Consider the following 144179-nt stretch of genomic DNA (forward strand, 5'->3'; position numbering starts at 1 on the left):
GTACGAATCATAGTTATTTTTATAAGTAACTATAATAATAACAATAATAGTTATCATAGTGTTTATAATTACTCTTATAGATTTGTTTTTATTTGTCATCTCAGCTTTCTAGAATCATTTGTATTTAAATTAATCTGTTAAATCCTCTCACAAGTATCTGCTTCATAATCAGGAATGGCAACTCCACTGCATAACTGTTCTCCAATTACTTCTCTGCAATTCACCAAATTAAAGTTGAATTTCAACCATTCGATTTAAAAAATTGTAGCGGTGATGGCGGCGGGTAGCATTCCTATGTTATTATTATCTGTGACACTGTTTTCCCTCAATTATTTCTATAAGATATTAAAATATATACATATTTATATTAAGATAAGAAAAATGTTTTGGAGATGCCACGGAAGACTTTATTCAATGTATGACGTGTGCATGTCATAGTTTTTAGTAGTAGTTTTCACTAAGATTGAACAGAATTCTGCCACGCCGGTTTTCATGTTGTTGAAAATTATTTAAAGGGCAGTCTACAAATTTAAAAACGGTGAATTATGATATTATTAAAATTAGAAAAAATGGATGGAATTGGTAAAAAAACACTGAAAAATAAGCGATTTAACTATCAATTAACACACACATAAAATATAAAACATCACAGTTCAGAAAAGTGTTAAGAAATTATGGTTATTAAAATTCATTTATGCTTTTCAAAATAATATTAGGAGCTGGTGTTTGTGATTTTCAATTACGTCAAATATGGAGATTGGAAAATAAGATTATAAATTGATAATATACTGAAGTAGACGTTGACTGAGAATGAATGAACTTAGCGACATTTTTTATTCAGAAAAATAGGGCAAATAGGTCCCACTCCCACATTTCCACATAATTTAAGAACTTAGTATTTACGATGAGTAGCGACATCAATCTTGAGACTTGAGAGTATAATTTTCTTCAACACAATTTTTCAATAAAAGAGCAACTGCAACTTATTGACTAATTACGAAATTCATATTCGAATTTAAGCTAATAAAAAGATGAAGAATATTCATAATCATGCTAGGCAGAAATGTGGCTTTATATTATTGGACATATTTGCAATTCATGATGCCATACTACCAATAATTTATACTTCCTCGTCCTAAAAAAATAGACTAGTTTTACTATTTTGGGTTGTCCTCCAAAATTAGATCAAGTCTAAATATGAAAAGTTTTTAACCAATTACACATCCACTAACACTATTTCCACTACATTTTCCCTCTTTCTTTTACTTTTTTTATCACTTTCTTACTTTACCAATTGCATATTAAAATATGTGTCATATAGTACAAGTTTGTCTATTTTTGAGGACGAATGGAGTATGAAATAAATACGTTATTTTGTGATATCTGTCATATTTTAAACTTTTATACTTTGAATAATATTGATATGTATTCCATTGTCTTTTTACTATACTTATTAAGTGAGTCATACATTCCATTCCACTGAAATAAAAGGCAAATGATTGATTGTCTTGATTGATTGTCTCGACGTTGAGGTAATTACTAAGTCCTCTACCTTGCTACAAATGATTGATTTCTTTGGAGACAAAATAAAAAAAATACTACTCCTTTTGCCTGACTAGAAAGTAAAAAAAATATTACTCCTTTTGCTTGACTAGAAAGTATGAACATTGTTCGGCTCGAGTTTTAATATATAATTAGTAAAATAAGAGAGAGAGGTAAATAGTAGTGTGAGTAGTGTTAGTGGAGAGTAAGCCTCACATCATTAGTATTGCACTGTAGTGGTATAAGTTGTAAATAGAATGATCTAAGGTAATGTGTTGTTTAACTGTTATAAAATTAGAAAGTTTATAATTTTCAGGGACTGACTAATAAAGAAATGGTTCATACTTTTCAGGGCGGATGAATATTTATAGTGAGATGAAGACAGTATTTAATACTAATAATCGTTTCATTTTTTAGAATAAAATGTTCTACAAAAATTTTTTGACTACCGAAACATTGATGTGGCAGCTTACACTTTTACTGGATAATCAACGTACAATTTTGGGTAATTGATACTACAATTTAGGTGATCAACATATACATCGATGCAAAGATGATATTTTGATCACTAAAAATGAAATGATGGGACAAAATGACAATTACATAAATGATGAGATATTTTCAAAAAAATTGATTAAAATGATAGAACAAAAGTGAAACATGTGTACTCTTTACCCCTATATTTTGAGTGAAATACAACAATTGTCCCTAGACTATGGGTTTATCTCGTCCATAGTCTATGGACTTTAAAAATATCGCTAGACATTCTCAGACTAAGAGTTTATCTCGAAAATGGTCATTTTTCACTGTTTTCGGTCGAAAATACCATTTTGGAGGGTTTTGGGGGTTTGGGCAATTTGGCATTTTTACCCTTTTTAACATTTTAAATTTGATACTATTTCAGCTATGTACTAAATCTGATATTATTTCAGAATTATCATTCTTCTTCCTTTTTGTCATCCTTCACTTTGTTTCTTTATTTCAATATTAGATTTAATTTTACAAAATTTCAATTTAAATTTCAACTTTTAAATATCAATAATTTTTTAAATTATAAAAATTACTAAATAACAAAAATTAATAGTCGTAATTAATATTTGATAGTGTCTAATATTTAATCAATAAGGTATGACAACGCCTTAGTTTTAATTAATATTTAATAGCTTTAATCATAAATAGATCATATAACACGATTTATTCTAAAATAAATATGCATCTAATGTAAGACTAATATAATTTTTGTTTATTAAATTAAAAACAATCAAAATTTACTAGAAAATTTCAACAAAAATACTTCTATATAAAATTTTTAGTAGGATCAAATTTTTAGTCAACTTCATAATATTCAATCACAAGCAATTATAACAATCGAACAAAGGCTAAATAGAATAGCTCTTATTTTTCCATCATGATTAATATTATTTTTCTGTACTTCTTCAATTCAGCTGAATATTATATTAAATAACAAAAATTAATAGTTTTAATCAATATTTATAGTGTCCATGAATTAATAGTTTTAATTAAAAAAAATATTGATATTTAAAAATCAAAATTTAAAATTTAATTTATAAAATTAAATCTAATATTGAAATAAAGAAACAAAGTGAAGGATGACAAAATGGAAGAAGAATGATAATTTTGAAATAATATTAGATTTAGTATATAACTGAAATAATATCAGATTTAAAATGTTAAAAGTGTAAAAAGATCAAATTGCCCAAACCCCCACCCCAAAACCCCCCAAAAGGGTATTTTAGACCGAAAACAGAGAAAATTGACAATTTTCGAGATAAACCTTTAGTCCAGAAATATCTGGCGATATTTTTAAAGTCCAGGGACTATGAGCAAGATAAACCCATAATAGTGCAGGGACCATTTTTGTAGTTCACTCCTATATTTTTCTTTATAGTCAAAATGAGACAGTATATTTTTCTTTATAGTCAAAATGAGACAAAGTATACCACGACAAGGTTTACTCGACACTAATGAATTGGACGTTAATCAAACTCTCCCCAAATGAGACGCTGAAAAAAATAAAATAAAATGACTTATTATCTCATATTCCGTGAGCTTAGTCAAGTCTGTTACAACTGATAAAATAATCATAGTGAAGTGACAAAGCTAACATTGTACTAGTAATTGAGCCGACTTGTTTGATATTTCACCATCTTCACCGCTAAACATATCCTATATAAACCTATCCCCCTCCCATGCAAACTCATCACAACACAACACAACACCAAAACACAGCCACATTCAAAATGGATGTTTCATGGAACTTGGCAGCTCTAGCTCTCATCCTCCCCATAGCCCTCTTCCTCATCCGAACCCGAACCCGAACCCTATCCAAACCCGCCTCCTCCCACTGGCCCCCGGGCCCCAAAACCCTTCCCGTCATCGGAAACATGCACCTCCTCAGCCCCCTCGCCTTCCGCTCCATCACTGCCCTTTCCAAACAATACGGCCCCATCATGCGCCTCAAGCTAGGAGAGGTCGACACCATTGTCGTATCCTCGCGCGAGCTCTCCCGCGAGATGCTCAAGCAGCACGACCCCTGCTACGCGGACCGCCCCGACTCCATCGGAATCAAGGTCCTGTGGTACAACTACCGCGACATCGCCTTCAGCCCCTACGGCGACTACTGGCGCCAGATGCGCAAGATCTGCATCATGGAGCTCCTCAGCCCCCGGAGCGTCCGCTCCTTCGCCTCCATTCGCAGAGATGAGGTCTCTAACTTAATCTCCTCCATCCGCGGTGCGGCCGCGGATGGACAGCCTGTCAACATCAGCGACAGTATTTTCTCCATGATGAGCTCTGTCACCTGCCGCGCCGCCTTTGGGAAGGTGTCCAAGGACAAGGACACGCTGATTAAGATACTGAGAGATGGGATCCAGATGGCGGGAGGTTTTGAGATCGCGGATTTTTTTCCTTCGTCGTTTGTCATCAACACCTTTAGTTGGACTAAGATCAGGCTGCTGATGATGAGGCATAAGCTTGATGTGATTCTCGACGAGCTCATCCGCCAGCACCAGCGCAATCTGGCGAAGATTGACAGGGGAAGCGAGGAGGGGGAGAGAGGGAGGAAGGGCAACGGCGAGTTTGGTAACGAAGATATCGTTGATGTCCTGCTTCGCCTCCAGGAGACTGGAGAGCTCCAGTTTCCTATCAGGAAAGAGGACATCAAAGCTGTCATTTACGTAAGTACTGCATAAAAAATAGTCTTTCTTTTTTTCATTTTGAGTTAGTCCACTTCTTTATCTATTTATAATAAATTTTTGTTATTAATGAGGTGGGTTCATTTTCATGTCAATCAGTTTTGCATTAAAACTCGCGTTATCCACTGCTAAGACTATTTTTTATGCTTAAGTATTTTTAATTAACATGAGCTATGAAATTATACAAACAGGACATGTTTTCTGCTGGAACTGAGACATCATCGACATCGATGGACTGGGCGATGGCGGAGCTGATGAGGAACCCGCGCGTGATGGCGAAGGCGCAGGCCGAAGTCCGTCAAGTGTTCAACGACACCACCATTGCCACCATGGGAGACAATGACCCGAATCTGAAATATCTAAAACTGGTGATCAGGGAAGCCCTGAGGATGCACCCTCCCGTTCCAATCCTACCACGAGCATCACGAGAAGAGCGCGTGATCAACGGTTACACAATCCCAGCTAACGTGAAGGTCCTTGTCAACAACTGGGGGATGCAGAGGGATCCACAGTACTGGACCAACCCGGACAGTTTCGAACCAGAGAGGTTCGAGGAGTGCTCGAAGGAGTTTCTAGGAGCCGACTTCGATTTCCTGCCGTTTGGAGCAGGGAAAAGAATGTGCCCCGGAATCACATTTGCCATGGCCAGTGTCGAGCTTGTTTTGGCTCAGCTTCTCTATCATTTCGACTGGAAACTTCCGAACGGAGCTCAGCCGGAATCGATGGACATGATCGAGAATCCGGGAGTCACTGCTTCGAGAAGGGATAGTCTCAATGCGATTCCCACCCCTTACAGCAAGTCCGCTTAATTTGAAACATCAAATTTTCCATTTGTAATAACTGTTTTGTGTCGGTTTTTGTTTGAAGTTTGATCAAGAAATGGGAGACGTTTGTAAAGTGTTTTATGTGACCCCAAGTAATAAAACTAATGATTTATGTGTTCTAGTTGACGACATTGAATATTCAGCTAACTCAATTTGACTGGAAATCGAAAGATATATTTTCATTGTATTTATAGTGGAAGAATATGTTTTCCACAAAGATGTTGGAAACTAGAGCACCAACTTTTTCTTGGTCGTAAAACTAATAGTCTTTGATGGTTATCACTGCCATGTTTCAAAATTCTTATCCAGTAATACATTCTATAATATATTTATTGTTGAACTCCCCTATTAAATTACTCCCAGTTTTCTGTACATTTTCTTATTTAATTATCTTTTTGATGTTTTAAATTTAATAACATAGTAATAGTAGTAGTATATTTTTTCAGTCTCGTTCAAAGCGAAATAGTAGTATATTTCTTTTTTGACAACAAAATTTATGCAATGTTGTACTAGTCCCTCCGTTTCATAGTAATAGAGACATTTCTTTTCGGCATGGAGATTAAGAAAAATTGTTTAGTTAAGTAAATGATGAATAAAGTAGGAAATGAAAAGGATAGAGAGATAAGGAGAAAATAAAGTAAGAGGAAGGAAAGTAAGTGAGAAGAAATGTACTCCTTCTGTCTCATTCAAGATGACCACCTTTCCTTTTTTATCTGTCCCAATCAAGATGGTCACTTTCTAATTTTGAAAATAATCCCCTCTCTCCTCTCTCCTCATTAAAATATTTAACTACATTTTTCCTCTCTACTCTATTCCACTTAACAACACTTCCTAAAATCTCGTGTCACTCAAGAATGTGGCCATCTTGAGTGCGACAGAGGAAGTATTGACTTTTACTAAAAAAAGGGAAATGACTCCACTACTATGAAACGTACCAAAATGACAAAATGACTCCACTACTATAGAACGGAGGGAGTGCTATATTAAATAGAGAAAGAATAAAGTATGCCAAAAAAAATAAAGTAGAAAATGGTATTTTGGTCACTTTAACTTTGAAGGAGTATGTCAAAAAAATCATGCAAATCTAACCATAGTTTACAATAGCAGAAAAGAAAACTATAAACAAAAAAAGAGCCTAGAATACAGAAATACATAAGAAAAATATCTTCGAAAAAACTTCCCAATTTGCAGGTAAATAGAAGAAAAAAGAAAATAAACTCTATGCCTCTATCAAACAGGAAAGAAATTGAAAAAATGGTCAAAATAGGAAACAAAAGGATAGAATAAGAAAAAATATCTCTTCTCCAAGTCATCAACTTTTTATTGGTAGTATCATATTTTAAAAAAAATTGTCCTTCATTCTGCAAATCTAGCAGTCTTTTTTTTTCTGGTTTAAGTTTTACAGGAGAAAAAAATAAAACAAAAGACAACATTTCTTAACATGAAATTCTTGGGAACTAAATGAGAGAGATATACAAGAATTCAACCAATTGATACAATGAGGTGCAGAAGAGATGAATGAAAACAACACCACAGGATTATCCAAAGAAACTGATACAATGCAGTTTTCCTACTACAATAAATGGAGATCCTACTACCACTTTACACTTACCATCATCACGAAATCGAGTGTCTCCGATGCCTCGAAGACGAGCCAGACGACTTCGTTTCTCCTCGGATCATTGAGGCCGGGCTTTGAGAGCTCCCTGAAGTCTCGGAGCTCTTATTCTCTCCATTGGCCACCCCTTTCCCAATCATCCACAGTCTGTTGAATATCCTCCTCGAACGTGATGGCAGCAGCTGCGCACTTGATCCCCCGTTCTTGCTGCCTCTTTTGACAAGTTTTCCACTTTTCAATGCTTCCTCCTGTTCTTCTTTCATTTTCAGCTCATCCATCTGTTTTCTGAGGGATTTGCGGTTTTCAGGCACCGTCTTCCCCCAGTTCTCGTCGGTCTTTCTAGGAGCATCATCGATGTTGCTGATAGCGTGAGTAGCTGCTGATGTCCTTGCCTGCTCGAAGAATAGAACTTGCACCACAACGCGTAGTGGCAGCTGCTCGTTCTGCGCTGCGTGCATGGTGGCGTCTGTCGTCAGTCTCTTCACATCCATTAGCCCACACAACCTCTTCCTCTCAGATTTTGTCAATCCACTATGCTCCTGCAATATATGACACATTTCAGTTTTACAAAATTATTGCAAACTGAGAAAAAAGAATGCACCTTTAGAAAGATGTCAATGGCGCCGTATAATCCATCATGAATCGGTCTGGCCGTCTCAGGAACTGACTGGGACAGTTTGATGAAACTGGACACGGTGAGGCTCTGGTCACGAGCAACTGCTGCAAGGTAACCATCTATGATCTTTCCAACTTTCAACCAAGATCCATACCCTAAAACAAAGTCACCCCCATTCTTCTCCAGCATCTTCTTATCCTTCTTACTCATCTCATTCTCCACAAACAAATCCACGAGACGTTGAACAAGTTCAATGTCGTAGATAGTTGTCTGAGGAGGCCTTGCCGGGATCAAGAGATCACTGACCAGAGCATCGTCGAGTTTCAAACTGATGTTCTTTATCAGCACTTCTCTTGATGAATCATCGGCTTCTAAGAGAATAGCAACTTTGAGTAATTTCAGTAAGAAACTACAAGCACAACTGATACCTTTATCCGAAGGGAGCAAGCAGATTATAGTTTCGACTAAGGATTTGTTTCTGTTGATATGAACTTCAGACACCAATGCGTCGACAGAATCTGGCAGCCATCTCATGGCGTACGCCTTCAATGCCTCCCCAATCACGCCACCATCCATTCTGCCTTTGGATTTTATCGCGAGCATGACTCTCTTGTACAGGTCAATGTCCAGCTCACAAATATCTTCGATCCACCAGTCTGTAGGCACGGATTCCAACTTTTCAGATAATTTCAGTCCACTGCGGATTATTTGGTCTGATGTTGCCAGTCTTCTGTTGTAAGTGTAAGACCAGGTGATCAGCGAAGGATCCACCGAAGTTTTGGATGCTATTGAGTCTATGCACCTACCGACTATCTTTAGATTCTCGGACCATGGAAGGAGAGATTTGGAGGTCTGTAGGACGATGATGGAATCTTTCCAGTTGCGTAGCACACTGGAGTTGAGGAATATGTCAATCTTCAAGATCAGGTTACCCCTGTCAATATCCTCGGTCATTTCAAGATACTCTGCTGCACAGCGTGCAGCCACAACGTTATAGGGGTTGAGAGTCACTGCCACGCCATAACAGAATTTGGCACATATCTCAAATGCTTTAGGGCCACCAGGGAAATCAACCAACTGGATTTCATCAAAGCTTTCCTCGTTCACTCCTGATACGAGCTTTTGTAACTTATTGCTCTTGGACAAGAGAGGAAACTGCAAAGGCAAATCCAAACACAAACTTTCACAATTAGACACAGCTCTAACTCAAAATCAGAAAAAGATCAGCAAGAAACAGTTTAACTTCCAGAAAATGTCACCTTATGGAGAAGGAACTTCACATCTCCAACACTTACGATGGCATCTGTCGCCAATTCAGATGACACATACCTGCAGCGAATTGTACAAGAGTTACCTTAAATTGTGACATGCTACGGAACTAATAAGGCATTATGTAACAAGAGTGTATCTGTTAATGGACTGTCAATGTGCACAACACAAATAGAGATACTTGTCCAAATGCAATCAAACTCAACCAAGTTAACAGACAACCTTTCAAGCTGCTTTGAACATTCACCTCATTTAATAGAAGTTGTATTATCGTAGGTGTATGAATGAGATCAATCTCAAATTGTTACATAAAATGCTTGTCAAATTTCTGCATAAGTTTTAAACTTCACAACCTATGTTTCTTCTTAAATGAGGCACAGAATGGCTCCAAATTGCATAAAACTTAGGGGAGTGATAAGCATACTGTTGTTTGTAGAAAACATTCTGTTTATAGGATGAAAACCTGAAAATTTCACTAATGGTGCTTGATTTTAATCTTAATCTATCAGTGAGCAAGGAAAGTATCTATATCATCACCTCAGACAATCAAAACATGATGAAAAAGTGTATGCAGTTAAATTAAAAGGGATGAGGCAACATGGCCAGCAAAAAAGGAAGATAAAATAAAAATTGAAGACAAAAGGTGATCAACGACATACAAGCTACTTTCTAATCTTTTGCTAGAATTATATATACATTTACAATGTAAAACCTTAGGCTAAGTAGGTCTCACACTTTACAGTTCCAATGGGCCATCCACATAAAGTGTGAATAATGAAAGTGATTGTAACTAAATAAATACGTAGCACACTGATGATTATAGTATAGTAATTAACATACAATCATGGTTATGAAAAAAACATATAGGGGTGTGCATTCGGGTTTCGGTTCGGTTTTTTGTCAAAACCGAACCAAAACCGAAAAACCGAATTTAGTTCAAAATCCAAACCGAACCGAACCCGAAAAACCAAAAAACCGAAACCGAAAACCCGAAAACCGAACTTAAAAAACCGAAAAACCCGAACAAAACCGAAAAACCCGAAAAAATAAATATAATATTAATATATATATGTGTGTGTAATTTATTTTATTTTATATATACTAATAGAATATTTATATATAATATAAAATTAATAATACATATAATATATATAATATAGTAGAATTTATTAAAAGAATATACTATATATTATATATAATATAAAATATTAAATTAATAGAATATATATATAATTCGGTTATTCGGTTTTTCGTTTTTTTTTTCCGAACCGAACCGAACCGAAAAACCGAAATTTTTGTATTTTCAAAACCGAACCGAAAAACCGAAATAACCGAACCGAATTTTAAAATTTCGGTTTGGTTCGGTTCGGATATTCGGTTTCCGGTTTTTTTGCTCACCCCTAAAAACATAGCACATTTTAACACCAAGCCTAAAACTTCCCTTTGCAGGGGGAGAAGAGAAATACTAAAGCAAGAAAGGTAAATAGGTAAAATACTGTTTCTACTCACAAATTCAAGCCAAGTAAACATGTAAATTTAAGAAAAGGGGAATCTTTGACATGGACTCTAAAACTACATGAGCATAAATCATTATGAACCAAATAACATTAAGATGAAATAATGAAAGCAGAATATGAGAACAGGAAAACTCACACACAAGCACACACTATTTACCTCACACAATTCCCTTCAGCATGAAAAGCATCCGGCTTCGACCCCAGTTTCATATACTTCATCTTTTTATTTTATTTTTCTTCACCTTCAAACTTGTTCAAAACTGAACTCCTTGGAACTTTCAATGAAGAAATTCTGGGAAACAAAATACATATAGCTCCGAAAAGGGCAAGAAACTGAAAAAACCAAGAATCATTCTCTGCGACCTAAAAGAGACAAAAGAAGGAATCTTCACGTTAACCCATCACACATTATGAGTCCCTCTCCGACCAGAACACATCAGCGTCGTCCTCTTCCACAAAATAGGAAAAACAAACACAAAGGAACAAAACCCACCAACAATCTCAGCAGCTGCAAGAAAAAAATCTCCCCACACTTTTTATCTTTTTGTGTTTTCTCTGATTCACTTGAAGGAAAAGGGCCACCTCGGGTGGCGAGCCGGCGCAATTGAGAGACAAAAGTAGAGAATCTGCTTGCGAAATGAGGTGATGTGATGCCATAAATGCTGTGACAGATTATAGTCCACCAGCCACGATAAATTAAATTTTTTCACAGCCGCCTTGGCTATTACTCCTCCTGATTTGCCAAGATCTCATCTTTTTCATGTCGCGAATCTCAAGATTGGCCCTTTCTCTCTCTCGCTATACTAAATGAAGGCGACATGCGTGTATTTGTTTCTGACTGGGTATACTGAGGGAGTTGTCGCTCTATGAGAAGCGTTGGGGTGCAGGAGAGAGAGAGAGAGAGAGATGGTGGCGTAGTGTATGGAGTAAGTGGGAGATTGATTGACAGAGAGAAACACAGGAATGCACACACTACGCTGCTTTATCAAGCTTTGTGCAGTTAATGCACGCCAACCTTGTGTGGACCTTTTTGCCCCTGCTTATTCCCCCATTTTTATTATTTTTCTTTTTTTTTATTTCATGAAAATTCTTTGCCAATAATTGCAAGTTGTGTGCCAACATTTCATGCCATAAAATTAGTCAACCATAGATGCCATTGAATTAATTGGACAAAGACTTCATTTTTTAATTATATGATCAGGATGGAATGAATTCATTAGTAAAAATGGTAAGAGAGTTATAATTTAGGGAGAAAGAATAGCCCCTAATTAAATGATACTCCAATACCTTTGTTTGATAGATAGTAGAAAGAATACTAAAAAAAACGAAGATACTGCATATACACAAAAATAATGCACATTGTCACACACACATACGCTATACACTATACACAATATACATTATATACACACATTGCACACACATAATTATACATGTACTGCATGCATACACGTACAATGCATATGATGGTTTGGCGAATTTTTGATGGTGATGAATGCAGGAAAATACAGATCACGACACAGAGATTTACGTGGTTCGATTTACTGAGGTAAATCTACGTCCACGGGAAGAAAAGAGGGCAGAGTTGTATTGCTTGATCTGTTTTCTACAGCTTACAATACAGACTTGCTATTTGATATTTGATCTCTAGAGAACTTAACCCTTCCTTATCCGATCTGAGTTCTATTTATACATTGAACTAAGATCGTGGCTTGCATCACCACTAACTAGGTCGTGGCTTACATCATCACTAATTAGGTCGTGGCTTACATCATCACTAATTAGATCGTGGATGTCGTGGAGGTCATGAGATCTTGCATGGGTCCACCACTGAATAGATCGTGTAGTGGAGGTCGTGGAGGTTCTGCATGAGTCCACTATCTCCCAGTTCGGTCGAATACTGAGACCGAACTGCTGAACTATTGCCGAGCAGCTTTTGCCGATCTGAGAGTAGAGCTTGATTGGTCAGCTTTTACCGAGCTGTAGGCTGGGGCCGAACTCTTTGGTAATGCCGAACTGATTGGTCGACTTTTACCGAGCTGTAGGCTAGGGCCGAACTCTTTGGTAATGCCGAACTGATACTCTTCCTTGGTCTTTGGGCTGATGGGCCATCACTGCTATTGGGCTTGTTTAGTCCGTACCCCATCACTACCCCCCCCCGAAAAGCGAAGTGAATCACTTCGGCGAAGCGAGTCACTTCGGCATTTTGATAAAGGTACGGGGGAGGCTGACGTCAGGGGACGTGCCTTGCGCGTGACTGCATTAAATGCGACAGTAAAATCCGGCCGTTGAATCCTGAAAAGGTGGGATTCGAAACGGTGCGATGATTTTGAAATTTTCTCCGAATCTGATAAATATGTCCCTTCCTCATCATTTGAATACTTTTGCTATAGCTTCTTCTGCACTCTATCTTCTTCGCGTAAAAATTTTCTTCCGCTTTCAAGAATTTTTTCAGAATTTCTTCAGACTTTCGAAGAGTAAGAACTATGTCTTCTTCTTCTTCTTCTGAGTCAGGTAGCGGTAGGAAAAGGGGTAAGGGGTCTTCTAGCCGGAAAGAATCTGGGGAGAAGACCGTAGAGTATTTTCACAGCGTCTTGAGTAAGGATACTGTGATATCCATATACGAAAAATATCTTCTTCCCAGGGGGAAGGCGGTGGTTCCCGACGACGATCATAGGGCTAACGAGCCGCCGGAGGGTTATGCCACCGTTTACGAAGCCTGCTTAGAATGCGGGCTTCGTTTCTTCTTTCTGCTCTTGTGTCTTCGTATAGCCTTTCGTACTCTCTTTTACTCCTGTTGTGGTTTACTACCTGCTCAGTAATCTGAAATGCCGAACTGACATAGCTGCTCTATATTCTGAACTCTTAAGGAGCTGGAGGTACTTCACTGGAAGCGGCTGTACTCTTCGGCTTTAGACGAAGCTGAGAAAAGAGCCATAGCTGACCAGGTGAAGAATGACGAACTCTTGGCTCGTTCAGTGAAGCTGGAGGCCGACAATAAGGACTTAGAGTCCGAAAAGAAAGATCTGGAGGCCGAGCTGAATACCGCCGTCGCTGAGAGGACTGCGTATGAGGATTTCATCTGCAGGCGCGGGGGAATGACCATCTCTGAAGTTCAGGAACGAGTTGACGAACTGTGGGAGGAATATCATGTACTCCGGAGGAAAAATGCGCTGGAGAGCTCGGCTTGCCAACAAGTCGTGAAATCATTGCGGCGCTGGGCTTCTCGGTACGACATCATTCTTTCCCGGCGTCCCTCAATCGAGAGATTCCTTAGGCATTTCCCGCCAACAGATGGTCACACTCCAGCTCAAACCTCTGATTCACTTGCTCAAAACCCTACTCCAAGTCAGCAACGAACTCAGGAACAGCCGGAAACGTCAAGACGAGAACGGACTCAGGAGCAACCGGAAACGTCAAGACAAGGACGGACTGAAGTTCGTAGAGGAGCTGTGATTATGAGTGAGCAAGATCAACAAATGCTTCGTGAAGAGACTCTTCGCCGCCGAGGTGCTAGAGCTTCCCGGGCTCAGGGAAGAGGCGGTAGGTCGATTAGAGCATCTCGTCGACCTGCTTATTCTTCAGCTGCCGAGAACGCCCGAACTCGGCTTCACGAGGATTTTGTGAATAGATGGCTCAACTTTAGCAACCAGGGACAGTAGAATAGTCCTTTGTAATGACGTAACGCCTTCTCGTAGGGCAGCAGAATTGTATGCCGAACAAGTTTTAATAAATGAAATCTTCATTTCGCTTCTATCACTGCGTATTTACAGCTCAGCGAAAAAAATTTCATCGTGCTCGTCCTCGGTCTTATGAAGTAACCTTCTTTGATCGGACTCGTCCTCGGTCTTATGAAGTAAGCTTCTTTGACCGGACTTAGTCCTCGGTCTTATGAAATAAACTTCTTTGACCGGACTAAGCTTGTGTCCTAATTTGGCGAGTTTTATCGCTCGGATCGGACTTTCCCTTGTCCTAATTTGGGGATCGGACTTTCCCTTGTCCTAATTCGGCGAGTTTTATCGCGTGGATCGGACTTTCCCTTGTCCTAGTTCGGCGAGTTTTATCGCGTGGATCGGACTTTCCCTTTGTTGCAGTTCGTTTCAGACGAACTGCTTGTTTCTTAAGCTGAATTGTGGTCTTGTATCCTCCTTAGAAGCTTGGACTCACAATCGTTGGCTTATATACGTTCTAAAAAGGGGATCAGCCTTCGAAGAACAAGATACCTCAGTAACATTTGTAAGAGACGACACGCACATAGACAGACAAAACGCACATAGACAAACAAAACGCATATAGACAAACAAAACGCAAGTAAAAAACAAAGAAAGCACATACCCCTAGGACCGAACTAGACACAAGACTGACTGACCGGACTGTCTCTTACAAATGGAACTTCTTGAGGTTGGAAACGTACCATGTTCGGGGTGCTTGTTCTCCTGACATGTGAGTCAATTTATAAGACCCTTTGCCGAGGACTTCTGGCACCCGATATGGACCTTCCCATGTGGGTTCGAGTTTGCCCAGCTTTTCTGCTCGGCTTACTTCGTTGTTTCTCAAGACGAGATCTCCCACTTGAAATTGCAGTTTTTTCACCCTTTGGTTATAATACCGGGCTACTTGCTCCTTGTACTTGGCTGCTTTTATGCAGGTCAATTCTCTTCTTTCTTCGGCCAGATCTAGTTCGGCTCTCAGTCCGTCCTCATTCAGTTCTGCTGAGAAATTAAGAGTTCGGGGACTGGGTATGCCGATCTCAACTGGAATCACGGCTTCAGTGCCGTACACCATCGAGTTCGGCTCCGGTGTGACTTCGGTCATTTCGCCTGCCTCTGACTCCGGCTGCTGTGATTGCTATGCTTGATGGTGCCGATCTGATTGCTCGGCACTTTTAAGCGCAATCTGCAAACACTCTTGCTCTTATTTGATCACCTCGGATGACCGCTATCCCTCCTTTAGTGGGGAAGGAGTTCGGCGAGGAAGCCTCTGATCGCTATGATCGGGCTTCTTTTTGTCTTCTCTAGATGAGCTGTCTAAAGACCGTTTTCGACGGTCTGCCTCATCGGCACGAGAAAACTGGTCCGCAATGTCCCACATCTCTTGAGCTGTTTGCGGACTGCATTCCACGAGCTTTCTGTAGAGAGCTCCGGGCAGGATTCCATTTTGGAATGCCGAAATGACAAGTAGATCATTGAGATAATCTACTTGTAGGCATTCCTTGTGGAACCTCGTCATAAAGTCGCTGATCTTTTCGTCCCGACCTTGACGTGTAGAAAGCAGCTGAGCCGAAGTGATTCGGGCTTCCGCTTTCTGAAAGAACCTCCTGTGGAAAGCATCCATTAGATCTCGGTAAGATCTAATGCTGCCTTGGGGGAGGCTATCGAACCACCTTCTTGCGTTCCCGATAAGCAGCTCGGGAAACAGCTTACACATGTGAACCTCATTGAGACCTTGGTTCGCCATATTATACTGATAACGTCCCAAGAAATCATGAGGATCCACTAACCCGTCATAAGTCATCGACGGAGTTCGGTAGTTCTGTGGCAAGGGAGTTCGGGTGATATCGTCCGAGAACGGAGTCTTCAATGCTCCGTACATGGCGAACCCGACATCTCTTCGGTATGGAGGAGATGGAGTTCTCCTGTGATTCCGGTACCGAGGAGGAACAGGAACATGTCGGGGTTGAGGATTCTTCTTCCTGGAAGACACGGCACTACTGCGGTAGTGACTTTCATGTCTGGATGAGGAAGGAGAATCCACCGTTTTCGTCTTCGGCTCTTGGCTTTTTTGCAGGAAGGCTAAGAACTCATCCTGCTTCTCAGCCAAGAACAGCTTGACAGCCTCATTCAAATCAGGCTGCTGGGAAGACTCGGTGTGTGGACCTTTTGAGCGGCTTGTTCCTTCATCGTGAAAACTGGAAGTAGATGTCTCCCGAGGCTGTTTTCCGGACCTGCGGGCTGGACTAGCTTCCTCATGGTTTTCACGAACGGTATTACGGGTAGTATGTGATCTGGTATGCATTTTTTTGGGGTGGAAAAAGGGTCAAAAATTCGCTTTATCACAAATTTGGTTCTCTGTTTCCCACAGACGGCGCCAGTGATGGTTTGGCGAATTTTTGATGGTGATGAATGCAGGAAAATACAGATCACGACACAGAGATTTACGTGGTTCGATTTACTGAGGTAAATCTACGTCCACGGGAAGAAAAGAGGGCAGAGTTGTATTGCTTGATCTGTTTTCTACAGCTTACAATACAGACTTGCTATTTGATATTTGATCTCTAGAGAACTTAACCCTTCCTTATCCGATCTGAGTTCTATTTATACATTGAACTAAGATCGTGGCTTGCATCACCACTAACTAGGTCGTGGCTTACATCATCACTAATTAGGTCGTGGCTTACATCATCACTAATTAGATCGTGGATGTCGTGGAGGTCATGAGATCTTGCATGGGTCCACCACTGAATAGATCGTGTAGTGGAGGTCGTGGAGGTTCTGCATGAGTCCACTATCTCCCAGTTCGGTCGAATACTGAGACCGAACTGCTGAACTATTGCCGAGCAGCTTTTGCCGATCTGAGAGTAGAGCTTGATTGGTCAGCTTTTACCGAGCTGTAGGCTGGGGCCGAACTCTTTGGTAATGCCGAACTGATTGGTCGGCTTTTACCGAGCTGTAGGCTAGGGCCGAACTCTTTGGTAATGCCGAACTGATACTCTTCCTTGGTCTTTGGGCTGATGGGCCATCACTGCTATTGGGCTTGTTTAGTCCGTACCCCATCAGCATACTACACACAACTACTACATATATACATTATGCACGAAAATGCAACACACATTGCACACTGCACATATAATACATACGCAACACGCACGTTGCATGCATATACTACACACACTTCACATACACTATATGCACACACCTTGCATACACTTATGTGGTAGTGTGTTTGTTGTGTGTGTAAGATGTGTGTTATGAGTATGTACTATGTCTGTTTGGAATAGTTCAATTTTACAATTATTTGAAATTTGAAATTTTCCTTTATCAAAAAGGTTACCATAAACCTTTTATTTGAATTGATTCAATATTACTTCCTCCGTTCTAAGGCATATTCTTTTTTTGGCAGTCTCATTATAACCGACACATTTCCCTTTATAGCAAAAAAGTTACACTATATCTCTTCCTTACTTTATACTCTCTTCTATTTTTTTCTCTGTTCATTTAACCACTAGATAACACTTCCTAAAATTTTGTGCCAAAAAAATGTGTCACATATAATGGGACTGAGAGAGTATTACGACAAATACATTCATTTCTTGGTTTAAATAACAAAAATAAGGAGATGTCATGTTATGTCATATAGCAGGTAAAGTAAATTGAAATGGTGCAAGTGAGCATGAAAATAATTTTGTTAGGGGACCTAAAATTGGATAGTAATTGTGGAGACCAATCTATAGATCCTCAGATTTATTGATTATCCAACCACATTCATTCTGCATATATTGCCCAATTTTGGGCCAATAAAATAATTTGTAAGAATGTATATTTGACCAAGTTAAGCTACACCATACCAGCCAAAAGTTGACTGAGGTCTTAGAAGAAGTATGGATATATTTGATTTCCACAATTCTATTTTATGTCACATTATGGATAGAATGTTCCTAGCCAAACAATTACTAATTCTTTTGGAAAGGGATATTTATTTTCTCCTTCTTCCCATGATGATTTGATATACTTCTACCTTGGAAATGCTCTTACTGAATTTTACTTACATATAAATTCATTCAGTTAAACAGAGCATGCTAAATGGAGTATCAAAGATCTACTGATTTGAACTGGAACACTCATTAGTTTGTTTTTATTGACAAGTTTTGGAAATGGTAATTATAGTATTAGTAGGTCAGATGAATCAAGTAAATCCTATGAAAACATATCCATCATGTAATCATCATCACTTACTCATTACTAAGTTTTCAAAGCTTTGTCATTGATATTTGATAATGACATCACACTATGTAAAATATATTCAGGGCTTGTTTAACTTGCAATGAATTTGATGTTGAGATGCATCAATAAAAGTACACATGTATACTTAATTCTAGTTTGTGTGTAGTTTATACAATGTTAACTTATTACTAGACTCATTAATCTTAAATTTACTCTATAGTGGGAGATGTTAAAATTAAACATGCTTAATTCACAATAAAATTTTGAGCATAAAAAAATATCTTGCAAGCTTAAGATTATTTTTCAATTTAGAAATCTTGAGGCTCTTGGCAATACAATGGGGTCCCAGTTCAATTTGGCACATCAACATTCAATTCCAATATCGTAGCCTTTTTAGGGGCAAAATTAGTTTCAAGTTTTTATAAGCAATTAATTCTATACATTGACACCCCCAACTACTCAAAGTACGACGATTATATTAAAATAAAATAAAGCACCAGCAAAATAATCATAGCCAATATATCAGGAACACATAATTTGGTGAGTGATAAAATCTGTAAACTGGAAACTGGAAAACGATGATACTAATACTAATATACTACTCCATGTGGGATATCATAACAAATAATTATCTTTAACAGAAATTAAATTTTCAAATGAGACCTACTGAATTTATAATCGGTTTAATCTGGCTACTTACTATCTTTAACATTTTTTAATTATCTAGAAATAATTATCTCTAAAACTAAAACCACTATCTTTAGTTTATCAAGAGGTGTTGGAATGAAGACTAGAAATATGCTATGTAGCTGATAAGGGTATTTTCCTTTTCACGATGCCGGAGATGATAAACAAGATAAAAGAGAAGTCCCGGGAGGCGGAATTCCGTCGACAACTCAAGCACGTAAATTCATATATTCATTCATTCATTGAATGAAAGGAATAACAATGACACATATTTATAATGCTAAATACGCTAACTTAAGTAACAATAAAATATCCTAAACATGTATGGAAAAGATATGACAAATCACTGATTAACTAATTAATCAAGATATATGTGGATCTTCATATCGATATGTTTTTCTTGTTTATTTTGTGGAAAATTTTGTTGCTTGGGTGCTTTGGTGCTATTTTGAAGTTTCTTTATATTTTATTAGTAGATAAATATAAATTTTAAAGGCTTGTTATAGTGGATTCGAATCCGTGACTTTTGGTCCAGGCATCAATTACTTTACCGTTTGGCCAATATACATGCATACAAAGTGGTAAATGAATAAAAAAATATAAACAAGTAAAAACCTTTTAGCTCGCCAATCCTTGAATGTTGGTTTAACATTGTTTTTTGCTCTTTTAATTTTTATTCCATTGTATTTAATTATTGCTTTTTGAACCTGGTTTGTATTTGAAATTTACTGATTCATTTTTCACTTTGTGCTTTTTAAATCATCAAAAAAGAGAACCACAATCTTTATTTTACATCTTTAATAATTAATCATAATTTTTTCAATTGTAAGTAATACTTTTAATAATTTCAAAACTACAACACGGCCAAACTTTCTTGACGACGAACTTTTTCCGAAAAATCATTAAATATTTTCCCCCATTACTCATGAAAATGATCTCGAAAAAGAAATTGGGGCTAAGAGCAATAATTATTGGAAAAATAGGCGTGGGCATAAAATCATCATAGATTAATGATGATGGACCAAAATGGGTCCCAAATTTTTATGATGGAGGCATATGCTATCTCACTTTTCAGTGTGTGTGTGGGGGACCTTATGTTAAATATGCCCCACCTTTATTCTATTTTATTTGATATTTTATCCTATAAATTCACAAACCCTTTTAATTTGTCCTTAAGAAATTAAATTACTTTAACGACAAAAATTGTTTTTTTAATGACAAAAATGATCCTCTCCAGGTTTTATGTGAATAAAGGTCGACATGATTTTGTACCTACTACTATGAGTATCCATATTCCTTTGTTTTTTTGCCCTATTTTCTAATTTAATGTAAAAACATTCGTGTTATTCTTGGAAAATAATGCAAGTGCAAGAATTTTCCCACTCTACTCAAACAAGCTAGGTAATAGTTAATCATGTTGTGATGGAATAGTTATAGAAATATAATAAGTAAGACTCTTTATCCAGTTTTAAAATCTTGGTACACTTCAATATAATATTTTCCTTGTCCAATAATTTATATTAATAAATTTTCTTAGTTTTTTAAAAAAATTATGACCGTAATTTTCCTTTTAGATAGCTCAACTTAGAAAATGATTAATGAAATCCAACCTTATGGACCTTAAGGCATGAGGTTATTTAATCACACATTGAGGCATCGGTTGAGTTGTGATCTGCCATGTTAGTTAATAGATAAGGTTATTTACACACGAACTTTCAATTTTTTTTGGTTTTTTCTCAAGAGTTTTTTTTAATGTATATACACTTTGAGTTTTGTCTTTTAATTTTTCCTCCAACAAACAATTTTGGTGAAATTTGAGTTGACGTGGACTATATTTCGAAATGTGACAAATTAATTTGATATATTATAAGTCTACAAATGTTGAAAGTTCGTGTATTAATAGGCATATAACACCCTAACAAATAAGAGGTATATTAGTCTGTAGTACTTAAGTTTAAATTGTAATAGCACAAAAATACTTCGGGTAAATCAATCAAAGTAGGAGGGAAGAAAAATTTAAAGCCACTAAGGTAATTCGAGTTAGTTAACGTGATTGGATTTTCAATATAACTTAATTAACCCACTTATTTAGGTGTATTTATTTAAAACATTAACAAAATGAAAAATAATGCAGGACGAGAAAATAACCATAAGGCAAGAAATAATTTAACTAACATACCAAACAACAAGTAAAGTTAGATTGAATGTCATTATATTAGCGAAATATAACTATCAAAACGTACCCTAAAAACCTAAAACTGTGCCTTCGCCACAATTCTAATTTTGGTCGCAAAATGGGCCGTTAAAATGTTGAACTTTGGAGTCACTTGATGAAGTCTCGGCTTTTCTTTACATAGGCCCATATTCAGTTATTTGGTTTTTATAAATGTATCAATACCTTTCAATAATATGAAAAATATAATTAGTTATTAACTTTGTACCAAAAATACCTTTACTATAATAATTATGCAATTCTAGCATTAATGTTATTAAAACACATATATTTCTTGGTTATTATATTCTTGCTATTATTGCTACAAGTGGAACACCGATTCATTTTTATAAATACTTCCTTTCTTCCGCCATAAAGGATTGATTTTTTTAGACATGAAATTTAATAAATGATACTCCTTCCGTCTCTGAAAATTTATTTTATTTGCATTTTCATCCGTCCCTAAAATTTATCACCTTTCACTTCTACCATTTTTGGTAGTGGACCCTACATTCTACTAACTCATTCTCACTCATATTTTATTATAAAACTAATATATAAAAGTAGAACTCACATGCCACTAACTTTTTCAATTCACTCTCTATTATACTTTTTGAATCCATGTCAGATTAAATGGTGACAAATTGGAAGGGATGGAGGGAGTATTTATTAAGTTTAATGGGTAGAGAATAGTGTAGAAAAGAAACAAAGAAAATATAATTAATAAAGGTTAAAATAATAATCCTTGATTTGGAGCTGTAGCCCAAGAGTGAGTGTAAAACTACCTCAAAGCAACCGACAATCTTAAAACACACACGAATGATCTGATCCTTCCTTCACCCCTCTTCCCTCTCTCTGGATCTGGAACCACATACCATTTGCTCCATTCCGCCATTGGAAGAGCAGCTCTTGGATCTCGTACAATGCTTGCTCTTTCCTTCTTCCCAGCCTTGTGCATTTTGCTCCTTGCGCCCAATGCCTTCAGCTTCTATCTCCCGGGTGTTGCCCCCGAAGATTTCCAAAAGGTTCAATCTTTCTTAAAACCCAAGATTTTGTAGCTAAATTTTGATTTGGGTTTTTTCTGATTTAGGCTTTTTATGATTCAATGTGATAAGAACTTTGTTCGTTTCTTGATATTGGTTGTGTGTGAAGATCTAGTGCTTGTTTATGCTCTAGAGTGCGTAAAGTTCTGATTTTGATATAGGTTTTGATTAGAGAGATTTCTTGCATAGGAGATAATGATAGTTGATAATAGGCTTGATAGCTGCTCATTTGTCTGTTTTGGTCTTGTTGGAGACAGCGAGTTTCATGGATTTTTGGACTTCAAATCAAGGGATGGATGGTGTAGACATATTTTTAAGCTTGTATGAGTAAGCAAAAATGTTTGTGGAGTCCAATTTTGAATGGTCTGAAGAATGTAGAGTGAGTGTTTGTGATGCAATTGTTTTGACTGTGGAAGGAAATCTTTAGGGGTTTAGTGGAGACTGATGGGCATAACTAGTGAACTACTACGGGTGGCTGACAAGATGGGAGTTTGATTTTTGGACTGCTCGTGATTCTTTTGTGTTGAAACTCTTGTGTATGATTGAGTGAAGTTTGTATAGGAGATCATGAATGGTGCTTCACATTCTTCAATATCATTTCTTGGTTAAGATGAGGGATAATATTGTAGTGTTGCAGCATGTAGATTTTATTGCCTGCATAAATACTAATGCAGAAGGCATTGTTGCTGGCAGATTGTGCATTTTCACCTTGTGAAATATTCTTGTCTGTTCTGAACTTTTAATTAGTCCGAGTTTCTGTCATGAAACATTTCTTCTGTGGGTTGATTATTGAAATCCACATCCCTTAGTCCTTGATGCTATACTATTGCACTTTTAAAATGTGAAAATGGGGAGGCGAAACAGACACATTGGGCAAGGGCATCAGTAAATCATAGTATGAAATTTGAATTTCTTAGTGTTGGCTAATTTGTAGCCTGAAATCTTGTTCCTAAGTTTAGAGAGTCCATTTTTAGAAGTTTCTGATTGGTCTTGGACTGTTCTAACACTCCTTTCTGTCTGTGTCTTGTTTCTTTTTTATTTCCCGAATCGAATGCAGGGAGATCCATTGAACGTGAAAGTAAACAAATTGACCTCTATAAAGACTCAGCTTCCATATTCATACTATTCTCTTCCCTACTGTCACCCGAACAAGATAGTCGACAGCAGTGAAAATCTTGGAGAAGTACTTCGTGGAGACCGCATTGAGAACTCCCCCTATGTGGTCTGTCCTATAGCTTTCACAATGCTCTTTGACATTCTCTCTTATTATTGACTTCTTGTTTTATGCTTTTGCTGCAGTTCAAAATGAGGGAACCACAAGTCTGCAATGTTGTCTGTCGAGTTACACTTGATGCCAAAAAAGCAAAGGCATTCAAAGAAAAAATTCAGGATGAATATCGTGTTAACATGTACGTCAGCCTTTGCAGTATACAAAGCTCATTTGTTATGACCCTTCTTTTAACATGTCTTGCTTATTTGATGAGTCTGTTTTCTCGTTGCAGGATCCTTGATAATCTCCCTTTGGTTGTTCCGATACCAAGGTCAGAACAAGAAGGTCCTCCTATCTACCAGCTCGGTCATCATGTTGGGCTGAAAGGGCAGTATGCTGGTGTAAGTTAGCTAAATATAACCTTGAAATTGTATGAGTTATTTGCAAGATTCCTAATTTACTTGGTATTTTGTACTATATGCAGAGCAAGGATGAAAAATATTTCATATACAACCACTTGAGCTTTACGGTCAAGTTTCACAGAGACGAGTTGACTGATTCAGCTAGGATTGTTGGTTTTGAGGTCATACCATTTAGGTTGGTATACACTGGTGTACTGTTATTTCAAGTGGTTTGTGCTCTGTTAAATAAACTTGCATATATATACCTCGTTCTGTAGTGTCAAACACGAATATGATGGAAAATGGAATGAGAATGCTCATCTCACTACATGCGATCCCCAGTCAAAGAGAACAGTTTCTTCTTCGAACTCCCCTCAAGAGGTTGAAGATAATCAAGAAATCATTTTTACTTATGATGTCGCATTCCAGGTAATTATTTCAAAGGCCTTTTTTCACACTTTGCATACTAATACGCCGTGAGTTATCTTTGTCAATGCTACCTATAGTATTCCTGACAGAATCGACCAGTATAAAGTTTCATCTTTTGTGACTTATCTTCAGGAGAGTGATGTGAAGTGGGCATCAAGATGGGACACATATCTTCTGATGACTGATGATCAAATCCATTGGTTTTCCATTGTGAATTCTCTCATGATTGTGCTCTTCCTCTCTGGCATGGTTGCGATGATAATGCTGCGAACACTTTACCGCGACATCTCAAAGTACAACGAACTCGAGACTCAGGAGGAGGCCCAGGAAGAGACGGGATGGAAATTGGTTCATGCAGATGTGTTCAGGCCTCCAACCAACTCGGACTTGCTCTGTGTTTATGTCGGGACCGGTGTACAATTTCTCGGGATGATGCTCGTCACCATGGTCTTCGCTGTCCTCGGTTTCCTCTCTCCTTCCAACCGGGGAGGGCTCATGACAGCCATGTTGTTTGTGTGGGTTTTCATGGGACTCTTCGCCGGTTACTCTGCTGCCCGGATTTACAAGATGTTCAAAGGAACGGAGTGGAAGAAAATCGCACTCCAGACCGCGTTTCTGTTCCCTGGCCTCGTGTTCGGTTTCTTCTTCGTGCTCAATGCTCTCATCTGGGGTCAGAGATCTTCAGGTGCAGTGCCGTTCGGAACAATGTTCGCATTGGTCTTCCTCTGGTTCGGAATCTCAGTCCCACTCGTCGTCGTGGGGAGCTACGTGGGCTTCAAGAAGCCAGCAATTGAAAACCCGGTGAAGACAAACAAAATACCTAGGCAGATCCCGGAGCAGCCATGGTACATGAACCCCATCTTCTCCATTCTTATCGGAGGCATCCTACCGTTCGGAGCTGTCTTCATCGAGCTCTTCTTCATCCTGACCTCGATCTGGCTGAACCAGTTCTACTACATCTTCGGATTCCTCTTCATCGTCTTCATCATCCTCCTCATCACCTGCGCGGAGATAACCATCGTGCTCTGCTACTTCCAGCTGTGCAGCGAGGACTACCTATGGTGGTGGAGGTCGTACCTCACGTCCGGATCCTCAGCGCTCTACCTCTTCCTCTACGCAACCTTCTACTTCTTCACGAAGCTCGAGATCACGAAGCCCGTCTCCGGCGCCCTTTACTTCGGGTACATGCTGCTCGCTTCATATTCGTTCTTCGTTCTCACCGGCACCATTGGATTCTATGCGTGCTTCGTCTTCACCAGGCTGATTTATTCTTCTGTCAAGATTGATTGATTGAGTTGTATACAGGGCTTCCATATTTTGCAAATTTGTTAGAGGGAAATCTGTATTAGTTATTGTAAAAGTTCATATTTCAAATTCTTTACTATTGGAGTCATCTTTGTAGCAAGGATGAAGAACTGCACTACCTTTTGTTTGATCAGATAATGGAAATCGTGCTAGTAAGACTATATTATTATCATATGCTATATATAGTTTTGTTGTACTACAAAATTGGATTGTCTATCATTACTCATTAAAATTTTATTTATCTAAATGCATTCCAAAACTAGGCAGTAACTTGAATAAACTCATGGGCTAGCTTGAAATCTGAATGTGTAGATTTGTGTATCAAATACTCGACTTGATTAAAATATGTATATAAACGCAGTTCAAAACTAGGCCATAACTTGAATAGTCCGATTAACTTGTGGGCTAGCTTGAAATCTGAATGTATGATTTGTCTATCATATATTTAATCAAAATGTGTATATAAATGCAGTTCAAAACTATGCCCTAACTTAACAAGTCCGACTAACTCATGAACTAGCTCGAAATCTAAAGGTTAGCTATTAAAGATCAAAATTTTTAATTAGATCAAATTTCAATCGGATTACCCCGAAATCAAAATAGAATCTATATATAAATTCATTACATTTATATCTATAATAAAAATAATAAATTTACTAACGAGTTATTTAACTGTTGAATACTCCATATTTTCAAATTTGGAATGCATGATTTTGGGGATATTTACTAAGAAATAATTGTTTTTGATACATATAAATAGGTATAATCCTACTTTCGTAATAAGGTTTTAGCCTTCAGTTCGGATACTAAAGTAGTTAATTAATAAATAAAACTCCTTATATTACAAATTCAGGAGCAGATTAACATGAAAGATATAATAATCTGGTAACATGAAAGTAAGTAATTATACCGTTAGTATTTAATAAAGTTTATAGTATTTAATAAAGTAAGTAATTATACCGTTAGTATCTTCTTTCTACACCGATTAATCTATGTTTTTCTGAGATATAATCGGTTGTTCTCTCAAGTGAGGTAACTGCTTCGGTTTCCTTCGAGATCTAGTATTAGATCTGACTCTGAAGTTAGATCGGTTTGCGTTCGGGGATGTTCTTGACAGGTCCAGTGTTCTAAGAGTGAGATCTGTGAGAATCGTGGTGGTTCACGTGTTTGATTTGGCCGTGGTGTGCGGTAGTCAGCGAGATCTAGGGTTGATAGTTCTCTGATAGTCCAGTCTGTTCAGTGGTTCTTCTTTTGTGACAATCGGTATAAGATTTGGAGAGGTCCAAGGCCTAGCACTTCTATGACCAGATCCATATTCAAATCTCTTATTTCTTTTGTATCTGTTTTTTTGTCTTTAGATCCTTCAGGATCAGTTTCTTATTTTACTAACCGTGTTACTTAGTGTGCAGGTGATACACTTTATGTGGCCAGTAGTTCTAGTTTCGGTTGAGGACCTGAACTATAGCTAAGGTTTTGGAGTTGTATCTAGTACTTAGTAATCTTGTAGTCTTGTTCATCTTTTGTATTTGACTTGTATTATCTGAGACTAGTCATCTTAGTAAGCAGTGTAAAACAAAAGAGGTCTCGGTAATTAGGGAACCATGGTGCATACCGCTGCCACTTCATAATTACATGTGTAATTGATCTTAATTTTACAATTAAATATTGTATTTCTATATTAATTCTTTCTCGTGTTTTTTGCAATGCTTGGTGCATTCTGCGGCCACTGATGTCGTTGTATTCGGTTTCAGCCATCGACCAAGATGGATGTTCATTTTTATAATATGTATTTCTACATAAAAGACATTTTAATTAGGAGAAAGAGCAATCAATGGTTGAAATAATAATATACATTCAGATAAATGCATTTCTTAATGATATTTTAAACATTTTTTGCTATAGAATGTCATATTTTACATCACGAAATGAGATGTTTTATGTTATAGAATGAAATATTATACAATATGTAATGATTTCAGTAAACGTAACGAATTAAATTTATATGTCATTTAACTATCTTAACAGTTGAAAGAAAAATACAATCAAACAAATCCATCTCTTTTCTTTCCCGATAACTTAGTATATCGAAAAGATTACAGATTAAACAATTGGATGAAATTCGAGGCCTCAAACTATTGTAAGCCTTCTTCACACGCTTCGCCTTTCACCGCAATCCATCCCTCAGGTCGATTATCTCAAAACTCCGGTTCTTTTTTCTTCGTGATTGGTGATTTCCCAATTGTAACTTCTGTCATAGAAACGAGTACTATTAAAGATTTTATACATAACTTTATATAGTAAGCACTAATATAGTATGTCAACTCACCCGTCAAGATTTACCTATTCCTTTATCACTAATTCATAATTTTCTAAGGAAGAAGCTAAAAAGGATCTTTTATTTTTATTTTGTTGAGAGGTATCGATATATACCTAAATTAGAAATTTGAGTGTAAATTATATATTTTTCATAAATTTAAAAGTTGGTTGTAAAAATAAAAAAATTAGCTTTTATAGTGAATTTTTCATAAAATTGTTTTTTTTTAACTTTAAAAATTTCACTACAAAGGATAAGTTCATAATTGTTTAGAACAAATTTGAAGTTCATTACTTATCAAATTAGGCTAAAGTTTAATATTATTGTGGATCAATAGTCTTATTTAAATTTTATTTATTATCATTTCTCATACAAAATTTCTTATTTTAAATGCTATTCATGTCATATTTAATTTTAGATTATGTGAAATGTGTATAATCAAATATTTTGTGTGCTCTATTATAATAGTATTTCATATTCAAGTGATCATATTTTTTCATTTAATTAATATTATTTGACAAATAATATTCAGTATGTATAGCAAATAATTTAAATATGATATTTAGCAAAATAATATTTCCCAAATTTAGTCACAAAAATCAGCAAATTATCCATTGTAGTGAACTTTCCGACTAATTTTGCGTGAAATAAATCAATTGCGACCAATATTATAGTTATGAAATATATCAAATTTAGACCAAAATTTATAGTTATAATTTTAGAAACCAATACTGATTTGATAATAATATTTGGTAGGACTATAAAATCAGCAAAGTATGTTTTGTCAAAATAGAGATAAGTTTGCCAACACCACTATCATATCTGTAAATCTTAACGTTACTCATACCGACAGACTTACCCCCTTCCCCATTAATCCCTTTAACGGCTAGTTTTCCCTCTCTCATTCCTATATATATACACACCGCCGCTACACCACTTTCACATCCACCACCACCACAACTCAGCTGCTTTAAGAATTTTCCCAAATCGAAATGGCCGCAATTTCCAGACCTCAATTGTCTTCGGTTTTGCTACTCCTTTTCGTATCATTGAGCTTCTCAGAAGCTAGAGACCACCTCGTCGGCGGGAAATCCGGCGCTTGGAAGGTCCCCGCCTCCGACGCGGAGTCTCTCAACCACTGGGCCGAGAAATCGCGTTTCAACATCGGAGATTCTCTAGGTAACGAATCAACTCAATTGAGTTCTAAATTAGGTATCGGTAGATCTAATTACCTTCTCTAATCAGTAGATCTGGTTGTTAATTCGATTCTTCCGGTGATTAATTTTGCAGTTTGGGAATACGATGGATCGAAGGACTCGGTTCTGCAAGTGACGAAGAGAGATTACGTGACCTGCAACACGTCGAAGCCGATCGAGACCTACACCGGCGGCAGCACCAAGGTGAAGCTCCCGCATTCCGGTCCGTACTATTTCATCAGCGGCGCCAACGGAAACTGCGAGAAGGGGCAGAAGGTGATCGTTGTGGTTATATCGGAGAGGCGCAGCAATTTGAAAAATTCTCCAGCGCCTTCACCGGCGGAGAGTGAGGGTCCGGCGGTAGCGCCTGCTCCTACCAGCGGCGCCGGGAGCTTGAGTGGTGGCTTTTTGGCGGTGGTGCTGGGGGCGATGTTGGTTGCGGTGTGAAGAAATTTGGGATTTTGCTAATGGTGAAGGAAGTAGGAATGGTTTATTTGTTTGATTCTTTTGGAATGGAGTTTATTTATTTTTTTATGTTTTTTTCGGATTTAAATATTTTGGTGTAATTGAGATTACATTTCGAAATATATTCGATTAAGTTTTTATTATGTGTTCTACTTGTTTTCAATTTAATTAGTGTTCTCAACTTTTTGCTGATTATGATAAATATAATTTGTAGTAACTTCTAATTTTCTGATACAAAACAGAAAAACACTTATTTTCAATTTTTAAATGAAGGGCCCAATCAATGAAATAAAAACACACAAAAAGATATCACACGTGAAAAATTTAACAAAAATCACAAAGATCGTTCGTATAAAGCAAAAATACATGACTTGTTTGGGTTGGGACCAGAATATTTATGAAGATTTAACCCGTGTTCTATGAATCATCTATAAAACGACCGTTTCTCTTTTTTTTGGTTGATATTCTAATGTTTCGGATAGCTAATGAATTCTAATTTCTCGCGCACTCTTGAAAAATATGAGGTTCAACCACTTTCGAATCAGCACAGCCGTTACTATATTGAATTCATGCGCATAATCAACGCCGTGAAACTCAAATGTTTCAGATCAGTTTGTTGATCTCTTGCTACGGAATCTGCATCTGAGGAATATATTACTCAGTATCACACCATACATATGAATAAGTGGGAAACAATCATTTCTTACAATTTCAACAGCATGATCCAAACTCGAGAGGGATTACCATGGCAATTTTAACAGTCTCCCCTCCTAAGATGGATTATTGAGGAGGATGATGTTTTTTTTTCTTTTACTTCTTTAAGTTGTTTTGATTTGTAGACTTACCGCTTCTGGATTAATTTTGAACTATCATCTTCACATCATTTAATATAGTCACTGCGAACGGCATGTCAAAATTTTCCAGTATCCTTCACCGGTGGGATATTGATGCGGGTGCCCCCTCGCAAAGTTAAATGGTATTTTTGCCAGCAAATTTGTGGGGGAAAAAAAATCATATTTCAGGTACTTGTGTGATATAAGGTGCTAATAACCCATTATAAAACACCCTTCACCCTTACATAAAATTACAATCTTTCACAGCTCAAAACTCGCACCTTTCTTAAATCAAAGCATCATGCATATTCATGACAAAAAACACTGCACATATTACAACTATCGTCGTAAACAGTTACCTCTTAGCAGACTGTGACATAGAGCCTAGCATCTAATGAGGGCTTAAACAGAGGCCAAGGAGGAAAAAAATACGGGGGTGAAAAGGCCTATAGAGCTGGAGGCTTGGCGAGAAATATTTAACAATGACTAAAACCATTATTATAGGAATAAAGATCAAAAAGTGCCAATTGTATTAACTAAGATTCTCGTTGCACTAGAGCCTACCACCTAATCAGGACCTAAGCTGAGGCTAAGCTGGAAAAAAGTGGACCAGCCAAGACTCATCAGCTAGGAGCTAGGCGGGAAGCAATGAATACAACCATATTGTAAATATAAACAAAACAGAATGTGCAAATGCATCTAAGATTCTCACAGAACCATGTTAATTATTTCCTATACTGAGGTAAGCTTACAATAAAATTGTCCACTACAGAAAATAATACTATAACTATGGACAGAAACTTGCCATAGCAATGGCCAGATTATCCCTGATGGTATAATTTGTTTCTTTCACTACTTGATTCTACTTCCGTTTCCTGATGTGGTGCATCATCTCTAAATGATACTCCATCTGTCCCACAAAAGATATCACATTTCCTTTTTTGAAAAAAGCTCCCTCTCACATTAATATAAATATACTATTTTCTCTCTCCATCTAATGCACAAAACAACATCTCCTAAAATCCCATGCCATTTTCCAAGTGTGCCATCTATTATGGGACGGAGGGAGTATATCGCAACTAGTAGCATTTTCATAAAGAGTAACTAAAGGCATTTAACTGATTCATGTCATCCATGTAGATTTAATTCAAATTACTACTAAATAGAAACAAAAATGGATTTGATTGAGGGGGGCAATGGCAAGGTGTCAAGGAGTTAATATGACTAATGAGAGGTAGTTAATGAAAATGGACTAATAATACTATATTGTGATCCCTGAGCGCCCCGCGCCCCAGGCGCTATTTTAACAATGCTGTAATAGTTTCATTACTCTTTTGAGACTCCTATATATAGGTCCCTTCAGGTTTGAGAGGAATGTTCACTCATTTGTTTAGTTTAACTGTTAGATGATTGTTTACCATTATCTATTTTAGTTCATACCATTACGTCGTGCCAGCATTCCGCGCCTCTTTTCTCTAACATGGTAAGGCTACTTTAGTAAAAAAACAAAGAACTGTCTAAGTAGTTACTCAATGATTCCCATAATTCACATAGGGAAAATTTCCCATCATCAATTCACTAAGCTCTCTCCAGATTATGGTTGGACTGAAAATAAAAACGACCTTACTGTAGGAAGATGTCATGTGGTCCTATTTTTTACTTGCCTACATTTATAAATGGATCAAACAAAAACGACCTTACTATCTTGACTACTGTGACAGTTTTGAGATTTTTGTCTCTGGCCGACCATGGTTTTTTGGACCAAGTATCTGAATCAGTTAAACAACAAAAAAAAGGTCAACCAGACATATGTAAGTGCAACAAAGAATAAAAATTGAAGGTCGAAACACAGAATCTACCGTAGGATCAGTCCAGAAGTACGACATCATCATCTGAATCCACAGGTTGTAATGGTCCCTTAACACCATTTTTATTATCACCAAGTAGCTCATGTGCTGCTTTCTCAAGAAATCCCTGAGAAACAGAAGGAATAGATTGCTTCTCGGATGACTGATATTTTCTCTTCTTCTGCAGGTTTCTGTTCACATACTTGAATCCATTGCCCTCCCCACGACTAATTCCCCGCATGCTTTGCTTCTGTTCTGCAAACTAGGTAGTTAACAACCAAATGAAAGGTTAAGGTTTGCTACACAATAAATTAGAAAAACATACCAGAGGAACGATCAGGAAGTGAGTGCTCAATAAATCGCGCTGCTGCGGGGGTGTTAATGGTTGTCGAGGGTCGCAATGGAGCTACAAACACAAGTAGTAACATTTTAGGAACTGATGGTAATGAAACCACTGATCATAGTTGGTACCAGATATTATCATACTAATAAACATTTTGTGTGCCGATGTTTAGTGTTAAAGGTCCTCAATACCAAGAGCCTTGCAAATTGATTACTGTGCAGCAGACCACATTCACACTGTCTTATTCATCCCATCAAGATTATCACAGATTATGGGTTTCAACTTTCAATTCAAAACAGATGACAGAAAATATAACAATGATGGAGTAGAGGTGCTTAAATGCAAGCAACTGAAAGTTGCTCCAAGGTATTGTTAGGACCCCTAAAAAATCTCAACAGAAAGTCCATTCAACAGCAAAATAATGTTTTGGCAAAAGGTTTTCTTACTTTGGATTTGGCAAACAATCACGAAATGAACTCTAAATTCAACTGTATCTTATACTAGTTCTTTGGGGGTGAAAGGTTGGCTAAACATACCTTTGCTAATGCATCACTGCAGTTTCTCTTGGTACAAGCTCAGTCTCTCCTGAAACCATAAAACAAAACCACATAAATTAAAATGGGTAAATACCACATTTCAAGGTTTCAAATACAAACACTTTCATTGGGGATAAAAACCAGCTGGATCATTAAGTATGAAAACATAACGGAAGGTTGAGAAACACAGATAAAGTTGGTATTACAAACACTTACAAACTCTTTTTTAACAGGATGATCATCTGGATCAACACCTCTGCACCTTAGCCTCACTGCAAAATCACATGGAACAGATAAATTACACACACACACACACACAAAAACTGCAATTTAAGCAACTCCAAAAATATCACCATGACAAACACACCAAATAAAAGGCTAAGCATATTAGCTAACTGACGCAACACAAATCATCATCACATAAACGCATAAGAAGCACAAAAAAGTGAACCTTCCAAGATTGACGAGGTTCTAATGAACAAAAATTAGAAAGTAAAAAAAACCTTCACGTATTCTCTAAATGACACATGCAGTGATGATTCCGCGAATTATTGATGATGATAAATGCTCGTAAAAATAAATCACGACACAGAGAATTTAACGTGGTTCGATTTACTGAGGTAAATCTACGTCCACGGGGAGAAATGGGGGCAGGTTTGTATTGCTTGATCTGCCAAATACAGCTTACAACACAGACTTGCTATATGATTGTTTCTCTAGAGAGATTCTAACCCCTTCTATCAGATCTAAGTTCTATTTATATAATGAACTCAGATCATGGCTTGCATCACCACCCTAAGTCGTGGATGTCGTGTAGGTTATGGCCTAAGATCGTGGGCGAAGCGTAGGTCATGGCCTACGATCGTGGCCTGAACTGACATCACGTGGTAGTGGGTGTGTTGGACATCCTGTATGGGTCCACTAACTCCTTGTTCGGCCGAATACCGAGACCGAACTGCTTTGGTTGCCGATCTGAGAGTAGAGCTTGATGCCGACCTGAGAGCAGAGCTTGATTGGTTGGCTTTTACCGAGCTGTAGGCTGAGGCCGAACTCTTTGGTAATGCCGAACTGAACTCTTGGGCTTTGGGCTGGCCGGCCGTCACTGCTATTGGGCTTGTTTAGTACGTACCCCATCACTACCCCCCCCCGAAAAGCGAAGTGATTCACTTCGGCGAAGCGAGTCACTTCGGCATTCTGGAAAAGGGTACGGGGGAGGCTGAAGTCAGGGGACGTGCCCTGCGCGTGACTGCATTAAATGCGACAGTAAAATCCGGCCGTTGAATCCTGAAAAGGTGGGATATGAAACGGTGCGATGATTTGAAATCTTTTCCAAATCTGATAAATACCGTCTTTCTTCATCATTTGAACACCTTTGCTATTGGCTTCTTCTGCACTCTCTATCTTCTGCGTGAAAAATTTCCTTCCGCTTTCAAAAATTTCTTCAGACTACCTTCACCTTCAAAAAGTAAGAAAAATGTCTTCTTCTTCTTCTTCGGAGTCGGGTAGCGTTAGGAAAGGGGGTAAGGGGTCTTCTAGCCGGAAAGAATCCGGGGAGAAGACCGTAGAGTATTTTCACAGTATCTTGAGTAAGGATACTGTGATATCCCTTTACGAAAAATACTCTTTTCCTGGGGGGAAGGCGGTGGTACCTGACGGTGATCACAGGGCTGACTCCCCGCCGGAGGGTTACGTCACCGTGTACGAGGCCTGCTTAGAATGCGGGCTTCGTTTCCCCCTCCCTTCTGCCTTTATAGATTTACTAGATTTTTTTCAGCTTCCTTTAGGCCAGGTGACTCCGAACTCTTGGAGGCACTTGTCGGCCTTCGCTGCCGAACTCCGTAGGTTAGGAAGGGATTTGTCTTTGAAGGCGATCCTTAAATTCTTTCAATTTAAGAGGAAGGGGTCTTGGTTTTACTTGATCCCTTTACAGCCCTTTAGGGCCTTTTGTAAAACGAAGTGGCCGAAGTGGCAAAATCGCTTCTTCTACTATGATAGGACCGCGGCTCCTAGTTTTCCCTGGAGAGGGCCGGAGTCCGTTATCCGTCACCCTCGGCCTGAACCGTTGGACGAGCTCGATGGCGAGCTCAACAAGATTCCCATAGTTAGGAAACAATACACGGAGTCTGAGCTCGTCAAGGGCGACGTCGTGTTCGACATCTCGTCTTCGGACGAAGAGGCCGAGGGTGAGGATTTCTCTTTATCTTTATGCTCTACTGCTTTAACGAAGAAAATCTGACTTTGCTTTCTTGCTTTTTGGCAGTGTTCATGTTGAATAAGGCTATCAGAAAGTCCTCCGAGCTTGTGGAGCCGGAGAGAGAGAAGGCTACCAGCTCGGCGCCTGATGCCGAGAAGAATCCGAAGAGGCAAAAGACCTCTTCGGGTCCAAAGAAGCCGGAGTCGACTTCGGCAAGCAAGAAGGGGAAGACCCAGAAGCCCCCAAGGGCGCCAGAGAAAGACGTGGTCTTGGCGCCTCCTTCGGAGCATATCTGTGAGCCATTTTTATGGCCCACGGACTTCGCCGAGGTGAATTGTCTTCTTGATTCCTTGGCTTGGCTTGTCTTGTATTTTTGGTGCCCTCTGTTAACTTTTTTCCTTATCCATTTTCAGAGGAATGATATGCTCTCCAAGCTCGTCGCCGTCGAACTCTCCAAAGCGTCCAACGACTATGCCGAGATGCAGAGGAAATTGGCGGCTGCTTGTCACCGGGCCGAGCAGGCAGAGGCAAACTTTGAGAAAGCCAGGGCTGCTAGGATTTCGGCCCAGGATGAAGCTCAGTTTGCCAAAAACCAGCTCGTCATCCAGCGAGAGCAGACGAAACGGAGGGATGCTGCCGCCGTGGTTGCCCAAGGAGAGGGTCTCCGTGCCTACACGGAGAGACTCTTTTTGAGCAGCCAGTTCTCGGCCTTTGTCGGTAGTCTGGTAAGGCTAATTGCCGATAAGGGCGAGCAGGGGCCCGACGTCGTGCTGCCTCTGTACAGCCGAGAGATAGCTGCTCGGCTTCAGAATCTGCCGCTCCTTGAGGAGCTCGCTTCATCCTCGGTCCTGCTTTCTGCAGACCGAGTCCGGAGTTGTCGAGCTGATCGGGACGAGAACCTGGAGGCTATCTTTGCCTCCGTGGGACCCGTTTCACCCGCTTCGACTTACAACGGAGAGGGTGAGGCCGAGCCGCTGGAGCGGGAGGCCGAAGTCGATCAGGCCGGGCATCCGGAGAAGGAGGCCGATCAGGAGGCGGAGGCGAGGCCGGCAGGAGGCGAGGCCGAGGCTGAGGTAGCCCAGGAGAAGGAAGCTGTACCAGACCGAGGAGCCGGAGACGAAGCAGGCGGAGTATGATTTCGTCTCCCTTCTCTTAGTCTAGTTTCTTCCTTGTAAAATGGCCTTGAAGCCCTAGTGTAAAAAATTTTCCTTGTGAATGAAAAATTCTCTACATTTGTCTTCGTATAGCTTTTCGTACTCGCCTTTACTCCTGTTGTATTTTACTATCTGCTCGGTACAGCTGCCGAACTAATATAGCTGCTTTGTACTCAAGGAGATGGAGATACTTCACTGGAAACGGCTGTACTCTTCGGCTTTAGACGAAGCTGAGAGAAGAGCTATAGCCGATCAGACGAAGAATGACGAGCTTCTGGCTCGTTTAGTGAAGCTGGAGGCCGATAATAAGGACTTAGAGTCCGATAAGAAGGATCTGGAGGCCGAGCTGAATACGACCATTGCTGAGAGGACTGCGTACGAGGATTACATCCGTGTGCGCGGGGGATTGACCATCTCAGATGTTCAGAGTCGAGTTGACGAACTGTGGGAGGAATATCTTGTACTCCGGAGGAACAATGCGCTGGAGAGCTCGGCTTGCCAACAAGTTGTGAAATCATTACGGCGCTGGGCTTCTCGGTACGACATTGTTCTTTCTCGGCGCCCCTCCATAGAAAGATTCCTTCGGCATATCGTGCCAACAGATGCTCGCACTCCAGATCAAACCTCTGGTTCCCTTGTTCAAAATCCTACTCCCAGCCAACAACGAACTCCGGAACAGCCGGAAACGTCAAGACGAGAACGGGCTCAGGAGCAACCGGAATCGTCAAGACGGGGACGGACTGAAATTCGCCGAGGAGTTGTGACTATGAGCGAGCAAGATCAGCAGATGCTTATTGCAGAGACTCTTCATCGCCGAGGTGTTAGGACTTCTCGGGCTCGGGGAAGAGGCGTTGGGTCGAGGATAGCATCTCGTCGACCTGCTTATTCTTCATCTGCTCGGAACAACCGAACTCGGCTTCCAGAGGATTTTGCAGATAGGTGGCTTAACTTCAGCAACCCTGGACGGTAGAATAGTCCTTTGTAATAGCGTAACGCCATTTTGTAGGGTAGCGGAGTTGTATGCCGAACAAGATTTGATAAATGAAATTTTGTTTTCGCTTCTAACACTGTATTTACAGCTTAGCGAAAAAATTTCATCGTACTTGTCCTCGGTCTTATGAAGTAGACTTCTTTGACCGGACTTGGTCCTTGGTCTGATGAAATAAACATCTTTGACCGGACTCGTCTTTGGTCTGATGAAATAAACATCTTCGACCGGACTCGTCTTTGGTCTGATGAAATAAACTTCTTTGACCGGACTGATGAAATAAACATCTTTGACCGGACTCGTCTTTGGTCTGATGAAATAAACACCTTTGACCGAACTCGTCTTTGGTCTGATGAAATAAACATCTTCGACCGGACTCGTCTTTGGTCTGATGAAATAAACTTCTTTGACCGGACTGATGAAATAAACATCTTTGACCGGACTCGTCTTTGGTCTGATGAAATAAACACCTTTGACCGAACTCGTCTTTGGTATGCGTTGGCTCCTCTCGATTGGAGCCCCTGCGCTCTGACTTCAGGGACGACTTGGTCTTCCCGGCAGGGAGAGCGTCAATAGTCAGGATTACTCCATCATATTGCGGCTCGTCATCGTCTTCGGGATCCGGCTGCCTTTTCGGATCCTGAGGAGCGCAGTTCGCACCTCTCTGCTTCTTATTCTTCTTTGACTGCTTGCTTTGGTATTTTTTCAATGTCCCTGCCCTCACAAGAACATCGATACCTGCAGCCAAGTTTCTGCACTCCTCGGTATCGTGACCGTGGTCTTGATGGTAGGAGCAGTAGTTATCCTGGGGTCGGCGCGCGGCAGATTTCGTCATCCGCTTTGGCTTTTCGAACAGGTCGGAGTGTAGTTCGAAAATTTCCGCTCTCGGCTTGTTCAGCGGTACGAACTGAGCGGGCGGCTTCTCGGGATTGAGACGGGGTCCCAATCTGTCTTGCACCGGAGTCCTTTGAATCCTTTCAAAAGGAGTTCGGCGAGGATGTCCCTGATCGCCAAAAGGAGTTCGGCGAGGATGTCCCTGATCGCTATGATCGGGCTTCCTCCTGTCTCCTCGGGACGATGAGCTGTCTAACGACCGTTTGCGACGGTCTGCCTCATCGGCTCGGGAGTACTGGTCCGCAATGTCCCACATTTCCTGAGCTGTCTGCGGACCGCACTCAACGAGCTTCCTGTAGAGAGCTCCGGGCAGGATTCCATTTTGGAATGCCGAGATGACAAGCAGATCGTTGAGATCGTCCACTTGCAGGCATTCCTTGTGGAATCTTGTCATAAAGTCGCTGATTTTTTCGTCGCGACCTTGACGAATGGAAAGCAGCTGAGCCGAAGTGATTCGGGCTTCCGCTTTCTGAAAGAACCTCCTGTGGAAGGCATCCATTAGATCTCGGTAAGATCTGATGCTGCCCTGGGGGAGGCTATCGAACCACCTTCTCGCGTTCCCGATGAGCAGCTCGGGAAATAGCTTGCACATGTGGACCTCGTTGAGACCCTGGTTCGCCATGTTATATTGATAGCGCCCCAGGAAATCGTGAGGGTCCACGAGCCCGTCGTAAGTCATCGACGGAGTTCGGTAGTTCTGTGGTAGGGGAGTTCGGGTGATGTCGTCCGAGAACGGAGTCTTCAGTGCTCCGTACACGGCGAATCCGATATCTCGTCGGTATGGAGGAGATTGAGTTCTCCTGTGATTCCGGTACCGAGGAAGATCAGGAATATGTCGGGGTTGAGGATTCTTCTTCCTGGAAGACACGGCACTACTGCGGTAGTGACTTTCATGTCTGGATGAGGAAGGAGAATCCTCCGTTTTCGTCTTCGGCTCTTGGCTCTTTTGCAGGAAGGCTAAGAACTCATCCTGCTTCTCAGCCAAGAACAGCTTGACAGCCTCATTCAGATCAGGCTGCTGGGAAGACTCAGTGGGACGATTTTTGGAGCGGCCTGTTCCTTCGCCATGAGAACTGGTGGTGGATTTATCCCTAGGCTGTTTTCCAGACCTATGGGATGGATTGGCTTCCTCCGGGTTCTCACGGGCAGGAATGCGGGTATTCTGCGATCTGGTATGCATTTTTTGGGTGGAAAAAATGGATCAAAAATTCGCTTTATCACAAATTTTGTTCTTCGCTTCCCACAGACGGCGCCAGTGATGATTCCGCGAATTATTGATGATGATAAATGCTCGTAAAAATAAATCACGACACAGAGAATTTAACGTGGTTCGATTTACTGAGGTAAATCTACGTCCACGGGGAGAAATGGGGGCAGGTTTGTATTGCTTGATCTGCCAAATACAGCTTACAACACAGACTTGCTATATGATTGTTTCTCTAGAGAGATTCTAACCCCTTCTATCAGATCTAAGTTCTATTTATATAATGAACTCAGATCATGGCTTGCATCACCACCCTAAGTCGTGGATGTCGTGTAGGTTATGGCCTAAGATCGTGGGCGAAGCGTAGGTCATGGCCTACGATCGTGGCCTGAACTGACATCACGTGGTAGTGGGTGTGTTGGACATCCTGTATGGGTCCACTAACTCCTTGTTCGGCCGAATACCGAGACCGAACTGCTTTGGTTGCCGATCTGAGAGTAGAGCTTGATGCCGACCTGAGAGCAGAGCTTGATTGGTTGGCTTTTACCGAGCTGTAGGCTGAGGCCGAACTCTTTGGTAATGCCGAACTGAACTCTTGGGCTTTGGGCTGGCCGAGCTGTCACTGCTATTGGGCTTGTTTAGTACGTACCCCATCATGCAGCAATGACACTCGCACAACCAACAAAGGAATCTCATCAAAACAGAGCTCTCGCTTTGACAAATTTACGAGAGGGCTTTAGCAATTTCAAGGTTAACAGATACAATTAAGTATTAATACTGGGCAATAATAAAATACTAACTGATGCATGCAACAAAAACTCAAAAATAAAACGACACACCCTCACAAACACGAAAAAGCAGAGAGAAATTGGCATACAAGCAAAGAGAGTAGTTGTTGTTTTGGCAATCAATAAGAGGGATCGGGCCCTATCGAGAGGCTCCATGGTTGAAAGGGTTTCTGTATCGCAGTAAGATAACAGCTCCTCCAAATTGGCCTCACTTGTCGTACCAAAAAAATAACAAAAATACCAGTTTTTCGGTATATGCAATTTTCGGTACGATAATGGTATCAATTTTCCTATACCGCAATATACCGTGATATACCAAATATTTGGTATATAACGTAGATTTGGTATACCTCTGTATATCGAATCCTCAGTGCATACCGAAAAATCGGTACATATTGAAATATTATTTATATTACTATATTATATTTAATATATTTATATAATATAAAATATAATTAAAAAGAAAAAAATTCCAAAAATCCTATTTTTAAATATTGTGTATAAAAGAGATTTTTTTTGCATAACGGTACTATGGTATACCGCAATAACAGTTAGGTAATAGTATAAAAAATTAACGATACTACTTCGGTATGGTGTCGGTATGATATTTTGTCATACTGCAGTTTTCGGGTATACGGTATGGCGTTCTCGATACGGTATCCCCTACCGATCCACCTCTAATTAAAACAAATACGGATCTCAAGTCCTTAGTACAAAATATTGCTTATTACTCCCTCCGTCCCACTTTAGGAGTCCCAGTTAAATTCGGCACGAGTTTTAAGAAATGTAAAGGAAAATTGGTGAAAAAAGATAATGGAATGTGGATCCTACTTTTTTTTATTAGTTTTATAATAAAATGTGAGTGGAAAAATGTTAGTGCAATGTGAGGCCTAATACCATTTATGGAATATTCTATCGGAATTCCTAAAGTGGGACGGAGGGAGTAATAGTTTAGGAAATGTAGGCATTAGTGTGTTAAAAAAATATTTTGAATTGTGTAGATTTTAATTAAGATCATAAACAAAGTTTGTTTTGCGGTTTATATAATTAGAAGCATTAAAAAGAGTGATACAAAAATGGGAAAAGAAATAAATAATAATAAAACGAAAAAAAAGGAAAATGGATAAATGAGATTATAATCTTCCATGAACCATACACTGGAATCTCCACACACACACAGTATTTCACCTTGTTCACACACACACCTAGCTATACACACATATTCACTGTAACAACCAGCGACTATCCGGTCGATTTTGCCACCGCCGTTGTCAGGTTCCGGCATCTCTAGGATAATATAGTACCATGAAGTAACCTTCCCACACCTCTTATTTGTTCAATTTTATGGTCAATTTTAGATCAATTTTTCCTCCAAATTTGAATTTAAACAAATTAACAAAAGCAAAATAAAATATCGCTCTTAGACTTAATGTCGCGTTCCCTTTTTTACAGCAGCGTGGTGACCTTATCTGACATAGAGACTTCAGCTAAAGTGGAGAGAGATATTTAGGAGTGCAGCGCGACGCCATAGCCACAATTTTCATTAACTTCTACCGCAAATTTCGATGTCTTATCTCTTGGGTAATTTCACAAACATCTCACAGACAACCACCTCATCCCGTTATTTCATCATAATTGAGTTTATTGCATAGAATTTTACTCCCAATTCCTACATTTCAGCAACTTCATGCATGGCTGCCGTGATGCTGAGCTCTTCTACTTTGTGTAGCTGTAACTGTAGCCATGTATCTTTACCCAACGATATCAGCAGACCATGTCTATCCAGCTATACTGGTGCGACGGCGAATAGAAGAAAGATTAAATCTTTTGGGGTTTTGAGGTATGGATATGTGATTTATTGGAAGAAAATCAAGAAAAAGAATGCTAGTCTTTGTGGGTATGTGATGAGAGGTGAAGATGAAGTCTCGATGAAGGGCATCTCCTCGGAGGAAATCATGGCGCGTTTGAAGTCGATTCCTGACTTGGACCGTGCATTTTCTTTCTTCAACTCTATCACAGGTATGCCACATGTAATGCACACCACAGAGACTTGCAACTATATGCTCGAGCAGTTGAGGGTGCATGAGAGGATAAAGTGTATGGTTGTGGTGTTTGATATGATGCAAAGACAGATAATCTATAGAAGTTTAGATACTTACCTCATTATATTTAGGAGTGTAGGTGTAAGGGGAGGCATTCGACAGGCGCCATCTGCGCTTGAACGAATGAGGGAGTTTGGGTTTAAGTTGAATGCATATTCATATAATGGATTCATCTACTTGCTTCTTCAGGCAGGGTTCTCTAGGGAGGCTCTGATGGTTTATAATAGAATGATCTCGGAAGGGTTGAAGCCGAGTTTGAAGACTTACTCTGCTTTAATGGTAGCTAGTGGGAAGCAAAGAGATACTGGAACAGTGATGGGCTTGCTAGAAGAGATGGAAAAGTTGGGATTGAGGCCGAATGTTTACACATTCACCATCTGCATTAGAGCGCTTGGGCGAGCAGGAAAGATCAATGAGGCGTATGATATATTGAAGAGGATGGAGGTGGAGGGATGTGCACCTGATGTAGTTACTTACACCGTTCTAATTGATGCTCTTTGTGATGCAGGAAAACTTGATTGTGCCAAAGATGTGTTTAAGAAGATGAAGGTTAGCAGCCAGAAACCTGATCGTGTGACTTACATTACTATGTTAGACAAGTTTGGCGACTCTGGAGATTTGGACTCGGTAAGAGAGCTTTGGACTCTAATGGAGGTTGATGGTCATAAAGCAGATGTGGTTACTTTCACAATACTTATTAATGCTTTATGCAAAGTAGGAAACATCGATAAAGCATTTTCAGTATTAGATGAAATGAAGGAAAAAGGGATATCTCCGAATCTGCATACTTACAATACTCTGATTTGTGGGCTTTTGAGGCTACAAAGATTAGATGAAGCATTGGAACTATGTAATAACATGGAATCTCGTGGCATTCACCCAGATGCATATACATACATCTTGTTCATTGACTGCTATGGGAAATTAGGAGAAACCGACAAAGCTATTGAAACTTTTGAGAAGATGAAAGCTCGTGGTATTGCCCCAAATGTTGTTGCCTGCAATGCATCTTTGTATAGTCTTGCTGAATCTGGTCGGCTTAATGAAGCAAAAAAGATCTTTGATGGAGTAAAGCTGAGTGGGCTCATCCCTGACTCTATTACTTATAATATGATGATGAAGTGCTATAGTGCTTCAGGGAAAATTGATGAAGCTATGCAACTACTCACTGAGATGATTGATAATGGTTGTGTTTTGGATGTGATTGTTATGAACTCTTTAATCGACACTCTTTACAAGGCTGGTCGGTCAAATGAGGCTTGGGACATGTTTTGCAAAATGAAAGAATTGAAACTTGTCCCTACTGTCGTGACTTATAACACACTATTGGCTGGACTTAGAAAAGAGGGCAAAGTTCAAGAGAGCTACAAATTAGTTGAAAGAATGAAAGCTTATGGTTGCCCTCCAAATACGATAACTTTTAATACTCTTCTGGATTGCCTCTGTAAAAATGACGAGGTTGATTTGGCCTTGAAGATGCTTTATGAAATGACAGAAGCAGATTGTCGCCCTGACCTTTTTACTTATAATACAGTTATCTACGGACTGGTGAAGGATGGTAGGATTACGGAAGCTTTTTGGCTCTATCATCAGATGAGAAAAATGCTATATCCTGACTGCATAACAATGTATACCCTTCTTCCTGGAGTTGTGAAATCTGGTTCAATTGAAAATGCTATCAAACTTGTTAAGGAGTTTGTCTACCGGGCTAGAGTTTCACTTGATAGATCTTTCTGGAATGATCTCATGGCTGGAACACTCAAGGAAGCAGAGCTGAATCATGCTATTTCCTTTGCAGAGGAATTAGTGTCTGCTGGTCTTTGCAAAAATGGCTTAATAATGGAGCCTATTGTTAAGCTTCTGACAAAGCAAAAGAAATCCCTTGATGCGCACAAACTATTTCTGAAGTTCACCAAATCTTATGGGGTTCGGCCTACTGTTGAAACATATTATTATTTGATTGAAGGACTTCTTGATATTCATCTTAAGGAACTTGCATGGGATACTTACAGAGATATGAAGAGTGCTGGTTGTGCTGCAGATGTCCCCACCTACAATTTGTTGCTCGATGATCTTGGGAAATCGGGGAAGGTAAATGAACTTTTTGAGCTTTACAATGAGATGCTTCATCGTGGTTGTAAGCCTGACACAATTACTCGCAATGTGCTCATTTCTGGTCTTGTAAAGTCAAACAAAGTAGAGGAAGCTTTAGATCTATTCTACGATCTTTTAAGTGGTGGCTTTTCTCCTACTCCATGTACATATGGTCCTCTTATAGATGGCCTTATGAAGCTCAAAAGACTAGTCGAGGCAAAGAATTTGTTTGAGGAAATGGTTGAGTATGAATGCAAACCTAACTGTGCCATCTATAATATTCTTATAAATGGATTTGGAAAAGCTGGTGAGGTTGATATTGCTCGAGATTTTTTTAATAGAATGGTGGAAGAGGGGATCAGACCAGATTTGAAGTCGTATAGCATACTTGTAGATTGCTTTTGCTTGCTGGGTCGGGTGGATGATGCAATGTACTACTTTGAGGAGATAAAGGCTGCTGGACTGGATCCTGATTTGATTTGTTACAATATCATCATCAATGGCCTCGGGAAAGGAAGAAAATTCGAGGAAGCTCTTAATCTTCTTGATGAGATGAGGAGTAGAGGGATGAAGCCTAACCTTTATACTTTCAATTCTCTAATCTTTAATCTAGGAATTGCTGGAATGGCAGAGGAAGCAGGAAACATGTTCAAGGAACTCCAGCTTCTGGGTCTCAAACCAGATGTTTTTACATATAATGCTCTAATTCGAGCATATAGTATGTCTGGTAACCTGGATGATGCATATGCAGTATATGAAGAGATGATGGTTGGAGGTTGTGCTCCTAATTCTGGCACTTTTGCTCAACTTCCAAATTAACATTTTTGTCTGCTCTTTGGGCCAAACCAGATTTCGTTATATACAAAAGAAATACAGGTAGAATCTCATCTGTTACCATTTTGGGGAATGTGCTCATTATCATTTAAATTGTGTATGTCTCATGTCGTTGTGCATTTACAGATTGATAGTTCAGTGCAACCTGAGTAGAGTGTTGAAGAGTCTTGTTCTCCCTTTGTAGAGAGAGCTGGCGGTTGCTTTGACTCTTGAACTACTGTACAAACTTGATGCTGCTTCAGAGCATTGCAGAAGTGATCTCTTTGTAAATATGTGATAAGGTAATATCATGTGGAGGTGCAATAGTCATACAAAATTATCGTCTCTGTCACATCTGTATAGATTTTTTACTGTAAGTCTGTAAAGTATAGAAGTTGTACTGTTTCCAGATCATGGAATTCTTGAGATAATATTTCTCTTCTCAATATAAAGATTATGAAAGAGCTGTTGTTCACCCAACATTGTTTTTTCATGTTCCTGTTTTAAGGTTTGTTTCCCTGCAATCATAACTCGATGAGTGTTGATAGATATGTAAAAAGCAATGGGGCATTTGGGAACTGGCATACATGTTATGCAGTTTTAGAACGATGAATTGTCTAATGTCTGCCTAGTAGTATAGTGTGTTTTTTCTTGATTCTTCGCCATCTCCCTTGACGTCATTTGCAAGTAAATATGCAGTTTGTACTTTGTTTCTCTGCTGAACTTATGAGAGAATTTTTATTTTTTCTCATATGATCCTTATCTTGTTTTGCTTAATTAAATGGTTGTTTTGGATCAACGATAACTGTGGAATGAGAAGTATGTTTTGCCTATATGTGTGTTCTTGCTATCATTTATATTGATTTGCAGAGTACTTTGAGCTCATGTGGTTAACTGAGAGAATATGGCCGAGTTTGGCATATTGATAATTTTTTTAAAAAAAATTGCTATTTAAATTATACTGTATTTTTTTAGAGTTTCACTTTGTACATTTAGTCTGATAAATTCAATCTGGTTTCATGTCAATCCGTGAATTATAATACTGAGTGGGAATCATATTAGTTGCTCGCAAACCAAATTCTCCACTGCTTGCTGAGACCACTAGCTTGGTAGGAACTAGGAAGTTATTTGAATATGTTAAAACCAATGGACAGCTTCTGCCACATGTTTAGACAGCCATGTCCTTGTCGAAAGAAAGCTCCAAGGTCTAGAGCAGGCTGCTGAGAACTTATTAACTAGTAGTTGAAAGACCATGTCTAGTGCCCTTCAAGACATATCCCTTTTGCTTCTAGCAACTATGGATATCTAAACATCTGCCTTGACTCTTGAATGATCAACCACTATTGCAATGAGCAGAAAGCAGAGGTAGATCACTTCTTCATTGTATATGCTGTTTTCTGTTTTATGTATTTCATTTCTAACGTAATTTATACAGTGTTATGTGGTTTTATTGAAGGACATAATTAGATGGGAGTTGAATTCAGAGACCTTGTCGAGGCCACAGTGAAGTGCAAAGGAGCGGGTGATGGGCTTCAGATCGTAAACCTGAATCCCCGAATAATGATGCAGCATCACCATGAACTCCAGATGATGGTTGGGAAGCGCCTCCCTCGTCAGAATCTTGGTTTTTGGAAGTAGGCAGCGAAGAATCGAGAGTTGATTCCCCTACGCTAGTGCTCGGAGAATGCGTTGGACAGTTTTAGACGTATTTTTAATTCCAATAGCTGGAGTAAGGTTGGATAAATATGCATGTAGCTCTTATTTGGAGTTGGTATGCATGGAAGAAGAATCAGAACATCCATTATTCTGTACATGCTGGGAATTAATGAAAATTATGGAATAGATGTATGAGGAGCAAAACATCCTTTCTGGCAGGACCTACTTGAAAATTATGTGTAGGAGTAGTCCCTCAACAAAATCATTTGAACTATTTGTGTCGATTCTAGATTTAAACATTTTTTTTATCAATCCTAGTTGAAACCATTTTTCATACTTGTCTCGATTCATTGGACTAGAATTAGCTTGCAATTTTTTTAGAAATAAATTAGATTGGAAAATTGTTTAAATTAGTTTTTGGATAAACATACAATTATATTTTGAAAGTTTACACGATAATAATGAACTATAAATTGAACTTCGTTGATTTACTCAGCAATTAATTATGATAAATGTATATATATTAATAAATTCTCTGCTATAAAAATAAAGTTAGTTATTTGACTGGTATAACTAGTATACTATATTTAAATTAATAACAATAAATAATTTGTCAATTATTGGAGATAGTCCAAATACAATTCATAATACTACTATAACTTGTTTTCCAGTAATATTACCATTGGAGAAACATAAAAAGTAATTGTTCGAAGGAAATAAATTAGCGTATAATATACACTTACATAGTTTTCATAAATTGCAACTATTACCTCAAATTGCCAAAATTGAAAAATATTTAATAACAAATGACTTAAATATAATTTCGCCCACTCAAGTCTATCTATAATCAATTACTAAAAGCTAATTAAAATATTTACTTATAAGAATAAATGAGAATATTAATTTTAAACCAGAATTAGCAAGCCCTACAAACAAACTAAACCCCAAAATCCTAATCTCTTCTATTTCGCCCGCCTCGGAAAAATTGGTGTCCGCGCGAAGAGAGTAGTGGCGGCCAAATAGTCAAAATCCCCTCTTTCTTCCTCTACCCTCTGACCGGTAAGGCCACCGCCTGCTGATTTCAGTCGGCAGTCGTTTCTCTTAGGCTGTAATTGTTTTAATTGAAGTATAAATTTTATGTTTCGTGATATTATTATCTTTTTTTGATCTGCATCCTTGGTGGAAAGGTTGCAATTTGGATGTGTATGTGATTAGTAGTACATGGTAATCATATAAGCAGTCTAGAATCAATTTGGATGTCTATGTGATTAGTTCATCGATGTCATTGATAAATCAATCGATAATTTATCTGCGAAATATGCCAAATAATCAATACATTTCCACATTGCGGAGTTGTTTCTATATGACGCCTTCCAGTAATGCTTTCCAACATTAAAAAAAAGTCAGTAAGCGCTTGTACCTCACTGATTTTGATTGTTTCCTTGTTTCAACGAAAAGATGGAAAGTTCTCGCGCTTGCGAGCGCTGCAGGAAGAGGACGCTAGTCCCTGATGTTGAAACAGGTAATATGGTATGCACGTCGTGCGGAATCATCCAACAATTCGATAATTTTCAAGAACCTACTGGCGGCATTACCGGCATTACTGGCACCTACATTCGCCTTGGAACCTCCGGCACCGGCACTGTCCATGATTACAAGGAAACTAAAATCTATCATGCTCAAAACTTGATTGACGATTTTATGTTCAAGTTGGATTTTTCAGCCCAGAAATCGCAAGAGGTTAGGCTTTTGATTGAGAAGGTCACTGATGGAGAATACGGCCAAGGGGATTGGTTTTCTGTTCTGATTGGGGCATGTTCTTATATTGTGATGAGAAAGGATCAGAAGATGATGCCCATTGTTGAAGTGGCTGATACAGTTGGTTGCGATGTGTATGAGTTAGGGCGGATGATTGGCCGGGTGGTTGAATTTGTTGATTTGAAGTTGCCTGAGTTTGATATTGTGAATGCTTTTGAGCGAGCAATGACGAGCATCCCTAGTTTTACTCATGTGGCGGCGGATTTGGTTAAGAGGATGCTGCAGCAAGGGGTGTTTTTGGTGCAGTGTTTGATCAAGTGGTTTGTTACGACGGGAAGGAGACCAATGCCAGTGGTGGCTGCAGTCTTGGTTTTTGTTGCACAATTGAATCAAGTAGATAGTGTGAAGATCGAAGATGTGGCAATGGAGTTGCACGTGACAATAAGCACCTGCAGGCTAAGGTACAAAGAGCTTCTAGAGAGGCTTGTCGAGGTCGCACAGGTGCTGCCTTGGGGGAAGGATGTGACGGTGAAGAATATTTTGAGGAACGCCCCATCTGTGATGCAATACATGGAGATGAAATCATTCAGTCGAGGGGGAAAACAACGTTTCAGCTGTGATGTGGAAGAGATTGTGGGAGACTGCTTGAGTAAAGACATTGGATATGGATATGATACCTTCAATATGGAAGAAGATTGCAGCAGCAGCTCTAAATATTTTGAGCCGAACTGTTTGCCTAGTGATTGTCCTGATAAATTTCAAATTTCTCATGAGTGTTTGACATTGATTTATTCAAATTACTTGGAGGGGATTTCTGGCATTGATGTAGTGAATCCAAGGAAAAGGCAAAAAGGAACGTTTGATCTTCACGGATATTCAGAGTGGTGGAGTGGGAAATCGGAGATGAGCAAGAAAATGATTCTGAAGGATATATTGGAGAAGGATGTGGGATTGGATGTTCGGCCGCCATCTTTCAATAGAGCGTGCTTGGCTTTGGCTGAGAGGCAAGAAAAGATCAAGGCTGCAAAGCTGCGCATATGGAGGATTATGCGTCCTAAAAGTGGTGGGGGCAATGATCTTATTACTGTATTCGAGCCAGAGAAAGCGAGGAAAAAGACAAGGAAAAGAAAATGTGGTGTGGAGATTGAGTGGGAAGATCTGATAATTGAAACTCTGCTCCTTCATAACGTCAAGGAAGAGGAGATAGAAAAAGGACATTACAATGCTCTGTTAGACTTGCACGTGTTTGCTCATGTTAATGAATGATGAAGCCTCCGTAAAGATTTATGGTTCTCGTCACCTAAACCAAAATAGTCCATTCTGCATAACAAATGCATAAAGTTTTGTGAAACACCAATTTTTTGCATATAAATAGCTCCTCAATGGAAGGGCATTGTCTGTTGGATATTGGTTTAGGAGGGTTATACTGTTGGGCCTTAGTAGAGGATTTCTTCTCTTATTTTCTTTTCTATCTAGTTTATTTCTTTTATTCGTTTCTTTCTCTATCCTCTTGCCTTTACTCTATCAACCGGTGTGGTGAACGAGGGTGGAACTATGGTGCTCGTTTGGAGAATTTAAAGGCACTCAAGGAATCATCCACCTCACTTTTGCACTTCCAAGGTGTCATGGCGGCACAGCTCGCCACAATCATGCACCATGGGTTCAACTGAAATAGATTTGTAGATTTAACAAATTTTACGTTCAACTAAAATCAACTTTATTTTATTATTTAACAAATTTTAAGGCAGAAATTTATCAATATTATAGATTTTGCTTTAAATTTATTTTTATTTTTACTAACCAAAACCTTCAAGTCAAATTAACCATAAAAATAATGTATACTGTAGATACATTATGATTTATAGTAGTAGTAGTAGTTAAAAACTTAAAATGATAGTATTAGTAGTACAATGGATTGTTTCTTTCTATTCACACATATGGTGATAGGAGACACGTTAAAATTTTGTGAAGATGAAGATCGAAAATAATTTTAAAAATAATCATGTCAGTATCAATAGGTATTTGGATTATATAGAGAGATAATTAAATTAGTCTTTGAAAGAAAATAGAATAATATATAAAACACTCATACTCTTATGCAGCATATGGTATATGAGCAGTCTAATGTTTGGCTAGTAGTACTATAGTGAGTAGTGCGTTCTCTCTTGATTCTTCATCTTCCTTGATATCATATGCAAATTAAATACATATGTACTAATTATGATATTACCTTGCATGGTGTTTAAAAGATGATGCCTAAAGGTTAATTCTAATTATGGCGTTTCAAATGTTGAGATTGGAATTTAGCTCTTGTTTTTAAAACTTAACAGACACTATATGTATAGCAATTCAATAATCAATTTTGATTAATTTGTAGTAAAAAGAAAAGGTGATTTATAATCACGAGTTACATTGAAATGAAAAGTAGTATTTAACAAGTGAGTCCGTACAAGAGAGAGTTGAATTGACGAAGCATGGCACAAGCGGAAGCGTAGTTGGAGTTGAGGAGAAGTCGAGTGAAGAGTTGCATAGTGAGCAGACTATCTGAGCCGGCGTGATGGCTCTTCCCACCAGCCCGCTCGACACTCAAACTCCGAGCCCACCGTGAAGCGCAAAGGAGCGGGTGATGGGCTTCAAATCGTAGACCTGGATCCCCAAATAGCTCTTGAACATGGTTGTGCCTCGTCAGAATCTTGATCAAGAACCCGAAGTCGTAGAGCCCGTGGAAAGTGACCCAGGCCCGGCCCGTTCCAAGGCCGGATTTGAGGAAACGGGAGTTGATACCCCTGCGCTTGTGGTCGGCGAAGTTGATGCCCTGATCGCGGAGGAACGCGATAGACTCCGGATTGTAGGGGTCGTAGTCAGAGTCGAAGTCGCGGAAGTTGAACTTGTTGGCAATTGAAACTAAAAATATAACATATAACTGTCTCACATCGGTGTTAAGAGAAAACTGAAACTAGTATATAAGTCTCATGGGCCCCTCCTCCTATCACCAATTGATTTTAGGATGGAACCCATGGATTTCTATCATGACCAAGTGGTCCAATCGATCGCAAATTTAACTGACCCAGCAGTATATCTGGGTCGAAATCGAAAAAATGAGTCAAATTTAACTGACCCAGACCCAAGTATATAAGTCTCATGAGCCCCTCCTCATTGGTCCTGAAACCTGAAACTAGTATATAAGTCTCATGAGTCCCTCCTCATTGGTTTTAGGATGGAATCCATGGATTTCTATTAGAACTCCCATACGTAGAAGGTGGCCGGTGTGCCGAGAGTGGGGAGGTTGCCGTGGGCGTCGGAGAGGGTGAGGCTGAGTTGGATGATGTTCAAAGCGTCCACGTTTTTCTTCATCAACGCATAAAGATTGGCGGCTGAGAGAGACGAGACGCTCCCCTCCGGCTTGTAGATGGTGCCCGGGAATTCGCTGTCCATCAATGCCAACCTGAATTGCTTCAAACACCCTTTCATCAAACCAAATTCCGCATCCAGATTGCTCTGCCAAACCTTTCTTACTACCACACCCATAAATAATAATTTCTCTCTTTTGCTTTCGATAATTCTGATTTCTCTCTTAACAGTATGTTTTTACTTTGTGATCGATTAATTGAACTGCACGTCTATATATAAGACATCTGTTTCTATAAGGAATGTAGTAATTTATTATTATTTTTATTGATATGTATAGATAATTAGATATAAATGTCATAAATTCATATGGTAAACATTATGGATAACGGTTTATAAAGCCACATTTTTTGGGTGAAATTTGATATTTTGACGAACTTAAAACTTGGTTGCTAATATCACAAAGTTATACTACTACTATACTTTGTAGCAAATTTTGCGTAGCTATGATTTTCTTAAATTAAATTTGACATGGCACGTCAAATTATGTACTCCCTCCGTCCCATGCTACTCGCACTTTTCATTTTAGGCCGTAAATTTGGGATTGATTTTTTTGTGTAATCAAAAAAGAATTTTAGGTGTAATGAGACATCACTTACTAAAAGAGCTCTTAACTTAAACTAACATATTAATTAAATGCATTAATTCTAACTTAAATTATAAATAGTGTAAGGACTTTGTGACGAGCCGAAAAGCAAACGTGCGAGTAGCACGGGACGGAGGGAGTATTTGAATGAAACGGGTGAACATAAACAAACAACGTAATTGGTGGAGTTTAAAAATCGCTCCCAAATTTCGCAAAATTACAAATGGTGGGAAATAATTCAGGATTTGAAAGGTATAGAGAATAAGAAGAAGTAATTAGTGATCTCATAAATTCATAAAGGAACGTTTGATGTTGACGGTGGTGGAGTGGGAAATCGGAGATGAGCAAGAAGATATATTGGAGAAGGATGTGGGATTGGATGCTCGGCCGCCATCTTTCAATAGAGCGTGCTTGGCTTGGCTTGGCTTGGCTTGGCTACGGCTGAGAGGCGAGAAAAGATTAAGGCCGCAAAGTTCCTAGAAGGTATTTGAGCCAGAGGAAGAAGTGTGGTGTGGGAAGATCTCATAATCGAAACTCTGCTTCTTCATAGCGTGAAACTCATGTGATGGAAGATGATTTATGGTTCTCGTCTCCTTCACCAAAATAGTCCATCTGCATATCAAATGCATAAAGTTTTGTTAAACACCAGATAAACCATGAATACACATTTAAATCTTCTGATAGTGTAAATTGGCTGGTCCACTTAATATTTCCCAAAAAGTAAGAATGATACTTATCTGATTACATTTTGTCACTTTCTCTAACAGAATCACACCAATTTACCTCCAACCCCATCATAGACACCAAAGTATAATGTGGAAGCATCCAAATCTGTAAGCTGAAACCAACATGGCATGAATTTCAATTATGTATTTTCTTGATTTTATATTTTTCTATTTTTATTTTACAAATAATGATAAATTTATGGTGAAAAGAAAAAGTTGAGCCTATTAAATAATGGGATATTGACACCTAATATCATGAAACTTTCAAAAAGTTGGTTTTTTCCCACGAACTTTGAAATTGACAAATAATATTACGAACTTTACCCCGAGTTTGTTATTTCCCACTAATAGAAAAATTCCGGCTATATTAATAGATTGAAGAACAATTTTGGAGAGTGTGCTTCAAGAAAAACTATCTTCAAAGATTGAAAAACTTGAAACTCTCGAAGTTGTTGAGAAAATACAAAAAAAAATTCGTAAAATAAAATTATTTGTCAGAATTTTGTCATTGGTGGAAAATAACAAACCCAGGATAAAGTTCGTGATATTATTTGCTAATTTTAAAGTTCGTGGAAAAAACTTAACTTTTTGAAAGTTCCATAATATTAGGTGCTCCTTAAATAATTAAAAACACAATTTCATAAAATAATTGTACTAATAAAAAACAGAGAGATTATATAAATACAGAAAAACAAAAGTGTAGTTCTCATGTTAGTGTAGGTAAATAGGAAAACAAGAGAGCGTCTCTCCCTTCAATTGCACTTGTGTCCGTCTTCTTCAGCACACTCTTGAAGCTTTCTTAATCAGAAATTATTTCTAATCAGACAGATCCATTAACCTCCAGTAAGCTATCTCTCTCTCTCTCTCTCTTTCTAATTTTTTTGGAATTTTCAGAAGCTTTGTGTTTACTCTAATGCTAAACGAAAATTCTATGATATGATGGTTTTTCAATAAGGTGGACCAATTAACAAACTTGTACTAGCTTCTATGACATGTAAAAATCCCTAATTTTTAATTCATCGATCGTGTCTGATTGCTGCTGCGATATCACTCTACGCAGCGCCAATATCGAATTGTCACGATAAATTGGCAACTGTGGATACGGCTCAATCACTCCACGCTGTATTTAATTTTCTGCATTTATCTGAATTTATTAACGATTATTTGGATCGATGGTTATTATTTGTAAGGGCTTATTGTTATGTGCTTGCTGGAGCCTGTTTGCATTATTGAACTTATGGGACTATTTAATGTGTTTCTCGACTCTTTATGGCTCAATATGTCTACCTTCCTTTGTAACAGTTTTTATGGTTACTGGATGGTTTTTTGGCTCAGTATTTGTTCCTTTTATATTTTCACAACACGTGTAAGGTAATTATACTCCATTACTGCTCATTAAGGATAATGAGTGCTCGGAAGAAGACGCCATTTCAAAAGCACAGAGAAGAGGAAGAGGCGAAGAAAAAGGTATCTTCTTTGCTCACTGACTCCTTTCAATTGCAATGAAGATAATTTAAGTTTTTCCTTTTTTTGAGCTTCGGTAATCTTATTATATCCACACCTATCTGTTGATATTTGCAGAGAGCAGAGGATGAAACTGCACGGTTATATCAGGAATTTGTAGAATCATTTCAAGCGGATAATACGCCTGGGTCAAAGGCTTTTGTGAGAGGTGGAACTATCAACCCAAATGAGAAGCTGAAGAATGATTCAGTAGGTTAGTTGCAATTATAGAACATGTCTACAAAGTCCATAAAATGTAAAGTTTAGTTTGCTATTTTGCAATGTGGATAAATAAATGATTTCTTCTTTCTTACATGGACACATTAATAAAAATATGGGCCTTTTCTATCATTCGCGGATGGCAGGTGGAAATTCCAAAGATGAGGGTTCTGGTATAAAGAAAGGGAGTAGGTAAACAAATGCTTTTGATTAACTATGTTGCAGAGTGCTATTACAGTTAGGAACTTGAGTACAACAACTACTTGTGACATGCAGTCTATGATATTTCGGGTTTTCAACTTGTAGAGAACTGACTGACTGATTCTATGCCATTCTCTGAGCTAATATTTTTGCTCTAAGCTTTGGTTGCAATTTTGATTTGTACAATGCAACTAGAAAAATTCTCTGTATTGTGGAGGATTTCTTGTCCATTTATCATATTAGCAGAAGATGCTTCTCGTGTTCAAACTTCAAACTTCAAAAAATGCTGGAATTTTCCAGGGTAGTGGGTACTAATGTATAGACTATATAGTAATTTTAAATTGGAACTTTTATCTCTTTTGAATGCACATTCTGCACATTGATAGTATTTGTTAAATGGTTTGAGAATGTAGAATCCGGTCATTGAAATTTTCAGCTGCATTTTTAAAGAGCATGCATTTCAAATCTTACCTATGTTGAATTGCATATAAACAAATCACTTAATTACATCAGATGCCTCTAATATTTGACAAGTACAAAAATCAGCAAATATAGTCTATGGTATGGTTTGAAACTATGAATTATGAAATACTCCCACTACATGTGTGTTTATACTGAGCTGATCTCATATGTGTATAATATCATTATCCTTCAAAATTTTCACCTATTAGGATTGCCAATGGGGGAAGACCGCCTTCCAGGTTGTCCGACCTCACTAGCACAACATATGGTTTGAACTCATCATTCGTGCTTTATATAAACATGTGTCCTTGCCTTCAGGGATACCTCTCACCTGGAGAACTAGTTATTTGGTTTATCTAACACTTAGTTTGGCAGCAGATAATGTAGTTTGTGGGTTTTATATGCAAATAATCATATATTCTGGATTCTGAATTCTGGAATAAGTCTAGAACTCAGCATAATTTGTATAATTGAATTTATAATATCAATTTTTTTGTTTTCCTAGCTTCTTGAAAAAGTTTACTCTTGGGGTTTGATGTAATAAACTGCAGCTGTTGGATGTAATGGTTTCTATCTACAAGATAGAATATCCTAATTCTTACATTCAGCTATCCTTACAGTTGCATCATGAAGATTTTGATTTAAACTGTATGGCTATAAAGGATAATGTATTGTTAAATTGGAGGAACATAGTAATTAATGTGAAAGAAAATATTTCAATGAGTGTATTTTACAATTTACATGGAATGTGATGTTGTCAAAGTACCCACCCAATCTGAAAGAACAATGTTCACATGATATAGAGTCACTTGGATGGGTGTCGATGTTATATATAAAGGTCAGTTTAGTTTGGAATTTATGCGCCATAGGGGCTGAGTTCTGTGAAAAACTAAGACGGGCCTCTTCTTTCCTGGAAAATGTTCCAGAGTTGTTTTTGGTTGCCTTTTTCTCACTTGAGTTGTGCATGCTTTATTTATACCTGTACTGTTTTTACTTTTTTGTGCCTTCAAGCTGTCTTATCATCGGAGTAGGTATTAGATTATAGTCAAACTTTATGCAGGTATGTTCCATCTTTCATCCCGCCACCAATGGCAACAAAGGGTAAAGAATATGAAAAGAAAGTAAGCATCATTTTTTCTTTTTTCACTCCTTTATAGTTTCTTGTGTTTGAATCATTTCACTTTGCTCTTTTAGAGCATCCAGAAAGAGGACAAGCCAAAGGAGAGAGATAAAGGGAAGTCGAGGAATATTGATCATTTTATGGAGGAACTGAAGCATGAACAAGAATTGAGGGAGAGAAGGAATCAAGATCGTGAATATGGCCGTGATACACGTCATGGGGACAATTCTGTGGTTAGTGTCTTATGAATCTCAAATATGTTGACCAAAGCATGACAATCTACTGCTAGTCTCGTGCAACCTTATTTGTTGCTTTCTTGACATTGCTTATTTTCTATTTACGAATGGTAGTTATATTACCCTGTAAATTTTTAGTAGTCACCAGGTGCAATCATCCAAGTTGGCTTCCTCTTCTTTATGGTGATAGTGTATTTTTTGTTTATTAACTCATGTCTTGGGAGGCTTCCACAAATTTATCTTAGTTAATATCATCATCTTAGTCTAAGCCAGCTTAAAATACTTCTAAGTTACATGGATTTCTTTGTGCCAGCTATCTAGCAGGTTCGATGAACTGCCAGATGATTTTGATCCAATGGGAAGACCTGGATCATTTGATGATGGAGATCCACAGACTACAAATCTTTATGTGGGAAACTTGTCACCTCAGGTTGATACATGTTGTTTCCCACACTTTTTTCGGAAGTTTACTTTCCTTGTTTCTCTGCACTTCAAGAACTGTCTTCAAAATATCATCTGACCTAATTTATTTACTGTTTACTTTCTTCCCATTTAGGTTGATGAGAATTTCCTTTTGCGTACTTTTGGAAGATTTGGTCCAATTGCTAGTGTAAAAATCATGTGGCCAAGGACAGAAGAGGAACGGAGACGGCAAAGGAATTGTGGATTTGTGGCTTTCATGAATAGAACTGAGGCTCAAGCTGCGAAGGATGAGATGCAAGGTTTGAACTTTGAACTGAATGCTCTCTGGCTAAATTATGTAATGCATGGAGTACCGATCGTCTCCTTTTCTTTTAATCCAGGGGTGGTGGTCTATGAATATGAATTGAAAATTGGGTGGGGTAAATCTGTATCTCTTCCATCACAGGCACTTCCTGCACCACCTCCTGGACATATGGCCATCAGGAGCAAGGAGGTGAGGGTGTTACACTTCATCTGTTATCTGATTGATATTTTTCGAATGACTCTGTATAGGCTCTTCCACTCATATGGGAGCTAATGCTACTTTTTTTAATCTATCTTCTAATCTTATGATAATCCATTATTGTCTTGTTTCCAGGGGGCAACTGTCATTTTGTCTGGTCCTTCTGGTCCTCCAGTAACTTCTGTTCCAAGCCAGAACTCAGAATTGGTAGGTAGTCTCATGTTTAGAGTGCACATTCTGGTTTATATTGTAAACACATGTTGGTGGCAGTTTATAGGGGCCAAAGGCCCCCCCTCCCCTCCCCCTCCCTATGGGAATTGTGAAGCAATTGAGTTAGGCTCTTCTATTGAACACAAATATGAGAGGAGAGGATAGACAGTTCAGTTACGAAAAGCGAGGCTCTCTGCATCTCAAGATGGGAGTTTTGATTTTCTTTATTCACTCTATATGATGTAGGCTAATACTTGAGAACAATTTCTTTCTTGGATGTGTAGGTACTTACACCAAATGTACCTGATATAAATGTTGTTCCTCCTGACGATGATCATCTCCAACATATTATTGATACAATGGCTCTCTATGTTCTGGATGGGGGCTGTGCTTTTGAACAAGCAATAATGGGGCGAGGCCGTGGAAATCCTCTATTCAGTTTTTTGTTTGAGCTTGGTTCAAAGGAACATACTTACTATGTGTGGAGGCTTTATTCATTTGCTCAGGTGAGCTTTCTATTATTATGAAGATGATGCATTATCATATAGCACCTTTTATCTGGTGGTTATCTGGACATAAGAGGCCTGACTCCTCTTCCCCATTCGTCTTCTAATATTATGATAAGTTGTCATCTCAAGGACACAGCCTGTTCGAAGAAAAAATGGATTACTGAAAGATGAATCGCCATTATTCATTCTTTTCTTTGAACTGGTATGAGAATTGGGAGACAGAAAGCCAGTAATGCTGATGGATTCGGAGGATAGATAGCTGCATTCTTCTCACCATGGATTTATTCTAAGCCTCGATTAAAAAGTCTTTGTCTTGAGCCTTACCCAAGAAGCATTCTCTGCCCCCGTTAGAACCAACTTTGAAGAGAATTCAATGATCATATTATAGATTCCCCGCAATGGCCTTCTTTTTCATTCAGTAACACAATTCATTATTGCATTTGGCTCAGTGGAAGTACATGGCCTACCTATGGAAAAGTTCAATATTTTGTCAGTTAGCATGTGTGGGAGTCATATACTTACCTAAGTAATCCATTCATATAAATTTGAAGTAATAAAGGAGTTGTGGTATAGTTTCTATTTTCTTTGTCCTGCAATTTGAATATTTATGAAGAACAGTTATTCCCATATCCCTTCATATCTAGGAAGGAGTAGCAGCATTGATATCAAATTGCATCTGTTTAATGCAGGGTGATACACTTCAGCGATGGCGAACGGAACCTTTTATCATGATAACTGGTAGTGGAAGGTAAATAGAAATTGTTAATTGCTTTCATGCATGAAAAGTGGTTGGTGACTGAAATTTTGTATAATGCCCTTTTTGTTGAACTTTTGTGTTTAGACAATGTAATTTTCTTCACACCCTGCTATTTTCATGTAAAGATGGATACCGCCTTCATTACCATCAGCAAAAGGCCTGGAGCATGAAAAGGAAGCTGGGAACACTTATGCTGCTGGGAAAAGCAAAGTACTTACTACCCCAGCCTTTCATTCTGTTTTCTGGTGGTCATATTTATATTGAATTATGTTATATGCTCCATATTGTGATTTTGTACAGCGTGCGGAGATGGAACGGACACTGACAGATACCCAAAGAGATGAATTTGAGGACATGCTACGTGCATTGACATTGGAGAGAAGCCAGATAAAAGAAGCCATGGGATTTTCTCTAGTTAATGCTGATGCTGCAGGAGAGGTGATTGTTGAAGCTTATGTTGATAGAATAAGTTTACTTGGCTTGAAAAATTGTCATGTTAGGAAGTGCAACTCATGCATGTCATGAGCACAGTACAAAGATAGGTTGCCTAGTGTATTAAATGGTGATAAAATAGTTTCTGCATGAGTTTTTTTAGTTAAAGATGATCAATAATGGTTCCCATTTGCCCCCATTACCTATTGGATGGAGGGGAAGCGTCTTATCAACTAAGCCACACTTCATTGTCTAGTTTTTGCCTGAGTTGACTGTCACAGTTATTAACTTTCCGCTACATTTTAAATCTATTATATTTGAGAAAGCAACCTGTATCAACTTTGGTCTATTGTCATGATCCATTGGAGCAATATATCTGAAGTGAAGCAGTATATACGGTTCTACTTTTGTCAGCTGGGGTCGGTTGGATGTGTATGTGGGGGGTGGGGGTGTTGGACTCTGCCTGCCAACTTGACTAATGTCTCTATATAAATATGTGCATTATTGCTTTTCAGGTGGTTGAAGTATTAACTGAGTCTTTGACTCTTAAAGAAACTCCAATTCCCACAAAAGTTGCTAGACTCATGCTAGTCTCAGACATCCTGCACAATAGCAGCGCTCCTGTGAAAAATGCATCTGCTTATCGCACCAAATTTGAAGCAACTTTACCAGACATTGTGGAAAGCTTTAATGACTTGTATCGTAGTGTAACTGGACGAATTACAGCTGAAGCCCTTAAGGTAATGCTTACCTTGTTCAATATCTTGAAAATTTTGTGCGACTCACCTTGTCAGAAATTGATGTTTCTCTTCTGACATTTTCAGGAGCGTGTTTTGAAAGTTCTTCAAGTATGGGCTGATTGGTTTCTGTTCTCGGATGCATATGTCAATGGATTGCGAGCTACCTTTCTTCGATCTAGTAACTCAGGTGTAATACCGTTCCATTCTATATGTGGTGATGCCCCTGAGCTAGAGAGGAAGGTTGGTTCTGCAGAAGCAGGTGATGGGGAAAAGTTCAACCAAGATACTGCTTTAGCAATTGGTAAAGGAGCTGCCATGAGAGAGTTGTTGAGTTTGCCCCTTACCGAATTGGAAAGACGTTGCAGACACAATGGGTTATCTCTGGTTGGTGGAAGAGAAATGATGGTTGCTCGACTGCTTTATCTGGAAGAGGCGGAAAAGCAAAGGGGCTACGAATTAGATGATGAGTTAAAGTCTTCTCATAGCCAGTCAAGCTCTGGAAGATACCCAAGTGGACAGAAGGAACTAAACTCGGAAATGGATCTGGGGAAAATATCAGTAAGGGGTAGTAATATGGATGATAATATGCAGTCAATGGGGAGAGGAACAATGCTTTCCTCCCCAAATCCGCAATCTGACATTAACAATAGTGAAGGAAAAAATGAATCAATTCTCCCATCCTCTAAGTGGGCTAAAGAGGACGAGGAAAGTGATGAGGAGCGTGATAGAAGCACTAGAGACCTGGGGTTGACTTATTCATCTTCTGGTAGTGAGAATGCTGGTGATACTGTCTACAAAACAGAGGAGCCTGAGCTTATTACTGATGCCACTAATTCAACACATCTAGATAGTGTGATGAATGAAGAGCAGAGGTACCATGCGCTTCTTTCTGTAATTAACTTTACGAAATATATAATTCCTTTTGGTTTGGAGCTCAATTAGTTATGCATTCAATCATTTCTTTTCTGAAGTTAACATGATATGTCTTAATCTCTTAAATCGTCGTTAGAGAAAGGGAGTTCAGGGGTCTTTATTCTTCCCAATTTCCCCAATTTCTGTGATCTATCCTCACCAATATTATCCCTTTGCTAGAGTAGATTTTTTTTTTAATTTGGAATGTGCTTTGGGTTTGACTTGATGATGCTTGTACTTGAAGAATACTAAAATGTACTCCCTCCGTCCCTCTCGACCCTCTGTAGCTGAGTCGTATTCCTTTTTGGGTTGTCCCACTGTAGCTGAGTCGTTTCCTTTTTTTGGCAAAAAGCAACAACTTTTCTTCTCTCTTCATCTCTCTACCTTTTTCCTTTTCTACTTTATTATTCATTTAGTTACCTCACTTAACACAACTTTTCTTAAATCCTGTGCCGAAAAGAAACGCCTCTACTACAGAGGGACGGAGGGAGTAGATGGTAGGTGTGAGTTATGATTCAAGTTCAACTCGTGTTTCTGATTGTTTCAAACTAATAAAGTATAGTATAGTACTTTTATTTTTTGGAACATCAAGAGTTCTGTGTAGAAGTTCATACTTGATTTTATTATGTTCAATTTCTGAGCACCTTGTCTAATGTGAATGATGTTACATGATACATGATTCTGTTGCAGACAAAAAATGAGGCGTCTTGAAGTTGCTTTGATGGAATACCGTGAATCCCTTGAAGAACAGGGGATAAAGAATCCTGAGGAAATCGAGAGAAAAGTTGCTGTGCGCAGGAGGCGGCTGCAGGCTGAATATGGTCTAGTCGACTCAAATGCTCATGCGTCAGGCAAAAGTAAGTACTAATGTTTAGAAGAGATTGTCACTTCATAATTTTTGTAATGCTAAACAAGCCAACCTCAAATTTCCCGCCACTATCATTAATCATGTAAAATGTATTGTGTATGTGCTTTAGAGTGAGGATGCCATTGTCTTGACAGTTCTAGAATATTTTGCTTCCTCAAAAGCTTTCAATGTATCTATTGCTGAAATCCCAAACTTTGACGTAGCATTCATGTGAACCTGACCACTTAACACTGTCAAACTGCAGAGATATTGTCTGAGAGGAAGGAGCCACGAGATGACTCACGTGAGCTATCAAAAAAGCGTCGCCGTAGCCAAAGCAGAAGCCGAAGCCCTCAATGGAAATCATCCATCCGAGACAGAGATAGGGAGAATGATGTGAACAGAGACCGGGACAGACGGCGTGAACGGGACAGACCACACGAGATGGATAGTGAGAGAGGAAGGGAGCGGGATAGGGACCATGACAAGAGTGGCAGCAGGGAGAGGGATGATCACGATAGAGAAAGGACCCGCGAGAGAGATAGAGATAGGGAAAGGAGGAGGGTAAAATGAAGTCGCTGACAAATGAGAGATCATGTGAAGATTACTTGGAAGAATACTCGAATACGGTGAAGTTTGAACTAATATTTAGATTGTCAAATGAAAGTTAAAAGACTTTTGCTTGATCAGCTTTGAAACCTTCCTTGCAAACACGTAGCAAAGTGCTTTTCATTTCAAGCACGACATTTATTGTTTTTATTGATCGCATAACCAGGTTAGCAGTTTTGCTGTTGGATCTATGGATTATTTGAATTTTTTTGGGGCATTTTGCGTTGGTAAATGGTACAGTACTTTTTTGGTCAAATGCAAATTTATTAAACTAACCATGTAGTAAAAATTCAGCCGTACATATATCACACTGATGTCAACAAAATTCAGTGATAAGTCCCAAAAAATATATAAGAAGAAAGAATACAATGACCTAACAAAAGGGTAATTTTCCTTACTAAACTCAGGTGAGATGTTAGGCCTTGAGGTATTTGAACACCTGCATCTTCTGCGGTCCTATCTACTGTCATCCGTGTGGTCTACAAGTGCTACGAGCTCGACGTTTTCAGACTCTTCTCGAGCTTCATTAGCATCTTTCATCTTGACAACATCATCAGGAAGGATAGAGGAGTTTGGATCTGATCTAGGAACCAAGAACAGCAGGAAGAGTGGGGCGATCCTCAGCATGTTCCTGATCAGAATGGCAAGCCACATGTTGTCGAACTCTGCTCAAGTAACGTTCAAGACGTGGATCAGGATACCCCCCAACCACGAGGAAGTGAGGAGCCCGGCATTGTCTATTCACATGAGCAGGGCAAAGAAGGTGCCCTCGATGCCAGGTGGGCACAACTTGGAGCTCAGAACAAGAAGTGGCATCCATTTCAAGCGTCCGATCATTTGGCTCACACTTGCATCAACCACTACGAAGACGAAGTCTGACACACTGAGCTTTAAGTTCCAGCGCAACACTAGCGCCAGATCCAGCATCCGGAGAGGCAGGATAGAATTTGGACCCAGAAGAGCAGATCCCGGATCGGATAGTCTTTTAGGCCGTGTTGATATAGTATAGCTCCGAGGAGCGAACCTGATACGATCCCACATCGGTTTCACACGAAAGTGTGGAATAGCATATAATAGGGAGTCAACCCTTTACCTTTGACCATGGTTTTGGGTTAAGTTAGGGCTTCCTATCTTATATGCTTATCAATTTGGTGCGGTACCACTAAACTACAGTCACCATTGCGATGCCTACCCGGTCCTCGGAAGGGGTTTCCGAGATAAAAAAATATTGCTCCGCCCGTGCAAGCCATGCGAGGGCGTCCGAGCCATCAAAGGTAACTTAACCCAAAACCATGGTCAAAGGTAAAGGGTTGACTCCCTATTATATGCTATTCAAATATTGCTCCGCCCGTGCAAGCCATGCGAGGGCGTCTGAGCCAGCAAAGGTAACTTAACCCAAAACCATGGTCAAAGGTAAATGGTTGACTCCCTATTATATGCTATTCCACACTTTCGTGTGAAACCGATGTGGGATCGTATCAGAGCCCACGGAGCCTATTGCCATGATGTAACCAATTATTTCCTGCGTAAACATCAAAGTTTAGTATCACATTGTATCATCTGCAGACCTAATATGAGTATTCTCATAAGAAAATAAGCATGTCTTTTATATGTGGATATGCTGTTAATGAGATCAGTTCAAATGTACCTTAGAGAACAAAGGACCAGCTGGTTAATCTGTTGCCCAGTAGAACATCCCCTCGGAGACGTTTAGGCCCAATGAAAAGGACAAGTACATGTACAAACACGGCCTCCACACGTCTGGACATTTCAATGTGTTCCACATAGCTTTGCCAGCATTGGCTAAGTTCTGGCTTATCTGATTTCAGAAACCGAAGATCAAGCAGTGTTCAAGTTTGAATCATGATACACCCCAGTTATGCATTAGTACCTGTTCATTAGCAAAGCTGGATATGCGTTGTTCCTTGAGCAGTACACCAACTACGAAGACGAGCCCAGCTGGTATAGTTAACAGGCCATATACCCCCTTAAATTAAAAAAGAACATGAAAGATTTAGTTTAGTAATCAGATTTTCAGTAGCTTGAAATCTCTTCAATAAAACCGGAGAAAGCTCACCTGGGGACTGATTAGGTGAACAAATAAACCACTCAGAGAAAATCCCACGAGAGCCCCGATTGAGGAGCTCAAGGAGCATAAGCTTTGCATGTCAGCTGCCAGGGAATGATGAAGGCCACTTTTCAGTGCCACAGATGCATCGACAGTAACATCCGCAATCGCAACACTGGCGCTTGCTGCTGTCAATGAAAGCAATGCTAATACTGTGTAGTCCTGGGTGCAGTGACAAGAACAGCATGGAAACAATTCCCATGGCGCCTGGAAAAGGAAAGTTTGACAGCATAATGAAATACACGCGCATTACTTACAAACTATATTTGAGAAATAAATGTTCGAGTACAGAGAGAGAGGATGCCTCTAAAGTTTTTGAATGACGATTATGTAACTAAAGAATGCAATAAAGGTCAAAGAACAAGAAAAACATAATTTCTTTAAGTTCTTATAATCCATGAAGAGTACAGTATTTTCTGGTTGGCTCAATAAACATGCTCCATTTCTGACAAAAATTCACACTAATTAGAATCCCATTTAAGCTTTGTAAACAATGAAATAACTTGTGAACACCAGAAGGTTCATCTTTTGTTTCAGAGCCATATCAATATAGACGCGAAATATATGAAGAGCACTACAACAGAGATCTGAGACAGTTAGCCTAAACTAGCTTCCTTTATTCTCTCCTTTCACATAGCTGAAATTTCACGGCTCATTGCAACCTAACTCTTGGTGTTCCAAATTCTCAGACGAGCATTACTAAATCAATCTCCGCAGAAAACCTTGACCCCACGAGTTCACTCTTTATCTGGTAGCAACTACATGGTGCTGGTAAAACGTGTAATCAATAGCTCTAGCACCAAAAATTCATCACTCCTCACAATCATTCGTCCAATTTAAGGGCATCGACAATGACACGATCACACAAACATACAACTAGGGATAGCATCAACACAAACCTACTTCAAGAAACTAAATCAAAAGGCTTATCACACTAACATCTAACATCTAACAAACACAGACGAAATGAACAACGGAAACCAGCCTTGCACATTAAACAGAACCCAAGTTCCAACAACCTAGGCATCTTAAAGAGGAAATAGCAAGAACTCCACAATCACCAAAATCACAACCACAAACAATGCAACTAAACAAGAACTCAACAGTTACCAGCCAAAACGAAATAAGGTCTCCGTTGATACCCCGAAATCGGAAAGACGTCGGTGAGGATACACCAGAGCGGCTTGACAATCCAAGGAAGAGAAGTGATGCCGGCGTAAACCTGCGCCTCAGATGGCTGCACCTTCTGCACATCCTTCATGTAAAACTGCGTCCCAACTCTCGCAAGAGCTCCACCTAAGCCTTGACTCACGCCATACACAATCACCACTCCAAACACAAAGCTCCAATGCAATTCTCTAGCAAGCATCTTCAACCAATCAACAGGGCTGTACAAAATTCTCCTTATCTCTATCCCCTGCGGCGGCGGCGGAAGCTCCCGCGCTTCATCGCCGTGAACTGGGAGCCTCTCTTCCTCCCCCATTACACGAAATCTAGAACAAAAATGTTTCTGGGGCTGGAAAAATCTAATCTTTTTTACAATATTTTGTTGAGGGAGCTTGGAAAAGTTAACTTGGATCTTGATTTGACATAGAAATGATGCAGGAAACGGAGAGGATCGGAATCCCAAATGGGGTTTAGGTTTCTGGTTGGAAAATCTAGGAATCAACTATCGTGAATCTTGTCGGAAACCGTTGATTTCTTCATTGACTATGCATTTGAGCAGAGCACAACTGCTGCTTTTACTTCACAAATAACGGTGCAGATCTTCACATAGGCATGGTAGTTTGCCCGAGTTTTTTCGTTTTCTTGTGAGAATATAATGCCAATTGTCAAAATAAGATTGCAAGAAAGATCGAAGTTCCAAGGCACAGGCAAGAGTTTTCCAAAAGATTCAAGTGACATAAAGTCATAAATTGACTTCCTCGATTTTTAAGAAATGAAATGAAACAATGGACCAAAATAATTAATGAAAGTTATATTAGTTTTATAATAAATAATATATTATATTGCTAACTCATCATTAAATTGCTAACTACAACTAAATAATAAGCATTAAGTCATGAATCAAGGCACAAGATCATTTAACCATAAATATCAATATAGTATATAAAAAATATCAATTAAGAATATTAATGTCATTTGTCAAAAAGTTAGTTATAACTATCATTATAATTATCTCAATCTAAATTATTTTTTAACACAACTTATATCAAATTAAAGATAATTTAATAAGGATTCTAACGAGATCTCCCTTGCATATATTCCGATGTCAAAATTTGAAAAAAATTCTTAAATTTTCGTGTTTTTCAAGAGTCACTTTAATGTCAACGTAGCTATCATAATATGTCAATGTAATGCTTATACAATGTCAATATAAAATTGTGTTGACATATTCAATGAATCTTATTGAAATGTTCAATACACTATATTGACATTTTGATCCAAAACCCAAATTTTAATAGTTTTCATATTTTTTTAAATTTAAATATTAATAAAACAAAATTATACATGTCTAAGTTATAAACCACTAGATCTCTACAAATCTTATAGTTTAAAATTAGTTGTAGTTAGCAATTGATCACATCCTTTTATAATAATATATGAACGAGATAAGGTAGTAGATAAGTTTATTATCAAAAATAGTAATAATATTTAAAAAAAACACTTAATTATGGATGGATAAAATTAAAACTTAAAACACTTAATTCATACATGGAGAGAGTATTAATCAGATTAGAGTTAAATTAAAATGAAAGATATTCCATTTAATTTTAAGTGCCGAGATAGCTTATCAAAAATCTGGTTACTATTTTTTTCGTACTTTATTCTAATTTTCTAATTTTAGACTTGTGCTTTTTATTAGAAAATTTTCTAAGTTTAGATTATTTCTAATCAATCTTTAATGAAAATAAAGATGACACACTAACATAGGTAGTACTCCCTCCGTCCCACAATAATTGACACTCTTATTATGGGCACGAGTTTTAAAAAATATAAACAAAAGTTGGTTGGAAAAGTTAGTGGAATGTGTGACCTACTTTTTTATATTGGTTTATAATAAAGAGTGAACTATATAAATGGTACCTGATCTTTCACTTTCGCAAATAAATGATACCTGATATTTATTTTATACTCCCTTCGTCCCAAGTTACTTGAGTCATATTCTTTTTTAGTTTGTCCCAAGTTACTTGAGTCATTTCTATTTTTGGCTAAAAATAAAACATCTAATCTCACCTACTTTACTCTTTCTTCTACTTTACTCTCTCTTCTTTCTCTTACTCTATTCTCTCCTCTACTTTATTTAACTCACTAAACACAACTTTCTTAAATTCCGTGCCGAAAAGAAACGCCTCAAGTAACGTGGACGAGGGGAGTATCGTTTTTTGTACCTGATGCATTTTAACCCCAAAATACCCTCTAAACAAATTCATTTTCCATTTGTGTCATAAAGGATATTTGAGCATTGACAAAACTAGTACTCCCCCGTTCCACAGTAATAGAGTCATTTCATTTTCTGCACTCGTTTTGAAAAAATGATAATAAATAGTCAAAGTGGAGAGAGAGTAAAGTAAGAGAAAGAATAATGTAAGAGAAAGAGAAAGAGTCTTATCTACAATATTATCTCTTTTACTTTACTTTTTCTCCACTTTAACTATTTATAATTGTTTTTTTAAAACGAGTGCGCAAAATGAAATGCCTCTATTACTATGGAACGGAGGGAGTACCAAAAGTGATATTTATAATATCTTTTCTCGTTCTCCATACTCTTTATACTATTATTATTAATCAATATTAATAATATTATTTTAATATTATAAATTAATAATTTATTTATTTTTAATATCATTTAAATATATTTAATCATAATTATATTTAATTATTATAATAATATTATTGTTATAATAGTAAAACCTAGTAGTAATTAATAAATAATAATTATTATTTTATATTAAATTAATAACTAATCAATATAGTCTTAATCAAAATTTAAAATTTTGTATTCATAATGATAAAGAGTTCAATATTTTTAGTTAGGTGTTTCAACCCTAAAATGAGTATAAATAATTTAATTAAAAATATTTAATTATTTAATTAGGTGTTTTGTTATTGATTTATATTATGAATGCAATTAGATGTATGTATAAAACACTAAAAAGAAAGAAGAAAAAGAAGAGAAAAGAAAAAAGAGGAAACATAGGAGAAAAAAGAAAGGAAGATAAAATACTACAAAGAAAGAAGAAAATGAAGAATAAAGAAAGGAAGAAAAAAAACATATTTGGCTCTATTTAATTGAAATTTCCAAAAATATCCTCTATAACAAAAAAATCACATGTTTGGTACATATGATTATTTTTATCATGATGTACCAAAAATGATATAAAATAAAGATCAGGAGTGAAAGATCAAGTAGCAGTTCACTAGTAAAAAAAAGCTAGTAAGTGGAAAATGCTTGAGTACTGTTGAAATCAAAGTAACTATCTTACTGTGACATTCAATGAATTAGAGTCAGTATAGTTGCTGGCAGAATTCATTTGGCTTAAATAGTTGTAACATCTTACAAGAATGTATAATCTGGCTTAAATAGTTGCTGGCAGAATTCATTACATTTGCCTCTCAACATTATTAGGTTGAAGAGGATGAATTGTTAGGGGTTCGTAAACCAAGGATTTCACGTCTTCCATCATTTGTTGTGGAGATGTAAACTCATCGCCGCTTGCATACAAATAACACCCAATCCTGCATACCTTCAGAAACATATCTTTGCATTTTCTTGGGAAGATGGTTCCTTTTTTGTAGACAATCTGCATCAATTTTCTCCGGTTACCTTCTGCCATTTCTTTTATTTTCGTATTAGCTTCCTCTTCAGTGAAGGCGCTGTTGTCTTTATTAGCTGCTAGCAGAAGGGTCACACTATTTCCCGTATTTTCCTTGCGTTCCTTCTGTCAAAATACATTCAATTTTATGTTTCAGCCATAAACATCCTCTAATCTGTATTTGTTGATGCTGATATTTCATATTTTTTATTTATAGTTTTCTAATCTTACCTCAAACGTCTGTACATCGTTGAGCAGCCGGTCAACCATGGAGACATGCCTACAGAGATCCACGCACTCTTCGCTCTGAAGCATTTCATCGGATAGTTTGATTCCGATGAATTGCATTGACATGAGAATGCAGATTCTGCAGCCAATTGACACCCATGACGAAGACAAGTAAGCATCCAAGGTTAGTTCAGTGTCATCGCTCCAAGTGTCTAATTCTGTCTTAAAACATGATAATATTTGAACCCACTGCACTTGTAGAAAACATAAAATTAGTTGAGGAAAACACATATAAGATGGTATGCAGTCGTTTGAAGCATCTTGTTAACACGACTCGTACCAGCCCAATTAGAAATTCTTTACGTTCTTGTGTGACATGAGCCATCTCTGCCAACTCATTAACTGTGTTGTATACTGCTGTGAAAAGAATTTCAACTTCCTCGCAACCATATTCTTCAGTTGCCTTCTCTTTCCATCTGTTTTTTTCATAAAGTTACTAACCCATTTCACGTGAATAAAAAGGGCAAAGAGAATAAACCGATGAAGGAAGCTCACTCTTTTACTAATTCAAGGATCTTGTACGAGTCTTCTCTCGACCCACCATGATCGAAAAAATCATCAATACGTGTCACAAGAATGATGTGTTTGGCAAAGACTAAACGAACATCGTCCAATTCAGGATCAACGAGAATTGCAGAAGTTAGAAAATTAGCAACGCGCACTACATCTCTTCCATACTTCAAGGTGTCCAGCCTACAATCTGCATACCACCTGCATATACATAGGATTATTGCATATTTTGTTCCTTATTTAGATGAAGCCTTACGCTTAAGCTATCACATTGTCATCATACCTTTGTAATTGCTGAAGTTCTTTTTGGTGTTGGGCTTGGCAAATGTTAAAATCTTTCGTGGCAAATGCTAGAAAATCTTCATTGCGTAGATTAGAGAATCTGAAACAAAGGATGAAACATGTTTCTGCTTAGTATAGACCGGCACAAACAGTTTACCAGATATGATGCAGATATGCTAAGCTCTTTACCTATCTGAAGCTTTTAGAGTTTGATAATGACTTATGTCATATAAGTCGAGGTTTTGTCTAACTCCCATTCTGTCCAATATCCCGTGATAGTTCTTCAAGTAGATTTCCACCTTGACGAAAGAAAAAATCGATTAATTAAAATATAATCTTGAAAATGTGACCAATTAGTAAGTACCAGTTTCCGCAACTTCTTGTCAGGAATGGAATTCGTGAGCAGCTGCTGCTTGAGAAAGGCTGTGGTCCAAACATGTAGTTTCTTAAGACTGCTTTCTTCTTCTTCTTCGTCTATTCTCTCCTCTGCAGCTCTGTAAAGCTCGATAACTGTAGCCACATCAATTTTTTGCAGGTCAATGCGCTCTTGGTCAGCATACGGGACCAGCTCCTCTAAACAACGACAAAAAGGTTCGTTCACATTTGAGCATATCTTGTATAATTCGAAAGGCTTTTCCAAGTACCTGATGAAACTTCGTATCCTTTGACTCGCAAGAGTCTAAATGCCATTGCATGAATAAAAATATCCGAAAATATATCTCTCTCTTTCTGTTGCCATAACCTGTTGATCATCAAAGCAGATGTTAAAGCTTCAACTTCTGATTCCATTCATAAAAGCAATGTGGATACATACCTGTATGTGTCCTTTAGGATAGTGTTGATTTCAGATTGGAAGTATCGGTCGACTCCCAACCTTTGGAGGGTGTCGATTATACACAGATAAGAGGGTATATCCGCTGCATGTTCAAAAGTGACCGGAAAATTACTGTTTTCTCCGTTGAACTTCTCTGCTATCTTCCCCATCAAATCCTGTAAGAGGGGCATTCATTCAAATCGAGTATATTTCATCTGATGTAGATCGAGATTTGTATAGGTTTGAACTTACTGTTGTAGCAAGATTGCATTTCGCGGCAAAAGATGACTTATTGATGATCACCGGAGATCCTTGCGCTGTAGCATGCTTCACTGGAAAAACCTCTCTGACTCTGCGGCCGGAGAAAGCCATAACTGCCGGGTTGAAGGTGGCCGACATGTTAAGGTTTAGGTCCGGAGCTGCGGCAGTTGATGACGGGCGGAGCAGCAGCGGCGATGGAAGTGAGGAGGGATTTTTTTGACAACAGAAGGCCGACTGAAATATGCTATTGAAATGACTTTTTCAAATTCATGATCTTATAATAATGCAAATAATATACTATATTTTGCGTTATTATATGATTATTAACACTTGTTGTTATTATATGATTATTAACATCTGTTGTTCTGTCATGTAGTTGCATCTATCTACACTTCCGAGTGTATATACAGAGAAGCGATAATATTTTGCAGACAAGTTTGAAAAAAATAGTCTTCCACAAGAGGTATATTTAAGATTGGTTATTGGATGCAGCCACAAATGACCACTACTAATAATATATTCAGATATGTTAGTGGTTGCAGTCAACAAATCAATGCTGTATTTTATACTGTGGAATCCTTGAAAGCGCTATTATAAAAGAATAATTGTGATGGATAAGTTTAATACTCCATATCTGAAACGATAACTCTGTTTCAAACTAAATTCACGTTTGAGTCATTTGACCAATCTTATAAATTTAGGCATAATCAAATACATCATAATTTTAATATTTTTGTAATTATTGACGTGGAGTGTGCCGTGTAAATTAAAGATATGAATAACTAAGGGTATATATGTTAAATCATAAGTGATAATTTTCCTAGAACATGAGACTATGGAACAATTGAAAAATGCCATTTTTTAAGTTGCGAAAATTGACCAAAATTTATAACTTTTTCAACAATTTATTCTTATTTAAAACCTTTTCTCGAATTGTTTCTTCAATCCATATTCACGAGTTTCGGTAATTGTTTATTTTAGTGAAAAACATTCACCAAAGACGATGTATAAACTCTGACATATACTTCTCTAGTAGGAGTAGTAATTAGAAATACTACTAGTCAACAATGGTTGCCGCTACAATAGTCGAAAACTCAAAAATAGAAAAATTATAGTAGTCACTAGTGAGGAAGGAATAACGTATTAAGTATTAAACATTTTCTTTTCCTATTTATTACTACTACTGCCTCGAGAGTATAAATTATTTTTATTTTAGTCCATTTTTTAAAAATTAGAAATTTTCTAATCTAATTATACATTAAAATATATGTCATTTCAAAAGTTTCTATTTTTTTTAAAGATGAGACAGTACTTAATATAGTATTAACAAGGTTGGCGATTCATAAATGTGGTGCCTATTTTCTGTGCAATATTATATATTATTCATCCTTGGTAATTTAAGTTGAACTTTATCTAGCGTTGTCGAACATTACTTAAGTAGTTTTCTTTTATAATTAACACATTTAGTCTCTTCTATTTTATCTTCTTCATCTTATACTTTATTATCACTCAACTTAATTATTACTCCCACTAATATTTTATAAGCTATTGTATTCAAAAGAAACAAACTCAAGAATAGTAGTATTTGATAACAATCTTAATTAATTATATCAAATTAAGCGATATTTTATTCTAAATTTTTTATTCCATATGATTGAATCTTCAATATTTATGTATAACAAAAAAGTTGAAAAAATTTCAAACAACTATATACTCCATAATACAACAAAAAATAAAAATAGGGAAATAAAATGCACGTAATTTCGCCCAAATTTACAAGTTCAACAATAGGGTGTAAGATTGAAAGAGGCCCAAGGAGCATACTAATACGTTCATTGAACAAAACTTTAGAATAAAATGTATGAGCATCATATTAGACATTAGTAGTATTTATTTTAATTTGGGTAGAGCAAATAAAATACTCAGGTATGATAAACCAATATTGATTTCATATGGTCTGGAGATGTGAATTCATCACCGCTGGCATGCAAATAACACCCAATTCTGAATACCTTCAAAAACATATCTCTGCATTTTCTTGGGAAAATGGTTCCATTTTTATACACAATCTCTGCAGCAGTTGTCTTCTGTTGCCATTTCTTTTGCATTTTTAATGGCTTCTTCTTCAGTAAAGCTGCTATCATCTTTGTTAGCTGCTAGGAGAAGACTCACAGTGTTTCCTGTATTTTCCTTGCGTTCCTCTGAAAAAATATAAATATTTATAATTTCCTACAACAAAAACTTTTGAATTACTTAAATTTAACTATAATTCACAATTTTAAATCTCTTGGTTGTAGTACTTATTATTCTGCTATCGATCACAACTTAGAATACTCTAGTGAAGTAATGATTTTGCTGTATAATTCGAAAATTCCTAATTAAATTGGAATATACATGATTTTGGCTATAATTTAAAGCTTATAATCTTCTTAGTTGGGAATGAGTCAAATAAAGTGAGCAAAGGGTCAAATGTTTAAGTGTTGAAACAATTTTTATACTACTATTATTGACCAGTTAGTACTTCTATTGAATATTTTTGTCTTTCGTCAATAATGCACACGATATTTTAAATGTCACAATATTGGCTACATTGTTAGTACGTGATAATGACTATGTTTGTCTTTCACTCTATTTAAGGTCAGTAATGCATAAATTTGACCAGATTTTGCATATTTGAAATGTCACACTAGTATTATCACAATTAGCTCCCCCCATTTTTTCCGCAACAATTGACAACCTATCAACTATCGAAGTGTAATATGGATTATATCATTTAACTACTCCCTCCGTCCCACATAATTTGACCCAGTTTTCCATTTCGGGACGTCCCACATAATTTGACTCATTTCACTTTTACCATTTTTGCTAGTGGACCTCACATTCCACTAACTCATTCCTACTCACATTTAATTATAAAACTAATATATAAAAGTAGGACCCACATTCCACTAACTTTTTCAACTCACTTTTCATTACATTTCTTAAAACTCGTGCCCGGTCAAAGTGTCCCAAATTATATGGGACGGAGGGAGTATATATTTTCTACAGTATTCCGGCCAACATTGGTCAAATAGCTTCACCAGTTCGCTTACTCATCCAATTTTCGAAACACTGGTGTTAACAAAATGGAGTTGTTAAATTGTTAATTTTGTGACAAATCAAAAGGTCATGTCATTATCAAAATGTATCAAAGTTCAGGTTGAATTGTTGACACGGACTTAGAGTATGTTACGTCCTCAACCGAACCAGGGGGAATGGAGGAAACTACAGACGAAAGCATGGCCGAGACGTCGCCGACTCCATCGTCGTCGTCAACACAAAGTAAGGAAATAAAAGGTGAGGAAGATCCATCCCCAATCCGGGAGCTGGAGAAACAACCAGAGGAAGTCACAAACGAAGTCACGGGAAGGAAGTTGAGACCGAGGAAGGAAATCAAGCAGCCGGAACGCTACCAAGACTTCGTCTCCAAATAGCGCCCCAGCTGCTCGACAAAATGCCTGAAAGAGTTCCGGATTTCAGTCTATTATTTTAGTTATTTATTTTATTGTTATTTTGACTTTCTTTATTCCGAATAATTTTGTGTCGAGCGTTTAAGCTCCGTCGGGTTTTCTTTGTTGGTTCTTTCCCGATGTTTAGGAATAGGTCGAACCAACTCTAGGGTTTTAGTCTTATAAATAGGGCTTGTCATTAATTCATTAATCAATTAATGAAGAAATAGTTTGCCTACTTTTCTTGTGCAATACTCCTTATCAAACCTTGAAGACTGCCGACGGAGGAAGTTCTCCGCGCCAGCCACGAATTGAGCCGCCGACCCCAACCTCGGGGCGCCAGATTGGTGTGTTGCGAGTGAAATCGCAGGTTTTCTTCGTTAAGAGATTTGAACCCTTAACAACTGGTGCTTCATCTCGAACTCATGGATGCAATGGACGAAGGACAACGTTCGCCGCCTACTCTTACAGGGGGGAACGCCTAAGAAATAGTGTTGGGATCGGCACGCCGACAGCCAGTAGGGTACTGACGGGACATCGGGGGTCGTCCTCGGCCTCCGCCGAGAGGGGATTAGCCTGCCACCGCTCAATAGAGGACAGACACGGGGACGATCGACCCGCTCACCCAGGGTTTTGATCGGATCATGGCACGATTTGATCATCTGGAGGTACGAGTAGATAGTCTGGAGTTTCCGTCGAATCGTGATACCGAACCCCCTGACGACGATTACGATTCGGACGATCGGGAGTATGCGGAGTATAGGGATGGTGATGGGGGTCAACGTGATCTGAACCCTCGTCACCGTTTACTGGGGTTACGTGACAGGAGGGGTGCGAGAGGTGGCCGATGGGGTGGCGTCTCGCGCCGAGAAGATTGGAGGCTAGGGGGTGATTGGCAACACGATGGAGTTGGTGATAATCGAATTGTTCCGTATCAGCCACGTCGTATATCGAATTGGGACCCACCAGCGGCACGCCAACGGGGGTGGCGCGATCATCGTCGCCGCGCGTCCTGTTGGGATCTGCCAATAGCTCGGGATCGTTCCCAATATAATTATGGGCCAGATTCGCATCACGGGGTTAAAATGCGTGCACCGCACTTTGACGGAACAGATGCCACAAATTGGATTTCTCGTGTGGAATATTATTTTGATCATATCATGATGCCCGAAGAGGATCGTTTACACTACGCAGTAATGCTCTTCGATCCACCAGCTGTGGAATGGATATTTAACTACAGAAACAACAACCGCTACGTAACTTGGTCTGAATTCTTGGAGGATGTCCGCCACAGGTTCGATCCGCAGAGTTTCAGAAATTATATTGGGCCGTTAGCCAAATTGGTACAGACGGGAACCGTGGCGGAGTATCACGACACGTTTGAGAAGTACTTGAATAGGGTTGAAGGGGTACCGGATTACATCTTAATTCTGGTGTTCATCGAGGGCCTTAAAATGCCCATTCAGGAGAAAGTAGAGTTGCAGCAGCCATAATCGTTGGCCGAGGCCATGGCGTTAGCCTTACGTTTGGCCGCGAATCAAGAACATAGGTATCAACAAACGTCGTCGTCGCAACGGAGGCAGTGGCCGAGCAAAGATTCACGACAACAGCCTCTGCCATCCTCCACGCCGGAGATCAGTGCAGCCCAAGGACCGAAATCAGGCAAGCAGCCCCAGGAGCTAGATCGCCCCCGCTTTACTCCGATCCGGGTGTCTAATGCTGAGAAATCGGAGTGGTCGCGCAAGGGATTATGCTGGCATTGCCCGGAGAAGTACGCTCCGGGCCACGTTTGCGCGACTAGACTGTTGTGTTATGTGGGGGACGACGATTGGGATGAATCGGGCCAGGGACAGGACAGCCCGCCACAGGATGACGAACTGATTACAGAGGACATCTCCCACGTTCATTCACTCACGGGGGGCAAACGATCGGTTCCCTTCCAGGTCATAGGGGAACTCGGGATCACAAGGGTGCGCATTCTGATTGATAAATGGAGCACTCATAATTTCCTCCATTCCAATTTCGCAGAGAACTTGCAGCTACAATTATCATGAATTTGCCCTTTCCGCGTGTATGTGGGGAATGACGCATCACTCGTATGTTCCCACATCTCTAGGCGAACTAAATTATCCATACAGGGGACTGAATTTTTGACGGATTTGCATATCCTCGATGTACACGGCTGGGATGTGATCCTCGGCATGGATTGGTTGGAGTCTCTGGGCCGGATATCTGCGGATTTTGTAGGGAAGACATTGGAGTTTCAACGGGATAACAAATCCGTGATTTTACAGGGTCGCTTACCGGGTCCACAGCAGATTTCACTGCAGTCCTTAGCGCTGCTGGCTTCTTTCTCCGCGGACCATGAATTCTATGAAATCGTCGCCCTGGACCCTGACGACGGAGTGTCGCCCAGTTCAGCCGCCGAGCCTGATTTCCCGCCGGACCTACCGGCTGACTGTCGCAGGGTTCTCGAGACTCATAGGGGTGTTTTCGATCTGCCAATTGGAATGCCCCCACCTAGAGCGTTCGACCACAGAATACATCTGCTTCCAGGAACGAGACCGGTCAATGTTCGTCCATACCGCTACCCATATTTTCAAAAGAATGAAATTGAGCGTCAAGTGAAGGAAATGTTATCGCAAGGCATAATCCAGAGAAGTCAGAGCCCGTTCTCCTCACCGGTGTTGTTGATTCGGAAAAAGGATGGTACTTTTGGCTTCTGCATTGATTACCGCACCTTGAATATGGCAACGGTCCCTGATCAATTCTCGATCCCAACCGCGGACGAACTTTTTGATGAATTGGGATGTGCAAAGTTTTTCACAAAGCTCGATTTACGCTCAGGCTACCATCAGATCAGAATGCATGAAGCCGATATTTTCAAGACAGCTTTCCGAACTCACGATGGACATTTCGAGTTCTTGGTGATGCCATTCGGACTTACAAACGCTCCGTCTACTTTCCAAGCGGCAATGAACATCATCTTCCAGCCTCTCCTGATGACATCCTGGTGTACAGTCCCACGCTAGACTCCCACTGCGAGCATTTGTCAGAGGTACTATCGCTCCTTAGCGCCAATAAATTCTATGTGAAATTGTCTAAGTGTTCATTTTGGTGCACTACTGTCGAGTATCTTGGGCATTTAATTGCAGATGGCACGCTCAACACGGACCCCCGGAAAATAGAGGCTATGATTGCCTAGCCACTCCCGCAGAACGTGAAACAACTCCGGGGATTCTTGGGTCTGACGGGATATTACAGATGGTTTGTCGCACACTATGCAACGATTGTGAGCCCGCTAACGGAATTACTGAAAAAAGAGGCTTTTGTGTGGACACAGGCAGCGACCGAAGCATTCCAGGCCTTAAAATCGGCAATGACGTCGACCCCAGTTCTACGACTTCCGGATTTCTCTAAAACTTTCTATGTCGAAACGGATGCATCAAACATGGGGATTGGAGCGGTGTTGATTCAAGATGGTCATCTGATTGCCTATTTCAGTCGCAAGTTAGGCCCACGTCGCAGAGTCGCCTCGACTTACCATAAGGAGCTCTACGCAATAGTCGAGGCTGTCAAAAAACGGCGCCAATATTTACTGGGCTGAGAATTTGTAATTCGCAGCGATCAGAAGAGTTTGAAGGAGCTGCTTCAACAGGTTGTCCAGACGCCAGATCAGCAGTTATATGTTAGGAAGCTGATGGGATACAATTTCCGCATCGAGTATAAGAAGGGATCGTTGAACCGGGCAGCGGATGCGCTGTCTCGGGGAGAGGGGAATGAACAGCCGCTGCAGGACCCGGCTGTGGTGGTCGAGCTGGCAGCGGACAAGGGGACTCGGTGGCGGATGCCGCTTGTTTAACCGCGGTAGCCCATCCCATCTCGAAGCTGCTGGATGCCTTGCGACAGGAAACGACGACCCTGCCAGATTTGGTGGACCTCAGGAAGCAAATTAACTCCGGAGAGGCGCCTGCTCAATTATCCGTCGCGAACGGGTTCATATATTTTAATAGGCGGATAGTGGTTAGCCGCTCGTCCAAATTGAAGCGGTTGCTGCTGGAGGAGCATCATTGTACGCCCATGGCGGGCCACCCCGGGCACGAGCTCACTTTCCGTCTATTGGCAGCTGGTTTTTATTGGCCTAAGATGAAGAAGGAAGTCCGAGAATTTGTTGATGCGTGCGCGGTGTGTCAATCCACCAAGTACTCGACGCAAAAGCCTGCAGGCCTTCTGCAACCTTTGCCCGTACCATCGCAGGTTTGGGATGATGTATCAATGGATTTTATCACGGGTCTCCCACAGTCACGCGGATACACAACGATTATGGTGGTGGTCGACAGACTTTCTAAGTATGCACACTTCGCGACCCTTCCCACTCGCTTCGACGCCCTGCGAGTGGCCCATCTTTTCGTTAACACGATTGTCCGCCACCATGGATTTCCAAAGACTTTGGTTTCGGACAGGGACTCGGTGTTTCTTAACGCAATTTGGGAGGAGATTCTGCGCCTTAGTGGGACCAAGTTGAACTTTACTACTGCTTATGATAGGCTAGTTTTCGTCACTCGGATTTGATCACTTTTCGCACTTATTAGTTGAATATTTGCATGAGAAGTTGCTATTTTGGCAGGGAATGGATCATTAAGTTCGGAAGCTACTTAATGAAGGCATGAAAAGGAAAACATGCAAGAAAGAGGACAAAATGAGAAGAAATGGAAGAAAGTGAAGGAAGAAGGAAAAGAAGACTCAAACTGCCCAAGCTGTTGGACTGGCCAGTTTGAACCTGACGGGAAAATGATTAAAGCCACTTCCACACACTTATCAAAGATAAATCCCACTTGCTACACACGCCCATTTCTTCCCTTGGAAAGTAAAAAAGAAAGGAAATATCTTTTATTGGATATATGTATTAAAAATACTTAACTTTCCAAGGACAAGAACCACTAGTAACTTTTTACCACTTAGCTTTACTTTAGTTTAGTTTTATTTCTCTCTCTAGGAATATTTCTCTCTTCCTTAAGAAGAGAGATTTCAACTTCAAGGCTGCCAAGATCTTTGTTCACCATGGGTTGAAGTAGTAGTAATTTAGTTGTAGTGTTTATTTTCTCTAGTTGCTTGTTCTTAACTTTGTAGTTCTTTTGCATAAATCTCACTCTTAGTTATTGTTGTTGTTCTTGTTTTAAAAGCTCATTTCAAGTAGTAATTTCTCTAAGTGTTTGTGTTTAATGTGCTTTAAGTTTAGCTCTTGTTTGAATTTCGGTTTTAGCTTGTTGTTTAGTTCTAGTGTTGGTTATGTTCTTGTTTAGTTAAAACTTCTTTCAAGCTTTGAAAATCAGTTTCTCAAGCATTTTCTTTTCACCATGTTTAAGTGTTCTTGAAGCTTCTTTCATCATGTTTAAGTGCTTTAGTTTTCAGCTTTTCATTTGATGTTTTCAATGCATGTTTAGGTAGTTTAATTGATGATTTGGTGTTTCTCTTGCTTGGTTAGTTATGTAGCAGCCATCTACTCTTTTGGTCCTCCATATTTTCGTGCCTTATGGTGTGGATTTAGGAGAGATATCAGGTTTTAGAAGTTAAGTGAAAGGACCATTAGTTGTAATCTTTTTTCCAATGGTTTTACACCTTGGGTAATAGAAGTTGGGAGACAACAAGTACATGCTTTTATTTCACTTTTGGCAGCCCTTTTAGCTTAGTTAACCTCTGCACTCAACCTCCACTTACATGTGATTTAGTTTAGCTTTTAAGACTTAATTAGTTTAGCTACTTTTTAAGGTCACAATCCTAGTTTCTAGCTTCCTTTAGGTGATAACACTTAGTTTATTTTCCTTAGTCTTTTAACTTAGTCTATTTTGCTTTCTAATCTTAGGAATGTTCATGCATGTAGCTGTTCTGTTTTTATTTCCGAATGGTCTTATTTTCGCTAAGTGTTGTAATTTTCTAGCTACTGCTTTTATTTTCTCTGCCAAACTGCCCAGTTTATCAACTTGCCCAGTCCGCGTTCCAGTTTAAATGCTTTCTTTTACTTGCATGTTATTTTCACTTTTAGTTCCCAATCTTTGCTTAAGTTTTATTTACATTTCGTAGTTTAGTTCCCACCCCCAATTTAGAGCGTGGCGGCATCGCCAAAACCTTTCTAAGTGTGGAAATACATAACGGATGCTACCGTTCCTCGTGGGTTCGACACCCTAACTTACCATATGCTAATTAATAGTATTTTGGAAAGTGGGAACTTATAAATATTGTTGAATAGGAAGGGACACGCGCCTACGACACGCGTGCAAAATCCCGTCCTTTCAAATGGCGCCGTTGCCGGGGAACGGTGTTGTTGTCTCGTTATGTATTCCTACATTTATTGTATATAGTTTTTGACTTGATTTTTTGTTGTTGTTTTTCTTTTTTCTCTTTATTTTATTTTTAGTTTATGAGCAGGTCCTCTTCTCCAAGGCTGTTGTTCGATATTGAAATCGAGAAAACGGCGAAGAGGTTGCACAAGGACGCACGTTTGACAAAACAAGCTGAAGCTAGGCTTTATGCCCTGGGCAGTCCGTGTACTTGCCTTGTTCACCAGACTGCCCAGTTTGAAGAGTCGGAAAGTTAAGAGTGAACTGACGAGGAAACCTATTCAAGAGGCAATGATGAGAGTGGTGCGCCATTAAAGGGAATCATGGATCATTTCACAGATCCTTACGATCATGGATGGGGTGATTACTCCTATTTTGAATGGACCAATTCGAACCAACAATATCAAGGTCCACCACCACAAGTACATCACCAAGCTTTCCAAGGGCCATACGAAAATCATGTTTATTGGCCTCCCGATCAAGAAGAATTCCCTCCGTGTTTCCAGCCACAAGAACTCGGCCAATATCAATCAAATCATTCGTCAATGCCGCCCATGTGCTTAGAAGATATGATGGAGGATCTAATCACTTCCCAACAACTCATGCAAAACAATTTGCAAGCCAATTACAATGTGGTGCATGAGATGCATGACGAACAATATGAGCAAATGATTAGTCTTGATCATCTTGCACGCCAAATGACACAATTGGCGACTTGCATCAATGATATGCGTGGGAATGGTGGAGGAATTCCGGCTCAAGTGCAACCACCAAGAGAGGAGAATCTTGGTCAGATTACCCTTAGGTCCGGGAAAGAGTTGAAAGCTTCATTCGACAATAACTCAAACAACGGACTGGGTGAATCATTGGATCAGGGGCTCAAATTGCCCAGTCCAACACACTGCCCAAGTCAGGTGATTGCTTGGTTTGAAGATGAAGAGGATAGCGATGAGGAGATTGAAGAGAATATCATAATTCGACCTGATGAGCCTACACCCATGCCTTTGAGACCAGAAGAGGCTATCACGAAATGGTGCAACAAAATGGAGCATGCAAAGTCTGCCAACAAGTTGCCCAAACCAAGTGAACTGCCCAGTCTGTGGGCAGAGGAGAAATTGGTACCGTTGGAAGTTCGGTCACCTAAATTGGAGTTGAAGCCGCCGCTCACCAACCTTAAGCATGTCTGCTTTGGGGGAAATGACACTTTCCCCGTTTGCATCAATAGTGATTTGGAAAATGGCCAAGGTGAGAAGTTGATCAAAGAGTTTAAAGGTCCCGACTTTCTTGAAGACAATTTTTTTGCAAGATATGTATCCATTGCCCTCCATTGAAGAAAAAGTTGAGCTCAAAGAATTTAGTGAATGCAAGTTGTTCAATACTCAAGGGCTTGGTGATGAGGAGATAGAGGCTGAAATAATGACTTGGTGCAAAATGAGGGATCACACAAACCCACCCGAGAGATGTAAACTCTTCGATCCTAAGGAACTGCCTAGTCAGAATGAACTGCCCAGTCCAAGAGTGGAAGAAGAGTTGCTAACGTTGGAGATGCATCCACCTAAATTGGAGCCAAACGTATTTCCTTCCAAACTCACATATTTGGATGAAAATGAAACCATTACCACGATCAGTAGCCTAGACAAGAGTCGAGAAGGCAAGACAATCAAAGCTTTGAAGAGGTATAAGGAGGTGATCGGTTGGACTTCGGCCGACGACATCGTGAGTATAATCCCCGATGTTTGCATGTTTTACATGAGTTCAGAGAAGGGTTCCAAACTCTACAGGGATCCTAAAAGGAAGTTGAATGCTTCTACTTGGAAGGATTGGAAAGCAAGATTTGATGACGATTTTTTGGAAGAACACATGTATCCTGCCCAGTTTGTTGAACAAGGCAGTCTGAATGCCCTAGTGGATAAAGTGGCCAAAACTGGAGGAGCTGTGAAGCCGACACATGAGCTTGGAATCGAAACCTAAGGAGGCAGTTGCAACACCTCCACCACCACCTGCCACATCAGCCCATACCCCCCGCTTTGTGCGGGGGAGGTGATTTCTATCCAACCCTCTCTTTTAGTTGTTGTATATATGTGTGATGTATGGGTTTGCTTTGCAATTTTTGTAATTGTGGCCTTGCCGGCCTTTGTGAATGTTTTGTGTTGTTAGTAATCTCTCTCTAAACACTTGGTCTACTTGCTCTAGAGCAAGCAATACCCAAGTGTGAGGAGGTGGGATTCTTGTGTGTTGTTCTTGGTTTTCTAAGTTTTATGTGATGTGTTTCCTTTTCCAACATTTTAACCAAACTTGCTTGAGGGCAAGCAAGGTCTAAGTGTGAGGAGAGGGTTTGTTTTGTTGTTCGGTCGTGTTAGTGTTGTTTTGTTTTTGTAAAGAGTTGTGTTTTATCTTTTTTCCAAGCCTTGATGCATGATTTGGTAATGATCCCCCTATTGAATCGTAGCAAAAAAATGACTTGCTTTGTTTTGAAAAATTTATTCAAGAACTTGTGGTTTTGATTGAATGAAGTTGAGTATGATGGAAATGTGAAGCACTGCCACTTGCATAAAAACCCATAAATGGTAAGGTTCAAAGCCTCAAAGTAGAACACTTTCTACTTGTTTTCGAGCGTGGAATGACATTGCATTGCATGATAGTTGATATCGCTTGGTCACTATGGCATAGATAGAGGGCACTAGGAAAAGCCAATTTGAGCCTTATTCTTTGTGATTACATCAACCAAAAATAGCTATCCCTAGTTGCCACTTTGAAACCTTGAGCCTACATTTTTTTCCAAGTTAGAAAATGGTTTCCCTTTTGTGCAAAATAAATGTGCTTAGTTTCTCCAACATGATCACCACCTTTTGGGAAAGAGATAGTAGTTGTGAACTTTAAAAAAAAAATCTGCCTCCTCCCACCAAGAAAAAAAAAAGAAACAGTGGCTACCAAAAAAAAGAAGAAAAAGAAAAAAGAAAAGAAAAAGAAACAGCAAAAGAAAAAAGAAACAGAAAACAGAAAAAGAAGGAAAAAGAGGAAGGAAGCAAAACAAAGAGAAAATGACAAGGAATGTTTGGGAAGGTAGATGTAGATCGAAGAAGAAAAAGAAAAAAAAGAAGAAGAAGACGAAGACGAAGACGAAGAAGAAAATGAAGTCTTTCTCTAGCTTTTGTTTGATTGTAGGTGATTGTGTTTAGAGTTTCTAAGTATCCCTTAGGAGAATAAGCACAAGTTTTTGTTGTACTACACTCACTAGCTTAGGACTCCTAGGATCTAACCGACAATATTTAAATGGTCCCAAGCCCCATTACATCCTCGTGCAAGACCCTCTTGAGCTACATGTGATAAAGTGATATCTCTTTGATTGCATCTTCATCATTATTATTGAGAGAACTGTCCTTACATTTTGAGAGGGTCAGGGAGTGAATCTTTTGCTTGTGATATGTGCTTAACTATCTTGATGAGACCGACGGTTGGAACCACATTGTTCGATGAAGAAAATTATGTTTTAAAAAATTATGTTTTAAAAATCTGTTTTGAGCTTGGTTCTTGGGGGTATCATTACGTTTTTCATACAACTTGCTTGGTATGTCTTTCGTGTGTTTGTTGAGTCGTGTGTGTTTTTGTCTTGTAAATGTGTTTGTGTTTTGTGTTTGTTTAGTTTAGTGTGTGTGTAGAAAGTAGAGGGGAGTAACTTAAACTAGCAATTGAGTGAAAAGTCCAACCACATACTTGGGACAAGTATGATCCAAGTGTGAGGAGGTTTGATAGGCTAGTTTTCGTCACTCGGATTTGATCACTTTTCGCACTTATTAGTTGAATATTTGCATGAGAAGTTGCTATTTTGGCAGGGAATGGATCATTAAGTTCGGAAGCTACTTAATGAAGGCATGAAAAGGAAAACATGCAAGAAAGAGGACAAAATGAGAAGAAATGGAAGAAAATGAAGGAAGAAGGAAAAGAAGACTCAAACTGCCCAAGCTGTTGGACTGACCAGTTTGAACCTGACGGGAAAATGGTTAAAGCCACTTCCACACACTTATCAAAGATAAATCCCACTTGCTACACACGCCCATTTCTTCCCTTGGAAAGTAAAAAAGAAAGGAAATATCTTTTATTGGATATATGTATTAAAAATACTTAACTTTCCAAGGACAAGAACCACTAGTAACTTTTTACCACTTAGCTTTACTTTAGTTTAGTTTTATTTCTCTCTCTAGGAATATTTCTCTCTTCCTTAAGAAGAGAGATTTCAACTTCAAGGCTGCCAAGATCTTTGTTCACCATGGGTTGAAGTAGTAGTAATTTAGTTGTAGTGTTTATTTTCTCTAGTTGCTTGTTCTTAACTTTGTAGTTCTTTTGCATAAATCTCACTCTTAGTTATTGTTGTTGTTGTTGTTTTAAAAGCTCATTTCAAGTAGTAATTTCTCTAAGTGTTTGTGTTTAATGTGCTTTAAGTTTAGCTCTTGTTTGAATTTCGGTTTTAGCTTGTTGTTTAGTTCTAGTGTTGGTTATGTTCTTGTTTAGTTAAAACTTCTTTCAAGCTTTGAAAATCAGTTTCTCAAGCATTTTCTTTTCACCATGTTTAAGTGTTCTTGAAGCTTCTTTCATCATGTTTAAGTGCTTTAGTTTTCAGCTTTTCATTTGATGTTTTCAATGCATGTTTAGGTAGTTTAATTGATGATTTGGTGTTTCTCTTGCTTGGTTAGTTATGTAGCAGCCATCTACTCTTTTGGTCCTCCATATTTTCGTGCCTTATGGTGTGGATTTAGGAGAGATATCAGGTTTTAGAAGTTAAGTGAAAGGACCATTAGTTGTAATCTTTTATCCAATGGTTTTACACCTTGGGTAATAGAAGTTGGGAGACAACAAGTACATGCTTTCATTTCACTTTTGGCAGCCCTTTTAGCTTAGTTAACCTCTGCACTCAACCTCCACTTACATGTGATTTAGTTTAGCTTTTAAGACTTAATTAGTTTAGCTACTTTTTAAGGTCACAATCCTAGTTTCTAGCTTCCTTTAGGTGATAACACTTAGTTTATTTTCCTTAGTCTTTTAACTTAGTCTATTTTGCTTTCTAATCTTAGGAATGTTCATGCATGTAGCTGCTCTGTTTTTATTTCCGAATGGTCTTATTTTCGCTAAGTGTTGTAATTTTCTAGCTACTGCTTTTATTTTCTCTGCCAAACTGCCCAGTTTATCAACTTGCCCAGTCCGCGTTCCAGTTTAAATGCTTTCTTTTACTTGCATGTTATTTTCACTTTTAGTTCCCAATCTTTGCTTAAGTTTTATTTACATTTCGTAGTTTAGTTCCCACCCCCAATTTAGAGCGTGGCGGCATCGCCAAAACCTTTCTAAGTGTGGAAATACATAACGGATGCTACCGTTCCTCGTGGGTTCGACACCCTAACTTACCATATGCTAATTAATAGTATTTTGGAAAGTGGGAACTTATAAATATTGTTGAATAGGAAGGGACACGCGCCTACGACACGCGTGCAAAATCCCGTCCTTTCAGCTTATCACCCAATCGGATGGCCAAACGGAGATTTGTAACAAGGGCCTGGAGTAATACTTACGAGCATTCACTTCGGATAGACCGTCTATTTGGTCAAATTTTCTCCCGTGGGCTGAATTGGCTCTCTATTGTTTCCATCACGCTGGCCTCGGCACCTCCCCTTTTAAGGCGTTGTATGGGCGAGAGCCCCCTTTATTGGTGGCCTCTGTCCCGTCCGCGAAGACGCCCCCTAGCGTAGCAGAATTGATCAAGCAGCGAGGAGAGTTGCTCATCGAATTGCGCAATAATTTGGCCCGCGCACAGCAGCAGATGACGGCGTCGGCAAATAGGCATCGACGTCACGTTGAATTTGAAGTGGGTTATTTCGTGTGGTTGAAATTGCAGCCATATCGTCAACATTCCATCGCGAAACCCATCTCCGCGAAACTTGCGAAGCGTTTTTATGGTCCCTTCGAGGTGGTTAAAAGAATAGGCCCAGTCGCGTACAAACTCCGTTTGCCACAGGGGAGTCGCATTCATGACGTATTCCACGTGAGCCTCCTTCGCGCCTTCGTGAAGGACGACCCGATCGTCCCCCTCCCAGAGACGTTCGTTGGCAATAGACCCGTCGCCCAGCCGGTGGCTATACTAGACTCTAAGATATTATGACATCAGGGAGCAGCAGTGGAGCACGTCTTGGTGCGCTGGTCAGAAGGGTCGGACTCGCCGTCTTGGGAGCCGTTGGCGGATTTGTTGAAACGGTATCCTACACTTTCCCTTGAGGAAAAGGAAGTTTCTAAGGAGGGGGGAGTTGTTACGTCCTCAACCGAACCGGGGGAACGGAGGAAACTACAGACGAAAGCATGGCCGAGACGTCGCCGACTCCATCGTCGTCGTCAACACAAAGTAAGGAAATACAAGGTGAGGAAGATCCATCCCCAATCCGGGAGCTGGAGAAACAGCCAGAGGAAGTCACAAACGAAGTCACGGGAAGGAAGTTGAGACCGAGGAAGGAAATCAAGCAGCCGAAACGCTACCAAGACTTCGTCTCCAAATAGCGCCCCAGCTGCTCGACAGAATGCCTGAAAGAGTTCCGGATTTCAGTCTATTATTTTAGTTATTTATTTTATTGTTATTTTGACTTTCTTTATTCCGAATAATTTTGTGTCGAGCGTTTAAGCTCCGTCGGGTTTTCTTTGTTGGTTCTTTCCCGATATTTAGGAATAGGTCGAACCAACCCTAGGGTTTTAGTCTTAGATACACACACTACGTTTCTTCCAAACTTCAATGTGTCCAACTTATGATCATTTTACCACATGCATTTATACATATATTTTTTTGGCTTAGTTTAACGCACTGCATTTAATACGCAACCACTATTAGTACGAGGCCTTTTGAGAAGTGTCACAAGGAACAAAACCGTAAGTACTTAGCCCAAAACTGAGGTGGTCCGAGCATGCAGTTTATCAAGAATGCTACCTTCTTCACATGTTCTATCTTGTGCTGCTCTGTAAAGCTCGATGGCTGTGGAAACATCGATCTCTTGCTTGGCGTACGGACCCAGATCCTCTAAATCGCTACAATGGTTAGTTAACCCGAACCAAGTTGCTACAACAAACTGTTGAAACATTTGAATATGTTCCATGTTTAAATGTTGCAAATATTGTTTTACTATAAGTGATGGTGTACTAAGTTAGCATAACTTTCGGGATTATCTATATTGTGAGGGAGATTGAAATTGTAACAAATTTGGAGACTTGTTCTCTAGAGGCGGGCATAGAAAAATATATTGGTCGGGATTTTATTAAGACTATTTTCTAATAGTCGAATATGTATATGCATACGACATATTACTATATCTTACAATGCATTGAATTTTTTTTTATTTTCTACTACCTCCATATTTGAAAAATAGAAACATTTGAAACGTCACAAGTTTTAATGCACAATTGAAAAAGTAATATAAAAGAATTGGTAAGGTAAGAGAGATGAAGAGAAAAATTGGTAAAATAAAAGAGAGAAAGAGAAAAAGTAATTGAGGTAGTGTTAGTCGATTGTGGGGTCCACTTCCTAAAATAGAAAGTTTAGAAAGTTTCTATTTTTAAGGAACATATCAAAATTGAAATAGTTTCTATTTTTAAAAGACGAAAGTAGTATTTCTTTTGATGTTTTCTTATTTCTTTCTTAAAACAATTTTCTGCAGTAATTTTTCTTCAATTTTTACTCTAATTTCGGCCCATCCTAACCTTTCAATCTCTAATAATTGGTTCTCATTTAGATGGCTATAGATGATTTCGGACCATTTTGATAAACCTAACAGTAGAAAAGAGAGGAAAAATTGTACGGTAGTCCGCTTCAACCTTACAGAATGTGTCTGGTTCTATCCCAGGTTGCAGTGCAACGTAAATACATCAATAGAATCTCATTCTTATCAATGATACATGCCAAATAGAAATAAACATTCTTTCTATCATTGTAATTTGGAAGATATTTGTCCACTTCAAATTTTCCAAACCACAACATAAATTCGAGTACACTATCATTTTATGCTTATAAATCAAATTCAACATGCATGTCTTATTATAAATCATCATTTTATGATTCCATCACATATGTATTTATATCATCTGATGAATCTTCATATACTTTCACTCTCAAAAGTGTAAATGACATTGCGTGAATACTAAGGTCCAAATATATATCTCTATCTTTCTCTCTCCATAACCTGCTGGTTTGCAATGTATTGCACATAATCCGAGTTTAATAAAAAAAACATACATGTTGTCTCTTACCTGTATGGTTCCTCTAGAATTTCGTCGATATCGGATTGGAAGTAGCGGTCGACACCCAACCTCTGGAGTGTGTCAACTATACATAGGCTTGAGGCTATATCCGCCACGGGCTGAATAGCTGCGACCGCCTTCCTTTGCCTTGAACAATTGTCTTTTATTTTTCCCATCATCATGTCCTGTGAGAAAAACTAGTACCAAGACAAAAGTATATTTCATCAGATGTAGCGTCACTACATCCGAAAACAAGATATGGTCTTACCGTTGGCATAGCGAGGCTGCAAACGGCATTAACGGATGACTTACAAGCCGCGGTCGCCGGAGATTTGAGGACTGTAACAAATAATATAGGAATAATTATCATCATAAAAATTGGAAATTGGTCGAAAATAAGTGTGGCAATTTCAGGTGTACTAACATGGATGACGTGGAAAATGTTCTCTCATGCTCAAAAGTACTCTATTGGTTGAGAAAGTATCAATACTGGTGTTGGTGTTGAAAGCAAGTGAAATTTCTAGCTAGTACTATAATCAATAATTGTTTTCCTATTGTATTATCAAAGAAAATGTGCAGTATAACAATATAGATGTAACCTTTATACATAGGGGTAAAATAGTCAAATTTATTGCGAGCTAGCGCCGTTGTTGTCCTCTCTAAATTTTCTTTATCATTTACCAGATGTTGCCGTACCTAGAAATTTAGTAAGATTGGCCGTGACAATATAGCTTATTAAACTTTCAACTATCCCAAATTTGGAATTCATTGGTATTTATGGTTTGAATAATAGTAATTGAGCAAAATTAATGTATAGAACTGGAAAAATGATTATAATATTCGAGTATCCAATCTTTATTTAGCTATTAATTTACAGGTTAGGTATTAGGGCGGCTCTATATATAAATAAGAATGGATTAAATTAAATTAAGAAATAAAAAATAGAAGTAGGTGAATATTGTAGTGCTGGATGTGTTAGTGTTTAAGGGTTGTGGACGATATATCTCGTATCTGAAAACTAATAGTTCACCCGTTAGTCATTCAAATTTTAAATTACTTCTCCAATGAATTATTGGGGTCAATGGATTAATTCCAACAAAATTTAAAGATGTGTATAAACCAAAAAATTCGTGATTAAATGGAGTTGAAATTACCAAATTACGATAAGTCGCCGAATTTCCCCACCTAATAATACCAGATTCTATAACTATAAATACACATTATAAGGTCATCTCCAATCATTTATACCAAATTCAAACTTATTTTTGGGTATATGTTAACATTAAAAGTAATTTTACTCAAATCATTTACACCAAACTCAAACCCAAAAGAATATTCCATATCCATCAACTTTTTATACTTTGTTAGTTTCACCTACATACTTATTTAAATTACACATTACTCCCACAATATTATATAAATAATTTAAAATAAATTAAGTAATTTAATAAATTTTCTTATTATATACTTGAATGTACTTTATATTAAAGAATACACTAACTTGAATATTAATATATACTTCATATTATATGATAAAATTAAAACATAAATCAAAACATATTTATCATAATTTCAAAACAAAATACCACAATATACGTATAAAATTGAAAAAAAATCCAAGATTCGAAATTTGTTTGTACCTACAACTGATCAACTAGCGCAAGTCCAGAGGAGCATTTTATTTCTTATTGCGTCGTATCAAGTCAAATATTTTAGAAATCGAACATCTTCATTTGCTATTGTAATTTATTTTTCGTGTTTTAATTCTCATAATAATTCTATAATAATGGACTAATTTGTAATACTCCCACCGTCCCCAAAGAATATGCACTTTGGGTTCGGCACGAGTTTTAATGCAAAATGGTAAAATAAGAGAGAGGTAGAGAGAAAAAGTAATTAAAGTATTATTAGTGGAGAATGAATCCCACCTCATTAGAGTAAAAAGAATTTCCAAAATTGAAAAGATCATATTCTTGTGGGACGGACTAAAAAGGAAAGATTGCATATTTTTGCGGGACGGATGTAGTATCTCATAAATTTTTGGAGTAATACCAAATTTGGTGTTATACTCCATATTTAGTGTAAATTCGTAGAAAACACCTAAAATAGGTTTAAGTTTAGGGTATGATTGGAGATGTTTTTTTTTTTTTAAGAGTTTTGGTTTACTGTTAGAGTTGGTCTAATAGTAATAAACTAATGTACCCAACCCCAAAAAGCAATTAGATACTAGTACTATAACGTAGGCTAGCGGATCAGCCTAGTTAGGAGAAAATTTGTGAGTGTTTGGACCGAATTATAGGGATAATAATTATGATAGTACTACTACTTAACATGAATTGACTTAAAATTTGTGTCCTAACCCTATAAAATAGAATAAAATGATAAATCTACCATTCAATATAATAATACTATTATATAGACAAAATTTGTCAAAGTATTGGTAAAAGAAAAATGAAAAAGTAATTGAAAGATATGAATACAAAATTGTGAATTTTTTTGGACAAAATGCACAGAACTTTTCACCATACCAAACATTTTTTTCCATATTAATTGCAACCTCCTTTTATATGTCAAATGAAGCCTTTTGAAATCATATGTCGAAGCCATGATGATGATGAAATGATGCCATAGAGGTTATAAATTGATGGCTAGCATCCACAATGGTTTTCGCTCGGCCATAGCCCAGTCATAGCCCAGCCACAAACTCCTCCTGCCACATCATTAGCACTAAAAATCCTCTTGACACATCATCAGGACAAGCAAATAGCTCAGCAATAGCCTAGTCACATCACTCCTAATTATATAAAATAAATAATAATTGGCAATCACACAAAATACGGAATTAAATTTACGACACAAATACGGGAAAATTCAATAATATTATTTAAATTTTAAAAAAAGTACATTAAAAAATGCATTAATTTTAAAAAAAAGTACATTAAAATTAATACATTAAATTTTTAAAAAAATACATTATTTAAAAAAAAACCCCGACCTCCGCCGCACTCCTCGCCACCCAACCTCTGGAGTGTGTCAACTATACATAGGCTTGAGGCTATATCCGCCACGGGCTGAATGGCTGCGACCACCTTCCTTTGCCTTGAACAATTGTCTTTTATTTTTCCCATCATCATGTCCTGTGAGAAAAACTAGTACCAAGACAAAAGTATATTTCATCAGATGTAGCATCAGTACATCCGAAAACAAGATATGGTCTTACCGTTGGCATAGCGAGGCTGCAAACGGCATTAACGGATGACTTACAAGCCGCGGTCGCCGGAGATTTGAGGACTGTAACAAATAATATAGGAATAATTATCATCATAAAAATTGGAAATTGGTCGAAAATAAGTGTGGCAATTTCAGGTGTACTAACATGGATGACGTGGAAAATGTTCTCTCATGCTCAAAAGTACTCTATTGGTTGAGAAAGTATCAATACTGGTGTTGGTGTTGAAAGCAAGTGAAATTTCTAGCTAGTACTATAATCAATAATTGTTTTCCTATTGTATTATCAAAGAAAATGTGCAGTATAACAATATAGATGTAACCTTTATACATAGGGGTAAAATAGTCAAATTTATTGCGAGCTAGCGCCGTTGTTGTCCTCTCTAAATTTTCTTTATCATTTACCAGATGTTGCCGTACCTAGAAATTTAGTAAGATTGGCCGTGACAATATAGCTTATTAAACTTTCAACTATCCCAAATTTGGAATTCATTGGTATTTATGGTTTGAATAATAGTAATTGAGCAAAATTAATGTATAGAACTGGAAAAATGATTATAATATTCGAGTATCCAATCTTTATTTAGCTATTAATTTACAGGTTAGGTATTAGGGCGGCTCTATATATAAATAAGAATGGATTAAATTAAATTAAGAAATAAAAAATAGAAGTAGGTGAATATTGTAGTGCTGGATGTGTTAGTGTTTAAGGGTTGTGGACGATATATCTCGTATCTGAAAACTAATAGTTCACCCGTTAGTCATTCAAATTTTAAATTACTTCTCCAATGAATTATTGGGGTCAATGGATTAATTCCAACAAAATTTAAAGATGTGTATAAACCAAAAAATTCGTGATTAAATGGAGTTGAAATTACCAAATTACGATAAGTCGCCGAATTTCCCCACCTAATAATACCAGATTCTATAACTATAAATACACGTTATAAGGTCATCTCCAATCATTTATACCAAATTCAAACTTATTTTTGGATATATGTTAACATTAAAAGTAATTTTACTCAAATCGTTTACACCAAACTCAAATCCAAAAGAATATTCCATATCCATCTACTTTTTATACTTTGTCAGTTTCACCTACATACTTATTTAAATTACACATTACTCCCACAATATTATATAAATAATTTAAAATAAATTAAGTAATTTAATAAATTTTCTTATTATATACTTGAATGTACTTTATATTAAAAAATACACTAACTTGAATATTAATATATACTTCATATTATATGATAAAATTAAAACATAAATCAAAACATATTTATCATAATTTCAAAAAAACATACCACAATATACGTATAAAATTGAAAAAAAAATCCAAGATTCGAAATTTGTTTGTTCCTACAACTGATCAACTAGCGCAAGTCCAGAGGAGCATTTTATTTCTTATTGTGTCGTATTAAGTCAAATATTTTAGAAATCGAACATCTTCATTTGTTATTGTAATTTATTTTTCGTGTTTTAATTCTCATAATAATTAAATAATAATGGACTAATTTGTAATACTCCCACCGTCCCCAAAGAATATGCACTTTGGGTTCGGCACGAGTTTTAATGCAAAATTGGTAAAATAAGAGAGAGGTAGAGAGAAAAAGTAATTAAAGTATTATTAGTGGATCAGCCTAGTTAGGAGAAAATTTGTGAGTGTTTGGACCGAATTTGTGAGTGTTTGGACCGAATCAATAGAAAATTTGTGAGTGTTTGGACCGAATTTGTGGATACTAGTACTATAACGTAGGCTAGCGGATCAGCCTAGTTAGGAGAAAATTTGTGAGTGTTTGGACCGAATTATAGGGATAATAATTATGATAGTACTACTACTTAACATGAATTGACTTAAAATTTGTGTCCTAACCCTATAAAATAGAATAAAATGATAAATCTACCATTCAATATAATAATACTATTATATAGACCAAATTTGTCAAAGTATTGGTAAAAGAAAAATGAAAAAGTAATAGAAAGATATGAATACAAAATTGTGAATTTTTTTGGACAAAATGCACAGAACTTTTCACCATACCAAACATTTTTTTCCATATTAATTGCAACCTCCTTTTATATGTCAAATGAAGCCTTTTGAAATCATATGTCGGAAGTCATGATGATGATGAAATGATGCCATAGAGGTTATAAATTGATGGCTAGCCTCCGCAATGGTTTTCGCCCGGCCATAGTCCAGTCATAGCCCAGCCACAAACTCCTCTTGCTACATTATCAGCACTAAAAATCCTCCTGACACATCATCACGACAAGCAAATAGTTCAGCAATAGCCTAGCAATAGCCTAGCCACATCACTCCTAATTATATAAAATAAATAATAATTGACAATCACACAAAATACGGAATTAAATTTACGACACAGATACGGGAAAATTCAATAATATTATTTAAAATTTTAAAAAAGTACATTAAAAAATACATTAATTAAAAAAAAAGTACATTAAAATTAATACATTAATTTTTTAAAAAAATACATTATTTAAAAAAAAAACCCGACCTCCGCCGCACTCCTCGCCACCGTCGCCGCAGCCGCCGTCGCCACCGGTACCCCCCGTGCTGCAGTGGCCTTCAAATCGTCACGCATGCTCACGAGCAATGCGTGAAGAAAGCTCTTCTCCTCGGGGTCCTCTGCCGCCTTCCAATCGGCTAAGATCTTGACCATTTGAGCACGCGTTTGTTGACGCGCGAAGAATTTGAGATCCTCTGTCCACTGGCCAAGGGGGGATGCCAACTGGACCTCCTGGGACCCCCCGGAGCCCCCCTCGCTTCCCGTTGCGCCCGCCTTTGACCAATCGGGCGAGTTCGGCGAGCGAACGATGGAGGGGACGGGAGCTCCTAAGCACCCTCGGGGAGGTCGTGGGAACCGCCGCTGCTGCTGCTGTAATCACCGGTATAGTTCAGTCGTTGCTTCTTCGGCCAGCCAGCGTCGACACCTGCCCGGAACTTCTCGGAGTCGTTCAGCACCTCATAGCGGTTCCAGTAGGTGAACTCCTTATACAACCCGGGCTGGGGGAAGGCTTTCTCCGCTATCCTCCTGCAGTCATCCTCCGTTTGGCCACTGCTCTGCATGCGGAGGGCGTTGGCGCGGTCCCACGCCTTCCGGCACTCCTCCCCTGTGCACGGCCTCCCCTCCGGGCAAAATACCTTGTAGGCTGCTGCTATTTTGGCCCACATGTTGACGATCCTCTGATTGTTCGAAGTGAGGGGATCATCGCAAACACTCACCCACGCCTTGGACAGCGCGACGTTCTCCTCATCCGTCCACTTCCTCCGTACCGAGCAGTCATCCTCGCCCGGCTGCGACGACTCGCCGACCCTCTTGCCCTTCTCCTTGCCCTTCTTCTTTGGGAGGGCCCGACCCCGCCCTACTCCCCCCGTTTGAACGGGAGTTTCCGGAACACCGAGAAGATCAAACACCAACTCCTCTAAGGAGAAAGTCTCATATTGCGTGAACTGCGCCTCCGTTGGGGTCGACGTGTGCGAAGAAACAGTCGAAAAATCAAAACTGGGGCGATAGACGTTGTCCCCCCCGGCATCATCTGCATCCCGGGTGTCCACCCCGGCATCAATTGCATACCGGGTTCCCCCCCGGCTGCCATCCCGGGCATCATACACCTCCCACGGGTACCGGGGGAGTTTGAGACCCGCTCGTCATTTGAGTACCTTCGTTGTTGTTATCCATTTCACGTTGTTGATCGTGTACAAAAATTAAGATAGAGAGAGTACTCGTTAAAACAAGTGGTGATAATGAAAATGACGTGCAAAGCGCGTATATATATTGTTTCGAAAATTAAAAAATAATCCCTCTATCCTAGTTCAAATGATTGACTTGTTTTCGGCACGTGTTTTGGAAAAATGATACATCCTCCATCCCACAAGAGTATACACTCTTTCCTTTTTAGTCCGTTTTTATTTCTACATCTCTTACTTTACCAATTGTGCATTAAAACCCGTGTCCAACCAAAAGTGGCATCATACTCTTGTGAGATGGAGGAAGTAATAAATAGTTAAAGTGAAGAGAAAATAAAGTAAGAGAATAAATTAGATGAATCATCTTGTACAATATTCTCTCTTACTTTACTTTATCTATAATTTAACTACTCCATTCGTCGGCCATTAAATGTCTCATCTTTCCTTTTCGTCAGTTCACCAATAAATGTCCAATTTCACTTTTACTATATTTAGTATATGAACCCTACATTCCACTCACATTTTATAATTAAAACCAATATATAAAAGTTGGCTACACATTCCACGAACTTTTTCTACCGACTTATTTTATAAAGTCAAATAATTTCTTAAAACTCTTACCGATCAGATATGAGACATTTGATAATATACGAAGAAGTATTTATTAATATTTTCTCAAAACACATCCGAAAACAAGTCTAACTACATAGCCACCAATCAACCCACTCTATATCCCTCTTATAGTAGCATTTTTAATAACTAATTTCTAGCTAGGGATGAGCCGCAAAATATATTAAATTACATTAAAATTAAATAAAATCAAATTTGTTAGGCACATAAGTGATACCCACATAACATAATTACTTATAAAAATAAGGCACAGTCCCAACAAGCTGGTAGACATAACAAAGAAAAAAAGAAAAAAGAAAAACAAAATGGATTCCTCCTTCCCTTTACTGGCTGCTCTATTCCTCATCACCGCCGCAACATGGTTGATCTCCTTCCGGCGCCGGAAGAGCCTCCCGCCCGGGCCAACGCCCCTCCCCATCATCGGAAACATGCTGCAGGTGGGGTCCCAACCCCACGAGGCATTCGCGGAACTATCGAAGCAATACGGCTCTCTGATGTCCATCCACCTCGGCAGCCTGTACACCGTTGTCGTCTCCTCCCCGGAAATGGCCAAGGAAATCCTGCTAAAACACGGGCAGGTTTTCTCTGGCCGAACCACGGTGGAAGCGCTGGCGGCGTGCGGCCACAACAAGTATTCCATTGGGCTGATGCCCGTGGGGGACGATTGGCGCGACATGAGGAAGATATGCAAGGAGCAGATGTTCTCGAGCCAGTGCTTGGAGAGAAGCCAACAACTCCGCAGGCAGAATCTGCAGCAACTGCTTGGCCACGTCCAGAAATGCGCGGAGGAAGGCAGGGCCATTAATATCAACGAGGCCGCATTCATCACCACGCTCAACCTCATGTCGGCCACTCTCTTCTCGATGAAGGCCACTGAGTTCGACTCCTCAGCCACCATGGAGTTCAAGGAGATCATGGAAGGCGTCGCCAGCATCGCCAGCGTGCCTAACTTGGCCGACTTCTTCCCCATCTTGAGGCCTTTCGACCTGCAGGGGGTCAAGCGCCTGGCCGAGGTTAACATCGGCAGATTGCTGGGTTTAATCGAGGGCTATATCAATGAGAGGATCCGCATCCGAAGAGAGAATCCTAATGCTCCCAAGAAGGATGACTTCTTGGATGTCATTGTGGATTCTCTTCAGGCCAAAGATAACAAGTTGACGCCTAAACACTTTAACCATCTCTTGCTGGTAAACTAAATCACACTTTCTTTTCTCTACAAAAAACTTGCTATTTACTAACGGATTATTCTTAATTTGTGAAATTCTGTCACTGAACAGGGTTAGTGACAGATTAGTGTCTGATAGGGCAATGGTTAAAAAGCTTGGCACTAAAATATTTAGTGACGGATTTGTCCATCACTAAAGTTACTAACCCATCCAATGACGAAAAACGTCCATCACTAAAGTTACTAACCCACCCAATGACGAAAAACTTAGGCGGCTACCATGTTAAGTTAGTATTAGTGAAGACTAATATGTCACTAATTAGTGACTGACGCTTTATGGTCACTTAACTGCCACAAGTTACTAAGCTATCGGCCGTCGTCACTAATTTCGTTACTAATTAGCATTTTATTTGTGAAATTTCTTTTTTTATTTTTTATTATATTTTCACAAATAATGTGGATTTGGTAGCTATTAGGTCAACCTGATATCGATCTAACTCAATAAGGTCAAACCTGAACCTAACTAAAAATCATTGGGTTTTTATAGGGTCCCAATCCCAGTAACATCGTATGTGATCTTGTGGGTTATCGTGACATGCAAAATAATAATTCAACCTATTGTTAATGATTGTAAGTTACTATACAATTTAGCTTGACACAATAACGACCGAAATATGATTTCATGATTAAATCATGATATTACATGATAAAATATGGTATTACGACTGTTAATATGATTTAACATTTTATCATGGTTAAATTTAAATAATAGAATTAATGTATTATATTTTTTAATTAATAAAATAAATAAAAAATTATTTTACTTTTTAACTGATAGCCTGAACTCGACCCTAATCCATCCCTTACCCAACATGAAAAGATTGAGTTCTTATTTGGTTGGACCTCTGATGACCTAAACCCAAAAATTCCGTGTTCGTGCCAGGTTAACTTTGTGCATATTCGTATCAGGTTATCGCGCCGTGTCAAAAATTGTCAGTCCTAATCTTACATTCCACTAGCTTAAATTGTAATGGATGGATCAGGAATTGTTTGTTGGAGGAGCAGAGACGAACATGACCGTGATTGAGTGGATAATGCAAGAGTTAGTATCGCACCCGGACAAAATGGCGAAGGTGAAGGCAGAGCTGAAAAGCGTGATGGGGGACGAGAAGGTGTTGGACGAATCAAAGATATCGAAGCTTCCGTATCTACAGGCAGTGGTGAAGGAGTCGTTGCGGCTCCACCCTCCGGCCGCTATGCTCGTTCCCCGCAAAGCAGAGAGCAACCAAGTGGTGAACGGCTACCTGATCCCCAAGGGAACACAGGTTGATACGAATAGCTATTCTACTTTATCTAATTTTCTCTATAAATCAATACTCTCTCCGTCCCTTAAAAGTAGATTACATTTGCCATTTTGGGATATCCTTTAAAAAAACCAATTCTATTTAAAAAAAAAAACTTTTTTCTCTCTTATGAGGTAGGTCTCATTCTCTACTAACAATACTTCAATCACTTTTTCTTTCTATATCGTTTTTATTATACCAATTGTGCATTAAAATCCATGCCATTTCAAATGTTATCTATTTTTTAGGGATGGAGGGAATAATATAATCCATTTGTCCCTGAAAATTTGTCACATATTTCCATTTTCATCCCTCCCACAAAATTGATCACATATCACTTTTTTACCATATTTGGTAGTGAACTCCACATTCCGTTAACTCATTCTCACTCACATTTTATTACAAAACTACTCCCTCCGTCCACCTAATTTTGTCACAGTTTGACCGAGCACGAGTTTAAAGAAATGTAATGAAAAGTGGGTTAAAAAAGTTGGTAGGGTGTGAGTCCTACTTTTAAAGTATTAATTTTAATAAAATGTGAGTGAAAATAAATTAGTGGAATGTGGGGTCTACTACCAAAAATGGTAAAAAAATGAAATATGACTAATTTTGTGGGACGGACGGAAATGGAAAAAATGTGACAAAATTTCAGGGACGGGGAGAGTAATTTTTCAAAGTAGAACCCAAATTTCACTAACTTTTTCAACCAACTTTCCATTACATTTCTTAAACCCCGAGTCCGATCAATATGTGATAAAATTTAAGGGACGAACATAGTACTATTTCAACTATTTTTATTACATATCACAGGTGCTGGTCAACGAGTGGGGTATGGGCAGGGACCCCAAAATTTGGAATAATCCGCTTTCATTTGAGCCGGAACGATTTATTGATCAGAAGATAGACTTTAAAGGCCAGGATTTCGAGCTGATTCCATTTGGGTCTGGTAGAAGGGTCTGCCCGGGTATGCCGTTGGCCAATCGGATTCTGCATACAGTGCCGGCAACTCTGGTTCACAACTATGATTGGAAACTGGAGCGCCCGAACGCGAGCGATGACGAAGCGAAGGGTGTGTTTTTAGGGTTTTCGGTGCGCCGAGCTGTTCCACTGAAGATCATCCCATACAAGAAGGCATGATGTTTCCTCTTTGATGTCTAAATAAATTTGTACTCTTGTATTGTTACTGCCATGGTTGCGTTATAATGCTAACTTTTCTTGAATTGCTAACTTGCTAACTCATCAACACAATGTATTAAATAATGTCAACACGATCACATTAAAATGTCATCACAAAATTTGTGTTGACTCTGTTGACATTTTAAATATCAATGCCAATATAATGTATTAAAATATCAATTAAGTTTATGTTGACATTACAACGTGATCATGTTGACACTTTTAATACAATGTGTTGATGAGTTAGCAAAGTTAGCAACGGATCACACCTCGTTACTGCCAATAACTCTATTTATATTCAACCACAATATGTGCATTTACTATTTACCCTCATGTTTTGTATCCAATATTATAGTACTCTTTCTGTTCGCCAATAAATGTCTAAATTTTGATAGTTGTGGATTTTAAGAAATTGTTGAGTTTATGAATGAAAATGGGAAAAAAGTTAATGGAAGGTGGGTCATACTTCTATACATTAGTTTTATTATAAAATATCAGTGGAATGTGAGTCTACTTACCAAAAAGAGTAAAAGCGAAATGAGACATTTATTTGCAAGTGAATGAAAAAGAAAAAATGGGACATTTAATGGCGGATGGATGGAGTATCATATACATGTTGAATTTCAATTTAATGTAATATACAATGTAATGTCATGGGAGTACATATACTCAAACCCGACATGTTAAGGAAACTGTGAACTGAACACGTACTTGATCCACATCTGAGACGAACCTGTTAACGATATGATATAATTTATGTTGACACGACACGATAAGGACTCAAATCTGATATTACACGATTAAACTTTAATTTTAAACCTATTTACACAATAAAATCCATATTACACGATTTAAACCTAATTTATAAGAATTTATAGAATTAAAGTAAAGTATAATTTTTTAAAAAAATAATAAAATAATGATAATACTAATAATATTATTTCTTAATAGGTTATCTGTATCAAACTCACATCCAATCTGAACTTGTTGAGATTTTAGTGGATCAATCCGATAAAGATACGACCCTATTTAACTTGCTCCAAATCTATTACTTTCGTATGAATTCATATTTGATTATCGTGTCGTACAAAAATTAAGACACACGGTTGCAAAAAATTACTTTTAGAATATCATCGTGCTGAGATGAGAATTGTTTATTCCCTAGCTCCTCTACATATTCCACAATTAATTAGGATGATCGTATAATTACATTAATAAAGCTACTCTATTCGTAGAAAATTCAGGCTACTAATTAGCTCCATGGGCACCGATCAACCCACCCTATATCCCTCATATAGAAGCATTTTCAGTAACTAATTTCTTGCTAGGGATGAGCTGTAAAATAAAATAGATCAAATCAAATTTGTTAGGCACATATAAAGGTAGTATTAATTGATTGGTTTTTTTTTGTTAGGCACATATAAAGGTAGTATTAATTGATTGGTTTTTTTTATCACGAGAAGTTTCAATATAATTGAGTTATTTATATTTTTGATAAAAATTACTCTCTCCGTCTCATAATAGATGTCACACTTTCCTTTTCCGTTTATCCAACAAAAGATGTCACATTTTCATTTTTTGAAAATGTTTCCTCTAAGATTAATATAAAAACAATATTTTCTCTTCCCACTTAAAACACTAAACAAAATCTCCTAAAATTCCGTGTCATCCCACAAGTATGCCATCTTTTATGAGACGGAGGGAGTAACATTTTTTTTACTTCATTATCTCTTTATCTCTCTTACTTTATTCACCATCTACTTAACACACTATTCTTGATTTCCGAATCCAAAAGAACTGTTTCTATTAACTAGGAACGAAAGTAATGCCTATTTAACTTAATTAGTTAAAAAAATAAGACAAACTCCCACCAAGTTGGTAGAAAAAAAAAGGAAGGAAAAAAAATAAGACAAACTCCCACCAAGTTGGTAGACAAAAAAAAGGATTCCTACCCTTTTCTCACTGCTCTATTCCTCATTACCACCGTAACATGGTTGATCTTCTTCCGGCGCCGGAAGAGCCTCCGGCCTGGCCAACACCCCTCCCCATCATCAGAAACATGCTGCAGCTAGGGTTCCAACCCCACGAGACATTCGCCGAATTATCGAAGCAATACGGCTCTTTGATATCCATCCACCTCGGCAACCTGTACACTGTTGTCGTCTCCTCTCCGAAGATGGCTAAGGGAACACATGTTGATACGAATATTTATTTAACTCCATGTAATTTTCTCAATAAATCAATAATACCTTATTACTCCCCCCGTCCACCATTTAAATAGCCATTTTAACTCGGCACGAATTTTAAGAAATTATTTACTTTGTGAAGAAAAGTAATGAGAGAAAATGAGTGGAATGTGAAACTCATTTGTAGTATTAATTTTATATTGGATAGTGATGCACTTTTTATTAGCACTAAATAAAACTGCAAGTATATAGAATATATATAGTATAGCTAAAGGTCAGTACCAGATATCGAACACAGGGAAAACAATCACAGATTGGCTACCGCCTACTAAGCTTCTTTCACTATTTGAAAAATCGAGAGAATTTTGGATTTTGAAAACTAAAAACAGTTTGAAAACAATAAAACAACTAATTGCAAATAATTAAAGAGGTAAAATATGAGAGATAAGAGAATTCAAGGGATGTGCGTTCGCAGTTATGGTTATACAAATTCCAACTACAATACCCTAGCACAGTTTATATTTCGATAGAACGAGTCACATAAGTTTTGCCCATGCGGTACAAACGTAGATTACTAACACTAGGGTTGTCAATCCTAGATCCGTAACTCCTAAAAGCTCCTAAGACCCTTGAAAAGTCCTCACTCTCAATTAATAGTGTTGTTTTAAGGGAAGCTAATTGTAGTGTCTACTAAGTGGATCTAACTCGCCAACCTCCTCTCACGATTATGTAGCAAGTTATATTAAATCATCACCGAATGTGTTACTCAAACGTGAAGTATTATGGAACAACTTAGGGAAGAAACAAAGTAAAAACAAAACAGATATTAAATAGAAAACGGAATTGTATAACCAAAGTCGTTACTAACACATCCCTAGAATCCTACGAGTTTAGTTACACATGATTGAATAAGCTAAAAACATAAAATGAAGGGAAAACAAAGTGAACATAAGAACTAAAGCAATAAAACCCAAAGGCTGAATCCTTGTAGCCTTGATCTTCTCTTGATTTCTTCTTCAACCTCTTGCACAATGAAGAACTCTCTCAATTTTATGCTTTAGAATTTTAATGCAAAAAGAAGATCCTAATGAAGAGGTTTGAGGGGATATATATAGAGGAAATTTCGAGCAACATGAAATAAGGTAAAAGGTGGCTAAGTTTGGTAAATCTTGGGGGAAAAGTAGGTCAAATTCGTGCGCCGCGTTTTCGCAGCTGGCCGCTGCACATTGATCTGTAGCCTCTGCCTCTTGGATATCGGTCGCTACACTGTGTTGCAGAGGTCGCTGTGGATAATCCCATAGCTTTGGAAACTCTTCGAACGGTCGCTGTGCACTCCCCAGCGATCGCTGGGCGTGTTCTTCGTTTCAACACAACATTCTCCGGAGCGGACCGCTACTGGCTCAGCGGTCGTTGGGCCCCAACGGTCGCTGTGCGTGTTGCAGCGGACCGCTGGGCATCTTAAAGGCTCCAGATTTCCAACTTCGACTTTTTGCTGTCTTTTTAGGCTCAAATATGCACAAACCTTACAAAACACGTCAAAAATACCAAAATAGAGAAAATATGCAAAAAATGGACATGAATTGTGATTTTGACATTAAAAACAGACCAAATAAAGGCCTTAAAACAATGCAAAATCCGAGCATATCAGATAGTGAGTGTAAAAAGTTGGTGAAATATGGGGTCCATATACTAAAAGTGGAATAAAGTAAATGGTTCTATAAATCGTGGAGAACCCAAAATGGCAAAATGGTTCTTCAAATGGTGGTCACGAGGAGTATTTAGTCTATTTTTATCATGTATCACATGTGCTGGTCAACGCGTGGGGTATGGGGAGGGACTCCAGAATCTAGAAGAAGCTGCTTTCATTTGAGCCGGAAAGATTCCTCAATTAGAAGATAAGATTAAAGGCCAAGATTTCTAGCTGATTCCGTTTGGGTCGGGATGAAGGGTCTGGCCGATTATGCCGTTGGCCAACCGAATTCTGCATACGGTGCCGACAACTCTGGTTCACAACTTTGACTGGAAACTGGAACGGCCTGACGCGAGCGATGACGAAGCGAAGGGTGTGTTTTGTGGGTTTTCAGTCCGCCGGGCAGTTTCGCTCAAGATAATCCCATATAAGAAGGCATGATGTTTCCACTTCGATGTCTAAATAAATTTGCACACTCATATTGTTACTGCCAATAAGTCTATTTATATTCAACCACATTATGTGCATTGATGAGACCATTTCATACCTTGGCTTTTGGGTATTTTATTCACTTTTGGAAGAGATAATGCACGGATTTTGTGTTTAAATGTGCATGATTACTACCAATCAGTTACAGGTGTAACATGTCCGATTGGATGAAATAGGGATAATTTGGAGCAAAAATGCAGTTAAATGTCTCCAAACTAATCAAGTAGAGCATAATCAAATTCGCTGCAGCGTGAGCGTGATGCAGAGACATTTGAAGGCAGAATCAATGAAGAGGGATGATGCAAACTAGACTAGAAACTATACCATGAAGTCGGAGTGAAGAAGGAAGTTAAGTTGAAAAATCCTAAGGTCAAAGTTCTATAAATCGTGGAGAACCCAAAATGGCAAAATGGTTCTTCAAATGGTGGTCACGAGGAGTTTTTAGTCTATTTTTATCATGTATCACATGTGCTGGTCAACACGTGGGGTATGGGGAGGGACTCCAGAATCTAGAAGAAGCTGCTTTCATTTGAGCCGGAAAGATTCCTCAATCAGAAGATAAGATTAAAGGCCAAGATTTCTAGCTGATTCCGTTCGGGTCGGGATGAAGGGTCTGACCGATTATGCCGTTGGCCAACCGAATTCTGCATACGGTGCCGGCAACTCTGGTTCACAACTTTGACTGGAAACTGGAACGGCCTGACGCGAGCGATGACGAAGCGAAGGGTGTGTTTTGTGGGTTTTCAGTCCGCCGGGCAGTTTCGCTCAAGATAATCCCATATAAGAAGGCATGATGTTTCCACTTCGATGTCTAAATAAATTTGCACACTCGTATTGTTACTGCCAATAAGTCTATTTATATTCAACCACATTATGTGCATTGATGAGACCATTTCATACCTTGGCTTTTGGGTATTTTATTCACTTTTGGAAGAGATAATGCACGGATTTTGTGTTTAAATGTGCATGATTACTACCAATCAGTTACAGGTGTAACATGTCCGATTGGATGAAAAAGGGATAATTTGGAGCAAAAATGCAGTTAAATGTCTCCAAACTAATCAAGTAGAGCATAATCAAATTCGCTGCAGCGTGAGCGTGATGCAGAGACATTTGAAGGCAGAATCAATGAAGAGGGATGATGCAAACTAGACGAGAGACTACACCATGAAGTCGGAGTGAAGAAGGAAGTTAAGTTGAAAAATCCTAAGGTCAAAGTTGTCAAGTCAAAGAAGAAGTAACCCTAGGGATTTGTGTTACACCGCCCTATAAATAGAAGAATCAACATGAAAAGAAAAGAGCCTTGACTGTGCGTTGACCGAGTCAACTTCATTGATTACGTGACGTGACTGTTTGAAAATTTTATGCAGGGTGAATTTAATTATTTTTTGAATGAGTGGTTTTATTGCCGAGGTGAAATAACATTTTTACGAGTTTGATTTGCGATGGCGAAATTACAATTTAAAATTTTAAAAATTCTTTTCCATGAGGGATATTTATTGGACTCAATTCCATGTTGGATCCAATAAATTAAATAATACAAATTTAAATTGTGGGCTACAAAATTTAAATTAAAAAATACAAAGGGTCTTGTGCCCAATTTAATTTAATTAAATCCTTCACTTGTGAACCCAATTTCTAATCCCTTTTCTTGAGCCCAAAGTTCTTTAAAAAAAAAGGATTAAATTCGCAGGCCTTTCGAAAAAAGGGATTCCATTCGCTGACCTTTGGAAATATGGGATCGTGGCATGCGAATTTTTTGGTAAAGGGGATTTTCAAATTTTTATCTATTTCTTCTTCTTTTTTCTTATTGTTTCTCTCCCAATAATTACGAATTGACCGAATTATCCCTTAATATTCTCACCACAATTTTTAATGTTTTTACTCCAATTTATTATCACTTAATTCTGCAAATGATCGCCACCCCGCCCTCCTTCCCCCTAACGCATATCAAAATTGGCAAATTAATGAATAATTATAGAGAGATTTCAGAAAAAAGGTTTAAATTCGCACGCCTTTCGAAAAAAGGGATTCCATTCGCTGACCTTTCGAAAAATGGGACCATGACATGCAAATTTTTTGAAAATAGGGATTTTCGAATTTTAATGTATTTTATCTTCTTTTTTGTTATTATTTCTTTCACAATATTTATAAACGGATCAAATTACCCATAAGATTTTCACTACATTTTTTATTTTATTCCAATTCTAGTTCTGCAAATCACCTCCAATCAACCACCGCCTCTACCCTCATCCTCCTCTTCCCCCTTCCCCACCTCCACCACGAAACTAACCGTGGTTGTCGAGGCATCTGTATCCCACCACTGTATCCCCTTGGATCAATCTGTTCTATTCACCAGATTATTCCAATTGCTTTGGAGAACCATAATACCTGAAGTTCTCTTCCTCTTCAATTGTAATAGATACTCAATGCTATCACCTTCATCTTCATCTATCGTCGCCACATCCCCAAGAGAATCTGATTCCGCCATGTGTAGCTCTGCTTCCATCAACACCCACATCAGCCTTGGCCTGAACCTGTCGTGAATGGCCACCCGATTCTCTGTGACATCCATCCGTGATTCCGTGTGAGATACTATTTCGAGAACAGGAATTGCAGCGGTGGAATTGGATCTGGAAATCCAGGTTCGGGGAAAATTGGGGGCGTCGAACAAAGTGATGATTGATTTTCGGGGAAGAGATGGATCTTGATTGGGGATTCTTGTCGGCCTTCTCTGGCTGATTGTTGCTACCGTTCTGGTTTTGTGTTGATCAGAATGAGCTGAGATTGGTTTGATGAGTGAATTCTGGTGTTGATAGGAATGAAATTAAATCAAAATTTTAGATATAATCTTTTTTTCCTCTATAATTATGGGATATTTCAGTAGAGAGAGGGTACCCGAAGGGATTTGAAATGTGAGTGTTTGTTTATTTCTTTAATATTAATTGGGGTTTTTGTTTAAGTGAAATGGGAAGGATTACACGTGTGTTTTTTAAGTGGGAGTTTTCTTTTTCTTCTTTTGTTTATTTCACACATTATTAATTGATGATATAGGTAAATTTAGGGATGTCAATGCAGCCCACAATCCGTGGGCTAGTCCGAATAGCCCGCAAAATTTATAGGGTTAGGTGTTTGAAAATTTATAGTCCGATAAAATCACAACCCGATTAGCCTGCACCCAATTAACGTACAACCCATTAGGGCCAGACCCAAAAACCCGATAAAATTTTTATTGTTCTATTTGTTTGACTCCTAATTGGACACATTCATGGATTATTTTTATAATATAGATAACTAAATAAAATAACTTTCAATTTTATATTAATTATACAAATTATAGTATTAAATTTTTTTTAATATAATAGTAAATAAATAAATTACAAACTTCAAATTCATTAAAAAATATTTAAATTTCTAAAACATGCTTTAAAATATTTAAATTTATGTTTTATTTTGCACAAATTTTAAATATTAGTATTTGATCATATTTGTATTTGAATTTAAGTATATATCTCAAATTTATAATAATTAAATATTTTATATTTTATAAATGTAACTAATTTTTTCTATTATTTATTGGATTGATCGCATGTTAATTTTATTGGTAGCAAACCGATTAACCTGTTGGGCTAGCCCGAAATCCGAGCTTTTAGGATTGAATTTTTATAACCCGAAAAAATCACAACCTGATTAGTCGGGACCAGATTGACCCACAATCCGAGCAGGGTTGGCCTGAAATCCGGTGGGCCGGCCCAATTGACATCCCTAGGTAAATTGAAGTAGTGTCCGTGTGAATTTAAATGGGAGTGTTCTTTTGGGTAGTGTGCCTTTATTTGGGATTTGGGAGAATGTGTTATATGTATTATTCATGGGCTGCTGTGTTTATTCTTTGGGATAATTGGTCCGCTTATTTCTTGTTCTTACTGGGCTCTTTTAAAATAATTATGGGAGTTGGAACGGAGTTAATTAAATCCTCGTGAACCAAGTATTTTTTCGCAAATTTATTGGGGGCTGCGATGCCTTGGGCGGCCGAAATTAATCGAAATAATCAAGTTTTAATGGGGAAAAATTATAATCTTATCGATAAGAAAATAATCGAAGTCGTAGGATGCATGAATCTTATTTATTTACTTGATTCTTTGTGTTGATCTATATGTTGTTTTAAATTTCAAAGGTGATATCTCGCAAGTGAATCGTGATCGCAAGGGAAAGAATATAATTTCGGATTAAGCACTCGATGTGGGCTTTCTTTTAAATAAGGACAATGTTCTAACTATTTTATCGATGGAAATGAAATGCGAATATGTTTATCATGCCGTATTTTGGTTTTAACGCACCTATCTGAACTGGCTTTGCCATTTATTATTTAAATCGAATTCGGGTCGTTGTAGGGCCGCAAACCTTTCTTGGATTATTGTACACCTATGGTAGACCGTGTGCCAACATACGGGTTGACCGGTCTAATGACTTGGTTTGTGGCCACATTCCAAGTCATATATAAGCAGATATGGTTGACGTCTATGGAAAAATGACTGCCCAGTCGTGATTTTGAATGATGAAACATTTTGGTGCCTCGTGTTGGGGTTTGGAGCCCCTTGCACAGCGGAAGTTATGCATTCACAAATAAATCATAATTACAGATCTATTTGACCGATTATGGGATCAATTAACTACATGTTAAACACATAATTGCATCCAAGAACGCACATAATTCATGTAAAAGGAATTAAAACCTAAAACATGAATTCCTGCGTTTTAGAATTACCGATCTGATTCTCCAAAGAATCGTCGATTGCTTGCGCCTTCTCCACGTGATGTTCTTCATACTCAACCACGAACCTTCTAATCTGTATCCCGAACTCAGATAATGACCTTTGGGTGGGCAAAGCTTGTCAGAATCGAAAAGGGCTTGATTAGAAAGAAGACAGAATATCAGTTTTGTCAAAAACTGATTTTTCGTCCACTCCGAGAGGGGAGCACGAAAATTAATGTGTTAATCTCTCTTAATCTTCTTTCTAATTTCCTTTTATATAGAGTTATTATGGGTCAGATTAGGGATCCATGGAGGTTGGACTTAGGCCAAACCTGTTGGACTTTTACTAATTAAATTGAGCCCCAATTTAATACAAGTCCAATAGAATATTATTATCATCCACTATAGTATAATAATATTGACTGTCCGTCCAATCCCAAATTATGAGTAATCAGGGCTTTGCCTCTTTAATTTATTATTTCCCGTATTTAAGATATAAATATCCATTAATTAATTTAAGTCTGCTATTTGACTTTAATTAATTAATATCTTTTTCCAAGAGTTGTCTAGTTCAAAATCTTTATTTATTATTCTGGAATAAATTTCAATCGGCCGGGTTTCTGAATAATAAAACCTTTTTCGAACACCTCTTGAGGATATTATCAAACTGGACTCACCCAGCACACGATTCATTGCAATAACAATACTAGCACCTCTAGACATAGATCACCACTACCCAAGATATCAGGATTCTTGGATTGCGAAAAATCCGCACCATTTGATAAATCAAAGTAGTGCATAATCAATATCGTATGCTCAATGTTATGTCAACAGTGATTAAGAAATAACAATCACCGAGACCTCGTCTTTCATTAAATAGCAAGAAAGACTTATCTCAACTGTTAGATCCTTCAGTGCTATACCACACCAGTGTCGTTTATTTCCTAAGGTAAGGAAACATGCGGACTGACACTGCAACCTTTCACGATAGGTAGCCAAAGCCTATCTAGGTTGTGAAATTCTATTTCTCTTCTACAAAGGACCGACTGCGTCACCTTCTGTGAACGTCGTTCACGACCAGTCTACTATGTTGAAGAATTAGACTTGTTTGCTTCTTATACATTTAAATGTCTGAGAAACATCTAATAAATGCTTAAGCAAACACCAATGCGATAAAATTACTTCTTATCGCATTGGGTTAAAAGTGGATTGTAGAGTTTATTGTATACAAGCAATTCTATCCGTGCAACATGCTCGAAATATGCTTTTCAGTATACCAATCCTAACAATCTCCCACTTATACTCAAAATCATGCATTCGAGTATACACACTGCCAAAACTCTCCCACTTATACTCTAAGCAGGTCTCGGGCCATGATACATCGAACTACCATACTTTTCACCTCATGTGTAAAACATGTTGCCATATAGGCATTCTGTGAAAAATTCTGTCAGGTTGTTCTCTGATGATATCTTGGAAACCATAACGTCTTGCTGCGCACTTAATCCTCAATTAATTTCATACTTACTCTCTATGTGATTGCTTAGCTTTATCAGATCGTGTTTCCCTCGAGTTAGACACATGGGTAGAGTAATAATAACAAAATATAATACTCATAGGCATACTCGGATTCACGGTCAAAGCTATTAGGAAATTACTGAGATGAACAACTACTTTAGTAGTTTCCGATGAAACCACACTTGTAATTTTCATGATGGAGTCTATGATTTGATCAACACTCCTTCATGTCTCAGTATTCAACTCCTAAAGTGAACACATAGTCAGAGGATGACTCGATCGCCGATCAATTATAAAATCGAGTCGATGTAACCTAAAGGACATAACATGGATGTCTGGTAAACTAGAGCATACCGTTTAGTCTTTTTCAAGTACTATAGTATATTCTTTACCAATCCATTGTCCTTGGCCATGGTTAATATGATATCAAGCTTCTATGCCAAAGGCAAAACTAATATCTAACTTAATACACATCATAGCATAATTGGGACTTCCAATTACGGAACTTGTCTCATTCCTCTGATCTCATTCAGTGTCGTAAAACACTTACTAGAGACAAGATAATTCCATCTAGAAAAGTAAAACTTTTTTCTTGGAATTTTCAATGCTAAAGTGTCTAAGTATTGTGTAGATGTATGATTCTTTAAGAAACATAACATTCTTTTTCTAGAAATCTGATGATATAGATGCTTAGAATGTAACTAGATTATCTTAAATCCATCATCCTTAAACTGGGTAGACGGCCAGTTTCCTATGCTAGATAACCCTCTTAGTTGTTTATCAACTTTTATAGATGTCATCATCGTAGAGTACCAAGAATACCAAATATAGTGCACTTTCAACCTTCTTGTACTTGTAGTTATGTTAAGGGCACTGGTCAAATTCAAAAGATTTGACAACGTGGAAGAAACACATGTTCTATAATTTAGATGCTTGCCTAAGACCATAAACGATCTACTTAAGCTTCCAAATCACGTGTTTCCTGCCCTATATTACATAACCATTAAGATGTTCCATGTAAATGATCTCCTCAAGACTTCTACAAAAGAAAACTGTCTTGACAATCATAATACATGCATCCTAATTTATGTAGGCTACATTAGACAATATGATACAGATCGACTTAGGCAGAATGACAGGCGAGAATATGATTCTCTCTTGGTATAACCGTTTAGCCATTATTCTAGCCTTTTGAGATCTCTGTTTACACTTGCAGATCCACTAGCTCCCACTGGCTGAAATAGTCTATGGGTAGTATCGCAAGTCTTGCAAACATTCTTGTCTTATTAAAATTGTTATTCAGAATCTATCATCTTATCAAGAATGATTATCTGATGAGTCAATGTGTCCTTGTAGTTACAGGGATTAGGTTCAAGTTGATCTAAGACTGAGTCTAAAGACTCTCTTAGACCCATGAACTTGTTATGTTCCCAAAGAGCGCTCCCACTACGACATGACTCTTACAATCTTAGGTACAAACGTTGATTTTCTTAGTGCATAAGTATCTAATGGTACGACTTCTTGGTTAAGATGGAAAATAGATATTCTCATTATCTTGAGAATTATCATGCTTGTTAGGCTTGTACTTCTTCACATAATCTTCATCAAAGAATCTAGTATTCGTGTAAACAAAACACATATCTTGCCGTGAAGATTATAGAACCTGTACCTTTTCTATCATTTGGGACAACCTTAAAACATACCTCAGTACACAACCTCAATTATTTGAATACCTTTTCCAAAACATGTGTTGGAATAACTCCACACCTTGAGATGTGCTGGACTAAACTTGCCTCTAGTCCACAACTCGTGTGTTGTAGAAGGTACTGATGTTATGGTAGTTTCTTTAAGGTATAACTCATTGTTTCCAACATATATCCCATCAATGATAAGGTGTTATTGAGTAAAACTGTTCACTTATCGAACTTGTCTTCGAGAGACTTCGATATCTTCTTATATGACTATCCCATTCTTTAGAAGAATGCTTGGAGTAGTCAACTAGGATTTAACTCCCACTACTGATCTTAACTCATTTGCTCGTCTCCTATGGTGCAAACCATTGAGACTTACTAGTCTTTCTATGTTGCATCTCTATAAGTATTTTGAATCCCTTAAACCACCAAAGGATTCTAACTTGTAGTGCATCAACCAGACTTACTTGACCTTTAAGCTATTTAACAAACAAGTTGTTAAAATCTTGATAGTCACTTGAGTTAGACAAAATTAGCTTGAACAATTACTAAGTATTTTCTTGGCCTTATGTTTAAGTGCCATAAATACTTTATCATTCATTGTTTAAGAAGTTGAACTGTCGTGTTAAACTCAATCTTTTTGCAATTATATTGTTTAGATACTATGATGTATAATTTGTTTTTCTATGGTATTATGATAGATATTCGATCCACATTTCTCAATAATGCAAGCATTATAAAATGAAATTGAACATCGTAGAATCATAAATGAGTTTAGAAACTGAATATAAATTCACTCTAAACAAGACTGAACCAATGAAACAAAATCTCTAACATCAAAACAAAACAATAAAGAGAGCTTAAATAAATAGCTCCCAGTGCAACAACTGCCCAACTGGATGTAGATCTCTCCTTTAGAAGTTGCATTGTTATCTAAGCCATTGTCCTTCTATATAAGAGGTCAATCCAACTTACAATGCATCTTCTCTTTGTCTTTTCACCAAATTTTTCTTGCATTTCTTGCTTTCAGCAGGCATTGATGACAATTCAGCTCTTCCCTCTTTCTATTGCTAGTCTTCTGTTCGATTGAACTAAGACATAGGAAAGATATAACCTTAATGAATTCGTCAAATATCATGTTATCTTCCTCCAATAGTAATAAAGTGAATATAATGCCAAAGGTTTCCAACTTTTCAGGAACAACCTTCATATAATCACTTTCTATTACATTTGGCGATGAACTGAGTGTAGAAACTATTTGAGTAACTGAATCAGAAGATTCATCAAAACTTTCTATCTCTTTTGGATGTTCCAATAGAATCTGGACAACGTCCTCATTGGATATTCTTTTATCATCGGTATAAACCAAGGCTTGTCTCACTACTTAAAAGAAAGTAGTTTGACCTTCTATCTCAAAGAACTTGTCAGGTACATGCATGAAATGCATTCTTAAACTTTCTTTATAGAATTTTGTCAAGGAAATAGAGGACATGAATTGATGAATACAAACTTTAAGTTTTCAGCAATGAGAATCTTATCCATTTTATATTTCCAGTCGACATAATTTTGGCCATTGAGTTTGATTTCTTTAAGGTTCGCAGACATTATTAAGAATTTGGCTGAGAAGAAATAAAACTATTTATCACATACTATGCTTGATACATAATTGCAAACAACCACAAAACAATTTATATATCTCACAACTGCCAAAACCAAAATAAGTACTCCGCTAGGGAGGTCATACCAATCCGGATTCAAACAATTTCCTGGTCACAATACCGACGAATAGTCCAGAGACCACTAAGGTGGCATGGCCGCCAAATATTGCCTAAGCTTTTACCATAAATATTTGCATCTAGGAATTTCATTTCTGTTTTGATACTCCTTCTAGGGAAGGTCGTACTCCACTAACAAAATTCCATAGCTATCTTATAAATATGTTTTAAACATATGAACTTGAAATTTCACAGGATTATGGCTCTCACTAGGGTGGGTCGCGATAATATTAGAAACATGCTTCTAGTTTAAACAATTTACTATTAAGAAGTCTAATCTTATGAACTTGCTATTTCGTAGGATTATTGCTCCCACTAAGGTGGGTCGCGATAATATTAGAAACTGCTTCATAAATAGACCAATTTATGGAGACCATATACAACACATTGTTGTAATTATCGCTTAGTAATTTTAAACATGGTTTTTGCATAATTATCACATAAGTAGATAAGGCAGATAACCCACTTAAAATAGATCAACACCAAATAAACAAATAAATCCATTTAATTCATGGTGATTAATCATTGGATAATTATTTAAATTATTTAATAAATTTAGGAAGATTTAATTAAATAATTAATTGCTTATCTTATCCAAATTAGGAATCTCGGATTTGATAAGATTTATCTGGATAATGACTATCCAAATTAATTTAGGATTTATCTAGATAGAGTGAAATCTATCTAAATCCTCTTAGGATTATTCTAGATTTTACAGGGATAAAATCAAATCCTAAAATTCAAGATAAGATTGACCTTGGATTATCATTATCTAAATCATACTAGGATACTTTCAAGATAGAAACAAATCTATCCAAATCCATAAGTTAAAGATAAAATCCAATCACTCCAAGATTTAAGAAAATCTTAGATTATTTAGAATAAGAAACTAGAATATATCATTTCTATTAGGATTTATTCTAGATAAAATTAATTTTATCAAAATCCAATTAGATAAGGATTATCTTGTTTATCTTTATCCAAATTTATCTAGGATATTTTCTAAATAGAAATAAATCTATTTATAGAACTAAATCTATCTTAAATCCAAAAGATAATACAATACTGGATTAATAATTATCTAAATCTACTTAGATATATTCTAGATAGATATGAATCTATCAATATCTATAAGATATAGATAAACTTAATTATCTAAATCACAGGGATATTTTCTTAATAGATATAAATCTATCAATATCTACAAGATATGGATAAACTTAACTAATGTTTATCTTAGTCTATCTAGGATTTATTCACATAGAATTAAATCTACCTAAATCCATAAGACAATAAAATTAATTATTATCCAAATTTATCTAGGATTTATCTAGATTGAATCAAATATATCCAAATCCATAAAATAAGGATATAATCCAAACTTAATTAATTTATCTAGTCTATCTAGGATTTATTTACATAGAATTAAATCCTACGTAAATCCATAAGACAAAATAAAATTAATTAGTATTATCCGAATTTATCTAGGATTCATCTAGATATAATTTAATCTATCTAAATCCATAAAATAAAGATAAATTTCCAATTAATCCATAATTTAATTAAAAATTAAATTTTAGACCATCCAATTAAATTGATATATTCAAAACTTATTCTAAATTATATCTTAAAAAATTAACTCTTAAAATTAGTTCCAAGGTTAGGAAACCAAACTAATTTCAAAATTTTCTCCAAATTAGTTCTTAAGGTTTAGGAAACCCTAACTAATTTTGAAATTGACGTCGCCAAGCCTGGGAATTGCCGCTACACAGCTCCCACTCGGATCGCCACAGCTGTTAGACGTCTCCGTCAGCGCCGCTGGACGTTAAAGGCTGGGCAGCCTGCTCGTCGTCCCCATGGCTGTTGTTATCCGACGTCATCTCAGCTGCTCCTGCAGCTGCTGCTGCCCTTGATCTCGCCAGTGGAGTCGGACTGCCGTTGTCCGCTGCGCGGAACGGCCCATCTAGTTGTCTCTCCAATCCTACCGGCGTAGCGACACGGATAGCGCCGTCAAACTCCCACGCAGCCGGATTACCGAACAGACACGATCAATTCAATTGAACAGATCCGTGAAGATGAATTCACGTTACCAAATCACAATTGATGTAAGAGATTGAAACAATCTTTCCATGTAATCATGACGATAAAAAGTGAAATCAACTTTGATTACATATTTGGGAATTAATTCTCCCAAACAACCGAACGCGTACACCACGGCGAATTGCAACTCTTCGTCATTCATTGTTCAATCAATTGTTCATTCAATCAAAATAAATACTACAAACACACCACGAAGAAAATCATGCATTCAACCAATTCATAACATTAAATTAATACACATAATCAGAGCCAAAAATTAGCTCTGATACCAATTGTTGGGGTTTGGAGCCCCTTGCACAGCGGAAGTTATGCATTCACAAATAAATCATAATTACAGATCTATTTGACCGATTATGGGATCAATTAACTACATGTTAAACACAGAATTGCATCCAAGAACACACATAATTCATGTAAAAGGAATTAAAATCTAAAACATGAATTCCTATGGTTTAAAATTACCGATCTGATTCTCCAAAGAATCGTCGATTGCTTGCTGTTGGAATAAGGAAATCAATTAATTGGAGAACAAGAAGACAATGGATGAAGTTATGGCAAGAATAAAGAAGGAAAACAATTAAAGATTATGGAAAATCAAATACAACGGATATTAGTATAATTAGAATATATTTTCCATGTATAGCTAGAATTAGAGCCTATAAAAGGTTGTGTAACCATTGAGAGAATTAACCCAAGCATAATCACAATGTAGCCTTTACAATTTTCCCATATTTTACTTTCTGCAATAGTCTTTTATTTTCCACATTTTACTTTTCAACATGGTATCAGAGCGGGTTCGATCACTAGGATCGATCGCTGCCTCAATAGCAAAAAAAGAAGAAAAAAAAGGCCTCATCATCGTCCCTTCCAAAAATCAGCCAAAACCCTTTAAAAAACAGCCATGTATCAGCCCCAAAAATCTCCCCCATAAGGAGAAAGGAGACTGATGGCAGCCAAGAACCACAACAGAGGAGGAGAGAAATGAGGCATTGTGGTGAAGGAGGTGGAGCCAGTAGCAAGGCCACAAAGGCTGCTAAAGAAGCGTTGATCGGCGCAAGAAGCCGACGACGGAGGAACGGAGCAAATTGCTTCTGCCACAAGTTTTAACTCGCAATTCTTGTCAGCAACAATGGGGCCTTAAGTGGCTCGTGTATCAGCTTCAAGAATGACACCATCCTGAAAAACCAACCCAACAATCGTAGTTCCGGTCTTGAGATACGAGGATGGCTTCAAACCCTTTTGCATAAGCATCTATTGCACAAATCATTCTCGTTTCTCTTGCACAAATCGAAAGAAAATCCTCCCCTAGCAGGAGCCGATTCCTCGAATCTCGACATTGCAATTTCTCCATGGAGTTCAGCGATTACTTGCTGATTTGGAGGTGGCAGTGAGCTCTAGATTCGGAGATAAAATCTGAATTCACGGTTTGTCCGACCAAGGGGAAGAGGAAGAATGCGACCGAACAACTTCTCTCCAAATCTATGGTGGTCGTGAAGGCCAAAGATGACGAAAGGGCGAGAAAGCTACAAAGGCGCAACCCACACACCGATGGAGCGTCAATAGTATGACGCAAAAGGATCGATGATGGAATGGCCCAATAGAAGCTACCTAAAACAGACAGCAATGAAGAATTATCCGGCTGAGGTTCGGTTGAGGATGAGAGGAAGCTAAATCATCGAGAGATATAGCAGAGAAGCCCATTGTCGAGAAGCCCACCGAGAAGGCTGTCGAAAAGGGTCCAAGGGAGCAATCCGCTGGAGAGATCGAGAGGCAGATGATGGAGGCCAAAAATGGGTGCCTTGAAGGATGCCGAGAAGATGGCCACATAGAATGAACACCGTGATAACGTTGCCGGAGACGGCTTGTGTCGGCTTCTAAAGCGGAGTCCGTCACAGGGGGAGAGGTTGTCACCGGAAATTGGATACCAAGAATGCATCCGCTTGAGAGTGAGAGTTAAAGATATACTGGAAATAATGTTGAGATGTAGATGTGACAGCGGAAAAAGAAAAGAAGAAGGCACTGCAGCGTGTAGACCATGCAACGAAAATAGCAGTCTGTCACCGAGAAAAGACCCATGAAGAAACATAAAGGAGACTAATGGTTTCACGTCTTCATTTTTACAGAAGTAAAGTTGGGCCCAATGGTTATTAGGCTCAAGAAGGAAAAAATATGAAATGAAAATAATGGGCTCATAGTTTGAGCTGGAATGGACCGAGAATGGACTTAAGATGGCTCCTAGATACGAGCAAAAACTGTCTAGATTAACTCCTTGACAAGAGTCAAAACTGTCTGAATTAGCTTCTCGACAAGAGTCAACACTGTCTAAGATGGCTCCTAGATATGAGTTAAAACTATCTAAGATGACTCCTGGATACGAGCTAAAACTATCTAAGATAGCTCCTAAATATGAGTAAAAACTGTTTAGACAAGCTCCCGGACACGAGTTTAAAATGTCTAGATTGACTCCTTGACATGAGTTAAAACCGTCAACAAAAATTGAAGAAAAATTAAAGAACTCCTTGAAACGAGTTAAAACTTTCAAAGATGAATGAAGAGCTCCTTGAAACGAGTCTAAACTTTCAATAACTCTTTGATACGAGTATAAATTATCAATGATGAATTGAAGAAGCTCTATGATACGAGTATAAACTGTCAATGGAAATTGAAGAACTTTTAAATACGAGTATAAACTATTTATCAAACTAAAGATCGTACAAGTTAAGTGTCGAAAAACTCGATACTTAACTTGAGGGGGAGTGTTGGAATAAGGAAATCAATTAATTGGAGAACAAGAAGACAAGGGATGAAGTTATGGCAAGAATAAAGAAGGAAAACAATTAAAGATTATGGAAAATCAAATACAAAGGATATTAGTATAATTAGAATATATTTTCCATGTATAGCTAGAATTAGAGCCTATAAAAGGTTGTGTAACCATTGAGAGAATTAACCCAAGCATAATCACAATGTAGCCTTTACAGTTTTCCCATCTTTTACTTTCTTCAATAGTCTTTTATTTTCCACATTTTACTTTTCAACACTTGCGCCTTCTCCACGTGATGTTCTTCGTACTCAACCACGAACCTTCTAATCTGTATCCCGAACTCAGATAATGACCTTTGGGTGGCAAGCTCATGACCTTTGGGTGGCAAAGCTTGTCAGAATCGAAAAGGTCTTGATTAGAAAGAAGACAGAATATCAGTTTTGTCAAAAACCGATTTTTCGTCCACTCCCAGAGGGGAGCACGAAAATTAATGTGTTAATCTCTCTTAATCTTCTTTCTAATCTCCTTTTATATAGAGTTATTATGGGTCAGATTAGGGATCCATGGAGGTTGGACTTGGGCCAAACCTGTTGGACTTTTACTAATTAAATTGAGCCCCAATTTAATACAAGTCCAATAGAATATTATTATCATCCACTATAGTATAATAATATTGACTGCCCGTCCAATCCCAAATTACGAGTAATCCGGGCTTTACCTCTTTAATTTATTATTTCCCGTGTTTAAGATATAAATATCCATTAATTAATTTAAGTCTGCTATTTGACTTTAATTAATTAATATCTTTTTCCAAGAGTTGTCTAGTTCAAAATCTTTATTTATTATTCTGGAATAAATTCCAATCGGTCGGGTTTCTGAATAATAAAACCTTTTTTGAACACCTCTTGAGGATATTATCAAACTGGACTCACCCAACACACGATTCATTGCAATAACAATACTAGAACCTCTAGACATAGATCACCACTACCCAAGATATCAGGATTCTTGGATTGTGAAAAATTCGCACCATTTGATAAATCAAAGTAGTGCATAATCAATATCGTATGCGCAATGTTATGTCAACAATGATTAAGAAATAACAATCACCGAGACCTCGTCTTTCAGTAAATAGCAAGAAAGACTTATCTCAACTGTTAGATCCTTCAGTGCTATACCACACCAGTGTCGTTTATTTCCTAAGGTAAGGAAACATGCGGACTGACACTGCAACCTTTCACGATAGGTAGCCAAAGCCTATCTAGGTTGTGAAATTCTATTTCTCTTCTACAAAGGACCGACTGCGTCACCTTCTGTGAACGTCGTTCACGACCAGTCTACTATGTTGAAGAATTAGACTTGTTTGCTTCTTATACATTTAAATGTTTGAGAAACATCTAATAAATGCTTAAGCAAACACCAATGCGATAAAATTACTTCTTATCGCATTGGGTTAAAAGTGGATTGTAGAGTTTATTGTATACAAGCAATTCTATCCGTGCAACATGCTCGAAATATGCTTTTCAGTATACCAATCCTAACACCTCGGGCGGCCTTTCTAAAGCTAAAACCCCGATGGTTACTTGACAATGGCATGATAAATACAATATTTTTGATAACTATGTTTTCGGAATGAGTCCACTGAGTATTTTATAGTACTCAGCTCTGCATGTGTTATCCCTATGTGCAGGTTGAGCGGCGACGAGCTGGGTGGTGTTGAGCTTAAATTTGAAGTCTTGTTGGTTATTATTTGAACTCCGAGTGCCGTCATGTCTTCATACATGATGCCACTCTTTCTCTTGAACGCTTCCGCTGAGATAATACTATCTTTCACAATTATGTTCTGAACCTCATTTACTCTTCGGTTATAAATGATGATAACTATTGAATTGGATTTAAATGTTAAGCATTTACTCTTATTTGCCTCCGTTATTTGAATATTAATTATTTGGTCAAACTCTTTATTGAAATCCTAGAATATTTTCCCTTTCTTAAAGTCCTATTAGTCGCGACCACCCACTTTTATTAACTCTAGAAAGAACGATCGTGACATTAAACAACTTTATTTATACAAAAATCATGTCTAATGTGGGTGACGTGAATAATATGCAATATGAAGATGGTATATTATCATAACAAAATCAACTTAATTAAAGAAAGAATTATCATTTATTAATATGAATTATAATTAAAGAAATTATACGTAATATAGAAAGACCTTTACTCTACAAAATAACATGGTAATTAGAATCTAAGAAAACTGATTCTAATGTGGGTGGCGTGAAATTAGGAACATTTAAACTAATTCTGAAAGCAGATTTCCTGAAGTGTCCTTTTCAATTTTTTTGTATAATTTTTGTAATTTCCACCTGGCATAATTATTGACATTAGATGGGAATATCCAACGGTTTAAATTAGGCGTTGGATTAAATTAGTATTGTGTTTTCCCAGTACTTAGTGTAGGGATATGAATACATCCCTAGGGAAGTGATAAAATGCAAACTTATATATTATACAAACTTCAAACTTTTCAACATAGTATCAACACAATGTCAACACAGTGTAAAATTTCAAGATTTTGATGTAAACACAATGTCAATACAATGTCAGCACAACATCAATCGTTGACATTGTGTTGACATTTTTTGTTGCTATTATTTTATCATCTGTTGATATTTTTCTAACGGTCCAAATCATATTTTGGAGTTTGTACAATATTTAGAGTTTGCATTTGATCAGATGCCTACATACCCATATATATAGTAATAAGTTGGAAACTTTATCACTACGCACGGACGTTGGACTAGAGCACTTATTTTTAATTTACTAATTTTGCTTTAAAACAAGTTTGTGTATGTTTATAACTGTGGATGTATGGATAAGGATTTGTACATTAGAGCATCAGTGATGAACACGGACGAGATGGAGTGGATAATGCAGGAGTTAATATCACACCCGGAAAAAAATGGCGAAAGTGAAGGCGGAGCTGAAGAGCGTGATGGGGGATGGGAAGGTGGTGGATGAATCAAAGATGTCGAAGCTTCCGTGTCTGCAAGCAATGGTGAAGGAGGTGATGCGGCTCCATCCAACGACGCAGAGAGCGACCAAGTGGTGAATGGGTACCTCATCCCCAAGGGAACACGGGTTGATACATATATCTACTTTACTTCATCTAATTTTTTCCATGAATCAATAATATACTAGTCTATTTTTATTACGTATCACAGGTGATGATCAACGCGTGGGGTATGGGAAGGGACTCCACTATCTGGAAGAATTCTCTTTCATTTGAGCCGGAACGCTTCCTCAAAGGGCAGGATTATGAGCTGATTCCATTCGGGTCGGGTAGAAGCAGTGGCGGACCTATTAAGGGTCTTGGGGGACCCATGGAACCCCAACAATTCCAAATAAGTTTACCTATGTTCATTACAATAACGAATCCACTCATTTGGGCAAGTGGTCAGTAGTTGGGTCTAGTAACTTCACGGCCTGTGTTTAATTCCTGTCAAGCTCACTTTTCTTTCTTTTTACAATTTGTTGTCTTTTATTTTTCTTCCAATTGCGGTATATACCGTATTTGCGGTATACCGTGTTATTTGCGGTATATACCGCAATTGCGGTATGATACGGTATAACGCGGTATACCGCGGTATATACAAAATGCATACCTTTACCGTACCTAAAACTGTCGGTACGGTATGATACCGTACCGAAAAGTACGGTATGCCGAAAATTCGATATTTTCGGTATTTTTTCAGTACGGTAAGTGCGGTATTTCAGTATTTCGGTATATTTTGCCAGCCCTAGCTATTATTCATAAAAACATTTTAATTAATTTAATTTAAATTTTTTCATAATTGATAATTTCATTTTCTTTGCAATTTTTTGTTATGCCTTTTATTTTTCTACAACTATTATACATAAAAATTTGATGTTATAATTTAACTTATTTCAAAAATTGTTTGTGATTAATAATACTCCCCCGTCCGCCATTAGGAGTCCCATTTATGGGCGACACGAGTTTTAAGAAATGTTAAGTGAAGTGGTGGAAAAAAGTTAGTAGAATAGAGGTCCCACTTGTATTTATTAATTTAAATGAAATATGAATGAAACGAGTTAGTGGAAGGTGAGACTCTGTTACCATTTATTAGAGCATCCACAACCGTGCTCTTGCCAGCAGCACGGTTGTGGGTCCGGCCCCACTTTTTCTGCCTGCTCTCTGGTAAGAGCACAATTAAACAATAACATTTGTGCTCTTCCGCAAGGACGAGCACAATTAATTTAAAATTCAATTAAACAATAACATTTCAATAATACTAAAATTCATTAAAAAAACCTAAATAATATTACAAATGACAAATAAAATAAAAACGACATAATTAAAATCCTAAAAAATTAAAAATTACATAATTAAAATACTAAAAATTAAAAAAACCACTACGCGTTGCCGAATTTCGCCCACATGTGTTTGATTAGGTCTTCTTGTAGTTGATTGTGGATTCGGGTATCGCGCATTGTGTGCCTTGTCTCGATTCTTTGGCCAACCGTCGTATGCTCGCCTCGGCATGGGGGAGACCTCTCTGTTGAGCTTCCGGCTTCGTCCTCGTCGTAGAAGCTAGCCGCCCTCGGCCCTTCGTCGGCTATAATCATGTTGTGTAAGATAATACACGTGAACATGATGTCGGCGATATTATTCACGTACCATAGCCGAGCCGGGGACTTCACAATGTTGAATCGGGCTTGAAGGACCCCGAAAGCTCTTTCGACATCTTTCCGTGCGGACTCTTGACGCTGCGCAAAAAGACGGGTTGTGCGGGTTGTTGAACGTCTTCACGAAAGTCGACCACCTTGGGTAGATACCATCGGCGAGATAGTAACCCATGTGGTAGCTATTTCCGTTGATGGTGAAGTCGATCGCCGGTGCTACACCATTCATCACATCAGTGAAGAGTGGTGAAGAATATAGTACATTCAAGTCGTTGTTGGATCCAGCAACGCCGAAATATGCATGCCAAATCCATAGGCGGTAGTCGGCGACCGCCTCAAGGATAAGCGTTGGGCCGCCGCCTTTGTGACCGCCTCTAGGGATGAATGTGTTGATAGTTTGTATGAGAATTAAGAATGAGAGATGAATGGGAGATGAATTGATGTGATAAATGGATGATGAATGTGTGTATTTATAGATGATTTTGGGGAAAAAAATAAAAAAAAATCAAAAAAATTCAGAAAAAACGGGAAAAAAACGGCCATATTTTTGGGATTTGGAATTTTTTTTAAATCATTTTATATAATTTAAAAACGATTTTTTTTTAAAAAAAATAATAATTCAAAGGCAACGGCTATGCCGTTGCCCAATCATAAGCCGCCACGTCGCCTGCTCGTTGGCACGGCGCTGCTCGATGCATCGAGCAGCGTCGTGCCAGCGGCGCGAGCGCAGCGGCGGCGGTCCTCGTCCTCGCCGCTGGCACGGACGGCGGCCTTCACTCCCACCACCGTTGTGGATGCTCTTACAAAAGTGAATTGGGACTCCTATTCGAGGATGGACTAAAATGGAAAGACGTGACTCCTATTCGCGGACAGAGGGAGCATTAAATATATACATATCTCGGATTTTCATATCATTTAATTATTTATATTTCATTACACTTCTCATGCGCATCTTAAAAATAGAAACTATTTTCATTTTTGGTCGTATCTTAAAAATAGAATTTTTCTAAACTTTTTATTTTAGGAAGTGGACCTCACAATCCATTAACTCTATTCCCACTACTTTTTATTTTCTTCTCTCTTACTTTACTCATTTTTCTCCCTCTCTCCTTACTTTACCAATTATTCTCTCTTATTTTACTCTTATTTTACCAATTGTGCATTAAAACTGATGTCATTTTAAATGTTTTTATTTTTTTAAAAAAACGGAAGTAGTAATAAATAGGAAAAGGGTGGTCTTTCATCAACTATTCCATTTATGCGTAGATAGGCAAATTCTTCTCATTTTCCAACTTTGGCAATGGCGATTCTTCCTCAATTATATCACCACTACCGATTAATTCCGTATTAACAAAGTCGATCTGATATTCAAACACAAAATCGTCATCGTAATTCTTCTTATGATATTTCAATATTTTCTATCCGAAATGATGCTCCTCCGAAGTTGGATCTGGATCGGTGTAACGTTGCAATGCTGCATCTAATCCTTTTTCTCAATTTCCGTCATAAGATACAGGCATCCTATATTCTTTGGTGCAAACGATTTTCTTTCCAACGAGATCGCAGAGCTGTGTCATTGAATCGAACTACTTTTTTTTGTTCAAATGTCGCCCGCAAGTGTACAGATTTTTTAGTGCGTGGCAAGTTAAAATTATAGATCTCCAAAGACTAAGTGGCCAACTCAAGTACCATGACGTGATGTTGAATATTATCTAGACTTAAATTGAGGTGTTTTTGGTTTTAATCTAAGATCTAAATGCAAAGAAGTAAATAGTGGAAATGAACAAAGCAAGTAACAAACGAGTTCACACAAGATTAGGGGATAAGATTAGGGGATAGAGTTTTGGATCCTATTACAATGAATTGGCGGGATATCACCTAGTGAACATGCTTCTTCTCTATATGCATTTGATTCATGGCTAGAAAAGTCGCTCTAATTGGCTAAGTCCTCTTTCAAATGAACCTAGCACGTGGATTAACTTTTAAGGTCAAATTCTCCTCCAAGCAACTTGAATCTAACTACTTACTCTAAAGACTCCAACCCTTTCTCTAACAAATGCTTCTCTCAAATACAAATTAGCTACATGGCCACCATTCACTTTAGCTCTATACATATAACATACTAAAATGAGAATTGTTTATTCCCTAGTTTTTCTACTTATTCAACAATTAGTTAACATACTAAAATGAGAATCGTTTATTCCCTAGCTTTTCTACTTAATCAACAATTAGTTAGGATGATCATATATAGGGATGTCAATAGAAATACTCCACCTTTGTCATATATTCCATACATCACACTAGATAGATATCATATTCATAGAATAGGATGCACTTTCAAGATGCCTTGGTGGTGAAATGGTAGACACGCGAGACTCAAAATCTCGTGCTAAAGAGCGTGGAGTCGGTGGATCCCTCTTGTTCCTGTTTAGTCCCCTTCATTTCGGAAGCTTTTCTATTTCTACTTCTCTTTCTTCCGTTTTTGAGGTTTCTTTGAGTTTCTTAGTAAAAAGGGGTGACGGTATTCTGCCTAAATAGTAGGCACATGTAATAAATAAGAGAATACTAAAGATCCGAGCCATAGAATTTGCGTTATATTGTTAACTTCATTAAGTTGTTAACTCTAGTATCTCATCAACGCTGTGTATTAAAAATGTAACACAATGACATTAAAATGTCAACACATAATTTCTTAAGTTGTTTATTCCCTAGCTTTTCTACTTATTCAACAATTAGTTAGGATGATCACATCTAGGGATGAGGGTGCGTTATATTGCTAACTTTCTTAAGTTGTTAACTCTGATATCTCATCAACGCCGTGTATTAAAAATGTAACACAATGACATTAAAATGTCAACACATAATTTTGAAATTATGTGTTGACATTTTAATGTCATTGTGTTGAAATTATGTGTTGACATTTTAATGTCATTGCGTTGACATTTTTAATACACAGCGTTGATGAATTAATAGAGTTAGAAACTTAAAACGTTAGCAATATAACGCACCTCGATATATATATATATATATATATATATATATATGTATATATATATATATATATATGTATATATATATATATATATATATGGTCCTCTTATATTGCTTATAGCATCATAATGCAAAACTAAGACAGTCAGACAGAATCTAAACCCTTAGATTTTAAAATGAGTTGATGTGATTAAATCTCACGAATCTCAATAAGTAGTAGACAAAATATCAATAAAGGGGTAAGATCGTCATTCTGTTATCATATCATAATTTTCAGGGTCTTTTTGAAATCAACATAGTGTACTATAAATTTCAACACAATGACATGAGTATTTCAACACAAAGTATCCAAAAATATCAACACAATTTTATTGAGATTTTACATGCATTATATTGAAATTTTTTGATGCATTTGTTGATAAAAAATCTGTTTATCAACATATACAAAAACTGAAATTAAGAGCATCCACAATGGTCTAGGACCTCCCATAGCCCTCACATAGCCTTCCCACTGCCACATCATCAGCACTAAAATTCTCCTGCCACATCAGCTTGCCACATCAACTGAACATCAAATAGCCCTCACATAGCCTTCCCACTACATATCCACATCACTAATAACAATTATATAATTTAATTTACAATCGTATCAACATACAGAATTTAATTTACGAGACAAATACGGGAAATTCGAATAATACTATTAAAATTTTAAAAGTACATTAGTTTAAAAAAAAGTACAATAATTTAAAAAAAGTACATAAATTAAAAAGTACAATTAAAAAAGTAAAAAAAAATCACTCCTCGCCGCCGTCCTCGTCTCCGTCGTCGCCCAGCCCTTCTTCACCGTCGTCGCCGCCGCCTCTGTCGCCACCTATGCCGCGGCTATTCCCGCCGGTCTCCCTCCTCATCGCCTCCAATTCTTCACGCTGGCTCTGGAGCAATACACGAAGATAATCCTTCATCTCGGGGTCCACCGCCGATTGGAAGTCGGCTAAGGTCTTCACCATTTGAGCGCGCGTTTGTTGGCGCGCGAAGAATTTGAGCTCCTCGGTAGACCTGCCGAGGGGGGATGCCGAATGGACCCCCTGGGAACTCGGGGTGCCCTCCTCGCAACCTGTTGCTCCCGCCTTTGGCCAACCGGGCGAGGTCGGCGACCGAACGAACGAGGGGTCGGGACCTCCTGGGCCGTCTCGGGGAGGTCTGTCGAACCACCGCTGCTGCCGCTATAATCTCCGGTATAGTTCAGTTTCTGCTTCTTCGGCCAGCCAGCGTCGACACCTGCCCGAAATTTCTCCGACTCGTTGAGCACAACATATCAGTTCCAGTAGGTGAACTCATAGTACTTCTTCTGCGGATCGGGGTAGGCTCTCTCCGCAATTCTCCTGCAGTCTTCCTCCGTTTGGCCACTGGTCTGCATGCGGAGGGCGTTGGCGTACAAACCCGAAAATCGAGAGACGCCAGACCTGATTCGGTCCCAGCACTTCCGGCACTCCTCCCCGGTGCGCGGTCTCCCTTCAGGGCAAAATGCCCTGTAGGCTGCGGCTATCTTGGCCCACAAGTTGACGATCCTCTGGTTGTTCGAAACGAGAGGATCATCGCAGACACTCACCCACGCCTTGGCAAGCGCAACGTTCTCTTCGTCCGTCCACTTCCTCCGGACCCGGCTATCCTCCTCCGGCTGCGACGACTCGCCGACCTTCTTGGCCTTGCCCTTCTTCTTACCCCGCCCTACTCCCTGGCTTTGAATGAGAGTTTCCGGAACCTCGTTAATATCAAAACCCAAGTTCGCTAAGGAGAAGGTCTCTGTATACTGTGCATCCGTTGGGGTCGATGTGTGCGAAGAACCGGTGGAAAAATCAAAAGTCGGCCGATAGGCGTTTTCCCCCCCGGGCGTCCCCTGCGGCGGTGGAATCATCTGTTGTGCCGGTGGAATCATCTGCTGCGCCGGTGGCTGCATGCGGGTGCCCACCCCGGCATCATCTGCATAGGGGGTTGCATGCCGGGTGCCCACCCCGGCATCATCTGCTGCCACAGGTACATATTGTAGTACCCGGTCATCGGAGGCCAACCACCTCCCCCTGGAGCCGGGGAAGTCTGGGACCCTACCCCGGGAGTCGGGGGAGTCTGAGACCCTACCCTGGGAGTCGGGGGAGTCTGAGACCATCCCCCGGGAGTCACTGGAGTTCCTGAGTAGTTGTTCTTCATTGCTCGTTATTGATCTTGTACAGAAAGAAAGATAGAGAGAGTACTCGTTAAAACAAGTGGTGCGAATGAAAATGACGTTCAAAGCGCGTATATATAGTGTTTTCAAAAAAAATTAAAAATTAAATTCTGACGCCGATCCGGGGCCTACAATGGCGCCGTGAGGATCGGCGTTAGAACCGGCGTCACCACACGAATCGACATGGGTACGCCGAAATTGACACCGATTTCGCCGACGCCGGTCACAATGGTTCGGCGCCAGAACCGGCGTCGGCGAAAAATCGACGTCGCGGTTTTAACGCCTCCATTGCTGATGCTCTAAAATTATCAAATTTCATCATCCGAACATCGTCGGGACATATGCAATTGAAATCTCGTTAGAATCCTTATAAAATTACCTTTAATTTGATATATTTTTTGCGAAAAAATAATTTAAATATGATACTCATAAAATATGTTACTAATGTACATTACTTACTTGGAAAAAGTAAATAATATGATGTTATATTATATATATATACATTTATATATATATAAATGTAATCCTATATATATATATATATAGAGGTGTGATCAAATACAAACTCTCTATAATACAAACTATATAAACTGATGTCAACGGAGTGTACAAATTATGTAAACGGGGGCTGATGTCAATAGGGGCTGATGTCAATGGAGTGTACAAATTCTGTCAACGGGGGGGCTGATGTCAACGGAGTGTACAAATTCTGTCAACGGGGGCTGATGACAACAGGGTGTACAAATTATATCAACGGGGTTGTACAAATTCTGATTGTTCGATGTCAACGGAGTGTACAGATTTGTAGGAAATGTTCACATTAGAAAAATATCTTATATTAACCATTGATTAATTGTATTAAGTGAGTAGGATTAAAGTTTGTATAGTTTGTATTATAGAGGGTTAGTAGTTTATCACACCCCTGAGTCGTGATCATATGATAACCCCTAAATATCGTAATAACCCTATAACTAAATCTGGACCACACATTTTTTAAATCACGCGGTCTAGATTAAAACTTAGATTTACTTCAAAAAAAAAAGGCGGGGGGGGGGGGGGTAAATATGTCATTTCCCTCATTTAATTTCTGAATTTCGCCAAATATCACGTAAAATGATAAAATGATATATTTTAGGTTTATTGCATAAAATGATAGTTTTGCCGGATAGAATGATACTCTACTTCATAAAAAAAAGGCGGAGGGGTAAATATGTCATTTCGCTCATTTAATTTCTGAGTTTCGCCAAATATCACGTAAAATGATAAAATGATATATGTTAGGTTTATTGCATATAATGATAGTTTTGCCGGATAGAATGATACTCTGAGTTGATAAATGATACTCTGAATGATAAAATGATACTCTGAATTTCGCCAAATATCACGTAAAATGATAAAATGATAAAATGATAGGTTTATTGCATAGAATGATAGTTTTGCCGGATAGAATGATACTCTGAGTTGATAAAACGATACTTTTGACTGACTAATAAAATGATAGGTTTATTGCATAGAATGATAGTTTTGCCGGATAGAATGATACTCTGAGTTGATAAAATGATACTTTTGACTGACTAATAAAATGATAAAATGATAGGTTTATTGCATAGAATGATAGTTTTGCCGGATAGAATGATACTCTGAGTTGATAAAATGATACTCTTGAATGATAAAATGATACTCTGAATTTCGCCAAATATCACGTAAAATGATAAAATGATAAAATGATAGGTTTATTGCATAGAATGATAGTTTTGCCGGATAGAAAGATACTCTGAGTTGATAAAATGATACTCTGAATGATAAAATGGTACTCTGAATTTCGCCAAATATCACGTAAAATGATAAAATGATAGGTTTATTGCATAGAATGATAGTTTTGCCGGATAGAATGATACTCTGAGTTGATAAAATGATACTCTTGAATGATAAAATGATACTCTGAATTTCGCCAAATATCACGTAAAATGATAAAATGATAAAATGATAGTTTTGCCGGATAGAATGATACTTTCAGCCGATAGAATGATAGTTTTGCCGGGTAGAATGATACTTTCAGCCGATAGAATGGTAGGTATTTTTGTGTATAAAATGACATTTTTGTTTAATAAAATGATACTTTTACCTTATAAAATGATAATCTAAGCGGATAAGATGACAGTAACCTTATAAAAATGATAGTTTAGCTGAAGAAATTGCATATAAGCTGATAAAATGATACTTTAACGTGACAAAATGACATAAAACCGATAAAATGATAGTTTTTCCGGATAGAATGATACTTTCAGCCGGTAGAATGATAGTTTTGTCAGGTAGAATGATACTTTCAGCCGATAGAATGATAGGTATTTTTGGTGTATAAAATGACATTTTTGTTTAATAAAATGATACTTTTACCTGATAAAATGATAATCTAAGCGGATTAAATGACAGTAACCTTATAAAAATGATAGTTTAGCTGAAGAAATTGCATATAAGCTGATAAAATGATACTTTAACGTGACAAAATGACATAAAACTGATAAAATGATAGTTTTTCCGGATAGAATGATACTTTCAGCCGATAAAATGATACTCTGAATGATAAAATGATACTCTGAATTTCGCCAAATATCACTTAAAATGATAAAATGATAAAATGATAGGTTTATTGCATAGAATGATAGTTTTGCCGGATAGAATGATACTCTGAGTTGATAAAATGATACTCTGAATGATAAAATGATACTCTGAATTTCGTCAAATATCACGTAAAATGATAAAATGATAAAATGATAGGTTTATTGCATAGAATGATAGTTTTGCCGGATAGAATGATACTCTGAGTTGATAAAATGATACCCTGAATTTCGCCAAATATCACGTAAAATGATAAAATGATAGTTTTGCCGGATAGAATGATACTTTCAGCCGATAGAATGATAGTTTTGCCGGGTAGAATGATACTTTCAGCCGATAGAATGATAGGTATTTTTTGTGTATAAAATGACATTTTTGTTTAATAAAATGATACTTTTACCTTATAAAATGATAATCTAAGCGGATAAAATGAGAGTAACCTTATAAAAATGATAGTTTAGCTGAAGAAATTGCATATAAGCTGATAAAATGATACTTTAACGTGACAAAATGACTTAAAACTGATAAAATGATAGTTTTTCCGGATAGAATGATACTCTGAGTTGATAAAATGATACTTTTGACTGACTGATAAAATGATATATGTTAGGTTTATTGCATAGAATGATAGTTTTCCAGGATAGAATGATACTCTGGGTTGATAAAATGATACTTTTGACTGACTGATAAAATGATAAAATGAGCGAAATTCAGAAATTAAATGAGCGAAATTTGGATACGTAAATTTTATCATGAGCGAAATGACATATTTACCCCCGCGCTTTTTTTATGAAGTAAATCTAAGTTTTAATCTAGACCGCGTGATTTTAAAAATGTGTGGTCCAGATTTAGTTATAGGGTTATTACGGAAATTGGGTTTATCATTATAACGCACCCTCTATATATATATATATATATATAATAATAATAATAATAATAATAATAATAATAATAATAATAATAATAATAATAATAATAATAATCTATCAGTATTCCGGTATACCTCGGTATACCGAATTTTCGATATATACCGAAGATTCGGTATACCGCAGTATAGAAAAATTGATACCGTTACCGTACCGGAAACTGCGGTATACCAAAAAATCGGTATTTTCAGTATTTTTCCGGTACGGTAAGTCTAGTATTTCGGTATTTCAGTATAATTTTCCACCCCTATTCATTGTCAAAGCTAGTATATAGCTAGAAGAGGCAAATGCCCCACCTCCAATTTTCTCACACATATATAAATTATTTAATATTAGTCACTCCGTCCCACTCTATATGACATATTTTCCCTTCTCTAAATGACACATTTCTAAATATAGAAACATCAATCTATCTGCTTTTTCCATCTCTCTTACTTTATTTTCTCTACTTAATTACTAAATATAGAAATATTAGTCCCTCTGTCCCACTCTAAATTAAAAATGCTCCACTTCAAGTGGGAAGGATGGAGTATAAAATTTATTTATTTTAGTTTTTCACTAATTGTCTTTTTAAAACACTTAATTTTGCCTATGTATTACTCCCTCTGTGCTGCTTTAGCAGTCTCAATTACTTTTGTGCACTAGTTTTATAAAAATGATACCACCCGTCCTTGAAAATTTGTCACTTATTTCTATTTTCCTCCGTCGCTAAAAATTTGTTACCTTTCACTTTTACTATCTTTGGTAGTGGACCCCACATTCCACTAACTCATCTCACTCATATTTTATTATAAAACTAACATATAAAAGTATGACTCGCGTGCTACTAACTTTTTCAACCCACTTTCTATTATATTTCTTAAAACACGTGCCAGGTCAAATGGTGACAAATTATGAGGGACGAAGAGAGTAATATATAATTAAAGTGTGTCCAGTCTAAATTGAACACCGCCGTAAGAGCATCCACTATGGGACCGCCGCGCCTATAGCCCCGGCGGGGGCGGTCCCGGGGCGGTTTATAGTGAAGGAGGCGGACGAGGAAATAGGGGCGGTAGGCGGCGGACGACGGATAGGCGAAACGTGGGCGAAGACGTGCCGGCCATAGTGGTCAGCGATCGGCGCGCCGGCGGTCCTCGGTCGAATTTTTAAATTTTTTTTTAATTACCTCTATAAATACCACTCTCCACCATCTATTTTTTCACCATTTTCACACAATACCTCCATTCACTATCTACACTTTCACTCTAAAAAAATGCACGGTGGAGATGATGAATCATCCGACTCATAGGAATCGGGCTACGGCGGCAATCCTTCACACCCATCGGGATATGGCGGCTATCCTTCTCAGCCGTCGGGTATGGCGGGGCTCCGTCCCAGCCATGGATTTGGAGTCAATCTCCCCCGCCCGGGGCATCGAGTCCAAACCTTCCTCCATCTCAGTCGTGGAGGTCTTCTCCAACGCCCCCACCTTTTCAGCTGAATCTGAGTCACTCCGCATTTGGAGATTACAGACCCAACCTCGACGCGCTTAACCAGCCGCGTCCGGAGTCCCCTTTCCAATCCAGCCAATAGCCTTTCACCGAAGCAGATCAAGACGCACTGGATACTATGATGGGTCTGCTCAGTTCCAGCGCCCCGGATACGCCGGCAGCACGGGTCGCAATGCCTGTTCCGACCCGAGGCTTTGGCGGCGGCGGAGGTAGCGGCGGCGTCAGCGGTATGGGCGGAAGCCGTGACTCGGGCAGCGGCGTTGGCAGTGGCGGTGGCTAGGGCAGTGGCGTCGGCGGTAGCGGTGGCTCTGGCTCCAAACGGGGCAAGCTCTACACCAAAGCGGAGTCAATTGCCGTGGTGAGGGCGTGGGATGCCATCTCATCGGACCTCATAGTGGGCACCGATCAGACTGAGGGGAGCTTTTGGAGGCGCGTCATGATGGCATACGACGAGTTCAAACCCGTCGGCGCCGATAAGCGCGATCCAGAACAGATCCGCAAAAAGTGGGGTAGGATTCTGCTGGCTACCAAGCGGTTCTCGTGCATATACCAGAACAACCTTCTCCACGCTGAAAGTGGCCAAAGCGGGACAGACGTGATGGCCCTATCGATGGGCCAATACCACACAGATGGCAGGCCGAAGTTCATAATGTGGGAGAAGTATCAAATCCTCGCGGATTGTCCGAAATTCAAGGCCATCTGTGCGCAAGAGGTCAATACAGCTCATGGTCCGAAGCTTACAAGGCACAACCTTGTCGGGGACTACAGCAGCGGAAGCGGCTCGCACTCGTTCGAGCAGTACGACGAGCAAGTTGAAGAGCCAGCCGCTACACACACTAGGCGAGGATGGCCCCCGGGACAACATGCCTCTATCCGCAGCGCCAGAGGGGCTAGAAGTGCCTCCCGTCAGCCGTCGGCCGCGTATGGATCTCGCATCCCCCAGCCCGCCCCAATCCCACAGCACATGGTGCAAGGTCCCCACGAGGTCTTGAGGGATAACATAGATGTGTAGTTGATGCAACAACTGCAGGACGTATGCAGCAAATACGTAGCTACCGATGACCCGTACGTCAGGAACATCTACAAGAAGCTCATCACTCGGTATGAACGTCGGCTAGGGTTGGCTGATGATGCTCCTGGGGAAACCGCGGCCGGCAGCAGCGAGGAGGAGGAGGAGGAGAAGAAGAAGAAGAAGACGAGGAAGCTGACTTCGACACCGAGTAGACGGTGGCGGAGTTTTTAGTTGTATTTTATTTTAAATATTCGTTGTATATTTTTACCCTTTTGCAATACAACGAATATTCGACCCCAATTACCTCGTTTTCTAATTATTTACATTGCACTGATTTTAATTATACTTGATTGAAATTAAAAACATTTTATAATGAAAATTGATTATAAAATTTTGGGGCTATTGGAAGTGTCCACATAGTAGCGGAAATAAAATTTTTAAGCTATGGACAAAAAAATTAGGGCTATGGACAAAAACTGGGGCAGGGCTATTGGGCTGTCCGCGGACACCCTAATTGGCACCAGTCTGAAGATATTGATATTTAGTATGTCCAATAAATTACAATTACAAAAGCATTTATTTTTTTTTTCTTTCTTTTCAAAATTGTGAGTTATTGGATATATGATGTAGCAATGACCATTAAATTTTTATTCAAAATAATCATAAGGCATCAATTTGTTTAAAATAAATTAAGTTCAGTCATTATGGGTTTGGCGGTTAGTAATGAAGTAGAGCTTTCGAGAGTCGAAAATGACGTGTTCGCCTTTAATTTCATTTTGTCACTGTATAGTCGGTCAATTAAAGTATATCTGAATCTCTAGCACATGACGTAGTATTATTTAGACTTGTCACACTCTTGTTCATTTTTCTGAATTTTGGATCTAAACGATTAATATGAAGAGAAAAGGATATTTTTGTGTTCGTATTTTATGGAGTACTGTATTTATGTATAAATTGAATTTAATCAGTCCATAAATCACCCGGATATCAATGGAAACATCAAGATCACAAGTATTTGCTTGAATCAAATTCATTTTAAGATTTTTAAAGATATACTATGACATTAATTATAACTGCAATTTTATTTTCTATGCCTATGTACATAAAGTCATAAACGGATTTTCTGTTACTAATTTTCTGACCTCAACTTATTTCAGCCCCTTTAGGCTATAAAATTCATTAAACTCATCAAAATAATTAATTGATAGAAAATTAAATAAGAAACATGCAAAACTAGGTGAACTATACTAAACCTATCCCCTAAAACTCCGTAAAATACGAGTCGATCAACACCCCAAATTTAATTATTTATTTGTTACAAAGCAAGAAAATTATAAAAAAAAATACATTTGTGCAAGAGAATAAAGATCATCGTTGTTGCCGCGGTGGAAAATCAAGGTTGAGTTCATGACATAATATCAGCGACTAGCTAGACGACTAAACAACACACCATAGTTAATGACTTGTGTATCATTTTATCTTTATGCCTTCACAAATATCTACTATTGTTTTTTTTAATTTCATCTCTCATTCTCAAGCAGGGAATGATCCAGAATATAATAATCAAGGGGGCAAAAATATAAATATATAAATTTCCATCTTATATATTACTAGGACTCTGCCTTTTATCTTCTTAGGTGGGACAATTATATTTTCATATTTCAAAATATAAGGGGGCAATTAGTGCTTAACAGATATATTAAAATAATTTGTTATATATATTTACATGTATGTGGGAGTTTGAGGTGGGGCATTTGCCCCTTCTCATTACATATTGGATCCGTCCCTTTTCTCAAGTGTTTATGGTAAAATTAAGGAAAATGTGTGTTTGTATGAGAGATCGAGAAAGTATATAGTATTTTTAAAATGAGACTATTTTTTTATAAACATTTTAAAATGACAAAATAAGACTATTTTTCATTGATGGAAAGAGTACTAAAATAATGTAGAGAAAATAATAAAATAAATAAATGAAGAGAATATCAAATAGGATTAACTATTGTAGGCAATTACATAGGAATACGGCTAATTGCGATGGGATGCGGAGTATCATTTATTTTTATAATTATGAAATTTTAATACTATATGATTTTATAATAAAACAATAAATTATTTAGTCATTTCATGATTAAAAGTCAAGCTGTTTAAAAATAGTTCATTCTGTACTCATTACTTATTTGAAATGACATGTGTAGATTTTAATAAAGAGCAATTTCCTTAGCGGCGGCGTTAATTTCCTTCTTGTATGATTGAAGAATTTCCATCAATAAATAGTGAAGAATTTTCATTTTGCGTGAAAAAAATAGCTTCGTCCCAACAAAATAGTGACACTGAGGACGGAATAAAAATTAATATATACTCCAATTAGTAAAGTAAAAAGATGAAGATAAGAATAATTAAAATAGTGTTAATGGATAATATGATCTATATTATTTTAGTTTTTAATGAATATGAACTTTAATTGTAAAGTTGTAATAAGTTAATGTATATGGATAATGGAAAGTTTCTAGTAAGCAAAAATGAGCTATTTCTATAAGAGAAATAAGATAATAAGAAAAATATCTTTATTTTAGCATTTAAATAATAATTAATTATATTTCATTTTAGATTTGAATACGTACTAAGTAATGCATCATTACACCAGATTATCGACACCTAGCTCTATATCTCTATCCTCAACATCAATTTAAAATAAGACGGTTCCTCTCCAAAATTCTAATTTGACTATGGAAAAAATGAGACCACTTGGTCTTCCACTATCGTTTGCGTGAATAAATAATGTTACGTGGCGTCACAGTTTTATTAATTCTTAAATATTATTTTCTAAGCACTAATAAAATTGTGCCGCAACAATATTATTAGTGCTTAAATATTATTTTAAATATTCTTTTTTAATATTATATTGAAAAAATTATTATCTATAAATATATTTTTTTCATCCTCTGTATATAAATAATACCAAATTTGCTACGATTTTACACAAAAATATCTTGTTTTATTCACATAATTCTTCTTCTTTGTGAAAAACACTTCCTTGTTTTTCAAAAAAATTGTAATAAAAGATGGAGGAGTATACTCTCCCCGCCCTTAAAAAGTAGACAAATTTGTATATGATATTAGTTTTAATGTTCTATTGGTAAAATAAGAGACATGAGAAAAAGTAAGAGATAAAGGGGAAAAGTGTAGTGGAATGAGTGTTAGTAGATTGTGGGTCCACGTTATAAATGATGTGTAGAATTATGGTTTATTGTAAACTTTTTTATATTTTTAGAATTTTGAGGGACGATTCAAAACAGTAAAACTAGTCTATTTATTTGGGTACATAGGGATATAATATTATGATTGGATGGTAATTGATAAACCAAATAAAAAAATATGGTTGGATTGAAACAATTTTTAAAATGTAGAAGATAATTAAATATTGAAATAATATGATAGTCGCTGATAAACTGGTCTTAGGAATTAAGCATCGCCGGTCCAGTATAATCTTGTCACTGTCAAGAAATGAAAATAATGGGTTGCAAACATGTATGGTTGGATTGAAACAATTTTTAAAATGTAGAAGATAATTAAATATTGAAATAATATGATTAGTCGCTGATAAACTGGTCTTAGGAATTAAGCATCGCCGGTCCAGTATAATCTTGTCACTATCAAGAAATGAAAATAATGGGTTGCAAACATGCAACTATCAAAATCTCCGGATCTGGGCCGCTTATTAAAATGAAAATGAGATGAATTATTTCTAATAAAGACTATTAGTGGACGAATTAATGTGAAAAAGTAAAAATTATTTTTGAAGGTGGTATATTTTTTGCGAATTTACATATATATGAGATTTATGTTTGAAAAAAAATGAATAGATATATTTGAAAGACTCAAACCAAAAGATGTTGAGTAAGAGTTCAACAACACACCAATAAAAGTACAACCAACCAATACTAATGTGAAAATCATGTACTAACACTAAACCAAAAGCAATAATAGGCACACAACCATGCTCAAAGCTTTACACCACAAGCAACTAACCACAAAGCAAGCAAGGCTAGAGAAGCTTTACAACAAACTAAGGGCAAGGCAAACCTTTTTAGTGGTCTTTGATTGCAACCATGGCCTTATGCTTGATATCAGTCCATCATCTAACCCGGCTCAACTCCTCATATATTTACTCCGGTACAAAGGGAAACTCTGAACATCATCCTTTAGCACACGAACCCAACCTCCACAGTAAGAGCCTCTTCTCAGTTTCCCAATTTGGGACATTCTTCTCGAATATAATTTTATTCCTAAGCCACCAAATGGACCACGTTGAACACCTGCATCCGAAATGAGTCTCAATAGTATGCATTTAATTTAAAATAACTTTTTTACTTGTCATTTTAATTTTAACTCATTTTGATAGTTGAATTGTTCTTTACTAAAACAAATAAAAATATTATAGAAAAAAGTAAATTGTTGTTATACCACAGCACATACTTATTTTCTTTTAAGATTTTCATGAATCAACTTTTATATTTTTCAATAACAAAATCTATAAATTTAATTATCAAAATGGGTTAAAACTAAAAAGTTTTGCAAAAAAATATTTAAATATAAAATATAACAAAAGAAATCCTAATAAAGAATAAAAGGATTTAATAAATAAAATGTAAATGAATTAATAGAATAAAGATGGGTGGGGATGGGGATTAAATGAACAGTTTATGAAAGGCTTGATGCCGTTTAATGTGTAAACATTTGTGTTATGACACACAACATGGGATGCTGTGGTTTTAAATATGGGTAGAGCTACGTGGCCATAATGTGACTGGCCATAAATGGCATTTCAGTAAATATAGATATATTTGGATATTAATAATTTAATTGTCTTATTTATTGCTTAATTCAGTTGACAATACTACCCTTAGTCTTTAATTGTAGTTTCTTTTTAATTTATTTATTCCATTATTTCTTTAGAGTAATTTGTTACTCAACTTTTTTACTACTTTGTTTTTATTTTTATTATGGTATAGCATATTTAGGAATAAAGAGGGAGAAATTAGTGAGTAGGTTGTGATGACTATGTGGAATTACATTTCCTTATTAGTGAGTAGTCTGTGATATAGTAACACCAAGGTTAAATGTATATATTATATTTAAAATTAATTATAAATTTTAAAATATAGTAAATAATTATATTTGAATTATTTTGACAAATTATTATTATTATTGTTGTTATTATTATTATTATAGTATCAATTTCACTATAAATTAACAGTAAATTAATCTATAGTATAACTATTGGAATTGCTTTTATATCAATACATTGTTGTATTTACATGTAGTACTAGTTTTACCACCCGTGCTATGCACGGGACTGAAGATTTTTAAATAATAAAGATATATTAATAGCTAAATATATTAAAATAAAGTATATAACGTAAATAATCACTAATAAAGTATATAGAGTAAATATTTCAGCTGCCATATAGAGTAAATAATATATAGTATAATAAAATTATTTTATTCAAGTGAATTTAAACATAAATACTCACTAATAATAGAATTGAAATATCAGGAATATATTTATTATGATTCAAATTTAATTATTCAGTACATACTATTAAATAATCTGAATAATTTGTATTACCTCGTTTTGAATAATCAAAATATGTACGTGTTTGATTACAAATAAGTGCATGTTGATTACTAAATAATTTTATAATAATTAAAGATTAGAATAGTTAAAATTGATAAAAATAATTAAATTACGTAACTAAATTGTATTGTTAAATACTCCATATTCTACTACTACATAAGTAAATACTCCATATTCTACTACATAAAGTATTTAATATATGAGGATAGATTAGTCTTTAAAAATTGTTACTCTCTAGATGCATCAATTTCAACTATTAAGCATTAATTGCACAAAAGTTTAATAATATTTTAAGATTATGGCTGGCCATAATATGGCCATTTAGCATCACTCTTTAAATATTGCATAGATTCTTTGCCGTTTAATGTGTAAATATTTGCGTTCTGACACACGACATGAGATGCTATGGTTTTAAATATTGCACAGATTCTTCCCCTAGTGGATTGTGGGATCCATTTTCTAAAATAGAAAATTTTTAATTTAAAAAAAAGAATAAAAAAGGAAGGAATTTCTATTTTTAAAATATGGAGAGAGTATTGTATTAGTCCTTTTTTTTATTTCGATTTACCTGAAGGTAATATAAATTTAAGAGTGACTTATATTTGTGAGAAAAAGTACTCCCTCCGTTCCGTAGTAGTAGAGTCATTTAAATATTTTAGTACGTTCTGAAGTAGTGGAGTCATTTTACTTTTTAGTAAAAATCAACTCATTTCTTCTCACTTACTTTACTCTCTCTTCCTTTAATATTCTCTCTTCATCTCTCAACTTTTTTCATTTTCTACTTTACTCTTTCTTTACTTAACTCACTTAACACATTTTTCTTAAATCGCGTGACAAAAAGAAATGTCTCCACTACTATGGACCAAGAGAAGTAGTACACCAACTGTTTCATTTAAGATGATTCACTTTCCTTTCTCGTCTATCCTAATCAGGATGAACTCTTACTTATTTAGGAAATACTCCTTTCATCCCAAAAATGTGTCACATATTTTAATTTTTGTCCATAGCATGAAATTTGTCACCTTTCAATTTTTTTTTTTTTATGGACCCCATATTCTACTAATTAACTCATTTTTCCTCATGTTTTATTATATATACTAATTAACTTTTTCAACCCTCTTAAAAAGTCCTACCAAGTTAAATGATGACAAATTTTTGGAAACCCACTACTGGGACGTGTTCATTTTTCCGTCCCTTAATTATATTTAATTTGTATTTAAAAATACAAATTACTGTTCTTAATTAACAAAAAAAAGTCATTAAGACATTCTCTCTTTTTTTTGTAGTGTTTGTTATGCGTATTTGGTAGATATGTGAAACTGAAACGCGTCTCTCAATTTTAAAGACAAAATAAAAATTTATCTTAGAGCATCCACAGTGGTACAGATATCCCGGCGGAATTCCCAAAAACACCTCCTGCCACGTCATAAGAAATTTCCACTGCACCGCCATGTCATAAGGAATTCCCACTGCACAATGGCGGAATTCCCACAATTAAAAAAAATTCACAAATTCACAAATTAGACAATTTCCGGAAGTAAACAATTTACGGAATTAAAATTTCGACGCGAATACGGAGGAAATGCAACCACTTTATTTAAAAAAAACATACTTCATTAAAAAAAGTACATAATTACTATAAAAAAGTACATAAAAATAAAAACCAGCTTCTCAAGTGGTGTGAATGAAATGAAGTTCAACGGGATGTATATATAGGAACCGAAAAAAAATATTTAATGCATTAAACGGG

At 37.7% G+C, this 144179-nt stretch overlaps 11 protein-coding genes, 1 long non-coding RNA gene and 2 pseudogenes across 16 annotated transcripts; 7 read left to right on the forward strand and 7 right to left on the reverse strand.

Moving 5' to 3' along the window:
* Window positions 1-3781: 3781 nt before the first annotated feature.
* Window positions 3782-5702, forward strand: LOC121779689 (premnaspirodiene oxygenase-like). The gene is made up of 2 exons (XM_042177062.1): window positions 3782-4739; window positions 4949-5702. The coding sequence occupies exons 1-2, from the start codon at window positions 3804-3806 to the stop codon at window positions 5564-5566; spliced, it is 1554 nt and encodes a 517-aa protein (XP_042032996.1). The 5' UTR covers window positions 3782-3803; the 3' UTR covers window positions 5567-5702.
* Window positions 5703-7013: 1311 nt separating this feature from the next.
* On the reverse strand, window positions 7014-11556 carry LOC121780174 (BTB/POZ domain-containing protein NPY1-like). The gene is made up of 5 exons (XM_042177688.1): window positions 11095-11556; window positions 10759-10964; window positions 9075-9144; window positions 7801-8970; window positions 7014-7738 (listed from the first exon to the last, which is right to left on the reverse strand). The coding sequence occupies exons 2-5, from the start codon at window positions 10818-10820 to the stop codon at window positions 7199-7201; spliced, it is 1842 nt and encodes a 613-aa protein (XP_042033622.1). The 5' UTR covers window positions 10821-10964; window positions 11095-11556; the 3' UTR covers window positions 7014-7198.
* Window positions 11557-22216: 10660 nt separating this feature from the next.
* Window positions 22217-26000, forward strand: LOC121778084 (transmembrane 9 superfamily member 8-like). Its single transcript, XM_042175366.1, has 7 exons — window positions 22217-22465; window positions 23541-23705; window positions 23783-23892; window positions 23986-24094; window positions 24178-24290; window positions 24373-24523; window positions 24656-26000. Exons 1-7 carry the CDS (start codon window positions 22364-22366, stop codon window positions 25811-25813), a joined length of 1908 nt encoding a protein of 635 aa, XP_042031300.1. The 5' UTR covers window positions 22217-22363; the 3' UTR covers window positions 25814-26000.
* A 3026-nt stretch (window positions 26001-29026) lies between these two features.
* On the forward strand, window positions 29027-29946 carry LOC121778597 (early nodulin-like protein 1). The gene is made up of 2 exons (XM_042175967.1): window positions 29027-29321; window positions 29433-29946. The coding sequence occupies exons 1-2, from the start codon at window positions 29135-29137 to the stop codon at window positions 29783-29785; spliced, it is 540 nt and encodes a 179-aa protein (XP_042031901.1). The 5' UTR covers window positions 29027-29134; the 3' UTR covers window positions 29786-29946.
* A 2556-nt stretch (window positions 29947-32502) lies between these two features.
* LOC121779165 lies at window positions 32503-41869 on the reverse strand (annotated as a pseudogene).
* On the forward strand, window positions 41754-46073 carry LOC121779554 (pentatricopeptide repeat-containing protein At4g31850, chloroplastic-like). Of its 3 annotated transcripts, none has more exons than XM_042176898.1 (4): window positions 41754-41894; window positions 42037-42165; window positions 42265-45656; window positions 45741-46073. In XM_042176898.1, the coding sequence occupies exons 2-3, from the start codon at window positions 42150-42152 to the stop codon at window positions 45597-45599; spliced, it is 3351 nt and encodes a 1116-aa protein (XP_042032832.1). In that variant the 5' UTR covers window positions 41754-41894; window positions 42037-42149; the 3' UTR covers window positions 45600-45656; window positions 45741-46073. The 3 variants fall into 3 exon arrangements, with proteins under 3 accessions (XP_042032832.1, XP_042032833.1, XP_042032834.1); XM_042176899.1 differs by having other exon boundaries at window positions 41762-41894; window positions 42040-42165; XM_042176900.1 differs by lacking the exons at window positions 41754-41894; window positions 42037-42165 and having other exon boundaries at window positions 42467-42603; window positions 42876-45656.
* Window positions 46074-48175: 2102 nt separating this feature from the next.
* LOC121780218 (plant-specific TFIIB-related protein PTF2-like) lies at window positions 48176-50466 on the forward strand. Its single transcript, XM_042177752.1, has 2 exons — window positions 48176-48308; window positions 48708-50466. Exon 2 carries the CDS (start codon window positions 48708-48710, stop codon window positions 50271-50273), a length of 1566 nt encoding a protein of 521 aa, XP_042033686.1. The 5' UTR covers window positions 48176-48308; the 3' UTR covers window positions 50274-50466.
* Window positions 50467-51438: 972 nt separating this feature from the next.
* Window positions 51439-52535, reverse strand: LOC121779166 (probable CCR4-associated factor 1 homolog 11). The gene is made up of 2 exons (XM_042176496.1): window positions 52253-52535; window positions 51439-51896 (listed from the first exon to the last, which is right to left on the reverse strand). Exons 1-2 carry the CDS (start codon window positions 52533-52535, stop codon window positions 51439-51441), a joined length of 741 nt encoding a protein of 246 aa, XP_042032430.1.
* Window positions 52536-54435: 1900 nt separating this feature from the next.
* On the forward strand, window positions 54436-63664 carry LOC121778212 (protein RRC1-like). Of its 2 annotated transcripts, none has more exons than XM_042175523.1 (18): window positions 54436-54569; window positions 55127-55193; window positions 55308-55443; window positions 55568-55640; window positions 57172-57232; window positions 57306-57464; window positions 57781-57897; window positions 58024-58189; window positions 58271-58383; window positions 58528-58599; window positions 58887-59108; window positions 59801-59859; window positions 59994-60078; window positions 60169-60306; window positions 60816-61040; window positions 61125-61912; window positions 62643-62809; window positions 63065-63664. In XM_042175523.1, the coding sequence occupies exons 2-18, from the start codon at window positions 55131-55133 to the stop codon at window positions 63370-63372; spliced, it is 2952 nt and encodes a 983-aa protein (XP_042031457.1). In that variant the 5' UTR covers window positions 54436-54569; window positions 55127-55130; the 3' UTR covers window positions 63373-63664. The 2 variants fall into 2 exon arrangements, with proteins under 2 accessions (XP_042031457.1, XP_042031458.1); XM_042175524.1 differs by having other exon boundaries at window positions 55595-55640; window positions 57315-57464.
* Window positions 63665-63803: 139 nt separating this feature from the next.
* Window positions 63804-67417, reverse strand: LOC121778213 (annotated as a pseudogene).
* Window positions 67418-70054: 2637 nt separating this feature from the next.
* LOC121779547 (miltiradiene synthase KSL1, chloroplastic-like) lies at window positions 70055-72856 on the reverse strand. The gene is made up of 10 exons (XM_042176890.1): window positions 72500-72856; window positions 72248-72423; window positions 72078-72175; window positions 71798-72006; window positions 71623-71732; window positions 71435-71533; window positions 71137-71352; window positions 70922-71057; window positions 70585-70830; window positions 70055-70479 (listed from the first exon to the last, which is right to left on the reverse strand). Exons 1-10 carry the CDS (start codon window positions 72644-72646, stop codon window positions 70141-70143), a joined length of 1776 nt encoding a protein of 591 aa, XP_042032824.1. The 5' UTR covers window positions 72647-72856; the 3' UTR covers window positions 70055-70140.
* A 1531-nt stretch (window positions 72857-74387) lies between these two features.
* Window positions 74388-91135, reverse strand: LOC121779548 (miltiradiene synthase KSL1, chloroplastic-like). The gene is made up of 4 exons (XM_042176891.1): window positions 91021-91135; window positions 90865-90935; window positions 90606-90793; window positions 74388-74709 (listed from the first exon to the last, which is right to left on the reverse strand). Exons 1-4 carry the CDS (start codon window positions 91046-91048, stop codon window positions 74658-74660), a joined length of 339 nt encoding a protein of 112 aa, XP_042032825.1. The 5' UTR covers window positions 91049-91135; the 3' UTR covers window positions 74388-74657.
* Window positions 91136-93687: 2552 nt separating this feature from the next.
* On the reverse strand, window positions 93688-94087 carry LOC121779650. Of its 2 annotated transcripts, none has more exons than XR_006045876.1 (3): window positions 93973-94087; window positions 93817-93887; window positions 93688-93745 (listed from the first exon to the last, which is right to left on the reverse strand). It is a non-coding gene; the product is annotated as an uncharacterized LOC121779650 (long non-coding RNA). The 2 variants fall into 2 exon arrangements; XR_006045877.1 differs by having other exon boundaries at window positions 93708-93733.
* A 4336-nt stretch (window positions 94088-98423) lies between these two features.
* LOC121778538 (sugiol synthase-like) lies at window positions 98424-101900 on the forward strand. Its single transcript, XM_042175911.1, has 3 exons — window positions 98424-99359; window positions 100381-100662; window positions 101491-101900. The coding sequence occupies exons 1-3, from the start codon at window positions 98478-98480 to the stop codon at window positions 101815-101817; spliced, it is 1491 nt and encodes a 496-aa protein (XP_042031845.1). The 5' UTR covers window positions 98424-98477; the 3' UTR covers window positions 101818-101900.
* The last annotated feature ends 42279 nt before the right edge of the window (window positions 101901-144179 follow it).

This window comes from Salvia splendens, chromosome 19 (assembly GCF_004379255.2).
Source record: "Salvia splendens isolate huo1 chromosome 19, SspV2, whole genome shotgun sequence".
Taxonomy (NCBI): domain Eukaryota; kingdom Viridiplantae; phylum Streptophyta; class Magnoliopsida; order Lamiales; family Lamiaceae; genus Salvia; species Salvia splendens.

Excerpts from the sequence above, each read along its gene's own strand:
- LOC121778597 (XM_042175967.1), top strand. The coding sequence starts at position 29,135 with ATGGCCGCAATTTCCAGACCTCAATTGTCTTCGGTTTTGCTACTCCTT. Across the intron at positions 29,322-29,432 it reads CAACATCGGAGATTCTCTAG|TTTGGGAATACGATGGATCG; the intron begins GTAACGAATCAA and ends TTAATTTTGCAG.
- LOC121779166 (XM_042176496.1), bottom strand. The coding sequence starts at position 52,535 with ATGGGTGTGGTAGTAAGAAAGGTTTGGCAGAGCAATCTGGATGCGGAA. Across the intron at positions 51,897-52,252 it reads GGCCACCTTCTACGTATGGG|AGTTCAACTTCCGCGACTTC; the intron begins AGTTCTAATAGA and ends CAATTGCCAACA.
- LOC121780174 (XM_042177688.1), bottom strand. The coding sequence starts at position 10,820 with ATGAAGTATATGAAACTGGGGTCGAAGCCGGATGCTTTTCATGCTGAA. Across the intron at positions 8,971-9,074 it reads TGAAGTTCCTTCTCCATAAG|TTTCCTCTCTTGTCCAAGAG; the intron begins GTGACATTTTCT and ends TTGCCTTTGCAG. Across the intron at positions 7,739-7,800 it reads CCATTGACATCTTTCTAAAG|GAGCATAGTGGATTGACAAA; the intron begins GTGCATTCTTTT and ends CATATATTGCAG.
- LOC121778538 (XM_042175911.1), top strand. The coding sequence starts at position 98,478 with ATGGATTCCTCCTTCCCTTTACTGGCTGCTCTATTCCTCATCACCGCC. Across the intron at positions 99,360-100,380 it reads ACTTTAACCATCTCTTGCTG|GAATTGTTTGTTGGAGGAGC; the intron begins GTAAACTAAATC and ends TGGATGGATCAG. Across the intron at positions 100,663-101,490 it reads TGATCCCCAAGGGAACACAG|GTGCTGGTCAACGAGTGGGG; the intron begins GTTGATACGAAT and ends TACATATCACAG.
- LOC121779689 (XM_042177062.1), top strand. The coding sequence starts at position 3,804 with ATGGATGTTTCATGGAACTTGGCAGCTCTAGCTCTCATCCTCCCCATA. Across the intron at positions 4,740-4,948 it reads ACATCAAAGCTGTCATTTAC|GACATGTTTTCTGCTGGAAC; the intron begins GTAAGTACTGCA and ends TTATACAAACAG.
- LOC121778212 (XM_042175523.1), top strand. The coding sequence starts at position 55,131 with ATGAGTGCTCGGAAGAAGACGCCATTTCAAAAGCACAGAGAAGAGGAA. Across the intron at positions 57,465-57,780 it reads GTCATGGGGACAATTCTGTG|CTATCTAGCAGGTTCGATGA; the intron begins GTTAGTGTCTTA and ends TCTTTGTGCCAG. Across the intron at positions 61,041-61,124 it reads TTACAGCTGAAGCCCTTAAG|GAGCGTGTTTTGAAAGTTCT; the intron begins GTAATGCTTACC and ends TGACATTTTCAG.
- LOC121778084 (XM_042175366.1), top strand. The coding sequence starts at position 22,364 with ATGCTTGCTCTTTCCTTCTTCCCAGCCTTGTGCATTTTGCTCCTTGCG. Across the intron at positions 23,893-23,985 it reads GATGAATATCGTGTTAACAT|GATCCTTGATAATCTCCCTT; the intron begins GTACGTCAGCCT and ends TTCTCGTTGCAG. Across the intron at positions 24,524-24,655 it reads CTTATGATGTCGCATTCCAG|GAGAGTGATGTGAAGTGGGC; the intron begins GTAATTATTTCA and ends ACTTATCTTCAG.
- LOC121779547 (XM_042176890.1), bottom strand. The coding sequence starts at position 72,646 with ATGTCGGCCACCTTCAACCCGGCAGTTATGGCTTTCTCCGGCCGCAGA. Across the intron at positions 71,733-71,797 it reads ACAAGAAGTTGCGGAAACTG|GTGGAAATCTACTTGAAGAA; the intron begins GTACTTACTAAT and ends TCTTTCGTCAAG. Across the intron at positions 71,353-71,434 it reads GAACTTCAGCAATTACAAAG|GTGGTATGCAGATTGTAGGC; the intron begins GTATGATGACAA and ends ATGTATATGCAG.
- LOC121780218 (XM_042177752.1), top strand. The coding sequence starts at position 48,708 with ATGGAAAGTTCTCGCGCTTGCGAGCGCTGCAGGAAGAGGACGCTAGTC.
- LOC121779548 (XM_042176891.1), bottom strand. The coding sequence starts at position 91,048 with ATGAGAGAACATTTTCCACGTCATCCAT. Across the intron at positions 90,794-90,864 it reads GCAGCCTCGCTATGCCAACG|TTTTTCTCACAGGACATGAT; the intron begins GTAAGACCATAT and ends TCTTGGTACTAG. Across the intron at positions 74,710-90,605 it reads ATTCTAGAGGAACCATACAG|AGGAACGCAAGGAAAATACA; the intron begins GTAAGAGACAAC and ends ATATTTTTTCAG.